The 144,179-nt window shown below is 45.7% G+C and overlaps 1 protein-coding gene across 2 annotated transcripts; it reads right to left on the reverse strand.

Moving 5' to 3' along the window:
• Positions 1–7,883: 7,883 nt before the first annotated feature.
• On the reverse strand, positions 7,884–68,462 carry lnpa (limb and neural patterns a). Of its 2 annotated transcripts, none has more exons than XM_084314830.1 (13): positions 68,409–68,462; positions 66,533–66,637; positions 65,845–65,886; positions 31,675–31,862; positions 23,071–23,129; positions 22,921–22,961; positions 16,356–16,436; positions 16,116–16,167; positions 15,004–15,246; positions 11,787–11,892; positions 11,282–11,352; positions 10,768–10,917; positions 7,884–8,954 (listed from the first exon to the last, which is right to left on the reverse strand). In XM_084314830.1, the coding sequence occupies exons 2-13, from the start codon at positions 66,557–66,559 to the stop codon at positions 8,755–8,757; spliced, it is 1,260 nt and encodes a 419-aa protein (XP_084170956.1). In that variant the 5' UTR covers positions 66,560–66,637; positions 68,409–68,462; the 3' UTR covers positions 7,884–8,754. The 2 variants fall into 2 exon arrangements, with proteins under 2 accessions (XP_084170956.1, XP_084170955.1); XM_084314829.1 differs by having other exon boundaries at positions 15,004–15,249.
• Between the last annotated feature and the right edge of the window lie 75,717 nt (positions 68,463–144,179).

Here is a 144,179-nt window from a genome sequence, read left to right on the forward strand (position 1 = left end):
TTGAGCCGTACTGTATTCTGTACCCATTCTGCAATCTGTTAATAAAATGTTCAATCAATCAATCAATCAATCAATCAATTACATTTGCACTCTGGTTGGATGGCAAACTTCTTTCCGTTGTACTGTACATGACGACAATACATTTGAATCTAATCTTAATACTGTATCATCTATTCGTGCCGCTGCTGACGCAGTGTTAATGGACACACAATTGGGATGGAGCGGTGACGGTGAAACCGACAGCAGGTCAGTTCATTATACATGATGTCTCTCTCTCTCTCGCGCGCGGTGCAGCCTCCGTCGTCCTCAGGATGAGTGAGACTCCCCGAGTGGACGGGACCCTGCTGCACATCCCATAATAACTGTCCTTTCTCGCTGGTCACCAAATCTCTCCAGGTCTCTCTTACACACTCACACACACATAAAAACACACACACACATAAGCCCACACTCATAAGCCCACACTCTCACTCTCACACACACACAGTGTCGAGAGAACCCCCCTCCCCTATCCATCTGGTAAAGCGGCCATTGTGATTGATTTGTGGATTTGCTCTCCCCCCCCCCCCCCCCCCCCCTCGCCATTTAAGTGAAATAATGTATGGAAGCAATCTGGCGACAGACATTTTGGAAAATCTATTTGAAATCATTTGGGCTGAAGCCGCGGCCGTTTGTCTTGCAGGAGGAGGAGGGGGGGAGCAAAGGATAATTGTCTGCAGTCTAGTAAAACACAGTATAACTGCCATCACACTTGAGTGAGCTTATAGCCCAGCGAGTCCCATGGCCTCTCGAAGATAGAACGGTTAATGTTCCCTTTTATTTTAGAGGATATGTCACTTGTATCACAGATTTATACCATGATGCAGCAATTTTGTCCCAAACAGATGGATAATGGTGTCACAGGGAAGAAGCCCCCCCCACCATGTTTTTATAGAGTTTGGAGGGTATTGTTTAGATGCGGGGCCCCCGGAATCACCGGGGTAACGGGAGGCTCGTCGTCGGGGTAACAGAGCCCCCCCCACTTCTCCCTCTCTTAATCTCCCTAATCTCGCCCGTATTAGATTTGATCATTTTTGTTTGAGGGAGCAAAATGTGTCGGTAATGGCTTCCTAATAGCGAACACGCGTGGGGGGGGGGGGGGGGGGGGCGGACGGATCCGGGGACCGCGCTTTTCCGCGGGAGCCTCCATAAGCACCGCTGATTTATCGCAGTCTTTATGACAGAAAGGAAAATGATCTGCCGCAGGTATAAATCAGGTGAGGAGCAGGAAATTGAACATAGATATCATCTTGTCAGACGCTTAATGCCCTTCCGCTTGTCTCATTCGATGGGGCCAATTTGGAGAATCCTGCCGAGGTAAAAAGGAAGACAATTAACAATGACAGTGTGGTAATAGATGAAGCCATAAAGTGAAGCTGGCCCGCTCCTCACAGCCTTCCGCGCGAGGTAGTCGTGGTGCTAGGAGGGGCGTGGGCAGAGATTTAGGGCGCGGGGGGTGGACATGTCGCCCCCCCCCCCCCCCCCGCCCCCCCAATATTGAGGAGAGGTCAATTTGTTCCCCTCAAAAAAAATAGAGCTAATATGAAAGGGGTAGGGGTGTCTCTGTAGGGGTGTCTCTGATGGTACGGTCCTGTAGGGGTGTTGACATCTGATGGTAAAGGTCTTGTAGGGGTGTCTGAAACTGTCAAACATAAGGGGGTCAAACATTTCTATGTCCTTCTTACCTGTAAATATATATATATTAACCAACAGTTTCAGACACCCCTACAGGACCGTACCATCAGAGAGACACCCCTACAGGACCGTACCATCAGACAGACACTCCTACAGGACCGTACCATCAGACAGACACCCCTACAGGACCATACCATCAGACAGACACCCCTACAGGACCATACCATCAGACAGACACCCCTACAGGACTGTACCATCAGACAGACACCTCTACAGGACCGTACCATCACACAGACACCCCTACAGGGCCGTACCATCAGACAAGACACCCCTACAGGGCCATACCATCAGACAAGACACCCCTACAGGGCCGTACCATCAGACAGACACCCCTACAGGACCGTACCATCAGACAGACACCCCTACAGGACCGTACCATCAGACAGACACCCCTACAGGACCGTACCATCAGACAGACAACCCTACAGGACCGTACCATCAGACAGACACCTCTACAGGACCGTACCATCAGACAGACACCCCTACAGGGCCGTACCATCAGACAAGACACCCCTACAGGACCGTACCATCAGACAGACACCCCCACAGGGCCGTACCATCAGACAGACACCCCTACAGGGCCGTACCATCAGACAGAAACCCCTACAGGACCGTACCATCAGACAGACACCCCTACAGGGCCGTACCATCAGACAAGACACCCCTACAGGGCCGTACCATCAGACAGACACCCATCAGACAGACACCCCCACAGGGCCGTACCATCAGACAGACACCCCTACAGGACCGTACCATCTCTAACATCTCTCATAAATGTACACCAGAATGCAGGAAATTACGTTTTTCTGGCCTCACGGGTTTGAGGGCCGAGCCTCGTGGGTTGAGGGCAGAGCCTCGCGGGTTGAGGACAGAGCCTCGCGGGTTGAGGACAGAGCCTCGCGGGTTGAGGACAGAGCCTCGCGGGTTGCCGTGTGTGCGCTGCGATTCAATATGCTTTATTATTCTGCATTATGAAGGTACTTGTAAATTTTAGTAAGCCCGGTTTTGTAAGTTATTGATTTCCGGTGCATTTCCAACCCAAGGCTATTTCAAATTTCAATCGATATATCAATGGTCAAGCAGGGGAAAAAAGGCCCAGCATGCAGTAAGTAGTGGAGGAGCCTCTGGAAGGAGGGAAGATAGATCCCGTTAGACTCCCGTCTAAATCTAATCTGCACCGGAGTGGCGGAGAACCGCTGCTTTGGCCCAGATGATTATCCGATACAAGTACCCGATAAGACGCACCATCACATCTGTAATTCAGATATTCATCACTAAGTAGGCCTTTCAAAGCAATAACAACTCACGGTGCGTTTGCACTTGCAAAAGTTGTTATCGTTTCTTTTAGTTCATCAGATACTTGGCGTATAAGCTCAAAGGAGCAGACCGACATTATGGGAAAATGTGCTTTAACCGTCTTCTCTGGTGCCAGACAATAAGATAGAGATACCAATTCCATCTCTCTGCTCGTTCAGTATAGGAAGCTATCCGGCAGCAAGCTGGCCTAGCTTAGCACAAATGAATAGAAGCGGATACGGATCAGCTAGCCTATAGCTGGTGGCCAAAAACACCTCTCCCGGAGGTTTAAGCTATAGGCTAGCTGGTCCATATCCGCTTCCATTAATTTGTGCTCAGCTAGGCTAGCTTGCAGCCGGATAGCTTTCTACTGAACACAAGAGAGGAAATTGGTATCCATCTTCTTGTCCGACTCTGGAGAAGACACATTTCCCATAATGTCGGCCTACAACAAAACAATATCTATAGCAATGTTTTTCATTGGGGACCGAAAAGTGAAACATTCTGAGGGTCACAGAAAAACACCAAACTTAAGGAAGGAACCAGAGGGCGTAGGTTTGGTTTCAATGATGGGGGGGGGGGGGGGGGGGTCAAAACAATTGAGCGTCAAAACACTTTCAAAACACAATTTCCTGCATTCTGGTGAACTTTTATGCAACAAATTGTGCCTTTTCTGCATCAGTTTATGGTGTAAAAGAAAAGACAACATTCAGGTACTCTAGCCAGATGTGTCGAGGCTAGCCAGAAGACACTGACTGAACGAGAGTGAGAGGCACGTCTGCAAGGTTGAGATGGTACAGTCCTGTAGGGGTGTCTCTGTAGGGGTGTCTCTGATGGTACGGTCCTGTAGGGGTGTTGACATCTGATGGTAAAGGTCTTGTAGGGGTGTCTGAAACTGTTGTTAATACATAGTTACAGGTAAGAAGGGTCATATTTGTTGTATTTTTTTAAGGGGACAAACGTATCTCAATATTGAGACATGTCGCCAGCAAACCTCCCCGCAAAACCGACGCCTGTGCAACAACGGACCGTTGGTTCTACAACACGTCTGAAACCTCTAGTGAACCTCTCACCCAAATACACACTGGGTCACAAATTCATGGCCTTTAGTAAAAAAAATGTGGGTCTCGACTCTTTGGACGCCAAGTCGTACGAGAACCTCCGGTTTACAGTGATAACCGCTTGAAGAGGCCTGAGGCTCGAAACAGACCTCATTACTCAGGAGCGTAACGACGAGATCGAGGGAGGACATCGAGAGAGAACAGCAGATGCTCTCTGATCCTTGAATGCCACCGGTGGCGTGAGGAGCCGCGCCGCAAAACACAGCGTTTTTTAATCGCCAGCAGCCGCGGCATCATCCAACTCCAACGACACGCATTCACAACCTAACAGAACGTGAAAAAAGAAATAAAGGGAAAGTCATCCATCCGATTGGGTTCAAATGATAACTTTGATTTTTAAAAAGCAATTCCTTCGGAAGCTGATGACCTTTTCGGGGGGGGGGGGATCTCTTAACGCGGCTCGACTTTGTCGAGTGGCAATTCCGCTCCAAGTAGCTTGTGAGCTAATGACCGGGATTCCGCGCTGTTGAGGAACCATCACCTCTCATAGCTCATCAAGCCGAGAGCCTTGTATAATCTAATTTGATTTTAATGCTCCTCCGAAGCAGAGGGTGCCGTTATTATTACGGCGTAACGGCGCTGTCGTCAGGAGCCGATGGCGACCCCTCTCTGCGTCCCCAGGCGACGTTAACCCTTTCACCGCCGCACTACCAAACGGTTAACCCTTTTCACTGCGACAATACACAGAAGGTTATACCCCTTTCACTGCCACACAACAGCAGGGTAACCCTTTCACTGGCGCGCACTACAGAAGGTTAAAGAATCCCGGGCGACGTTAAAGCGGCTCTCGGCGTCACACTCATCTTAATATTTTCCACGTTGTCACCCGACGGGAAAGAAAAAAAATACAAGGTTATAAAATAAACCGTGCGGTTATATATCGACGCGTGCCGTTCCTCCCCCTACAGAACGCACCGCGGCGCCTCACTGCTGCATCACAGTGAGCAGACTGACTAAGTACAACTCTGGCACATAATCTTCCTGGACTTTTACACTTATTACTGTACATTTTTACTGTATATTTTAGAATGTATATCCCCAACTGTATTTGTATTTCTTATTTTTGTGACTACCCAAATGTTTTACCGTGAGCGATCTTACGGTGCAGAATTTCCCAACGGGATCAATAAAGTACTTCTATTCTTTTTCTATTCCACACAATCTACTTTGTGATCGACGGGAACACAAGTGAACCCTTTTTTCTAAAAGTCCCTCTCTTCATTATCCTGCCCGCGACGCCCCCCCCCCCCCCCCGCCGCGCTCAGTACAGTAGATGGGAGGATAACGACGAGGGCCTCGTGTCGAGATATGAGGGAGGATTGTGAAGTGCTCACACCCGGGGGGCAAGCAAATGGAAAAGTGACAAGGCTGGTGGACTTGTCTATTTTACTTATTCAGTTGGTTCTCCACGACACATTCCTCCTCCTCGCGCCGCGCCTCCGGGTTCAGGGGGGCCACGCTCTTTCATTTCTGCAGAAAATTGTTTCGCTGGGATTTCAATCTTTGGCTGCTAGATATGACAAAACACGATATCAAGAACACTTATGTTTCTTATCTGCCATTTTTTCGGGGGTATAAATAAAAGATCAGTATAAATTTGAGTCAAGTGCCCCCCCACCGCCCCCCCCCCCCCGTCTCTCCCTCCACGATTGCACATGTGAGAGATGAGTGTGAGAGGGAACTATGGGCCCTGGGACAGCCCGCGCCCCCCCCCCCCCGACCGACCCACCCGCCTGTACGTCCTCAACGCCTGCACAGGATCGCCTCGGCGACCGGGGGCCTCCGGATCGTTTGTCATCCTCGAAAATCAATTAGTGGCTCCATGATAAAACAGACGCCGCAGATAGTGGCTCTATGATAACACGCCGCAGATGGAATCCTTCGACTGTGCGGACACAATAATGGGCCGCCGAAGCCTGAAGGTGTACCCCCCCCCCTTTCAAATTCTTTCATCATGTGCACAATATTGCTTTGAGTTGCTCGCCCGTGTGACATGTAATAGGCTGCGGTGGTGGTCAGTCAGATGCGAGAATATCATTAATTTACGATAAACCTGCTGATAGGAGGGGCGGCGGAGGGGGGGGGGGGCGCCTGCGAAGTGATCTCGCGTATCGATTGTACCTAAATAGGCCTTAAACATGCCATCCAATAAAAATCATCTTACGATACAAATTGTCCACAGTGCACACGGTGATAATGGAGCCTAGGCATCTACAGTATCTGCACGGGTTGTTTTTTTCCCTTTAAAAGATAAAGGATGTTTTGAGAAGAGCTTTTACGGCGCGAATTCCATTAGAATCACAACTGTCTTTTTTTTTTTTCAACCTTGAATCTGTTTAATCATTCCATCTGTCCCCCGGGGGGTTAAATCTTCCACAGATGAGATATGGCTTCTGTGAACAAGAGAAACTGCCAGCGAGAAGAGAAGATGGAACGCTGGTTGATGCCGGTTCAAAACCTTCCGCGCAAACAATAATTCCACTGACTGTGCAGTAAAAAAAAACTGACAAACAAAACAAATATTTGACAAAATGATGTTATGTGGCCGCGGTTATCAGAACGTACCGCGCGGAATTAATCTTAAACTTCTCCACGTTGTCACGGAGACAACCCCCCCCCCCCCACCCTCCTTCTCAGTTACGTGTTTACTTAGGATGATGCGCACATATGTGCGACCCGTACACATAACAGCCTCCTGATGGCGAGAGAACATTCAAACATCGTCCTATTGACGTCCCTTTCTCTCCCACTCCCTCCCTCCCCCTCTCCGTTTGGCTGTTGTCAGAGGTCAGCCTCGCAGCATGGGGTGGAATCAGGCGTTACTGTTGTGTGTCACAGTGATGCATTACAAAGCACAGGAGGTCAGGTCTCTGTAAACATACATTATCAAAACCCATAGAAGATGTGGGACGTTGACCCCGCTGACAGTTTACGGGTGTATCTTCTGGGGGGGGGGTATAGCGTGGAGGCAGCGAGCAACTTCCGTAGCCCGCAATGACCCTCTTGTTGCAAATGAAGAGGGTCAAGCAATCAAGACCGGCCGTGGCTACGTGTCAACGCCATTATCTTACCGTCTGAAATGATCAATGAGCTCAAATAAAATGATCACAAGCCAAAATTGGCCCGCTAATGAAAATGGACCGTTTTAAACGTCCCCCCCCCCCCCCTCCGCGTGGCGAGAGGCGAGGTGGAGCGAGAGGAGAGTTAATATCTCATTTCGGCAATATTGGGTTCCACCCATCTCTGCATCAAGAAGGGGTGGAATGCAAAACGCCAGTCATTTATTATTATTATAATAATAATAATGATGATGATGATGATGATGATAGGTATTTACTGTACATGCTGCGCCTATTGCCCAAAAACGCTCCATACCAACAATCACCTGTACAAAAAAAATATAAACAAATAATCAATATCATATTTTTCTAAATCTGCCCCGGCGTCCCATCACAAATATGAATTTACAGAAGACACAGAGCGAGAGAGGAAGAACGTGGGTGTGTTTTGAAAATCTTTATTCAATATCGCAGTCAAGAGAGAAAATTGGCATTCATTCAAACACTTTGCCTATACTGAAAACACTTCACGGAGTTCATTATCTTTCAGAATATATATCGAGGCAATCACGCGCACGGGCACCATTAGGAAGCGCTAGGACGGGCTAATAAAATACAGTACCTTTCAGCGGGGGAAGGGTGATTGACAACTGGGGGGGGGGGGGGGGGGGGGGGCAGAGTAAGCAGCTGAGGAAAATGAAAGTAAAAAAAAAAACAAATAAACACACGATGGTCACAAATGCCCGTTTCTATTGCCTCAGAATGTTGCCCGTCGTGGCCTTAGAGCAAGGCACTCGGGGGACAAGTGCAAAGTAGCTCACCGCCATGCATCCCTTCTCAGCAATAAATATAAGTCTGCATTCCTATAATAATGGTACCATGACATTGTTAGGCCCGCATTGTACTAGGGGAGTACCCAGCTGCATTCAATACTGTTATAAAAGGCACAGCATTGTAGAAAATATATAGATATTATATATATATAAATATAATTTCCTATAAATAAAAATATTTCATATTACAGAGACAGGTTTTTTTTTTTTTTCTGCACTTCTGTATGTAACAAGCATATAACATTCAGTGAAGAAACCAGCAAAAGGATACAGTGATGATAAGGAAAAATGATATCCTACAACGAAACCTTACTATAACACACACACACAGAAGTGCTTCAGACATGTTGACACACGCGTCTCTCCTCACAGAAGCAGTAAACAGATGCTGGTGTCCAGACGTGAAAAGGGAACGGACGTGTAAACAAAAAACGGGGGGGAACGGGTTACTTTGGCTGTTCGACTAAAAACCTATACTTTTCCACGATTGTAATAGTCACAATTATATAACTAGGAAACCGATTCTGAAAAGAAAGGAGATCCTGTAAGGGGGGGGGGGGGGGGGGGAGGGTTAACTACTGGCATGTGACTGTGCTACCACCACCCCCCACTTACGGCTTTAACTTAGAAATGATAATGACGAAATAAAAGAGTAAAGCTCCAGCATGATTGGTGTTGAAATGACAATTCTATTGACATTCTATTGACATTCTATTCCACCTCCATGGACTCGTCTGGCTCCCCGCCCGTCTTCTCCGAGGGGGGGTCCCGGGGCTCAGGGGTGCCCCGCTCGTCCGACTCCGGGCTGCCTTCATTGGTCGGAGTCCCGGGCTCCGTCGGGGCGGCCTTGTCGGTAGAGACGTCCTTATCGGTGAAGGCGTCGGTGGAGGCGTCAGCCTGGGCACTCTGGTCTGAGAAATCAAAAAGAGATCGATAACCGGGCTGTGCGTTAAGCGTTGGGACGGTATGGAAAAAGAACGAATGTCATTATTATATATTATATAGACTTATATATATATTTCATTTAATTTCAAACCTTTTATTTAAACTCGAGAGGCAACTGAGGTACAAACGGTTGAGTGTACACACATGCAGAAATGAGCAAGACAAGCATGTATAATCATAACAATGAGACAAGACGAGGCAAAAAGCAAGGATAACAAATCAATATATATATATATATATATATATATATATATATATATATATATATATATTATCACAATAATTGCATATTTGCTCATATATATATAGGTTTAAAGGTCCCCTGTCTTATAAATTGCCTTTTCCAGTGTTTAGCATTGTTTCCTAGCAATGGGGGTTTGTATCAATGGGGCCTGTGTCTCTAATTCTCATTTTGGCTCATCAGTCCAGTCTGGAGTTCACGAGATCCTCCCTCACTGAACTAAGCCATAATGATTTGACGGTTTCACTGACGTGAGTAAAGGCCTCTGCATGCTACAGAAACTGCAACGCAACTGCAACACAACATCAGCACGACTTCAACGCAACATGTTGCAGAGGGTGTTGTAGAGTGTGTTGTGAGGATGTTGCGTACCTCTCCCCAAAATCTAATCTGAACAACCTTGCGTTGATGTTGCGTAGCAGTGATTGGTTGGTTAGCGAATGGGGGCGGGGCTGTCATAGAATAATATTGGTCCCGCAGAGAATACCATCCTCCATTGTTGTAGCCAGCCAGCGTTGATTCTAACTAATTAGCGTCACATAGCTGGCCTTTTTCTGAAAACCCAAGCACATATTGTTCCATAGCATACGCCTTCAGTTGATCATGACAAATCCTCTCTTACCTTGATGATTAAAAAGCCTCCATAATTTAGTAAATAAAGCTGTAGCCAGCCAGCTAGCATTGATGCTATTCAAAATGCTATCCACATTAGCTACATAGCTAACCAACTAAATACAATGGTATCCTGAGGTAACGTTAAATACAACGTTTGCTAGTCGAAATGACTGGACACACACAGGGACAAGTTAAACATCAATCAATTAATTTATTCCAACAGGTAGTTTGAGCTGCATGTGAGTCGAGGTCTTTCTCTCCTCTCCATTGGAAACTAATGACGTTACGTTAGCTCGAAAAAGCACAGAACCGGCCGACAAGTTAAGCTGCTAGCAACAGACACTATAATACTTCCGGTCGGGGGATTTCAAAATAAAAGAGCGACGTCTAAAAGCACCGGAAATACGTTTATTTTGTACATTATCTAACGTTAACACGAACCTAAACTAACTTTAGATTAGTTTAGGTTCGTGTTAACGTTAGATAATGTACAAAATAAATGTATTTACGGTGCTTTTAGACGTCGCTCTTTTATTTTGAAACCCCCCGACCGGAAGTATAAATGATGCTTCTTTTTCTGCTCGTTATCAATGGGTTGGTTGAGAAGGGAAGTTTCATCTATCTGGGAACCTAGCTACATCCGGGGTACAATGTTGCATAGGCTGCACATCGATGTTGCAGAAGCATAAAGGCAGAGTGTCTGCAACACTGTTGCATTGTCGATGTTGTGTTGCAGTTGCTTTGCAGTTTCTGTAGCATGCAGAGGCCTTAAGGCACTGGTTGTAGTCACCGCCCACAATCAACAATTCGCTCAACGACAGAGCGAGATACAGTGGAAATACTGACACTTCCTCAAACGTTCGGAAATACCCCGACGAAGTTCGAAGCCCCAAAAACAGGCTTCGGGGACACAGCCCTAGTACCTGTAGGCGGGTCCTCCGCTCCGTCGGGGGTCAGGTCCGTGAGGGTGGCTTCAGAGGGCGGGGGCTTCAGCTCCATGTCAGGCAGCCGGGGCGCCTGAGGCCTGGTCTTCCTCGCCGGGTTCAGGAAATAACAATATGCACAGCGGAACGCTGGAATGAGACGCATAAAACACCCGGGGTTGGAAGTGCCCTGCACCTGAATCATTGTCATGCATTTTCATATAGACACAGATTAATATATATGAATATGAAACCAATGATATTCTGGAAGGGGGGGAAGGGGGGGGGATTGCCAAAGATGCAGAAACGCATCAGATCGATGGGGGAGAGCTAGTTTGCATATTCAATCTTGTTGGGGCTTTTTTATTTTTATTTTTTTTGCTTACAGAGGTCGGTAGAGGCAGAGGCATTTAAGAGCCATATGATATACTGTGCTGCCAAGAGCTAGAGGGCAAATGAAGGCAGTGTGTTTGATGGAGACTGACAGAGAGCGTTGTGTTTCTCTAAATCTTACCAACGTATTCAAATTCCTCCTTTAATGCCATGCCGTTATGGGACAGACACTGCTGGCATATGAGAGCGTATCTAGAGAGGGGAGGGGAAACAATCGGGGGGGGTGAGGAGGACGCGCGCACACACACACACACACACACGGCGCGCCATTAACCAAAGAGCGGTTTGTTGATATACAAGGGTGACATTTCACACGCGGTGTACAAGTAGTAGTCAGTAGTTCACTAATAACTCCGGGGGCCGTTAATCTGCATTCTAACCCGTTTCCCCATCAAGACCACGTAAATCTGGCACTTAATGTACATTATTAAACACATCCCGACGCCTAATCAGTACACAGAGATATGTGCCGTATTTTGTCCAAATTAAATAAGAGTCCATAATTACCTAATTGATGGCGAATAATTACTTAAAATCAATAGTCATATATATATATATATATATATATATATATTTTTGTGTGTGTATAATTCTTAAACAAAGCCTGGTTCATAGCAGAGGCTCACCTGTTCTGGGGGCCGTCGCCGACCAGGTACTCGATGAACCGGTCCATAGCGCCCCTCTCCCTGGGGAGCACGGGCCTGGCCAGGGGGGGGCCCGGGGGGTGCATCCCTGTTAAAGCACAACACACACGCGGCCGTTAGCTACATACAACACACACCGTCTGCGGTCTGGAATACAAATCAAGAAGAGCTCAGCGTTCGCTAGACGCTAGAGACGCTGCAGAAGAAAATGTTTTGGAAAACCGGTCCCGGCTTCTTTTCTCATAACGACTCTGGGAACTGGATCCACTTGCGAAGCACGTTTTGTGGGCGAGGGGGCTCCCCCGCTGTGCCCGGACGAGCGGTAATTAATATAATGTAACATCAAGAGCGATCATGGCAAGATGACTGGTCATTTCCGTGAGACTTGGCAGAGCCTCGGCGCCCTGCTGGTTATTAATTTACCAACATATGGAATCTCTGTGGTGACCCTTTGTATCAAATTGCTTTTCACTTTCAATTTTCAACCCGAGCAGCTGATAGCATCGAGTCATAGAGACCATTTTGTGAAGCGTGCCCCGATGCCAAAGCTCATTTTACCTGGCATTAAAGGCATTTAGCAGGGATCCCTCCACCGCTGCCCAGAGAACAAACGCGGGGTCTGGCCAATTAATCACCGTTAACGTAATCTCGCTCCGCGCGCACCTCACAGTTGGCATCCCACATGGCAATTACGGCATGTTGCTTCCTCCAGGAGCCCGTTCTGCTTTAGCGTTCGCACTTATTTGCATCTCGCATGAAGTGTTCATGAAGTGCAGAAATAATTCACCTTGAATATTCAATACACCCCCCCCCCCCACACACACACAAACTCCATGGAGAGCTAAAGAGAAAAAACAACTCTTAAAAAGGAGAATCATTCGGAGGAATAACTTCTCGCAGTGCGTCGGCTGGCGGACTGTTAAGATCTTTAGAAAAGCAACAGAAAGAGCAAAACCTAAACATTAACACATTCCCTGCCACGCAATTTGAGCATCTTATACCATTCTCTGCCAGTACTGTAAGTCTATGGAGATGTTCACCTTCTTTGCAGGGCTATAACTTTTTAAATTGTATTGCTAAATTGACATTACTATGGCCCATTCAACATCGATTATCTATCGTTCAGGATGTAGGAACGTTTTACTTTTTCATTCATACGAAAATACAGTCTAGAATATAAATATGTTTTTATCGTTTTCTGCAGTAATTCCTAGAACGTGAGATATAGGCATAAACGCATATATAGATTATCAAATGCCGTTTGTTGCCGATCCACGCTATATTAAAAATTTCAACTGCATATGATCCTAAACGTTATGACTGATCATGCGTGGATGAACGGAGGGGAGGGGGGGGGGGTTGTTTATAATTCTGTGATAGTCGTTAAATGCTTTATGTAGTATGGGTGATATATTGATCAAAGCAGTTTGCATGGATAATAATAAACAAAACAGGCTGAAAGTAACGTCAGCGTCCTCTTACCGTTGGGCGATGAGACTGGAGCAAAAAGATCCCATTTATTTGACGGCGATCGAGTCGATCCATTTCCCGTTTGTATAATAATAATACACGCCCAAATCATTTCGATTATTGAGTTATGGCAGCGATCCATATCCACGGTGTGTGGCTAGAGTCCCGCAACAGTATGCGAGTGCCGGACGCATTTCGGAGACGCACCGAGGTCGACTCTGCCATTTCCGGTTTGGCAACTCGCCGATCATCCACCAGGGGGCAGTATTGAAGCGTTGCAGAGTTGTGCCAAGTCCCACTGCATCAGACCAGGCTCCGTGAGGGAAATATGAATAAAATGGCGAAAAAATTAAATATGATCTCAATAACGTCATACGCCGTGGATTGGCTGAACTAGCATGAACTTGAAACACGTCGTACACCGGTATTGGCGCAGGATGTGTTAAGTCAATATTATGGATTCATCATCATCATTAGGTGGCTTCTTCATTCCGAAGGTTGCCTATCACTCCAACCCATTCTGTCCCCACTTCTTCTCTCCAACTCCGTGACTCCGCCTCTCACTCCGCTCCAATCACAGACGTCGTCTACCCAGCCTCTTCTTGGTCTTCCACTTCCTCTCTTTCCATCCACCTTCCCCATCACCACCTTCTGTATTCCTGGCCATATATTATATTATACATTACAGGATACGTTAAAAATGTCATACTTCTCAACTTAGTTCTACAAGTACATACTTAGTTCACAAATACATACTTAGTTCACAAATACATACTTAGTTCACAAGTACATATTTAGTTTACAAGTACATACTTGGTTCACAAATACATACTTAGTTCACAAGTACATATTTAGTTTACAAATACATACTTAGTTCACAAGTACATTTAGTTTAAAAATAGATACTTGGTTCACAAATACATACTTGGTTCACAAATACATACTTGGTTCACAAGTACATACTTGGTTCACAAATACATACTTAGTTCACAAATACATATTTAGTTTACAAATACATACTTGGTTCACAAATACATACTTGGTTCACAAATACATACTATGTTCACAAATACATACTTGGTTCACAAATACATATTTAGTTTACAAGTAGATACTTGGTTCACAAATACATACTTAGTTCACAAATACATATTTAGTTTACAAGTACATATTTAGTTTACAAATACATACTTAGTTCACAAATACATACTTGGTTCACAAATACATATTTAGTTTACAAGTAGATACTTGGTTCACAAATACATACTTGGTTCACAAATACATACTTAGTTCACAAATACATATTTAGTTTACAAGTACATACTTGGTTCACAAATACATACTTGGTTCACAAATACATATTTAGTTTACAAGTACATACTTGGTTCACAAATACATATTTAGTTTACAAGTAGATACTTGGTTCATAAATACATATTTAGTTCACAAATACATACTTAGTTCACAAATACAAAGGCTCGACACGGGCTCAAACCCACGGCCTCATCTCACCGTAGCCTTTCAGATAAAGGACTCAAGGTACAATTAACCGTGACATGACAACCATAACACCGGCACCATTACAGCCCTCTCTCTGACAACACGCCGCAGAGCCGTGGGCGACCCGGGGGGGGGGGGGGGGGGGCGCGGGGGGGAGGCAGGGATGAGTAAATCACACCTTAATCGAGCGCATTACGCAGCGGCTCCCCAGCGGGCAGGTATAGCTCACCGAGGCCCGGAACAGGTGTGCCGCCAGGGGTCACGGGTCTCCTCATCAGGCCCTGCGGAGCGGCCCCGGCCGACAGGCCCCTCTCTGGGGGTCCGCCTGGAGCGGAGTGGGGGGGCGGCAGCGGTCCGGAGTAGGAGGAGGCGGCCCCTGGGGCGAGGGGGGAGCGGGCCGCGGTGCCGCCGGCGCCAGCTGGATTCACCGCCGTCGGAGTGGTGCGCGGAGTCACGTGGCGCTGGCGGAGTTCTGCTGGAGGAGGGGGAGAGAGAGGAGCGCACCGGTGTGTTTGACATGTTTTTTATTTCTGTTTGCCTTTTTTTAATGTGGCATGTGGGCTCCAGGTCGTTCCTGCCCCCCTTTCTTTCTTCATTCTATGTACCGTTTAAGACTAATTTCTTCCTTAAACACATTTTCCAATGGCAGTACCACATTTTTCAGTAACGGTAAATATATTAAAAAAATAATAATAATAATAATCTCATCGTCTTTTACATGTATGCACCTTACTACTATGCTACTATACTTATACCATCACCCACCATGCCAATACTACTATGCAGTGTACCACTCAATATTTAAAATGAAGATACTACTAACCTTCGCACTGTATTTTACTAGTATGCACTTTGCTACCAAGTCATCTACCTTGCCTATATTACCACCTACTATGCCATTATGTCTACAGTACACACTACTGTGCACTCAAGACTGCAACACTCAAGTTCGACAGCCGCTGACCCTTAGCTGCCAGAGAGGCGCCCCTCCTGCTGACTTGTTGTTTACAATCTGTAGGTCACTTTGGATTAAAAAAAAACATCAGCTAAATGACTAAATGTCAATTATATTAAGATTATGAAAAAAGGACACCATGATTTTTTTTGTATCGAGGCAAGAATGACTTAGAAGAAAATTATGCTTTTTAAAATAACGGCATTGCAGCACTTTCCCTTCCACGTTTTTAGGATGATAATTGTAGAAATTGGACTAAATGATAATGTATTAGAATATTATTTTCCATATTCTATAACTGGTAGTAATGTAGGTACTTGCTGTGGTTGTGGCCCACCACTGAATATAGAGGAAACGCTGCATTGCCTTTGTAAAATATTAGCTACCTTGTCCCGGTCTTGGAGTCATTGCAGGAGCAGCTGGAGTGGATTCAAGTTCCTTCATTTTGGTAAAAGATAAATATTAAGACATTTAAATATTAGGAATATTAAGATATTTGTACATTCAACGTCCTAGTACGAATAAATGACACGAGGGGACTGCCCACGGCCCAAAAACAAGTACACTAGGTAAGTAAGTAAGCAAACAAACAAACAAGCGTTGTAAGGAAATCTCTACACTCAAACCTTTTTCTTGGTGTCGGGATCAAATCTCTCCAGAATCATTTTAGCATTTTTATATGTTTCCGTCTCCATAACTTCCTCAAGCTGTAAAAAATAAAATAAAATAAAAAGGAGAGGTTGAGGTTAGAAGCAGCAACTAAGAACAGTAACAAACTCAAATGTATAAAAATACAGCCTAAATATTCACGGACGACTTCCACAATTAGGACGAGAGATCTTGGGGGAGGAACTGGCCCAAATGAGTCGTGCGGTAAAAGGGATTTACTACCTACAGTGTAAAGCCTTCATTTCCATCACTTAATTGACAGCTACCATTATGGCATCTCATCATTTACGCTATGACATGATGATACAGTTCTAACGTACAAATTACATTCTGTTACAGTCCAGGAGGTAGAACGAGGACATCCTTGTCCCGCGTTTGATTGATCAGTCATCAAAATAAAAGGAGCAATGACATCATTAGCCGATTAGGTGGATTGTTTACTAAACAGGTGTTTTCCTTTAACCCTCGGTGGGCCAGAAAGCGTCAAGCGGAACGTTAAAAGGACGCGCGAGAGAGAGAGGAACAGCAAGTTACCCTCCTAAAATGTGGATCTTCATTTCAATTATGCGGCAAACACTTCTAATTGTTTACACATAACATGAAGAATAATTACATTCACTATTTCGATAATGGCGAGTGTGAAAATCCATCAGCCGTAATTATTGAAAGTTATTAGACATGACAGTGGCTGACAAGCAATTTCTCAGATTTATTTCTTTCTGGCACTAAACGCTATTAATTAAAGTGACATTAGCGGAGTGCTTTGCTGAGTTAAGTCACTGTACCAATTAACTGACGTCTCTATTGATATTGGATTATTTATTAAGAGTAGCAATTATCTTATTACAGAATGCTGCTGGGGATCAATGTGAGTAAGAACAGAATAAGGCTCAGTACATGACTTAAATGTAGAAAGTTAAAGTGTTCACCCGAGTGGAAAGATCACCAAACACACAGTCAAGCGCAGGTCACACATACAGCAGGGTTCCCACAGACGTCGCAAAATGAAATTCAGCACTATTTTTTTATTTTAAACAGGCATTTAAATGGATACAATTAAATGCCCTTTTTTTTTTTTTTTATGGCTTAAAACCAATTTCCAACAATTAGTTACCGGTACACTTTAAATATAATTAAAAAAAATCTCGATTCAGAACAGTTTTATCATGGATGAACAAAACTTTCAATGCGAATGGTTGATTTGAATTTCAATGACCTTTTAAGCACCTTGTTAAAAAATTTTCCGTTTCAGACATTTTGTTCAGAACCAATTCCGACAATTCCCTGGCCGTCCTCCAGACTCTAGGACTGACCCTCTCCTATCGCTCGGCACCGGGCGGAAAGGGCTAGTCTCAATTATATATGATAAAATATTTTGGATGAACCCAACTTGCTTAGACTCCCTAAAAGCCAAATGGGACGAAGATCTGGGAATTACCATTACAGATGAACAATGGGATCATATATTAGACCTTGTACACACCTCCTCTATATGTGCAAGACACAGTTTGCTGCAGTGTAGGATCCTGCATAGGGTTCATTACACCAATGCGAGGTTAGCAAAGATATACCCGGATAGAACGGATGCGTGTAATAGATGTAAACAATCTCCAGCCAATTATATGCACATGTTTTGGACGTGCCCCAAACTCAGAGTTTTGGACTGCAATATTTGATACACTGAGTAGGGTCCTGGGTGTGACGTTAGACCCTGATCCACTCACTGCCTTTTTCGGTATCCCGAATACCCCTTCGATCGCATCTAGGGCTGCAAAACGAGTTGTGGCGTTCACTACCCTCCTCGCTAGGAGACTTATTCTCTTTAAGTGGATACACCCTTCCCCACCCACTCACAACAGATGGATACATGAGATACTACATTGCATTAGGCTTGAACGAATCAGATTCTCCCTAAAGGGCTCCCTTGAAACATTCCATGTGACCTGGCAACCATTTCTGCAGCACATCGATACCCTGACTATCAATGAAGAGACTTAGAAAGGATAGAGCTTTACACCTCTAACTGCACTTCCATATCTTTTATTATTATTTTATTCCTATTTTCTAATGTGTCCCCCCCCCCCCCCCTTCCCTGTCCTGGTATGTATGGGTGTGAATGAGACCCCAGGGGGGGGTGGGTGGGTAACTTGGGGAGGGAGAGGGGAACGAGGGACACAGCTGCAGAAGATCAAACTATTCAAGTATTACCACAACACTATAAGTAGGGGTGGGGGAAAAGTGAAATAATATCATTGATGACTTTCTTCCACAGCCACATCCGTGCTAGAGAGTTTTTTTTGTGTTTTTAGTTTTTTAGTCTTTTAGTCTCTTTTTATCTAAATATTTGTGCACAATGCAGATGGGTCTAATTGATATTGTTGTTGTTTTTTGTTTTTCTTTCCCAGCAACATCTATGCTATGTGTTTGTATGTTTTGCAGATGTGTTTGTCAACAACCTCGGTGTGGGGGGGATGGGGTGGGAATGAGGGAGGGGAAGGGGAAATGAGGGGAAAAAAAGAAAAAAGATGGAAAATGTACAATATCTACAACTGTAAATGTTCAATATTTTTTTCCTGTAATAAAGAAGAAAAAAAAACTCAATCAGCGCCGGACCCGAGGATAGTCGAGTTAACTCGCCAACCGTTCAGCGCCATACACGAGTATAGTCGGGTTTTCATCGTTATTTCTTTTATTCGATATTTTTATTCATTTCTCTCACACGGACCTCGGAGTTACCATGGGGAATCACTCTGAGATCGCTAGAGTGAAATACCGGCCGCATCCTGCTAGGTGGCAGTATCGCCCACCCTTCGAAACCTTTTTTTTCCACACCCGGTGTTACATTTAATTCACTCCGGGCGCAGTTTTTTGGGTCAGGCGAGTCTAGCGGTTCACTCGATCACATTGAAACACGTCCAATGCCCCCGATGCATGTGTTGTGGTGGATTATGTTGGCGACACGATGGACACCAATACTGGAAATCGCGATCAGACAATTGGAATATTCTTTTTGGGGTATCTCCTAGTGAAGGTAAGCACTAAATGACATCAATCCTGCTTTGATCCAACCATGATTTCACATCGATCGCAACGACCCTGTGTAACGTACTCCAAAACTTATGCCGTTGGTGACGATCAAAGCATCAAAAAACGTAATAATACCGATTACCGTAATTCCTCTAATAGTAACCGGTATTCAAATACAAGCCGGGTCTCTATTAATGGCCGGGTGCGCTCTTGAGCTAAGCAATTATAAGCCGACCTCCTAATACAAGCCGGGTTACTAATATACTGAGCTGCATACTGAGCTAGTTACTTGATTTCACTTTGAAAACGTTGAAATGACCAGTGACCACCTGTAATTGCACTGTTTACTATTTCATACAGTACTTGGTTTCAATAAATGAACCCAGTACATTTTACTGGGTTCAAACTGACACAAAATGTTGATTTATTCATTATGATCTGTTTGAAAATTAGAAATATAGGCCTCTCTCTTATACATGCCTCCTCCTAATACAAGCCTGGTACCCGCTACAGTTGAAACAAATACAAGCCGGGGTTACTATTAGAGGAATTACGGTATATACATTTGATTTGGAAATAGTAGCATGTCCAGGCGAGCAACGCCAACGCTTTTAGTAAAATTCACGTATTGCTCTATAGACCACTACACTTCCACGTTACATTGAAATCGGGGAGGAGATAGCGGGGGGAGCAAATTAATGAATGTGGATGAGAGCCGTGATGTAAGTGGTTGCAGATACAGCTGTGGGGGTGCTAGAGACATGATCGAATAGACGTTTATGCGCCTCAATCTCCTGAACACGGCGCGACCCATTCCTAATCGATCAGAACTAAATCGGCAGAGAAAATGCCCATTTTAAAGCACCTATTTCCCATGCACATGCGCAGATTACCCATGGAGTCTGGACGACGCGAGATGACGCACAAATGAATGTGGACTGTTCCATCAGAGGGGGGAGCTTCGGTGGTAATGCGAGTGGCTACAGACCGCTGTACTTAAATATAAACATTTGTCTACCTGGAGACTCAATGAGGTAATTGTAGATGTCGCCATAAGACGCGTCTGGCCATTTAGTGGGATCATTTTTTCATTATCCTGTTCGGCTGAAAGGACACTGGCCACCGAAGCTCCCCCCTCTGATGGAACAGTCCCAGGGCTGTACGTTAACTTTTTTTGCACATAGCACTGGTGCTACAGAGGTTGATCGTTTTGTAGCACAGGCCAAAATCTTGTAGCACAAGTATAAAACGTGTTATATTTGTAACAGTCACAAATGTGCCTATTGTATTTGTGTTATTTAGTTGCAGTGCCATGTTTGGCTGTCATTTAGTATATCGCCATGTGTTATTATTACTATGATACTCTCATATGCTATTTTCAATTAATATCATAAACAACATAAGGAATATTAGCATAATTTTGAGTGGACTGAAGGAATGAGTCAGCGTTAATAGTTTTAAATGCAAATAATTTATTGAAACATAGAAGTGGGGTCGGTTGGGACACACACACACACAATGGGGGACCCTGATGTAAACAAGACAAACGTCTTTCTCTGGTCTGCATCCCCTTAACAATTGTGTGTATTGAGCCGTACTGTACTCATTCTGCAATCTGTTAAATAAAGTTTTCATTCATTCATTCACACACACTGTTTCAACTCACCACCCCCGCATCATATTGTAGTCTAGTCTGTCTTCAAACTTCCACTCCTCTCGAAACTTGTTTATATTTGAATATCAACATTATCTGTCCATCCTCAGTTTACTATAATATACTCCTGTCCTGAGTCCTGACTAGTGACTTCATCGTCTTTCCAAACGCACGCACGCACACACACACACAGGGAAGGGGAGAGAGTGCCCCCCCATTTCCCTTTCCCCAGTCCACACTGTCTGCTGGCTCTGCGCCTCTGCCTCTGATCAGGATTAGCTTGTTAGCTTGCTAACGTTGTAGTGATTGTAATGGTACATAAACGTTAATTTCGGGCGATGTGCGCATAAAGGAATGGCGACGGTGCAAAGCATGTAGATGCATTTGACCCGTTGCGAGAAAAAAAAAACACCACGGACTTATTTCGGGACGTGTAGGCGCACTGCTGTGTTAACGCAGCAGTGCGCTCCAACCGACCAACGCGCTGCTCTGCTGGCAGAAGCACGGATAGGGCGGATATGACTCGTCGAGTTGTCACAAGAGTTTTTTCAAAATAAGAGTATCATATGCACCTGAACGTTGCTAGCTTTCGGAGCCTAGCTGGAGCTGCGCGTGGGCAGAAATGAGACCCGCTACAGGATTTTCAAAATAAGAGTATCTATATGAACCGAATCCCTATCGCACCCGTGCTATTGAAGTAAATCCATCCATCGCACAGACCGCTGTTGCTGTAGCACGTGCGATATATATGTCGCACTGTACAGCCCTGAGTTCACATTCATTCGTGCGTCATCTCGCGTCGTCCAGACTCCATGGGCAATCTGCGCATGTGCATGGGGAATAGGTGCTTTAAAATGGGCTTTTTCTCTGCCGATTTAGTTCTGATCGATTAGGAATGGGTCGCACCGTGTTCAGGAGATTGAGGCGCATAAACGTCTATTCGATCATGTCTCTAGCACCCCCACAGCCGTATCTGCAACCACTTACATCACGGCTCTCATCCACATTCATTCATATGCTCCCCCCGCTATCTCCTCCCCGATTTCAGAATCCCGGGAGTGTTGCGGTGGTCTATAGCGCCGTTTTCTGGAATTAGCCAGGATCACTCTGAAACTATACTTATATTCACCACGGTATAACACGCAAACGTTTACATGAACAAATGTATTCTTTTTCACATATTGAACGATGGATTGGGGGACTTGCCAATGGAAATTAGCCTTTCTGCCATCTGTAAAATGTTTTATTAATGTACCCCCTTGATCAAATAAAGTAAACCTATGTCAAATGAGGCATAGTATTGCATTCATAGCTATAATATAGAATATAGATATAGCCCTGCAAACACCGCCACGCATCCCTATCTCTTAGAGCGGTGGCGCAGTAGGAACCAAGATGGGCTAGACCCGTGGCGCTGATGTTAAGGACCTTGTGCGAACCCTGCTTTATGAACTTACTATATACCATTTACTCTTAATCATAGCACATATTCAGATAAAAATAAATGATTGCCTATATCTATTGTAACAGAGTTAATTATATTGTTTACACCGTTTATTTTTCTCATATTCAGATCTAATTTCATTGCCTATATTTATGTATCGTCTGTTTTCGATTACCCTGCCCATATCGGTATCTCCCCTCCCCAAGGCTTAGTACATGACATAAATGTATGTATTATTATATATATAAAGTCAAAGTGATCACTTCAGTGGAAAAACCACCAAACATAGTCATGCACAGGTACATACAGTGCACTTCAAGTGCTCCATAGGGATTATGATTAATTAATGGTGAATATCAAAAGGAAAAATAAATAAAAGTAACTTTAATTAACTTACTATTTTCCGTTTTTGTGATTTCAGGTCATCTAATTTGTCATCTGAAACAAAACATGTCCGAAATTGATATTTAAACACTTACACACAAAAAGATGAGAATAATATGGTTGTTATGATAGAGATGCATCGACAACAAACAGAATTTCTTACTGTTTTTTTCTGTTCTCCGTGAAAAGAGACCAATAAGCAACTTGCGAAGTACCCACACTCTAAAGAATACAGTTAAAGGGTTAAATAGGTTAGACTACAATATAATGAAAATGTGATCAATTATTGTTAACCCTTTAGTTCCCAGAGTTGAGCAAAGACATCATAAGCACATTAGGGCTGAGCGATATGGCCAAAAATTGTATCACACTATATCACAATAACATTTTTCATATCGTTCGATATCGATGATTATCTATATTTCTATTAGTATTAAAACGTTTTTTTTTTTATTATTTTTATTATTTAAACAACAAATGTATGTTTATTTTGCAGCAATTCTTTGTCGTTGCCGCCATCTTTAGTGTTACAGCCCCTCACACTCCAGTTCTCAGCCTGCAGCTGGTTTGAAAGTGAAAGTACCAAAAAAAGTGGCTGTGGCTCCAGGGGAGTTGAACAGTTCTGGCTCTGCTCGTTTCTTTTCTATATTTTGGCGCTTTTTTGGTGGACAAACCACCGCACAAGTGCACCATGAGTCGAGACTGTAGACTAGCTCTGCTAGCACACATGTATTTTAAATTAGAAAGCAAACTAAATAAATGGACAAGAGAAAAATAAATCTCAATTTGGTAAGTATTGTCATTTGGACAAGCAAAGCCATTACTTTAAGTTGCAGGCAAGAAAGACAAGTCTGTCCACTGTCTCTAGTTTTAAAGCTGCCCTGTTGCAGGTCACAATACAAAAGAGAAAATAATAATAATAAATTATCGATATTATTTTTGTTATAGATTATTATCGATTATTAAAATATATCGCGATAATTATCGTTATCTCGCCCGGCCCTGAAGCACATTACATGAACAATGAGCACATTATAATCGGAGCATGATTTAATACACAATTTGTAAAACTAGGGTCGAATACATTCCCAGTCAACTGTATAGCCAACAACGCTCTCATAAGACAGCTAAATTACATTTTATGATTCATATTTTAATTTGTGTAATTTCCTTGTCATAATAAGGTAGGAACAGTGTATACACACCGTTGTAATATACGTATATACAGTGAAGTCCGTAAGTCTGAGTGCAGTAGGGTCGCACGACGCACCGATACTAGAAAAGTATCGCGATGCCCAGCTGTTAAAAATCGGTTCAATATAGGGATGCTCGATATTGGCTTTTTTACCGATATACCGATATTGTCCAACTCTTAATTTCCGATACCGATATCAACCGATACCGATATATGCAGGGTTTCCCCCCCCAAAAAACAGAATAATTTCAGGTAATTAACATTACATATCTCTTGTTGTGGAATTAACACAACATTATGCATACGTTTGACAATAAATAAAATCAGAATTTGTTCTTACTTGCTTTCCTGGGTAAATAAAGGTTATAGAAATGAAAAAATTAAATAAAAATAAAATTGAAAACAGATACCGATATCACATTTTAACACTTTGATCACCAGGCTTAATTCATAATTTACCATCCTCCGCCAGCCCTATTTAATATGGAGAAGTTCCCCTTCTTTGCAGGGCTATAACTTTTTAAATTGTATTGCTAAATTGACATTACTATGGCCATTCAACATCCTATATCTATTGTTCAGGGTGTAGCAACGTTATACATTTTCATTCACATATTCATACTAAAATACGGTCTAAAGTATAAGTATGTTTTTATCGTTTTCTGCAGCTTTCTCCAGAACGTGATTTATAGCCCCAAATGCATTATATTGATGATGAAATAGTTTGATAGGAATCTGCGCGAGATAAAAAATTTCAAATGGACGTGCTTCTAGAAGTTACTACTGATCATCTGATGTTGACCGGATGGGGGGGGGGGGGGGGGGGGGGGGGGTCGTTTATAATTCCGTGGACAATGTTAGATGATTCATCTAGTGTGGGTGATATGATCATCAGAGCAGTTTATATGGAACACGTTAAAAAAAACGCTGAATCTTATCGTAGCTTCCTCATAGCGTTGGGCGATGAGCGTGGAGCAGAGATATTCCTATTATGGGATGTAGAAATATGCGATCCATTTCCAGGTTGTATAATAGTATATACGTCCAAATCATGTTGTTTATCGAGTTATTGGTAACGGATTGCTATCCGTTGTGTCTAGCTCGAGTCCTGGTACTATTACCGAGTGATCGGACCGAATTGAAATGAGCACCAGCTTCCATTTCCTGTTTCCGCTCTGGGCGATCCGCCGATCGGCCACCAGATGGCGCTCTTGAACCGTTGGAGAGTTGAGAGGGGATCAACAGTAGATCTCAAGTGTCCGGGGAGAAATATGATTTCGATCACAGATTTTTGAAATATTGATATCAAAGACGTGGTACGACGTCTTTGGCAGAATGAGCATGGCGAGGAAAGACGCTGTACGGCGGTTTTGGCGACCATAGTGTTAATGCCAATATCGGCCGATAATATCGGTAGGCCGATAATATCGGACATACCTACTCATTAGTATCGATACTTTTAGAATAATAGCCTGATGCGCATTTCCTACGAGTTGAGTGGACATTAGCTATAGTATATAGCTCAGCAGCTGTAACAGAATAATTTTCTTATTTACGTTTCAACAGCGTCAAAATATTCATTATAATTTTTATTATAATGAATTAAAGAATTGTATAAAGACTTTTCCATGTCCCGTCATCTAATAATATATTCCATTACTTTGGTTTTTGCCGCGGTATCGTTTTTAGAATCGGTACTGTAATATATATATTAGAATTAGGGCTGTCAGTTTATCGCGTTAATTAGATTAATTAATTACACAGCAAATTATCGCGTTATGAAAATTAACTCAAAATGTATATAAAAAAATTTAAAAAATATATATATTTTTTTATCTCATCCATTCCATAAGAATGTAGAATACACATTTACAGACTTTTTTTTTAATATGGTCCATTTGCATGTTCTTGGTATCTGATTCTAGGGACATCTATGAATCTCAGGGAATGTATTCCCAGTGTCAGAAATACTGTGGGCTAGATCCACAAAGAATGGATTGCACGGTGCAAGTTGCACCCTTACTTACAATTCATTATGAATTGAAAATGGGGGACCCTGATGTAAACAAGACGAAAGTCTTTCTCTGGTCTGCATCCCCTTAACAATTGTGTGTATTGAGCCGTACTGTATTGTACCCATTCTGCAATCTGTTGATAACTTTTTCATTCAATCAATCAATCAATCAATCAGCGCGGTGATTGATTGAATGAACATTTTATTTTGAGTAAATTGTAATGAACCAAATGAGAATATCAATACATTTTTTTTTATCTTTGACTGTGAATAACACCATGCTCAAATTTACCAGACCTGAAAAATCTAAGCAAATTAATAGATGGAAGATGATTAAACAGAAGGTTTTGTAGATACAGTACTAAATTCTGCCATCCGGACACATGCAATTTGAAATATGATTATAGAATATAGAATATCAGGCATAAAATGGTTATGCGATTAAAATGTGATTAATTAGATTAATTAATTACAAATCCTGTAATTAATTAGATTATTTTTTTTAATCGCCTGACAGCACTAATTATAATGTAATATGTAATATACTGTAATGATACTTAGGCTGGTATCGCTGGTAGCTAACAGGGCAGGGAGCGGTTACAAAGATAACAGACACGGTGGGGGTCTGGATGGTTACGTGCTGCTGGTTATACATAGTCCAGCCATTTTAGAAGACCAAAAGTAATTAGATACATTCACATAAAGTTAAATAAAGTCGTAATATTTTATATTTGGGTGGGCGGCTACGTGGCGCAGTGGGCAAGGCGCTCGCAACGAATGCTGGAGACTAGGCTCGAACAGGATGCCTCCTGTTCGAGCCCCGCTCTCCACATTGCTTTCAGTTTAGCTGGTCGTCCACAGTAATACACATTGGCCGTATTACGGGGAGGGAAACTGAAGGGTGGGGATCTGGCGTTGTGGACAGCGACTCCTACAGGTCGGTTGGTGCGCCTGCGCAGTAGAATCAAGAAGCGACGGGGGCGGGGCCCCTCCAAAGCCCAGACCCCGACGCTGAAAGATCGAGCCGCGCAGGTGAAAAGATGCGACGGCTGTTACCTCGAGTATCGAAGGGGACTCGTGCTATGTATGACTTAAGGCCTCTACATGCTACAGCAACTTCAAAGCAACTGCACCACAACAGCGACAAAGCAAAGGTGTTGCAGACACTCTGCCTTTATGCTTCTGCAACATCGACGCACAGCCTATGTAACATTGTACCCCGTATGTAGCTAGGTTCCTAGATAGATGACACTTCCCTTCTCAACCAACCCATTGATAACAAGCAGAAAAATAAGCATAATTTTTACTTCCGAGCGGGGGGTTTCAAAATAAAAGAGCGACGTCTAAAAGCACCGTAAATATGTTTATTTTTTACAATATCTAACGTTACACAAACCTAAACTAATCTAAAGTTAGTTTAGGTTCGTGTTAACGTTAGATAATGTACAAAATAAACGTATTTCCGGTGCTTTTAGACGTCGCTCTTTTATTTTGAAATCCCCCGGCCGGAAGTATTATAGTGTCTGTTGCTAGCAGCTTAACTTTTGCCGGCCGATTCTGTGCTTTTTCTAGCTAACGTAACATCATTAGTTTCCAAAGGAAATAAATTAATTGATTGATGTTTACCTTGTCCCTGTGTGTGTCCAGTCATTTCGACTAGCAAATGTTGTATTTAACGTTACCTCAGGATACCATTGTATTTAGTTGGTTAGCTATGTAGCTAATGTGGATAGCATTTTGAATAGCACCGATGCTAGCTGGCTGGCTACAGCTTTATTTACTAAATTATGGAGGCTTTTTAATCGTCAAGGTAAGAGAGGATTTGTCATGATCAACTGAAGGCGTATGCTATGGAACAATATGTGCTTGGGTTTTCAGAAAAAGGCCAGCTATGACGCTAATTATTTAGCTAATATTGATAGCATAGCTTGCTGGCTACAACAATGGCGGATGGTATTCCTCGCTGCGGGACCAATATTATTCTATGACAGCCTCGTCCCCATTCACTACCAACCAATCACTGCTACATAATATCAACGCAACGGCTGTTTAGGTTAGATTTGGGGGACATGTACGCAACGTCCTCGCAACACAGTCTACAAGACCCTCTAAAACAACCGCGTTGAAATCGCGCCGATGTTGTGTTGCAGTTGCTTTGAAGTTGCTGTAGCATGTAGAGGCCTATGACAACATTAACAGTGTTGTGAAGAAGGCACGACAACGCCTCTACTTCCTCAGGCGCCTAAGGAAGTTCCAAGTCAGCCAGAAGATCCTTAAGAACTTCTACTCATGTACAATAGAGAGCATCTTGACCGGCAACATCACCTCCTGGTTTGGGAATAGCACTGCACAAGACCAAAGCAGACTACAAAGAGTGACACGTTCAGCCGAACGCACAATTGGAGGGGGGCTCCCCACCCTCCAGAACATTTACTACAAGCGTTGCAAGGGCAAGGCTAAGAGAATCATTAAAGACTCCAGTCACCCGAACAACTGCCTCTTTGAACTGCTGCGGTCAGGCAAGCGATACAGGAGTCTCAAGGCGAGCACAGAAAGACTCAGAAGAAGCTTCTATCCCCAGGCCATCAGGCTGCTAAACGAACAATGAATGAACACTACACAACAACAACCACCAAACGCACATAGCACACACATCCACACGCACACACTCACTTTAAACAAACACACTGTAGCACCCACTCCACACACTTATAGCACACACCCACTTTAAACAAACACACTGTAGCACCCACTCCCCACACTTTATATTTATGGATGAAGGATTGCACTACAACTCGTACACCTTACTGTAAATTGTACCTAAAATTGTACCTCATCCCATTTCTGCTTTGCACTAGATAGTACTGTACATTAGTACACTGCATAGTATTGTGTATTGTATATTATATGGTAACTCAGAACATTGTACATATGTCTATACCGAACACTGTGACCTCATTTTCTTCTTCTAAATTCATGCTATATTATGTTATTATGTTATTTGATACTATCTTGTCTAGCACAGTCTCTGGAGCGTAACAGTAAGAAGCATTTTGTATGAAAGTATTCTGTACTTCTGTATGACAACTATTAAAGAACTTGAACATACTACCATTTAAGCGACCTTGGGTTCTATGAAAGGCTCTATATAAATTTGATCTATTATTATACTGTGTTTTAGTATTCTGACAGCTGCATACTGTATAGTATACCATACTGTGTTTTAGTATTCTGACAACTACATACTGTATACCATACTGTGTTTTAGTATTCTGACAACTACATACCATACTGTATTTTAGTATTCTGACAACTACGTACTGTATACCGTACTGTGTTTTAGTATTCTGACAACTACATACCATACTGTGTTTTAGTATTCTGACAACTACATACCATACTGTGTTTTAGTATTCTGACAACTACATACCATACTGTGTTTTAGTATTCTGACAACTACATACCATACTGTGTTTTAGTATTCCGACAATTACATACTGTATACCATACTGTGTTTTACTATTCTGACAACTACATACTGTATAACATACTGTGTTTTAGTATTCTGACAACTACATACTGTATACCATACTGTGTTTTAGTATTCTGACAACTACATACCATACTGTAAGTTACTTTATCCCATACTGTGTTTTAGTATTCTGACGGAGACCTGAAATCCCAATAATTCCCATTCAGGTGTATTGAACTAGCTTAGCAGTTAAGACAAAATCATTTCACAAATGACTTAAAGGAAAACTCCAACATTTTGGGAAATTAGCTTATTTGCCATCTACCCTGGAGTTAGACAAGAAGATACATACCTTTTTCTTCTCTGTGCATGCAGTAGGAGTAGGAAGACGCGCACCGTTAGCCTAGCTTAGCGTCAGTCACTGGAAGTAGGTTCCTCCATTAGCCTATAGTTCCCAACGTCTTCCTACTCCTACTGCATGCACAGAGAAGAAAAAGGTATGTATCTTCTTGTATAACTCCAGGGTAGATGGCAAATAAGCTAATTTCCCCAAATGTTGGAGTTTTCCTTTAAGGGTCAGATTTCAAGCCGTCATTGATGGAAAAGGATTTGCAACCAAATATTAAATACCGTACTTTTCGGACTATAAGCCGCGGCTTTTTCCCCCATTTTTCGACCCTGCGGCTTATATATAACGGTGCGGCTTATATGTGGACAAAACCCGAAAATCGAAATATTGCTTTTTTACTGCATTGAAATGTTATTTATCTGTTCCCTTATTTGCTAAACTTAATACAACTTGTAAATGAGTTAATGTTATTTGTCCGACAGTATTGTGTCCCAATGGGAGTCATTCTCTGTAGAGGTGGGAACTTAAAGCTCAATATAAGAACGGCCATGCACCACCACTCACAGAATCGAGAAAGAGCAATCAATCTGTCAATCCTTTCCGTGTCCGGGCCGGGTGAGGTTTCCCGTGTTGAGTCAAATTAAGTCACAGGCTCCACTCCTTACATATGGTAATTAAACATTAAAACACATGCGGCTTATATATGTACACATCATTCAATTTAGCTGCTGCGGCTTATAGTCAGGTGCGGCTTATAGTACGAAAAGTACGGTATGATGACTTAAAAGTGTGTTAATTCTGAATTTTTTATCCTCCCAATTCCTACATGGTTCACCCGATATGGACGTGAATATACCCTCAAATTAAAGCTGACAATATCCACTTTAACCTCAGTCATTGTTCCATTTAAAATCCAACGTGCAGGAGTTCAGAGCCAAAACAACAACAGTCTTTCACTGGACTCAGACATACAGACGTCACTATAATTTATAATTTATTTAACTTATGGTGCCTTGCAATGACTTTACATTAGACATTTCAAGTAGGGATGCTCGATATTGGCTTTTTTACCGATACCGATATACCGATATTGTCCAACTCTTAATTTCCGATACCGATATATGCAGGGTTTCCCCCCCCAAAAAAACGGAATCATTTCAGGTAATTAACATTACATATCTCTTGTTGTGGAATTAACACAACATTATGCATACTTTTGACAATAAAAAAATCTGAATTTGTTCTTACTTGCTTGCCTGGGTAAATAAAGGTTATAGAAATGTAAAAAAAAAAAATACAAAAAATTAAAGCTTTTTTCTTTTTTTTAAACAGATACCAATATTTTCCGATATAACATTTTAATGCCAATATCGGTAGGCCGATAATATCAGACATACCTAGTTTCAAGTCAAGTCAAGAGTTTTATTTGTCACGGCATACAGTGAAATGCGGGTGGTCATGCCCGTAGCGATTGTGCAATAATACAAGTAATAAGAATAAGACATAACAGGTATGTACATAAAGTTTACAAAATGCATGGTAAAAGACATGCTAAGGTCCTGCGATGGTGCAATACAATGTTAGCTACGGATGAGGCACTGGGTCTTATGTACAATACTATACAATCTACAGTTATACTATATATCCTTATGCTATCTTGCTATATCCATCTATTTACTATACAAGAACCACTCCCGTTCTTTATTTTTTATTTTTGTATCCATCTTGTATACTTACAATATTGGAAACACTATAAAGGGGAGCGCCAGTATGACGCGGCCCACCGTCTGTTCCGGCAGGTAGCAGAGATAGACCACCGCACACGTGACGAGGTAGAGGAGACACGAGTAGAAGATCAGCCTCCCAATGCAGCTCTTCAGCTGCCTCTGGTACTTCTCCCTGTACTCCTCAAAGGTCTGGATGTCCTGTGAGAACAAGGAGCGCACGGTCAGTAACATGGTCACATTACAGGGTATCAGCCGGTTTCAACTATAGGGCTGGGCGATAAAACGATAATGATAATTATCGCGATATATTTTAATAATCGTTGATCATAAAAACAATTATTTTTGATTATTTGTATTGTGACCTGCAACAGGGCAGCTTTAAAACACATGAAACCAGAGACAGTGGACAGACTTGTCTTTCTTGCCTGCAACTTAAAGTAATGGCTTTGCTTGTCCAAATGACAATACTGACCAAATTGAGATTTATTTTTCTCTTGTCCATTTATTTTGTTTGCTTTCTAATAGGGCTGTCTTAAATACTTCGAAGCTTCGTTCGTTGGGTATGGGTATCGAATATGAAAATAAAATTTTAATATAAAAAAGAAATGTTTTTTTTTTTTATGCTAAATCAACTCTGCCTCTCTTTGTTAACTACAACACGGAGTGCTGTTTGTTATTTAAGATGAGGTCGGACTCGGCATGGACAGATGTGTTCATTGTGCTGCTTTTATAAAGCCTCAAATGACGGCTTACAATATTTCATGAAAGCAAAGTGTTTAGTTTGTCTAAGAATTAAAAAGGTTTAAACTTTACAGCACTGACAAAGTTGAACAAAGTGCTGTACAAGTCCCACAACATTAAAAAAATAAAATTATTTAGAATTATTTTTTATTTTATTTTTTTTTTTATCTCTAAGCTTCGAATTAAAATCGAATCTCGGCCCTGAAGCTTCGAATTCCAAAAAAAATTCGAGGGTCAGCCCTACTTTCTAATTTAAAATACAGTTTGAAACCGCCTGTACATAATAAGCTATGTGTGCTAGCAGAGCTGGTGGTTTGTCCACCAAAAAAGCGCCAAAAGATAGAAAAGAAACGAGCAGAGCCAGAACTGTTCAACTCCCCTGGAGCCACAGCCATTTTTTTGGTACTTTCACTTTCAAACCAGCTGCAGGCTGAGAACTGGAGTGTGAGGGGCTGTGAAACTAAAGATGGCGGCAACGACAAAGAATTGCTGCAAAATAAACATACATTTGTTGTTTAAATAATCATTTAAAAAAAAATCTTTTTATTTTAATACTAATAGAAATATCGATAATTATCGATATCGAACGATATGAAAAATGTTATCGTGATAAAAAAATGTGCCATATCGCCCAGCCCTAGTTTCAACAAGTTACATTTAAGACCACTTAATTTAATACCAATTGCACAACCATACTTGCAAAAAAGATAATAATAATAATAAAAGAAAACATTGAACTGGCGGCTGCACTTGCGAACCAATTTAAATTCTCGCTCGTTCCATACAAGCTCTTGCCATTTCACAAATGACTTAAAGGAAAACTCCAACATTTTGGGAAATTAGCTTATTTAACATCTTCCCTGGAGTTAGACAAGAAGATACATACCTTTTTTGTCTCTGTGCGTGCATTTTAGCTTTGGGAATAGATGCTCCGTTAGCATAGCTTAGCTTCATCACTGGAAGTGAGGCAGGACAGTAGCCTTACAGTGCCTTACAGTGTATTGCAAGGTCTGACATTGACCAAATTTGATATGCATGACCTTGGTGGGCTCTAGGTCAACTCCTGAAAAGGGGGTCAATGTCCTGACCTGGTAGTATGCTCTCAATTTGGTAGCAGATTCAGTTGGTGGTAGACGTTCAGGCGTTACCGTTGATGAAGCTGAGACAACCTTCTTGCTGAAAATGTTATATCTCATTTTTGCAAGCGAATCTGTGCACTTTCCACCAAAAAAGACAGCCATTGCTTGGCACCCAAGGTCATCGATCACATCTGTTGTCTGGTTTGGTACAGTGAATGCATTGGCACAAGCCTGAAGGACAGGATCCCCTTTTACAAGTTTTTGGAATGCTGTCTTTTTGCCAACTCCGAAGATCCGGGAAGTTGTGTCACAGCCAGTCACAGCATGGATGAACAGCAACTGAGAACACACATCCTGTCCGAGTACTTCTTTCAAATGGTTTATGGCGTACACTTTAAAACTGCCATCAGCTTTCGACTTGTCTGATCTGAAATAAAGGCCCTTGCTATCTCTCTGTGCATAGTAAAGAAGTAAGACGAGGAGATCAGTATCTTCTCCAATCAGCGTCGTGGTGTGAAGAAGAGATGATCCCACTGCGGCCCTTACTATGTCTACATCAGCATCTCCAAGTGAATTGACCACAGTGCAATCCCGTTCTTTCAGTTCATCACTTATCATGTGGATCAGTTTATGTTTATTCAGATCTCTTGACAGGAACTCCTCCTTCTTACCTGAGAACTCTGTCTCAGCAGTGAAGTTGACAATGGGATGAATATTGTTTCCTCTTCTTTGATGTGTGTTGTCTTTAATGGATGGCCCATCCTCATAGCCATCAAACACAATGGTTGTAGCTGAGCCATAATGTTGGATGGTGAAGTCTGCATATGACTGTGCAATTTTACCATAGCTTTGTCCGTGCTTCCATTGTATTCGGTGAAGGAGTGAACCACCATCAAGAACATAATGCTCCGTTTCTGGTACAGAATCTAGGATTGCATCACTTGCATGATCACAGATCACGTGCGCTAGTTGTGGTTTATCAGCTTTGCGGAAGACGTTTCTGGCTTCAAAGAGGGCAGGAGGGAAAGGACTGAGTTCGTAACGCATAACCTCCTCCAATGACAGCTCTCCAGTTCGGGAGACAATAAGGAAACATTGAAAAAGAAGTGCAGAATCAATGATTCGATCAGGAGCAACCTTGATAGACGATTTTTGTCCAAGGGTTATGGCTTTATCCTTTCTACTAAATGAAAATGTGAATGCCGGCTGTCCGATCATTTTGTGCATGATGTTGCGTCCAACAGAGTCATAATCATGCACGTTCACTCCATCCTCAGCGACAACACCTGTAACAACATTCCTTAAAGAAGAGTCTGGAGAGAAAGGTGAACATATAGCAAGTTTTGAAGTGATCTTCTCCAGGTCAGCAGCATCCCTTTTCATCCTTGCCTCTGTTGAATCCTTGTGCTGTTCCGATGTTGTGTATGTCTGGTTTGAGAACTCCTGCATTGCGGTGTTATACTCTGATGTTATGCCCTTTGACATTGTCCAAAGGGATCTCTGATTGTCGGTCATTCCACTTCCATGTGTCATCCCTCCTGTAGTCTTCAATGACCTCATCAATGTTGTTTCGATTACAAGATCTGAGCTGAGGCCTGCCCATGATTGGCTGCTGCGACGGATAACATGAAAACCCTTTTCAAATTGTCTGAAGACATCTGGGTGGTTGATGTGAAGCTGACTCATCTCTTGGACATAAAAGTGTGCCGATTTCAAGTAATTGTAATGCCCAGCCGCAGCGAATTTCGGCATGCATTCAGAAACAGCGCGTAGGTGCAAAAGCCAGGAACCTGTGCGATCTGCTGTTATCAGTGACCTAGCAACTTCTAACATGTGTTGGTAATTTAGCCACAACTGACTAGTTTTGGATCTAGCACACAGTTCCATCTTCCTTTTTCCCAGCTCTTCATTTATTGTAATGAGGGTCTCTGATGTGAACACTGTTTCCAATGGCATTTCACCCTTAACTATTGAGGTATACATTGCTTCAGACTGTTCAACCATTGCTGCAAATTCATGACTATCATCTACCATTTCTGATATTATCATGCGGTTAAGACATTTGTCAACCAGAAGATGGCCACGGAATGCTCTCTGAACTGATTTGCCTGTCATCATATGGGCTACTGAGTTCTCCCCATAGACTACCCCTAGAATGTCCTTAAGTCCTGTACCGTCCATCAGTGTACCAATTGCTCCTAGCAAATTCATAAATGTGTGAAATCCTCCTAGGAGCAGGACAAAGAACTTGAGGTGACTGCACTGTGGTGAATCTAGGATTATCTCTGCTGCTTTCCAATATAAGGGTTGGTCAAATGTAACTACTGGGGCAAGGTGGTGTTTGGATGCCAGACCACAAATGAACTCCAGTGTTGACAGAATGCATGTTTTGTCTCCGGAGTACATGTCTATCATTGGTAAGTATCTCACTGAAGACTGCCCTGGATGTTCATCTCCCTTATGAATAATGTGCATCATCCCCTGCCAACCAGGTGCAGGCTGTTTGAAATTGAACGATAACTCCCAAAGCAGATCAACCATCTTGTTACATTCTGTGAGTCTTGGAAGTTCTTTAAATGTGGTGTCTCTGCAAAAATGTTTGGCAAAGTGATAATCTATTATCACAACTTTTGACCTCTGCACAAGATTCAGTTCATTAATTCTGAACCTCGGATTCCTTTGGTCTGTCTTCTGTCCTGGTGTCAAGGCAGCTATCATGCCCATCCCATGAAATGTCCCTTTCCCATCAATTGTTAGAATATTATGATCTACATTGTCTGCAGCAAATAAGACGGTCGTGTTCAACACATCAATATCCTTACCAAGCATGTTTGGTGCAGTACAATTTGCAGCATTCATTTCAAACCTCTGCAGTTCAGAATAGGAAGAGCAGAATCCCATCTTATTCAGCATATCTACAATGAACCGAGACCGGTTTAAGTGGTGCATTTGCACTGCTAGGCCAATTTGCAAAGGGGCAAGGACAGCTCGTGGTCGGACTGCCTGTATGATTGCGTGGCCAATACTAGCAATTTTCTGCTCTGTCTCTTTACCGACAAACAAAGCTTTTAACACAATGTGGAGTGATTGTGGAATATAATCAAGGGCATTCTGTAGTTTTAGTGTCTCTGTAGTCGGGTACTCATTAACAGGTGGAACATTAGTCATTATGTCACTTTTTATGAGTTTTGCAGCTGTTTCAAGTAAGTGTCTCTTCTCAGACTATTCATCACTGTTTTGTTTTGTGTTGTTATAGTAGGATCTGAGTATGTCTGATGTTTTCTCTCTTATTGTAACAATACAATCCAAGCCATCTCCTTCTGCAATAAATATGCTATTTGCATATCGTTGCATCAGCAATGTTTTTAGGTATTGATTACTATATGGGATGGAATCGGCCTTAGACAAATACTCTTGCATTTTACACCTAAGTGCAGAAACGGTCAGCTGTCCATCATCATTCGTTTCAAAGTAAGCACACATTTTTGAGAAGGCTTGTTCTTGGTCCTCATTCTTTGGCCTTCCAGACTTTCTCCGCTTTGGATTACAATCAGGCTGAAATTCCATGGGAACATCACGGTCACACCGGAAATGTGTGCTACAAGCATTATTGTTGTGAAGGGCCAGATTAAAGTTGAGAATCTACCTTTATTGTTTTATATACATTGTATATTATTTATATATACACGGAATATCCCTTTACCTACGTTCAAACCAGAGTAATATTCGATCTCCTTATTGCGCCCTAGGCTCCAGGCAGTCTCGCACTCAGACAGGTGCAAGGGGCGAGTTTGGGGCAAGTCAGAACATGCCCGGAGACAGCGTATTGATACCAGACAAAGACTGCGGTTTGGAACTAGATAATCACTTAAGTATATATAGAGCGCAAGGTGCGCACAGCAGTAGTTCAGTTCAGTACCTTACCCCACCTTACCCCGAGCACCTGCTTGTCCATCTAAACAAGCCAACGTAGTTCATTGTGGTGAAGTGAGCAACTTGTGCGTTGAGAACATGTGCGAATAGAATAGTAAAGTGTCAGAGTTTAATGCAGTAACGTCAAGATTGCAGAACCATTACTGGTTGGATTATATTGATTTGGAACGTGTTACACGGAGAAGAGCATCGTTGATTTCCACTATCGTTTGGGATTCAACCTTGTGAGGATTACAACTCGGGCTGGCCTCGTGGACGGAGGCTGGCTAGCTGTCATCAGTGCTATCGAGCATTTGGATTACAATTATTGCTTTGCTGCTGATCAAGGGATTTACAAGGACCGACTCCTGTACCTGGAGTCTCTTTATTCCTCATTGAATCAGACTGAGTATCCGAACATTCCTCTACCCTCCAGGCCTTACACCCCCGGAGGGAACCCATTGTCTCCAGGCGGTATCAGCGTTGCCTTATATAGTTGCTATTATACGACAGGTGGTGTCAACTTAGACCCATCGTAGGATTTCTGCTATTCCTAGTGACTCATGCTATTGACTGACTTTACGCATATTCTTCGCCATACAAGCGCGACCCTAATTCTCATTCTGTAACCTAATGTTGCATAATAATAATAAAATATTCTCAAATACTATTTCCTTGTCAATGCCGTGTTCTTGTGGGTGTTCACCATCTATATTTGATGTACTGTCTGGCCAGTAATTAAAGTACATAACTAGCAGTGGTTTAATCTATCACAATCTTTAATACAGTCAGGGTTTTGTAACCCCTCAGTTACAATTGGTCCTTCGAGCCGGAGGGTATCAGTGTAATATTTAATATAATATTAATATTGACATGGCCAGCGGTGAACACTCTCCAAGCGGCTCCCCCAAGCTAGAACGCCCGCAGCGCAAACGTCAGCTACCTTCATATCTGGAGGACTTCGCTTTCGTTTTACCCCCTAGCTTATCTAAACAGACGTTAAATACGGATAAAGCGGATAGTTTAAGCATGCCCACTCCTATCGACTTGGCGGCCCCGCCAGTAGAGAACCCAGTGGGTTCAAACTAAACTGACTTAGCTCACGGGGGGGACCAAGCAGGACATGACGTGACTATACCTCCAGACAGCGTCACCGGGATAGACCCCGGAGCGCTCCAGGATAAAGAAAGCGCTCCAGGGATAGACCCCGGCGCCCAACCAACCCAAGAGCGCGTACCCGAGACAGACCTCGGCGCGCAACCAAGAGAAGAGTACCGCGCTCAGGGGATAGACCTCGGAGCGCGCCAGGAGAACAGGTCTCCACCAAGCCCTGTCTGCGCCCGATCACCTCCGTCAGTGTCATCCCCCAGCGAGGCGGACCAGAGACTGGCGCAAGCCTTGATCGCCACGCTGACAGCTTCAACCGAAAGAGACCGACTCCAGGGTGAGCGCGACCGTCTCCAAGCACAGACGCTTAGTGAGCGCGAACACTCTGCAGCGGAACGAGAGCGCCTCCACGCGCAACTCCAAGCACAAGCCCTTAGTGAGCGCGAACACTCTGCAGTGGAACGAGAACGCATCCGACTAGAAGAGAGTCGCCTCCAGGCTGACGCAGCGATGACCATCAGACTGGAAGAGAGGCGCCTCCAGGCTGAAGAAACCATTCAGCGAGACCGTACCAACGTGCAACGCGCGACGCCGCCAATGCACAGCGCGAGGCGGAACGAGACCGCGCCAATGCACAGCGCGACGCCGCCAATGCACAGCGCGAAGCGGAGCGGGACCGCCTGCAGGCGCAGATGATAGAACAATTGATCCAGAGGGCTACCCCCCACTCCTCCACGCGGAGCTCCCGGAGATCATCACGACGCGGGTCGAGGGCACCTTCCCCTCCCCGACACATCTACACGGGACCCAGCCAGCAGGAAGAACCTGCCTACGTCGCCGAGCCCCCTCCCCAACCGGTCTATACGGGACCCAGCCAACGGGAGCTACGTCGCCGAGAAACTAACTAGAAGACTCCAGGACCTAGCGGAGGAAGAGGAGGGATATCAAGCCCACCAGCACGAACCCATCTTGGACCAGGAGGCCCAGTACAGCCCCGACCCTAGCCCCGAGCCACTGCGTTACGAACCCCCGACCCAAACCAAGGTTGAGTTTAATACACAGTCAGCACCGAGGAGCAGCACCTGGGGGCCCGGCCTCTGGTACCCACCCAGCACTAACCCACGACCCCACGTACGGGGAGACTCGCCCAGGAGGCCTCTCCCCCTACGCTCATCGGTGTCCCAGCCATCCATGGCATCTTACCTTGGCGCACCGACGTTCCCAGACTTTACGCGCGAGGACAGAGCACAGTACACGGAATTACGCATGTGTTTGGAGACTATGATGTCCGATGTCCACGACGAGTCGTACAAATATGCCATCCTCCTCAAGCATCTCAAGGTGCCCAGAGCGCATAACATAGCGCTGGCACATTCCAACTCAAGCACCCCATACTCCGCAGCTCTGGTGGCCCTCGACGCGCGCTATGGACGCATATGGGATTACGTGATCCAAGAAATACGAGAGATCGACCGCCTCCCCCCAGCCAAAGACAATAGAGCACTGGATGACCTCTCTATCAAGGTACAATCCCTCGTGGGGATGCTGGGGTCCCAAAAGGAGAAGGGGAGACATGAACTGTATGCAAATTCTAACGTGGAGCGGATACTGGAGAAGCTCCCTCCAGCCCGTCAAGAGCGTTTTCGGCGGCAGAGAGACCACCGTGACCCCAACGGCCCAGAACCATCCCTCCTAGACCTAGCTGATTTCCTCGCCAGGGAGGTCAGCAGTCTACGACTGGACACATTCGTGTGGAGTGACTCTAGCCCTAGAGATGGACCGTGGAGGTTCAATGACAACCGCCGGTCCGTGACAGTTATGCACCAAGCCGAGGTTGAGCCACGGCAGACGAGCCACAACACCCACGTCAAGGAGAAGTGGAAGGCTGTCTGTCAGTACTGTGAAAATGAACATTGGCTGTCTCAATGTGACACCTTCAAGAGGCTGACCGCTGACGAGGTGAGTCAGTGGATCAAAGCGAACCGCCGCTGCGCGCGCAGCCATATGGCAGCTGAGTGCCACCTAAAGAAAAGATGCAGCAAGTGCGACGGCGCCCACCTGGAGGTCCTGCACGACAGCAACAAGCGTCCGCCAGGACAACAAAGTAGGCCCGTCACGGTGATGTACCAGGCCGAGGCGGTGTCACCACAGACCAGTCCTGAAACCACCCCCTGGTGTCCCGATTGTCGCAGCAGACACAGGACCCACAGTGCCACGCGTACTACCCCGAGTCGGCGCCACCACCGCCGAGTTACAACTCCCCCGCCAGAGAGGAATGGGAGATCGTCTGTACTTACTGCGACGGCGGACACTGGCTGGCACAGTGCAACGAATACAAGACACTGAACCCCGTCCAAATTGATCAGTGGCGTGAGGCGGACCAGGCGGGCGCCGCTCACCGTGCATCACTGTGCGGGGCCCACCAGCGAAGATTAGCCAAACAAGGCAACCGACCAACAGGAGTGCTCCACATAGACCCCAAGCATAGCGGGACCCCCCGAGTGCTCATCAAAGTGGTCAGAGTGCTCCTGAGCTACGAGGACAAGGTCCTGGACACTTACGCCGTCCTCGATGATGGGTCTGAAAAGACTCTCCTCCTCGCTTCCGCCGCAGCCCAGTTGGGCCTGCGGGGTAACAAAGAAACAATGACAATCCGTACTATTCAGCAAGACCTGAAAACCATAAAGGGCAAGAACGTCTCATTCAAAATAGCAGCGGTCGCCGGTCGGGCAGCCCGAGAAGCGGTACAGCATCACTAAAGCATTTACAGGCCATGACATAGGTCTGTCAAGCTACAACTACCCCATCCCACAGCTGATGGCGAAGTACGAGCACCTACGCAGACTACCTATACCGCTTATCGACGGCGCCACACCGACCCTGCTAATAGGCTCCGACCACGCGGACCTCCTTGTCCCAATCGAGGCGGCCCACATCGGACCCAAAGGATGCCCAGTCGCGGTCAAGACCCGCCTGGGCTGGACGCTCCAAGGCCCTCTCTCCGGGCCTTCCAGCCAACCCACGTCTACACGCTGCCTGTACGCAAAGGTGAGCGACACAGGCCACTCTCTCGTACAGCCCGTTGAGAGGCTATTGACATTTGACGAGAGGCCTGTGAGAGAACCGTGGGCCCAAGAAGAGGGAGTTCCGAACTCCACCCCCCTCAGCTGCGCTCCAAGCGACGTAGCTGACCTCGAACCCAGCACCAGCGTTTCCGTTAGCCGGTAATTACCGGTATTTGACCGGCAAAATATGTTGAAGTCCGAATATTTAAATATCTCCGGTCTTAATGTCCGGTGAAAATAATTCCTCTAAGCACAATTTTATTATTTGAATTGTATTAAAATCGGCTAAAATTAAATAGCCTATGCGATGAACGAAACAATAATTCCATTTTCAGTTTCATTGTTGCTTCACTCTGATAGGATGGCGCCGCGCAGATGTGAAACTTAACTTTCTTTTTTTTTGAGCCTGCACGCTCTGGCCACCATAACGACAAACAGGTACACGAGGAAGAGAGAGAGATGGCGAAACAAGCTAAGCTTAGTAAATATTTCACGAAACCAAGCACAAGCAGGTCTAATAATGACAACGAAGATGAACCTTCTGAACTTGAAGTCACAGAGACCGCCGCTGACGCTGATGCCGTGGTGGCTCCTCCCGCGGAAAAGAAACTAAAATGTCGAGCGTTCAGGCCCGAGTGGAAAGTAAAATTCTCGTGGCTGAGGTGCGACATTATAAATGCAGAAGAAAAAATGTTTTGCGAAAAATGCGAGAAATCGGGGAGGAAGAATGGATTCACAAGAGGAGCAACGAATATGAGAATCTCGGCTCTCACTGAGCACAGTCAGTGTAGTGACCACATATCAGCCGTCTACCTAACGCAACAGCAAAACGCAATGCAAGGCCACTGTGATAAAGCGAATGAAACGTCCAATAAGAAGCTGTGCTCTCAGCTACAAGTTGTATTTCACATGGCCAAAAATGACATCGCATGTCATCAGTATGTAGGGTTGACTGACCTACTGAGAGAACTTAAGGCTCCAGATTTTGTCACGTGTGCCGGCATTTACCGGCACAGCGACTCCACATGGAAAGGGCGCTGGAAGACGTTGTGATGAAACAGCTGGATGAAAAGCTAAAGGGGAGTGACTTCATTGGCATTATAATTGATGAGACTGTAAATATCACGGTGAACAAGAAGCTGATTGTATACGTCAAGTTAGAAAAAAAAGGAAGAGTTGAGACGTGTTTTCTGGGCAATTATGATGTGCAGTCCGGGACCGCACAGTGCATTTTTGACAAAGTGGCCGAGGTGTTCCGCGAGAGGGGTGTGGCGCTGTCCCGCATCACTGGCCTGGGCTCGGATGGGGCCAGTGTAATGATGGGGAAGCGTGGTGGAGTTGGTGCTCTTCTGAAGAGAGAGTGCGTTTTCCATTCAGGTGCACTGTGGTGCCCACCGAGCTGCGCTGGCCGCGCTAGATGCTGCTAAAGCTGTGGACCAGGTAGGAGCCTACAAGCGCACAATTGCCTCTGTGTACTCCTATTACAAGCACTCAGCAGGACCAATCGCCTCCGTCAAATGGCAGCAGCGCTCAGCGATGAAGACATGACGAGCCTAAAGCAGCCGTGCGCTGTCCGCTGGCTATCCTTGCACAGGGCAGTGGAGGGTATTAAAAGTAACTGGCCTGCTCTGGTGATGGAGCTAAATGAAGAGGCTGTGGGAGGAAATGCCCAAGCCCAAGGCATCCTGGGTCAAATCCAGTCGTACTCCTTCATCGCCTTGACTCACGCACTGGCTGAAGTGCTACCGGTGATGACCAAACTTAATTTGGTTTTCCAGAAAGAGGACGTCAATCTGGCCGCAATCCGACCAATGGTTCACGCATCAGTCGCGGCACTCACACACTTACTACATGCCCCAGGTCCAGAAGAAGAGAGGTTCCAGACAGATTCCATGGGAGGCATGTACAAGGATGTGAAATTGACACATGCAGGTGACCGGCCCGTTCAGGCTTTCAAAAGTGCCCGAGCACGCTACATACAACATCTAATAGATGCTTTACACGACCGATTCCCTGAAGATTCCCTGGATCTGCTCAACTGCTTCGACGTCCTTCTGAACCCCTCGCGATACCCACAGGATGGTAAGTAGAAGTCAATTTGATTTAGTTTGTTGCAAAAGTCGTAGCATCATTCTTTAAATAGGTATATCATTTTTGAATAACCTAAAATGCTCGCCTATATCGCAAAAATGTATGGCTATTCTTATTAATAATAATCATAATAAAATAATCATAATAACAATAATAATGAAAATAACAGGATAACATTTAAACCTTCCTACTTTTCAGTTAATCAGGCTGTCGATGCCATGTAATAAGTTGTTTAAAGTTGTTTATTGGCTTTTCATAAAAATTAATCAATGATTATTTATCACGCCGTCCCCTCAGGGCTTCGGGAATATGCTGAACCAGCCATCCGAACCATTATTGGTCATTTTGGCCAAGAAGTGACCAGCGAGGATGAGTCAGCACCAGCCACAGCCCCTCTCATTGATGCCACAAGCGCGCAACGAGATGCCATTGCTATGATGACAGCGCTCCGCGGTTATGGAGGCTTGACTTTTTCAACGGCATGCGAAATCCTCATCAGGGATTTTAGCGAAATCTACCCAGAGTGGGCCAAACTGGCCAAGGTAGCCTGCCTGATCCCCGTCTCCAGTGTGCCAGCAGAGAGGGTTCTCTCTGCAGAACAGGATCAAAACAGCGCAGCGAAGTCGCCTCAGGGAGGACAAGGTCACAAGACTTATGCGCCTTGCAAGTTGTCGAGAGACACTTGGCACATTCGATTTTAATTCGGCAGCTGCATGCTTCACTGCTGCGAAAACGCGTAGGAAGTAAAACGTTATCAGCCAGCAATAGGTTCTGGTTATTTTATTTGTTTTTTTTATTCTATTTTATTTGATCTGAGAAAAGGCTTATAGCAAAAGGGAATTCGCCTATTTGATTTTAAGTTAGCAGCAGCACGCCATAATTAAAATGTTATAAGCCAGATAGGCCTAGTGTGTGTAATTTTGTTAGTTTCTGAGAAAAGGCCCTAAGAGAAAGCCCTTTTTGTCGTAACTCGTAAATCCTTGGAGAATGAGACCCAATGTTCTGGGAAGGGAATTCGCCTGTAAGCCAGATAGGCCTACATTTTTTGTTAGTTTGCAAATCGTTTTTATTCTATTTTAGAATACAATTGTTGTGTTAGTGTTCGTGTTGCCCCAATCAACGTTTTTGTCTGCGTTTGCCTTTACGCAAAAGCGTAGTTTTCAATTTCAATACTGCAACTGTAATGTCTAATACATTTTTCCTGCAATACAGAAAGTTATAAAAAATATATATTATAAATCTACATGCCTTGATGATGTCATTCTTTAATTGTATATAGCCTATAGCATATCAATTGTTTTTAAGCTCAATTTGTATAGCCATGGGGAAATGTATTCTTCCGCGCGCACACGGTTCCCGGGTCAACGTGCGGTGCATCCATTTCAAATAGCGCTCTAGTAGATAGCCTCTATGATGTACGAGTCAACGAGAGATAACATTGATTGAACTGACACAAAGTACACTTTATTGATTGAACCACAAAGAGCATCCCCAGTCTGCTGCTGCTGTTCTCGCATGCAGGTACAAAACGGATAGGCACAACGAGAGAGGGGTGAGTGAGTGTTGACATTTTTAAATCATATGCAACTGTTGGTTGACTGCCGTGTCACATAGTAATGCATATTATTGATTATAACTAAATGTAGGCTATAACCTATAATGAAATTAACAAATGCGTTACGCGCACGTGGCTCGTCCTCTGCATGTGGCGACGATCTAGCAAACGAGGCAATGTGATGATCAACTACAGTTTGCTGTGTGTGAAGTTGAACATTATGATATGTGTGACGTGTCTGATACAACGAGGTGAAGCGATGTCGACTCGAGATTCATTTGGGGGTGCGTGTGACAGAGCTGCTGCAGCGGGAGCCTGCGGGGCGGGAGCTTGATGCTGGTAGCGTATCGCACTAACTTGAGAGGCGAGAGATAGTAATTTGATTCTGCAAATCAATTTCTCATTCTTCGCTTGATGTAATTAATACACATGTCCAATTATAACGGAATTCGTTAGCTCATAAAAATGTGATTATAATAGACTGCTGTTTAAAACTCTGACCGGAACTTCTTGAATATGTCCGGTGATAGAAATATTGCAGGACACCCAGACCGGCACGAATATGTTCTAGCGGAAACGCTGCCCAGCACCCCAAGCTACCTCTTGAGGGGGCGGCCGGACCCGGCCCCTCCTCAGACGGGGGACCGGAAGAACAAGAGGAACAGACGGAGGATGTGGATCAACCAGTCTCAGGCCCGCTTCCTCCTAAGCGACCTACCATCCCTTCCAGCCCGTCAGAAGCGGGTCAAGGACAGGGACCACCTGAAGGTGGACACAGTCGTTATGATCATGGACCAGTCACTACCCCGTGCTATGTGGCCGGCCGGCCGCGTAAGCAAAGTGATCACTGGTGCCGACGGGAAGGTCAGAGCGGCAGAAGTTATTGTCCAAGGGCGGACTTACACCCGACCCGTGGCGAGGCTGATATAGTTGCCAGAGCTCCCTGACTCCCCTGATGACGACCATGACCCACTGACTTTGTAGATTGCCCTACTCCTCACAACAGATATTGAGCAGTTGACTGGACTATTAATCTGTCTCCCTTAACTAATTAGGTGCGGACTAATTAGGAGGCGGCTGTTGTGAAGGGCCAGATTAAAGTTGAGAATCTACCTTTATTGTTTTATATACATTGTATATTATTTATATATACACGGAATATCCCTTTACCTACGTTCAAACCAGAGTAATATTCGATCTCCTTATTGGATAGCGCCCTAGGCTCCAGGCAGTCTCGCACTCAGACAGGTGCAAGGGGCGAGTTTGGGGCAAGTCAGAACATGCCCGGAGACAGCGTATTGATACCAGACAAAGACTGCGGTTTAGAACTAGATAATCACTTAAGTATATATAGAGCGCAAGGTGCGCACAGCAGTAGTTCAGTTCAGTACCTTACCCCACCTTACCCCGAGCACCTGCTTGTCCATCTAAACAAGCCAACGTAGTTCATCGTGGTGAAGTGAGCAACTCGTGCGTTGAGAACATGTGCGAATAGAATAGTAAAGTGTCAGAGTTTAATGCAGTAACGTCAAGATTGCAGAACCATTACTGGTTGGATTATATTGATTTGGAACGTGTTACCCGGATAAGAGCATCGTTGATTTCCACTATCGTTTGGGATTCAACCTCGTGAGCAGGGCCGCCTGGGAGAAATGCGAGGCTGTGCGAGATTTAAACGCGAGCCCCCCCCCCCCCCCCCCCCAAAGGTTAAAAAAGAATATATATTTTTTTTTTTCATACAGTCAACATATTCGTAAATAATAGCGCTGCCCGAGGCTGGGCATGATACAGTCAACATATAGCAAGAGAGAGAGCGAGAGAGAGCTCCCGTTCTACAGTCAATATACAGTGTACAGAGAGAGAGACACATTGGAAAGAAATTGAAATGCTATTTGGCCCTAAACAGAGAGTACACAGTGGCAGAATACCTGAGCACTGTGACTGAAGATCCTTGACTAGGTACAGACTCAGCGAGCACAGCCTAGCCATCGAGAAAGGCCGCCATAGGCAGACTGTGTGTGTTAGAAAGAGAGAGAGAGAGAGAGAGAGAGCATGTGTGTTAGAGAGAGAGCATGTATGAGAGAGATAAGCAAAGATGACCCCCTAAAGGATATTCAACTTTTAATGAAAGAACAAAACAGAAGGAAAAGATAACTTCACAAAGGCAACATGAATATACATAGATCCAAAAGGACAAAGATCAACACTTAAATCCAAAGAGAAGAGGGTCTATACCAGAGAAAACAAAGCAACAAGGAGCCAATGGCCGACAGCTAAAGGCTAGCCAGGTAGGCTACTGACACCAGGCCACACACAGCTTTGGCCAACGGCCCAACGCTACCCAAGCTACACAAACGAACAAATTAATTCACACACAGCACATGTCGTATCTCCAAATGTTGTGAAGTAACATATGTTTTGCCTGGAAAAAAACATCGTTATTAACAAAACATTCGGGAGGGGAAGGAAGGAAGAGTGGGGTAATGTCATGACATTTTCATTAATCTTACCTGCACCAAGGAACGCAGGGCGAAAGGCCGCAACACAGGTCTCCACGTTGACGAAAGGCCTCTCGCTGTCGGGACAAAAATAAGCTATGGCCAGAGCCTTGTCATGGTGCAGGCCCGACTACATCTTCTGTCAAAGATGATGTCGTAGTCAGAGTGCCAGAACCCCCTGCTATTCTCACGGCTAATGTCAATGGTCGTAGCACAAGCTAACAGCTAACTCAAGGCTAACTGATAGCATCAAACGAACATTCCCAGCCGAGCGCAGCCGGCAGCTAACGTCGAAGCTAAACAGCTAACTGGCTAACAGTTAGCTCAACCAGGCTATCGCTAACCATTAGCTAACGCAGAAGCAAGCTATGCGGCTACATACAGGTGCTGACACCAGGCCACACACCGTTAGCTACTAGTAGTACTACAACAGCTAGTCGGCCAGTTTAGCTCCAGAGAGAGAGAGAGAGAGAGAGAGAGAGAGAGAGAGAGAGAGAGAGAGATGTCCACGGCGGGAATAGAATAGAGTTAATAGAATAGGTTAAAAACTCACCAAACGTCCAAGAGGATGGAGACAACCGCGTGGAGTTGACGAAGTTCAACTAGCTAACGCTAGTTAGCCTTTAGCTAAGCTAGCTACTAGCCGACATCATCATGGCTATATCCCGACTGCATCATGACAAGGCTCCGGCCATTTGTCCCGCCAGCGAGAGGCCTTTCGTCAACGTTCCTTGGTGACCGACCGACTGATAATGACCGACCTCTTCGTCTTGGCTGGCATAACTAAGCATAATAGTCAAAAGCTGCACGCGCGAAATAGTCAAACGCAGCTGACTCACGCCGGCGTACTACACATGATGTAAGTAACCACTCCCTTCGTTGAAACCAATAGTATGTCTGCTGCAGAGCCCCAGAGCTCCAATAGTGAGTAGGTCACTGCAGACCCAGGAACAAGTCAGACACATTCTACAAACGTGTCTAATGTGAAATATATAAGCATATAAGCAAAACTAGATTTTAGGTCTGTGATGAAAAAGGGCCTCGCGGGAAGGGGGGCCTTGAAAAAAAAAAAAAAATTAATTTTATTTTGCGAGGCCCCCCTTCCCGCGAGGCCCTGTGCGACCGCACTTCTCGCACACCCCCTGAGGCGGCCCTGCTCGTGAGGATTACAACTCGGGCTGGCCTCGTGGACGGAGGCTGGCTAGCTGTCATCAGTGCTATCGAGCATTTGGATTACAATTATTGCTTTGCTGCTGATCAAGGGATTTACAAGGACCGACTCCTGTACCTGGAGTCTCTTTATTCCTCATTGAATCAGACTGAGTATCCGAACATTCCTCTACCCTCCAGGCCTTACACCCCCGGAGGGAACCCATTGTCTCCAGGCGGTATCAGCGTTGCCTTATATAGTTGCTATTATACGACAGGTGGTGTCAACTTAGACCCATCGTAGGATTTCTGCTATTCCTAGTGACTCATGCTATTGACTGACTTTACGCATATTCTTCGCCATACAAGCGCAACCCTAATTCTCATTCTGTAACCTAATGTTGCATAATAATAATAAAATACCCTCAAATACTATTTCCTTGTCAATGCCGTGTTCTTGTGGGTGTTCACCATCTATATTTGATGTACTGTCTGGCCAGTAATTAAAGTACATAACTAGCAGTGGTTTAATCTATCACAATCTTTAATATAGTCAGGGTTTTGTAACCCCTCAGTTACAATTATGATACACAGTCTGCAGCATGTAGATCACTATTATAGTATTCAATTCTACCTTTGACTTTGAATGACCACTCATCATTTCGTTTATCACAGCTTTGCAATATAGACTTTGCAAAGTTGTCTGTTTTCACGTAACTGTAGTCGGCACGTCCTTCATGAACATTTGTGCCGCAGAAAAGGCAATCAGTTTGGCTATTGAATAGAGCTTCAGACTGCCTAGTACTAGTCCTTTTATTAGTGGTACTTGATTCACCGCTCTGTTTCCTCTGTAAATGTAAATCAATATCTCGGCTATGTATGTACATTTTGCGGCATTCTGAATGTACTTTCATGCCAGCAGTCACATGAACAGTGTCACCTCTTTTAACACTAGCTTTATTGATCCCATCAGCACCTTTCTGACGAATCTCAACAAAATCACTTCCATCTTCCAATTTACAAATGGGACAGATCTGGGCACTGAATTCACTCATCACTTTAGAAATCAGATAATGGTCAAAAAGAAGGATTCAACTATGCTAGCTTGAGAGCTGGAGAGTGCAAACACCTCTGGCAAAGACTAGGATGAAACTGGGGCTTAAATAACACTGCCAGGCCAGACACGCCCAGGCATGCCCAAACACAGAACTAGGTCAGAAAAGAAAGAAAGAAACTGATTCAGAAAAAGAAGGCTTCAACTATGGTAGTTTGGGAGCTGCAGAGTGCAAACACCTCTAACTATAACAACTATAATGGTAAAAAAGAAGGCTTCAACTATGCTAGCTTGAGAGCTGAGAGTGCAAACACCTCTGTCAAAGACTAGAATGAAACTGGGGCTTAAATAACACTGCCAGGTCAGACACGCCCAGGCATGCCCAAACACAGGACTAGGTCAGAAAAGAAAGAAAGAAACTGATTCAGAAAAAGAAGGCTTCAACGATGGTAGTTTGGGAGCTGGAGAGTGCAAACACCTCTAACTATAACAACTATAATGGTCAAAAAGAAGGCTTCAACTATGCTAGCTTGAGAGCTGGAGAGTGCAAACACCTTTTTTAGTAAGCTATTTGTATTTGTATAGTCATTTTAAGCTCCTGGGCGCCAGTTTGGACGCCATCTTGAAAATGATGCCTTTCCGGAAGGTGTATTTTCCTAGATTTTTAGTATGTTCACAAGCATGTCTAGAGGTACCAGAATCAAGTGAAAAATCATAGTTATATATTTTTTTCTATTGAGATATATAGCCATTTTAAAGTGGAGATGAAGCAGTGAGCAATGTGATCCTAGTTTGTTTGTTGTGTACCTTGTGTAAGACAGGGTTCTATAATCAAATGTGAAATCTATCTTATTTGTCTGAAAAATATAATATAATATCCCTGTTTTCAACATGGGCGCCGCCATTTTGTTGCTGACGTCATGGCTGACGTCATACCGTGGCTTGGGTGTATACACTCTGGTTAGCTGCCTATATTGAATGGGTCAGTCAGCAAATAAAATGTTGCCTACAAAACAACGGGACCGCGGTGGTTCTGTTTGTATTGCTCCTGGCTGTTCAAACTAATTTTACCATGTGAGAGAGAGGAAAGTTGGTTAATTTCCACAAACTACCAGTGAAAAAAACAGTGTTGTTGACATGTTGGCTCGGGCTGCCTGCACCCAGACGGCGCGACCAGCCTGTTGGACAGGGAAGGAGGATCTGCAGCGAACACTTCATTGCCTCGGATTATGTTGTTGGGGTGGGATGTTTGTCCAGAAGACCACTAATCAGCTGAAGCCGGACGCGGTTCCCTCGGTCTTCGACAGACAGACCGGCGTTAGCTCTCGGGAGCGATCGCTAGCTAGTTGGCACCAGCCGGGGCCAGGCGTTAGCTCTCGCTAGCTAGCGTTAGCTAGCGTTAGCTCTCGCGTCGCGGAGCATTCAGCCTGCTGGCTACCTAGACCCACTTCAACCAGCGTCGCGGAGCATTCAGCCTGCTGGCTACCTAGACCCACTTCAACCAGCGTCGCGGAGCATTCAGCCTGCTGGCTACCTAGACCCACTTCAACCAGCGTCGCGGAGCATTCAGCCTGCTGGCTACACAAGCTGTGTAGCCAGCAGGCTGAATGCTCCGCGACGCTCCGGTTGCTAACGCTAGCTAGCGAGAGCTAACGCCGGGCCCCGAGAGCTAACGCCGGTCTGTCTGTCGAAGACCGAGGGAACCGCGTCCGGCTTCAGCTGATTAGTGGTCTTCTGGACAAACATCCCACCCCAACAACATAATCCGAGGCAATGAAGTGTTCGCTGCAGATCCTCCTTCCCTGTCCAACAGGCTGGTCGCGCCGTCTGGGTGCAGGCAGCCCGAGCCAACATGTCAACAACACTGTTTTTTTCACTGGTAGTTTGTGGAAATTAACCAACTTTCCTCTCTCTCACATGGTAAAATTAGTTTGAACAGCCAGGAGCAATACAAACAGAACCACGCGGTCCCGTTGTTTTGTAGGCAACATTTTATTTGCTGACTGACCCATTCAATATAGGCAGCTAACCAGAGTGTATACACCCAAGCCACGGTATGACGTCAGCAACAAAATGGCCGCGCCCATAATGCTAAATGCTTCAGAAATGTACACAACAAATCGTTTTTTCTTAGAAACTGCTTATTTTTATAACGTGACTTCTTCTGTGGCTTATCTAAATACTAATGTGATGCTATGAATATGTATTTATCGCACTGCTTCATTTCCACTTTAAGCTTGGTCTGCCGCCATTTTGGACGCCATCTTGAAAATTAAGCCTTTCTGGAAGGTGTATTTTCCTAGATTTTTAGTATGTTAGTGAACATGCCCAGAGGTACCAGAATCAGTTGAGAAATCCTTTGCACCATATTCTCAATTTGAGATATAGCCATTTTAATATCTCCACCGCCATCTGGGACGCCATCTTGGAAATGGCGGCTTTCGGGGGGGTCGATTTTGGTCGACTTTTAGTATGTTATTTAGCACGCCCAATACTATCGGAATCCATCGAAAAGCCTTTTGTATCAATTTTTTTGGGGTTAAGTGCTTTTTTTTCATAGATTGACTCGCCTATGTACAGTTGTACATTTTCCCCCACCCCGCCTACCCATCGCTTTTTGAATTACTGAAATAAAATAACTTTTCCACAATATTCTAATTTATCGAGCTGCACCTGTATGTTATGATGAATTGAAAATGGGGGACCCTGATGTAAACAAGATGAAAGTCTTTCTCTGGTCTGCATCCCCTTAACACGTTGACTGCCACGCTTCTATCCATCAATGTATGATCACTGCCACCAGTCTAAGCCTATGGAGATGTTCACCTTCTTTGCAGGGCTATAACTTTTTAAATTGTATTGCTAAATTGACATTACTATGGCCCATTCAACATCGATTAGCTATCGTTCAGGATGTAGGAACGTTATACTTTTTCATTCATAGATTCATACGAAAATACCGTCTAGAATATAAGTATGTTTTTATCGTTTTCTGCAGTAATTCCTAGAACGCTAGTTATAGGCCTAAACGCATAATATAGATTATCGATTGCAGTTTATTCGCGATACACGCTATATTAAAAAATCCAACCGAATACAATCCTAAACGTTATGACTCATCATGCGCGGATGAAAGGGGGGGCCGTTTATAATTCCGTGATCGTCAGTAAATGCTTTATGTAGTATGGGTGATATATTGATCAGAGCGGTTTGCATTGAAAAGAATAAACAATCAAGCTGAAAGTAACGTTACTGTCGTCTTACCGTTCGCCGATGAGACTGGAGGAAAAAGATCCCACTTATTTGACGTCGATCGACTAGATCCATTTCCGGTTTGTATGGCGCAATAAACTGCCAAATCCTATCGATTATTGAGTTATGGCAGCGATCCATATACATGGATGTGTGTCTAGAGTCCCGCACCAATATGTGACTGCCGGACGGATTTCCCAGATGCACCGAGATCACCAGAGATCCATTTACGGTTGTAACTCGCCCGATCATCCACCAGGCGGCGGTATTGAAGCGTTGCACGGTTGTGCAGAGTCCCACTGTCTCAGCAGAGGCTGGGTGGCGGAATTATGAATACCATGGCGAAAAAATGAAATATGATCTCAATACACCGTGGCTTGGCGGAATTCGCATGACCAGCAAACCCGTCGTACAACGTTATTGGCGGTCAATGTGTTAACAATTGTGTGTATTGAGCTGTACTGTATTGTACCCATTCTGCAATCTGTTAATAAAGTTTTCAATCAATCAATCAATGTGCTGGTGGTGGAATTTAACAAATACATTGAACAGCTGGGGTGCTTCGGGGAGAGGATTGGGAAGCACTGCTCTAGTTGATTTTGTGTTTTGAGCACAAAGTTCATCATAGATCTGGCCTTTTTATTTTGCTCTCAAAGTGCACCAGATTTATGCATTTAACTTTAAAATGTACAAAAATAATAATAATTACGGGGGAGCATGCCCCCGGACCCCTAGAGGGTCTGAGATTCACCCACCACAGTCTCACAAAATCATGTGGGGAACACTGATCGTGATTGATTGATTTTATTTGACATAATAAAATACAATACACAGGTGCATACAGTATAAATGGAATTGTCAATCAGCAGTCAAGAAAGCTGACTTCATTACTGCCTACGCCCATAGTCAAAATCTGCAGCTCCTGGCTCTAACTGAGACCTGGATAACCCCCAATAACTCATCAACACCTGCAGCATTATCTACAAACTATAACTTCACTCACACACCTCGACCTTCCAGGCGGGGTGGAGGCACTGGCCTCATGACATCTCCTTCATGGACTACAAACTTAACACCCCTCCCAGCACTGTCACTCTCCTCTTTTGAATATCATGCAGTATCTGTCTCTAATCCTTTCAATCTCACCATTGTTACACTCTACCGCCCTCCAGGTCCGCTCGATCACTTCACAGATGAGCTGGACATGCTTCTAAGCTCCTTACCGGAAGATGGTACCCCTCTCCTTCTATTGGGCGACTTCAACCTGCCTGACTCATCTCAGTCAGTCATAGTAGTCTCCCTCCTACAATCATTTGACCTGACTCCCACTGCCATGCCTCCCACCCACAAAGCAGGCAACTCCTTGGATCTCATATTTTCCCGTAACTCCAGCATCATTAACACCACGGTAACTCCCCTACATGTATCTGACCATTCCTTCATATCCTTCTCACTAACTCTCATGCTTAACCGAAAGGTCTTCACCCCAACTCAAACCGTCTCACTCAGATGCAACCTGCCCTCCCTATCCCCCTCCACCCTCTCCTCTGACATACTATCCACTCTACCTTTGAGTGACACCTTCTCTGCTCTCTCCACAGAGATGGCAACCTCCACCCTCCTCTCAGCCCTTGCAACCTCCTTCGACAAGCTCTGTCCCCTCGTTGAGAAACCTGCCCGCCGTTCCCCACCCAGTCCATGGCTGACAGATCCAGTGAGAGAACAAAGACAGGTCCTGAGAGCAGCTGAAAGGAAGTATAGAAAGTCACGCCTCACTGCTGACATCGACACATATCACAACCTCTTGTTAACATTCTCCAAAACCATTACTAATGCCAAAGCTTCTTTCTTTCACCATAGGATCGAGGCCTCTGCCAAGAATCTTCGCAAACTGCATGCTACCATGTCCTCCCTCCTCACTCCCCCCCCACCCCCCCCTCCCTCATCTTTCTCTGCCGAAGACTTTGCGATCTTCTTTGAGGAAAAAGTGGAGAACATCCGCAGCTCCTTCTCCCAACCCCCACCCATTCCAAATGCTGAATCGAGAACCTCATCCTTCACTCTGTCATCTTTCTCTCCCATTACAGAAGCCGAGACCCTGACACTGGTAACGTCGAACCGTCCGACTACATGCCAGCTGGACCGGCTACCTTCCCCACTCCTCCAGTCCATAGCACCAGACATCCTCCCATTCCTAACTGCAACCATCAACTCCTCACTCAACTCGGGGGTGGTCCCCACCTCCCTAAAACAAGCCAGAGTCACGCCCCTCATAAAAAAACCATCCCTGAACCCTACCGTCATAGGCAACTACCGTCCTGTCTCTCTTCTCTCCTTCCTTTCTAAAACACTTGAACGTGCTGTATCCAACCAACTTACTGCTTATCTCTTACAGAATGACCTCCTAGACCCTAATCAGTCAGGCTTCAGGACTGGTCACTCCACAGAGACAGCCCTCATTGCGGTCACAGAGGCACTTCACTTAGCAAAAGCGAAAGGCCTCTCCTCTGTCCTGATTCTCCTAGATCTATCTGCAGCCTTCGACACAGTCAACCACCAGATCCTCCTCGCGGCCCTCGCAGGAATGGGAGTGGCTGGCTCTGCGCTGACATGGTTGTCATCATACCTCAATGACCGCTCCTACCAAGTGTCATGGAGAGGGACCCTGTCGGCCACCCGCCCCCTGCGGACGGGTGTCCCCCAGGGCTCGGTTTTAGGACCCCTTCTCTTCTCCCTCTACACTAAATCACTGGGTAACATTATCACGTCTCATGGCTTCTCCTACCACTGTTATGCCGACGATACTCAACTCTTCCTCTCCTTCCCTCCCTCAGATATCCGCGTCTCTGAGCGGATCTCGGCCTGTCTGTCCGACATCTCCGCCTGGATGACGACCAACCACCTCAAACTGAACCTAAGCAAAACAGAATTGCTCCACCTGCCGGCCAAATCCTCCCCCCTGACCGACCTTTCCATCACAGTCGAGAATGCAGCTGTGACCGCGTCCCCGACCGCCAAGAACCTTGGTGTTGTCCTCGACGACCAGTTGAACTTCTCTGCTCACATCGCAGCGACAACCAGAACCTGCCGATTCCTCCTGAGCAACGTCAGAAGGATACGCCCCTTCCTGACAAAAGAAGCCACCCAACTCCTCGTCCAATCAACAGTCATCTCCCGCCTCGACTACTGCAACGCACTGCTCGCTGGCCTCCCGGCCACTGCCACTAAGCCTCTTCAACTCATTCAGAACGCAGCGGCCCGCCTGATCTCAAACCTACCGAAGTCGGCCCATGTCACCCCACTTCTTAGGGACCTGCACTGGCTCCCCATTGCTGCACGAATCCGCTTCAAGGCCCTCGACCTAGCATACCGTGCGGCAAAGGGAACTGCTCCCGCCTACCTCCGGTCAATGGTCTCTAACTACACACCCTCAAGACCCCTACGCTCTGCATCTTCTGGCCGCCTCAGACCTACTCCTATCCAAGCTCCGGGAGGGTCATCAAAGAGAAGTCGCCTATTCTCAGTCCTTGCCCCACAATGGTGGAATGAACTACCCACCCCAGTTAGGACAGCCGAAACACGTCCAATCTTTCGCCGTCGACTAAAGACGCACTTCTTCAACCATTATCTGAATTAAAAAAAAAATAAAAAATCTAACCCTAACTAACCATACTGTCATGCACTTGTCCTAATAAACTAACCTACACACTGTAGCACTCAACACTTTGATGAACATTGTTACTCAGCTGATAGAGTTGTGCTCTTCCTGATGGCTTGTCGTACAGAACTTGTAAGTCGCTTTGGATAAAAGCGTCAGCTAAATGACTAAATGTAAATGTAATGTAAATGTAAATATATCAGGATAGCACAAGAAAGTCCTTAGACGTATTTCCATTGCGGTCCCAACCTCTGGAGAAGTCATTGTATTTCATACAACTTCTTGTCCAAAAGCCTCAACAGAAATGGGGACAAAGGTTTGCAAAGTCTTCCTGTGACAAATAGGCCAACTCATCTAAATTCCGTTTGCATAACACACCCAACTGCTCGTTCAACTTCCTCCGTCGCGAACAGGGAAATGAAATACCACGGCCTCTCTGTTGATTATCCCTGTTCCAGAAATAGGCCTAGGAATCAGTGGTCTCTGAGGATAAAGTGATCTCCGCTACAGCAGCATGTGTGTCCGTCACTCACTCCGCTGTCCAGCTTGACCACAGACTCAGCACAGTGTCTCCATGTCAGCAGGACAACAGACGACCCCCCAGAACACCCTGCCTCCACTCACACCAACTCTATCTGGAAGAGGTGTTTAACCCTTTCACTACCACACTACAGAAGGTTAGCCCTTTCACTACCACACTACAGAAGGTTAGCCCTTTCACTACCACACTACTTTCACTACCACACTACAGCAGGTTAACCCTTTCACTACCACACTACAGAACGTTACCCCTTTCACTACCACACTACAGAAGGTTAACACTTTTACTACCACACTACAGACGGTTAACCCTTTCACTACCACACTACAGACGGTTAACCCTTTCACTACCACTACATACAGTTAACCCTTTCACTACCACACTACAGAAGGTTAGCCCTTTCACTACCTACCACACTACAGAAGGTTAACCCTTTCACTGTGATAATACAGAAGGTTAACCCTTTCAGTACCACACTACCAAATGGCTAACCCTTTCACTGCTACAATACGGAAGGTTAACCCTTTCACTGCCACATGACAAAGGGTTAACCCTTTCACAACCATACTACAGGTTAACCCTTTCACTACCACACTAGACGGTTAACCTTTCACTACCACACTACAGAAGGTTAACCTTTCACTACCACACTACAGAAGGTTAACCCTTTCACTGTGACAATACAGAAGGTTAACCCTTTCAGTACCACACTACCAAATGGCTAACCCTTTCACTGCGACAATACGGAAGGTTAACCCTGTCACTGCCACACGACAAAGGGTTAACCCTTTCACAACCACACTACAGAAGGTTAACCCTTTCACTACCACACTACAGAAGGTTAACCGCCTGTAGTGTGGTAGTGAAAGGTTAACCTTCTGTAGTGGTGTAGTGAAAGGGTTAAGAACCCTCATCTCTTCAGGAAAACAATCGCCTCGTCAACTGTGCTGCTGCTTTTATACACAATATGTCAGTATATAGGAGTAGCAGTTTATAGGAATTCCTGTGCTTGTTATATCTTGTAATTATTTATTTATTTTGTTGTTTTTATTTGCCAGCCATTGCCATGTAGTGCTGCTGAATTGTACTTGACCTTAACCCCTGGGATAAAAGAAAAGTGTATCTTATCTTAAACAAATCTTTAACACGGCTGAAAGGTTAACAGTGGTTGCCCCCAAATGGACATATGGATGTGTTGAAAATGTCATATTTTGTAAGAATGTATGAGTGCAGGTGACCCAGTTTCAAAGCACAATTATCTAAACGCCTTTCAGAAATAATATTAACAGTCTAGCGTGAAACTGGCTGCATGCCAACCACAGTAGGCATATTTAACATATTATAATGAAGAAAAACAGACTGAGGTGTAACTAGAGATCCACTTATTTCAGCATTAGGTTTGTGGCCAACTATCCGGAGCTGGTTTGAGAACGGCATGGATTGTGCTGAGAAAGGGCTCCACTGGTCAACGTCATCGATGGTACGAAGGAAATAGTGCTACGGTTCCAAATATCAGAATTATCACTTTAAGTATTGTGTGTTTGTTCAGTAGAACTCTAGGGCTGACCTTTGTTGTTTTTTTTGGAATTCTAAGCTTCGGGGACGAGATTCGATTTTAATTCGAAGCTTCTGGATTTTTTTTTAATAAAATAAAGAATATTATTATAATAAAATAAAAAAATTATGTTGTGGGACTTGTACAGCACTTTGTTCAACTTTGTCAGTGCTGTAAAGTTTAAACCTTTTTAAATCTTAGACAAACTAAACACTTTGCTTCCATGAAAGCAGTAAGCAGTCATTTGAGGCTTTATAAAAGCAGCACAATGAACACAAATCTGTCAGTACCGAGTCCGAACTCATCTTAAATAACAAACAGCATTGCTTGTTGTAGTTAACAAAGAGAGGCGGAGTTGATTTTGCACAAAATTATATATATATATTTTTTTAAATAATTTTTTTTTTTTTTTTTATAATCAAAATGTATTCCCAGTGTCAGAAATACTGTGTCTGTTACTAGGCTTGAGTAAATTGTAATGAACCAAATGAGAATATCAATAACATTTTTTATCTTTGACTGTGAATAACACCATGCTCAAATTGACCAGACATGAAAAATCTAAGCAAATGAATAAATGGAAGATGATTAAACAGAAGGTTTTGTAGGTACAGTACTGAATTTTGCCATCCAGACACATGCAATTTGAAATATGATTATAGAATATCAGGCATAAAATGGTTATGCGATTAAAATGTGATTAATTAGATTAATTCATTACAAATCCTGTAATTAATTAGATTACTTTTTTTAATGGCCTGACAGCACTAGTTCCAATATTCTGACTGGATGCTGCAGATAATGCAACCTGATCTGCAATGCTAAGCTATTTCTGCCTAGCGGTTTTAACTGCTGCTTCCAAGTGCAAAAATCCCCGGCCTTATCAGAGAGAGAAATGTATATCCTTGTTCAGGGGAACCACAGCCCGCATGAGCCACAGACGGAGCTAGGAACCATCTATTAACCCTTTCACTGCCACACTACCACATGGTTAACCCTTTCACTACCACATGGTTAACCCTTTCACTGTGACAATACAGAAGGTTAACCTTAACCCTTTCACTGCCACACGGTTAACCCTTTCACTACCACAGTACCACATGGTTAATCCTTTCACTGTGACAATACAGAAGGTTAACACTTTCACTACCACACTACCAAATGGTTAACCCTTTCACTGCCACACGACAGAAGGTTAACACTTCACTACCACAATACAAACGGTTAACCCTTTCCCTACCACACTACAGATGGTTAATCCTTTCACTACCAAATGGTTAACCCTTTCACAACCACACTACAGAAGGTTAACCCTTTCACTACCACACTACAGACTGTTAACCCTTTCAATACCAAATGGTTAACCCTTTCACAACCACACTACAGAAGGTTAACCCTTTCACAACCACACTACAGAAGGTTAACCCTTTCACTACCACACTACAGACGGTTCTGTAGTGTGTTAGTGAAAGGTTAACCTTCTGTAGTGTGATAGTGAAAGGGTTAATAGTCCATTCATTTTCATATAACTGCAGGAGACACTGGAGAGATGGGAGGAGCCGGAAATACGTCACCTGCGAAACGTCTACATGGCTGAGGAGTCGTGTTCTCATTCCCACATGCCTACCCTCCAAACACCTACACCTGGCGACACACCTGACACTAGGGCTGGGCGATAAAACGATAACGATAATTATCACGATATATTTTATAATAATAATATCGATAATAAAAATAATAATAAAAATGTATTTATTTTTGTATTTGTATTGTGACCTGCAACAGGGCAGCTTTAAAAGCAGAGACAGTGGACAGACTTGTCTTTCTTGCCTGAAACTTAAAGTAATGGCTTTGCTTGTCCAAATGACAATACTGACCAAATTGAGATTTATTTTTCTGTGCTTTTTCTGTGCTTTAGGCCTGGGCGATAAATCGCGAAAAATTAGCGCGATATATTTTAACACTTTGGGTGCCGGGAACCGTCTTTAGACGTCTTTGCTGGCCATGCTAAAGTTGCCGGAGGACGCGTTACGTCGTCCTTATATCAATATTTCAAAAATCTGCGATCGGATTCATATGTCCCCTCCGCTGGCCTGAGATCCACCAGCAGGACCCACTGAGCTCTCTGGCGGTTCAGGAGCGCCATCTGGTGGTCGATCGGCGCAATCGCCAAACAGGATGTGCCATAGAGGTTGTGCTAGACGTCCGTAGTACTTCCGGGCGCTCGCTATAGGTCATGGGACTCTGGCTCGTCACGCTACACAGTGATCGATTGGCAATAACTCGATAAACAACATGATTTGGACGTATATACCATTATACAAGCTGGAGATGGACCGGGTAAAAATATATCCCATAATGATAAGATTTCTACTCTACGATGATCGCCCAACGGCGCGCGGAGACTGGGGTGAGTTTGAGCGTGTAACGTTACCGTCTTCGATACTAACTGCTATTATCAACATTTGACCCACATTAGATGATTGGTATAACGCTGCCCACGGAATTATAAACGCCCCCTCGCCCATCCGGTCAACATCAGATGACGTGTAGTAACTTCTAGAAGTACGTCTAGTTGGAATTTTTTATATCGCGCTGATTGCCATCAAACTGTATTTCATCATCAATATAATGCATTTGGGGCTATATATCACGTTCTGGAGAAAGCTGCAGAAAGAGATGAAAACATACTTATACATTAGACCATACTTTACTATGAATATGTGAATGAAAAAGTTTAACGTTGCTACACAATGAACAATACATATAGGACTTTGAATGGGCCCTAATAATGGCAATGTAGCAATAGAATTTAAAAAGTTATAGCCCTGCAAAGAAGGGGACTTTCTCCATAGACAAATAGAGCTGGCAATCTATGGTATATCATGAATTTAACCTTAGGCAGCCAAAGTGTTAATAATCGATGATAAAAATAGATAATAAATTATTATTATTTTTTTTTTGGACAGACTTGTGGACAGACTTGTCTTTCTTGCCTGCAAGTTCTGCAACTTAAAGTAATGGCTTTGCTTGTCCAAATGACAATACTGACCAAATTGAGATTTCTTTGTCTCTTGTCCATTTATTTTGTTTGCTTTCTAATTTAAAATACAGTTTGAAACCGTCTGTACACAGTAGGCTATGTGTGCTAGCAGAGCTAGTCTACAGTCTCGACTCACGGTGCACATGTGCGGTGGTTTGTCCACCAAAAAAGCGCCAAAAGATAGAAAAGAAACTAGCAGAGCCAGAACTGTTCCAACTCCCCTGGAGCCACAGCCACTTTTTTTGTACTTTCGCTTTCAAACCAGAGGGGTGAGGGGCTGTAACACTAAAGATGGCGGCAACGACAAAGAATTGCTGCAAAAAAAATATACATTTGTTGTTTAAATAATCATTTCAAAAAAGATTTTATTTTTAATACTAATAAAAATATCGTGATATAAATGTGATGTTATCGTGATAACATTTTTGGCCATATCGCCCAGCCCTACCTGACACTATTGCAGTTAGTTGGACTTATTAACTGCACTAAGCTAATGGCACGCATACCAGAGGCTAACTGCCTAAGAAAACAGTCACAGAGGCACTGAAAGAGGATTTCACCCATCTAATGAACACACTAGACTAGACAAATATCAAGATGTATCCATCAGTGGACCAATTGCATGCTTTTGCAGAGGACAAGAAGCCTTCAGTCGACATTAAGCATTAAGCACCCCCCACAGCCCAAATGGAATGATTACAAAAAAATATATATATATATATATATATTTTTTTTTTTTTTTTTTTTGTGGACTAATAGTCGACTAACGGTAAATTTTGGCCAATCATCGACCATACAAATCCTTAGTCGGGGACAGCTCTAATGCAAATCATGGCAGATGTATCCTGTAATCGACTCTGCATCTGTAGAAACGACCCAAAGCACGGCCCCGCTCTCCTGCATGTGATCACAGTGTTCCTTTCAAGTGAACAGAGAACGCTCAGTTCTAAATTGGAAATCACTGTTGTGCATTTTATATTTATAGCTGCGAGCAGCAGCTGGTATACTATTGGTCTATCAGTCGCAGAAAAAATTAAATAAAATAAATAAACAAACATGTGGTTTTCTCTGCAAGATGGTACAACATGATAGAGATGTCAGGTTTGGGACAGTGATGGATTATTGACGTGCGATTGCGTCGCAAAAGGTATTATTATCCCAGTTGACCCTAAGCTCTGCCCTCTCTCAGACTGACAGAGTGGCGCACCACGTAACGCACTTCAGTGTAGGGCTGCAACGATTAGTCGACATAATCGACGACGTCGATCATAAAAACTCGTCGACGCCGAATTTTTGCGCCGATGCGTCATATTAAAAAATAATAAAAAAAAATTTATACTTTATTTTTTTTTGCACTACCTATCTTTGTGAAAGTGGCTTCTCAGCTCTGGTCCAGCTGAAGACAAAGCAGAGGAACAGATTGGACATTGAGCATGACCTCAGAGTTGCTTTGTCTACCATCACCCCAGACTTTGAGACTCTTGTCAGGACCAAACAACTTCCCCAGTTATCCCATTAGTTCCCTGGGATGTTAAGCTAAGAAGTCTGCTAAGAAGGATATATTATTTATTATTATTATTATTATTATTATTATTATTATTATTATTATTATTATTATTATTATTATTATTATTATTATTATTATTATTATTATTATTATTATTATTATTTTATTTCATTGTGTTTTTAGCCCTAGTTGCACTTTTGTTGCAACCCCAGTTATCCCATTAGTTCCCCCAAACTTACTGTAGGTCTGTTATGTTAAGCTAAGAAGTCTGCTAAGAGCCCGGAAAAGGAGCCGCGCCCACAGGAAGCAGAGATGGAGGGTGTGACAGAAATAATTGTTAGATTAGTCGACTAATCGAAAAAATTATCGACAGATTAGTCGACTACCAAAATAATCGTTAGTTGCAGCCCTGCTCGTGCACCATCTAACTTTCATACTAAACATCGCAGATCAAATATGACTCAAGATAGCATAGCCATCTTAACGTTAGAAATGTTGTCAATTAGGGCGGTCAGGTGGCGTAGCGGAGATTGCGTTCGTCACCAACACCGGAGACGCTGGATTTGCCAGTTCGAATCCAGCTCACAGCTCCGGCGTTGTCACCAGCTTGGCTGGCCATTCACACTAATACAATTGGCTGTATTAGAGGGTGGGAAAGCTGGCGGGGTGGGTCCGGGTCGCGTGTAGCTTATTCCCAGCGGAAGAGTACGTTGCGTGCTTCCGCGTTTTCTCTGATTGGCCATGACGCCCATGTGACCACGGCAGCGCGAGAGAGCTGCAGCGAGGAAATAGGCTGTCTATTGCCTCGCGCTGCAGCGCGGAAATAGGCTGTCTATTGCCATTCTCTAAGACAAACTCTAACCTTAACCAGCTCCTTAACAGCGCCTAAACTTAACCCTTCTAACCATAACCAACTCCGAAACAATGCCTAACCTTAACCATAACCAACTCCGAAAGAATATTGCCATTCTCTAAGACAAACTCTAACCTTAACCAGCTTAACAGCGCCTAAACTTAACCCTTCTAACCTTAACCAACTCCGAAACAATGCCTAACCTTAACCTTAATGCCTAAACTTAACCGGCGAAAGAATGCACGTTAAAAAAAAGAAAATTGAAGGGATTCGAACTCGTTACCAACGGACCGCAGGACCGCAGCGCTGCCAGTTGAGCTAAGCTTCGAATGAAAATCATCTGGGATTATGGCTACATAATGCCGCAAGCTCTGCCGCTCGCCGCTCCGCTCTGCGGCTGCCGCGCCTGCCGCGGGGCGTGTCGCAGCCAATCAGGGAAAATGCGGAAGCACTCGGGCGTACTCTTCCTCTGGGAATAAGCAATAAGCGTCCGGGTCGTTGTAAACAGCGACTCCTACAGTTCGGTCGGGGCGCCTGCTCAGTGCGGATAGGATCTAAGGGGGGTAGTGTGATCCTTCCACACGTTACACCCTCTCAGTGAGAGTCCGCGCTGCCAGGTGAAAAGAAGCAGTTGATTGGCTAGACGTGTGTCGGAGGAAGCACGTGATAGCCTCCACTCTCCCAGACCGACTGTGGGAAGTAAGTGCGCAGCGACCAGGAAGGGGATTGGGAATTGGCATAATGACCAACATTGGGATGGGAGAAAATCGGAGGAAAAAGGAGGGGGGGGAAATAAAAATAAATGTTGTCAAGTGTGTTTTAGGTTCAACTTTAGTTAGAAAAGAGAAGATTTAAGCGCGAGCCTGCATTTTATCAAGATAGTTACTGTGGTCAGCTTCTGCAGGGCAGTATATGTACATACTACGCCCATACAAGTTAAATTATGATATTTTGCGCATTTACTGTGGAGTAAGATGCGTGCTGCACACATGTTTCTGTGGAGTAAGATGCTGCACACATGTTTCTGTGGAGTAAGATGCTGCACACATGTTTCTGTGGAGTAAGATGCGTGCTGCACACATGTTTCTGTGGAGTAAGATGCGTGCTGCACACATGTTTCTGTGGAGTAAGATGCTGCACACATGTTTCTGTGGAGTAAGATGCGTGCTGCACACATGTTTCTGTGGAGTAAGATGCGTGCTGCACACATGTTTCTGTGGAGTAAGATGCTGCACACATGTTACTGTGGAGTAAGATGCGTGCTGCACACATGTTTCTGTGGAGTAAGATGCGTGCTGCACACATGTTTCTGTGGAGTAAGATGCTGCACACATGTTTCTGTGGAGTAAGATGCTGCACACATGTTAAGATGCTGCACACATGTTCCCCAAAAGGCTCCAGGTGGGAGTTGTGAGTAACATGGTACTGGCTCGCTGCCACAGCAGTGCAACTTGATTTTGACTACATGCACTTAAACTTGGTTTTAAATTGACCTCTAAAGACTTATCGCGGGAACATACCTTATCAATCCCTTCCAAAACCTCCACGGTGGACTGTTTCGTCTGCAGGAACAAAACAAAAAACAAACAAAAAAAACATTTCAAAACACAAGACAGATGGAGCAAAGCTTTGATATATTAGTCCTAAGAAATGTTGCAACTCTTTTGCCATGAGAGTCGTCTTTGGAATTTGGAAGATTTGTAGTATGCATTATGTTCCTGGAGTCATATCTCTTCCTGTGGTCATATCTTCCTGTGTGTTTACGTTAGCATATGTTCCTGTGTGTTTACATTAGCATATCGTCCTGTGTGTTTACTATGCATATGTTCCTGTGTGTGTTTACTATGCATATGTTCCCTGTGTGTGCGTTTGTTCAGCGTTGCATACGTTATTGACACAATCGATAGCACAGACTGTTAACAGTATAGTGGGGGAAGAGGCTTGGCTTAAAATAATTCCAACCTGTGCAACATTATGCACTTCCATTCACCTTATAATATATTATTGTATTATGCATTTACTCTGTATGTTACTGATGTATTCTGGCGACATCGTCCCGCTTGTACTTTCTATCGTCTTATCTCAGTTGTGTGTCCATTGATAAAAGGAGTTTCACACCATGGGATCAATAAAATACTACGACTGTCTGCTGCTACTACTACTACTACTACTACGAAAGCCATGACTGAAAAGGTTGAGATTACAAACCCTCCACCGTGAGACAATAGCCCCCATGTTGACGTTCCAGTGAGGTAGGAAGGCTCAGCTTTGTGGACCCTCGACGCGACGCCTCACAAAGACGAGCTTCTCCGCCTGTTAAAGAAAGGGGACATGCACCATGTGTTCAGTCTTGGGTTTAGTCACCGTCTATAAACAGCCCCTGGTGTTCCCATGCATGGCAACTGCGACCATCGGCCCACCTGCTACTTAACCCTTTCACTGCCACACTACAGAAGGTTAACCTTTCACTACCACACTACAGAAGGTTAACCTTTCACTACCACACTGATTGATTGATAATTTTATTTAACAGATTGCAGAATGGGTACAATACACTGCAGTACAGCTCAATACACACAATTGTTAAGGGGATGCAGACCAGAGAAAGACTTTCGTCTCGTTTACAGATCAGGGTCCCCCATTTTCAATTCATCATAATAACATATGACATACAGATAGACAGTACTGACACATTTACTGCTACATCTATACATTTATGACATATCACATTTACAAATACAGTACTGTTTGTGATACAAAAATAGTCTAAAAACTCACACTACAGAAGGTTAACCTTTCACTACCACACTAGTTAGGGTTAACCTTCTGTAGTGTGACAGTGAAAGGGTTAACCTTCTGTATTGTCACAGTGAAAGGGTTAACCCTTTGGTAGTTAAAGAAAGGGTTAACATTTAACATGTCGTCACACAAAAGTGGCAGCATTCAAGAGAAAAGCACCCATACACCGACTTATCAAGTATTTAAGTAACGATGGGCAATAGTGTTTATTGACCCGGTATTGATATATATGTATATCCTATCGACTGTATCGTTGGCCATGCAGCAGGGTTAGTGTTACAAACACAGAGACATCAGCTGCTGTCGGGACAAAACCTCATAACTCCAAAAACCCAACTTTTCAGCAGATGAAAAAAACTAACACAGATTTGAGGGTGAATAGAGTTAGGAGGTTTAGACAGATGATCGGTTTAATGCTTTCCCATTGTTTAAACTTTGTAAAACCCACACACACATATGGAGGATGATCTACGGAGTTGATTTATATAATAAAAAAAATATTCAAAAAATGGAGTTATGAGGTTTTGTCCCGACAGCAGCGAGATTCACCACAACTGACTTGAGACCCAACCTCCTCCAATGTACAGTTTCTACGTCAAATGTATATACTTTTCTGGACAGTACTGTATTTGCAAATCTGGTATGTCATAAATGTATAGATGTAGCAGTACTGTCTATCTGTATGTCATGTATGTCATAATTATTATGTCCTGATGAATTGAAAATGGAGGACCCTGATGTAAACAAGACCAACGTCTTTCTCTGGTCTGCATCCCCTTAACAATTGTGTCTATTGAGCCGTACTGTATTGTACCCATTCTGCAATCTGTTAATAAAGTTTTCATTCAATCAATCAATCAACCACTGACTTGAGACATCACCAGTCACCACAACGACACCCACTACTAGCAAGAGTTTCAACACCAGTTGGCAAACAGTTATTATCCCCCAAAGTTCAAATCGAAATACAAAACAGAGGAGCGTTAAGGTCACAACAACAACAGGTAACTGACAGACAGACAGCACGAAACACTTGTTAGCATCGCCCCCCCCCCCCCCCCAAACTAGCTAAGTTACCTGTTAGCTCGGTTAGCTAACGTTATTAACTCTGACCACCCAAGTTTGTTGCACAAACACACACTGTTCGAACACTAGTTATTATTCCAGATAACGTTAATGTTGCTCTTTGAATGAAGTAAAACGTATGCTAACAATGCAACAAAACAAGAGAAGACAGAAGAGCCTAATTGTTTTTTCTTTTTACATAACCTGGGGCTATTTTTACCGTCGCTGCTGCTGGCAGGTTCTCTTCTCCCCCTCTCGTCCTGCTGCTGTTCTCGCAGTGAGCGCGCGCGGCCGGAGGGAGGGGGCGTGTCTAGTGCAGCCAGTGACGCGGAGAGGGGCGTGTCTAGTGCAGCCAGTGACACGGTGGGCGTGTCTAGTGCAGCCAGTGACGTCAATGTGAGCGTGTGTGCAGAGACAACGGTTTGTGTACAAACACTCTTTCTCAAATCACTTGTTTGTCTCGTGTCCAGAATGCGTCCCAGCGTCGGTCAGAGACTCAGAGGCAACGTTTTTGGCGGGTTCCCCCTTCTGACGTCACAACAGTTTTTGTCTTTGTTATTATGGGGTGGGGTGGGGTGGGGGCGGGAGTAGTCATCAGGGGGAGACAGCCACGTAGTCACATACTGTATGAACAGGCTTGTTCAAGATGGGATAGGCGGGCGCAGATCTGCGCAGGTTTTACTACGGCCTCGCCAAGCGCGTTGCATGACGGTTAGAATGTTGTCCGATTTGCTCTGAAAACCTGACGAGGCGAGGCGCGGAACTCCCGCGGGAGCGAGCCGCGCGCAGCATTCAGAGCGAGGCTCCACAGTACCTCTAGCCGGCTGCTCCCGGCTGGGAAGCGACTTGCTACGGTCGCGCAAAGCGCCTATTGGCTCAGAAAAGTTGTCAGTCACCAGCCATGTGACAGCCAGGGAGTTATGAGACATTTGATTGATTGAAGACTTTATTATGTTATGCGTTATCAACTTATCATCATATCATCATGATAAACTTCAAGCTGTCAGACAGTCAGACACACACACACACACACATACAGCAGTGTGTTGTGTTGATTGATTGATTGATTGATTGAAAAGTTTATTAACAGATTGCAGAATGGGTACAGTACAGTACATCTCAATACATACAATTGTTAAGGGGATGCAGACCAGAGAAAGACTTTCGTCTTGTTTCCACCAGGGTCCCCCATTTTCAATTCATCATAACATATATGACATACATGACATACAGATAGACAGTACTGCTACATCTATACATTTATGACATATCAGATTTGCAAATACAGTACTGTTTGTGATACAAAAGTGTCCAGAAAAGGAGTGTATATACATTTGGCGTAGAAACTGTACATTCATACGCATACATACTGTGTGCGTGCGGCCAGGAGCGCGCAACAAGATGGTATACATTATGGTATATGAATAGTATATTCCACTGTAGCAGTATATGGTGTGCTGTACATTTGAATCTGATCTAATTTTGCACACGGCCATCGCATTATAATGAGCTGGACAGGTGTGTAATGTGTGTGTGGTGACGTGAAAGCGTATCTGCCGCGCGAGACTAGGCGAGGGGCTCTCGTGAAATCGGCAGTGTCCGCCCTCTTAACTCCTCCCCCGGCTTCACTCGGCTACTCTCGTCTACTAGTCGAGGCAAACCGAAATCCATCTTGAACAAGCCTGTGTCAGTGTGGGTATACGCAGTGCCGTCTGGGAGAAATGCGAGGCCCTGTGCGAAATTTAAATGCGAGGCCCTGGCTGTGCGAAATGTTTTTATTAATTAATTAATTAATACTTATTTTTGCCACTTTCGCGGCCACTGGGATCCGTCTAATCTCACTCTATAAGGCCAGCTTCTCATAACAAGGTTTAACTGTGCGTGAGGTTGTTTGTAGAGCTAAATCTATATTTTATATTATTGCTATGTGTCCATTGTCATTGTCAATTGACAGTATAAACCTTCCCTTCAATATGCCATAAAGAAATAATTTTTTCATCAATACGTTCCCATTTTATAGCCTCGTGAATATGAACGTTATACCAGAATGGTCTAGGAGGCTAATTCCTGCAAAGCTAGTTACAGGGTGCTAAGCTAATAACGTTAAATCGATTGGCGTTTCGGCCATACACAAGCTAGAGTTAAAAATCTAAATGCATATGATCGATATCATGTTCCACCATGAATGCATGAAAGGGGGGGGGGGGGGGCGGGGGAAGTCGTTTCTGATTATTGATTACCAATAACGGCATTCGTTATTGCAGCATCATACGCTGACCAGAGGCTTGGCTATGAGAGCAAGGCCAGATTGGGCTGTAATTGACGTCAAATCGCTCTTACCTGTGGCCGGTTGGATTCCAAAAAGGATTTCCCAGTTATTGATCGCCATCTGGTAGATCGATATGTCCATTGGCTGATGCTATATTCCTTTACTGTATACTGAATTCAGCGTCGCAATAAGTATTCCATGCGATCTGGTGACGCTATAGCTTCAGGCTAACAGAAAAAGTAGCCCAGAGTGGAAAAAAAGTTACATCCGTGTCTGCAACAGGGAAACCTGCATTATCGAGACAGTGCCACTACCAGGATCTGGCCGGTAATGCACTTTTCCGAATCCCAAGAGTAGGGTACCGTATATCTGCAGACTGCAGTGCCGCTTCGTGACATTGAGTATTCTACAAACGTGTCTAATGTGTCTAATGTGAAATATATAAGCATGTAAGCAAAACTAGATTTTAGGTCTGTGATGGAAAGTGATTGTTAACATTCTATTTATTTTTATTTTTATATAATATAAAAAAATAATTATTCTCAGCGAGGCCTCCTAGGTGCGAGGCCCTGTGCGACCGCACCTCTCGCACGTCCCTTGCGGCGGCCCTGGGTATACGGTATACCTACATTTAAGGCACTTGTAAGAAAACGTATGTACAGGTTTATGTGTCAGTTAAATCACTCATTGAACAGTGTTATTGCGGCCAGGGTCAGGGTAAGAACCCTGTCAAAATGTACAGTTTCTTCCCCTTCGGATGTATATATTTTTTATGATCTCTTTTTACTACACAGTTCTGTATATCTGTAGCCTATGTCTTGTATGTCATAAATGTCCTGATTAATTGAAAATGGGGGAGTCCCCGATGTAAACAAGTCTTTTTCTGGTCTGCATCCTCTTAGCAGTTGTTTTGTATTGAGCCGTACTGTACTGTACTGTACTGTACACTGTACCCATTCTGCAATCTGTTAACCTGTTTCACACGATGTGAAAATCCGCATAAAATATATACCTAGGTAAATGGAATATTGCTCCACTTCTACAAGGGATATTTGCATATTCTTGGTATCTAGGTACATCTATGGACCTCAGGGAATGTATTCACAGTGTCAGAAATATTGTGTCTATTACTAGGCTTGCTTAAATTGTGATGAAACAAAGGAGAATATGAATTATGATTTTTCTTTGCATCTTTGACAGTGAATAACACCATGATAATAATGACAAAACTGCCACTGATGTTGTTCAGTACTCTCTTGAGATCATGTGTAAAAAAAATCGAAGGAAATTAATAAAGGGAAGATGATAAAACCGAAGGTTCTGTAGATACAGTACTGAATTCTCCCATCCGGACCAATGCAATTTGAAATATTATTATAGAATATAGAATAGATGTTTATAAATTACCTTATTATAGCCAATTCGCACATTTATATATATATTAGAGCTGGGCCGTTAAAGGCGTTAACGTGCTGCGTTAACGCTATACTAGTGTCGCGCGATAATATAATTAACGCATTAATCTAAAAAAAATAAAATAAAAATTTACATTTCTTTTTTACCTTTATTTACCCAGGGTAGGTTCGCTGAGCACAGATGCTCTTTTTCAGGAACACCCTGCTTCACATTCACACAGTTCCATTCACACCTGGGAGCTGCCCAGTACAACCACAGTTGACACCATTGGCCACTGAGCAACTCCACTGGAGAAGTTGATTCAAGCCATGTCACATAGTTCAAGTTTGAAATTATTCTTTCTGTTTTGCTCCTGAGAGTGTGCTAGATACTGTACTGTACTGGTAATATTATTTATTTGTGTTAACTTCTGAATAAAACAACTTATTAAACACAAGTACATCTTATTGAACATTATTTTGATATTTCATTACCAATTATCATAGCAAAACAGCTTTTTCAAACAGTCTGTAATGCATTTTGGAAACGGGAGATGGGCTCATGGTGTAATGGGCCACCTGGCCTGAGAAACATAAGGAGGAAAGAAAAAGTAAGGACTTACTTCTGGTCATTATTTGGGTAGAACACACATATTTTGAATGCCTTCGGCAGGTTTTTTTTTCTTTCTTTTAGCCATTTTAATCTAGATTAATCTAGATTAAATCCAGGATTGCAGATAGATTAATCTAGATTAAAAAAATTTATCTATGCCCACCTCTAATATATATACATATATTATCTTTCAAATGCCCGAGTTCAATTTGGATTTAGTATCACCAGGCGTGCATAAGAACAGATAATGATATCTACTGTAATTTACTGTACCTTTTTATTTTCACCACAGTGCAACCATTTTGAAACTAATTTCAGATCTAATTGTTGCTACATGCTAACAATAGGGAGGAGAAACGAACTGCGTTTCAATATTTGTCAAAAACGTTACCTTTTGTGGCTTATTATCCCGAATAATAACAGTTATTGATATTATTAATTCAAAACGCTGAAATTTGAACCCCCATAGTATCTGCCAGGAAGTGTAGTTCAGCAAAATTCCAATGCTGATCCACAGCTATGCATCCCCGCAACAAAATGGCAGCAAAAAAATTACAATTCCCATGATTCAAATTTTCCAAAATGGTCGCCGTCTTGGAATAGACTTCAGCAAATCGAAAACTTTAAACGATATAATGACACTTTTAACCTATTGCTAAACTAACGTATTGATGATAATATACATTCTACATGCTTTTGTGACATGTTAGTGATGTTAATACTTGAAAACGTTTGATTTTAAAATCGCACATTTTTTGCATCACTCTGAAAAATATGGATCTATGATCATAATGTCATTTTGGGGTCGGTACCGACCCTGAGGGGTGGAACAGGTAAAGTTTTCAATCAATCAATCAATCAATCAATCAAAACACCAGGTTCAATTATATTTTGTGACAACATTGGCGAAAGAGCCTCTATGTATTTTGACTGTGTATTTTTGATACCATGGTTGGTTGTTTTTACACTTTTATTTGTTTTGTATTGTATTGTTGTGCTATGTTTTTTTATATGGACCTTTCTAAGTGTCTGGAATAAAGTTGAATTGAAATTACATTTAGTCATTATAGCTGATGTTTTTATCCAAAGCGACTTACAAATTGTGAACAACAACAATTGTTCATCAAAAAGTGCATAGTAGTATAGACTTATTATTAGCATTATATTACTATATGTATTATAAGTATAGCACAGTAGTAAGGTACATAATAGTAATTTTGGAAACTGAAGATACATTTGAGATGCAATGTTATGGTTTGTAAAGCGACCCCAATAGCACGACACAGACAGGTATTCAGAGTTTAGCCAAAAACAAGGGCATGATTTATTTACACACAAAAAGCGACACTGACCCTTTAAGGGTGAAATACACTAGAGTCCAAGAAACAACAAAAATGCAGCGCTGGCGAACAAAAAGTACACGGGAATATCTTCTTGAGTCCATGGATGAAAACGAAAGTTTGGAGTCTGGTCTCGTACAGACTCACCAGAACCCTGCCGACAGGCAACGCAGCAAACAGGGGGTCCAAGGGGAACGGAGTGAGAATACGGGCATCCTCCCGACCAGAACGCTGCCGACGGGCAACGCAGCAAACAGGGGGTCCAAGGGGAACGGAGTGAGAATACGGGCATCCTCCCGACCAGAACGCTGCTGACGGGCAACGCAGCAAACAGGGGGTCCAAGGGGAACGGAGTGAGAATACGGGCATCCTCCCGACCAGAACGCTGCCGACGGGCAACGCAGCAAATAGGGGGTCCAAGGGGAACGGAGTGAGAATACGGGCATCCTCCCGACCAGAACGCTGCCGACGGGCAACGCAGCAAACAAGGGGTCCAAGAGGAACGGAGTGAGAATACGGGCATCCTCCCGACCAGAACGCTGCCGACAGGCAACGCAGCAAACAAGGGGTCCAAGAGGAACGGAGTGAGAATACGGGCATCCTCCCGACCAGAACGCTGCTCAACGCAGCAAACAGGGGGTCCAAGGGGAACGGAGTGAGAACACGGGCATCCTCCATTGGAACAATAGAGAGTGATGACGAGGCCTCACCCCGGGAACGAGGTCCACAAAGAGGGAGTAGGGCAGTAGCTGGCACGACGTCTCACCCCAGAGACGCGGCGGTAGATGGTAGCAACGGATGGCATGACGTCTCCCAGTGAGAACATAGGAAATCCTCCTGTGAGATTATAGAGAGCGAAGACGATGTCTCACCAGGAGCGCGGTGGTTGATGGTAGCATACAGAACGACCTGGCAATGAGTGGAAGGCAACCAGCAGTACTAGTAGTCTCCCGACGAGCTGATTGCCAACCACTCACAGGTGCGTGCGGTAGAATGTTCGGCATGCCCCCTCGTTGGGCAGCATGCAGTCCTTACCCAGCCCTCACATGCGATGTCATAAATCTGTATGGATTTTGGTTTGGCGCCCATTCAAACTTTGGCGTGTCGGTTATGAGGGCATATAACGTTATGATTGAATTGTATGATGGCCATTCCCATGCTCACTTGTGTAGCAGCAGTTTTTGGGTCGATACCATCTGTATCTGCCCACTTTGACAACCTAGGAAGGCTTAGAGTAGACGACAGAGTACAGCAACTTGCAATGGGCCTGGTCTACAAGATACACTACACCACTAAGGTACCCATGTACATGTCGAAATACTTCCTAAAGGTCAGTGAATACCACGCCCACAACACCAGAGGGAGTTCCACAAATCATGTGCAACCCAGATTCGGCTCAAACAAGGGACTAAACACGTTTTGCATTTATGCCACAACAATGTGAAATGCCCTACCCACAGCCGTAAAAAGATGTGAATCCCTACCCACTTTCAAAACCGCTCTCACAGAGCACCTACGGGAGGCTGCAATTCAAAACTGGCCACCGTAAATGTCCAACCCCCCCCCCCCCACCCCCTCCTAATAGACAGTCTCCTCCCCACCGTATGTATATATTTTCTCCCACCCACCCCCTCCTAATGTACAGTCTCCTCCCCATTATATGTATATATTTTCTGTTAGGATCTCTGGGTAACAGTACTGTATATTTGCATATCGTATATGTCACAAATGTAACAGTACTATATACCTGTATGTCATGTATGTTGTGTATGTCATAAATGTCACTATGAATTGAAAATGGGGGACCCTGATGTAAACAAGATAAACGTCTTTCTCTGGTCTGCATCCCCTTAACAATTGTGTGTATTGAGCTGTACTGTATTGTACCCATTCTGCAATCTGTTAAATAAAGTTTTCATTCATTCATGTTTGGAATGTAACCACTCGAGATTTGACTCTGGCAGGAGGCTGCGGTCCATCAGGGCCAAAACCTCACGCCACAAGAACAGTTTCTTCCCCTCTGCAGTGAGCCTCATCAACACGGCTCAGGACCCTCACTCACCCCCCCCCCCCCCCCCCACTGTGTTACATTAACACGCCCTACTGGACTATATACTTGCCCACTGTATTGTTACTTCATTTTAATGAGTGTATATAATTGACCACATCAGCCCAGTTGCACAGCCCTGGCCTATTCATATTACTATTTTATTTTTACTTATAATTGTACTATATCTATTGTGCTATATTTAATTTAGTTTATATCCCATATAATTTTATTCAACCTCTTATACAGTTGTACAGCCCTGGCCTATATATTTTTTTATTTCATAATTATATTATTCTACTGTGCTTAATTTAGCTCATATTTCATTTTATTTTACTCCACCTCTTTATTGTATTATTTGTCTGTTAATCTCTGTCCGCTAATGTCGCACCAGTAACATCCAAAGCAAATTGTATGTGAAAAGTATACTTTGCAATAAAGACCTTTCTGATTCTGATTCAGATTCTGATAAACATGGTCAAAACCCCTTTGTACTGCATGGTTTCTGACAAAATGGCATAGGATTAGGTTTAAGGTTTAAAACATAAAAACATTTAAAATGAATAAAAAATAAATAAAAAACAAAACATAGGAGCAGATAAAAAAAAACAGGCCCTAGTGGAAGGCAGAGTAAAATAAATGGGTTTTAAGGCTGCCTTGAAGGCAGCAATGGAGACTGATGTTAGGTTGCATCTGGCTCTGATATTATGGTTGTTTAGTGTATTTGTGTAATTTGTTGTTGTTTTTTGTATTTATGTGCAACTTTTGTATTCCTTTGCTGCAGCTTGTCTTGACTCAGCAGCCGCCATCACCCCAGTCATCACACACATAATAAACCTCTCCATAAAACAGGGACACGTCCCCAAAATTGCGAGAGTAACACCCCTGCACAAAAAAAGGCAGTAAATTAGACCGAGGCAACTACTGCCCTGTTTCTATTCTTACCTCCATCTCGAAAGTCATCGAACATTTTTTATACAAACAGGTCGAAAAATACCTCGCGGAAAAAAATCTAATCTACGAATTCCAATCTGGCTTCAGAACATCCCACTCCACTGACACATGCCTTCTCTATTTAAACGACCACATCAAACAAGAGGTGGAGGCGGGCAAATACTGCGGCATGGTCATGCTGGACCTACAAAAGGCCTTCGACACTGTCAATCACACCATTCTGATTGACAAGCTAAAAGCAATTGGTTTTGATAGTCTATCAGTGAGCTGGATGCAATCCTACCTGGAGGGGAGAGAGCAGATGGTGGAGGTAAACGGTACCCTATCCCCCCCCTCACAGTGAGCTGTGGTGTTTCACAAGGAAGCATACTAGGTCCGCTACTGTTCCTAATTTATGCAAATGACATGTTGTCAGCTTGTGACTGCAACTTGTTCCTGTTTGCAGACGACTCAGCCCTGCTGGTCTCTGACAAGAACAAGTTACAGGTTGAAAAAACCCTCAGCTCAGAACTAGGCAAAATCTGCATATGGCTCGCTGATAACAAACTATCATTACACATGGGCAAAACAGAGTCCATTCTCTTCGGTTCAAATAACAAACTCAGCAAGACCGACGGCTTCTCAGTTACAGTGGGTGACAATATTGTCACAAGGAAAGCCTACCTGGGTTCCATCCTAGAGGCAAATCTTTCCTGTGACAAAATGGCATCCAATGTAATTAAAAAAGTCAACCAACGAACTCGATTCTTGTACCGGAGCTCCTCACTGGTAAACAAGAATAGAATAGAATAGAACAGAATAGAATAGAAATACTTTTATTATCACGTGGGAAATTTGACACTGCAAATCACTCAACATTTAAACATTTAGACAGAATACCCTGAAGACTCTGGCAGTGTGAGGTTTCTATCCTTGCCTTCTCACTCGTTCTGTTCCTTTAACCACCCTCGCTTTGTTTTCATTCATTTTTTCTGTCAAGTATTTCAATTCCCTCGTTCACACGTTTCTCCCCGTTGACGTCATCTGAGACGTCGCTGATTGGTTCTCTCACTTCCCCACGCTTGTCAATCACATTCCCCAGCTGTCACTGCTTTTCAATCAATCGATCCCTCATTATTTATACCCCGTTTTCCCCACCCTAAGTTGTTGGTTCGTCTTGATTTGTCGCTGGATGTTTCTCCCCGTTGCATCTGTTTCACTGTGCTATTCTCCAGGAATTCCTAGAAGCCTTCGCTTGGATACCTGCTCCGTGGCGCGCGCTCGCCTCCACTGTTGTTCCTGTTCCTTTACGCAGCTCGTCTGGGTGAGTTTTTCTAGATTGACTGTCTTGACCTATTTCCGATTTTCGTGTGTAACCTTTACACTGAAGTCTACCACCTTTTTGTCAGACAGTCACTCACCCAGCCATTATCGTTTTTGCTCTTTCCTTTATGGAATAATATTTTTGGGATCTTCCACCTCCCACTGTGTATTTACACGAAGATATTATTTCACATTTGGACTGTGTTTGGATTTTTGCTCACTGTGTATTTACACGAAGATATTGTTTCACATTTGGACTGTGTTTGGATTTTTGCTCACTGTGTGTTTACACGAAGATAGTATTTCACATTTGGACGGTGTTTGGATTTTTGCTCACTGTGTGTTTACATGAAGATATTCACTTGGGCTGTTTTTGGAATATTGCACATCACTGTGTTGTTTAACACGAAGAATATAACACCCTGTCCTCCAACTCGTTTCAAGTCTGCTCTGTCACTGACCCGTTCCCTCTCTCCCTCTCTCGGTCTTGCACAACATCTGAGAGGCCCGCCGTGAGAGTCTGCAGAGCGGTACAGAGGTCTGCTCCTGCTTCCCAAGACTACCCTTCCGGGAGAAGCTGCAGAGCAGCAGAACTTTGCCCCTTGTTCATTGTACCTGTTCTTTTTGACCTGCTTTCCCTGTTTCACTTATTCTTATTATCAAATAAACAAGCCCTCGTATTTGGCAACTCTGAATCCTACTCTCTTGTGTCGTTAGCGTTTGGGGTCGGTGTCAAACCATAACATTACGAACCAACCATGACGACCCCAGCCGACACAGAGGGGGTCAGAACCGCACTTGCATTTCAAGTCGAGTTGACCAGGGATCACGGTCTCCAACTAGAGCGGGCTGCGGCTGCGGTGCAGGACCTCAGGGACCAGGTCCTGCCTATGCAGGGTTCAATGGCCGCTATGGCGGGACAACAGTCCGAGATTCTCGCCCAGCTTAACTCGCTGGGCGACGCCGTTAATTCTTTTCATCTCTCACACCCTTCAGGAACATTCCCCGCAGCCCCAGCAGATCTCGCACCTCGGGAACCCCTTCTCTCCGTCCCACGGCTGTTCGACGGTAATCCCGAGGAGTGTGCCACATTCATCATGCAATGTGAGTTGGTTTTCCGTCATCAACCAAGCCGTTTTTCTGCTCATGGGTCCCGAGTGGCTTATATAACCAACCTACTTTCAGGCCATGCTGCCCAGTGGGTCACTTCCTCCTGGGCAATGGAAGCAGAATTTTTGTTCTCCTACCCAGACTTCGTGGCGGAGCTCCGCAGAGTGTTCCACCATCCAGCCCGAGGTCTGGACCCTGGAGCCCGGTTGGGGACCTTCCGACAAGGGAGCAGCAGGGTGACGGACTATGTCATGGAGTTTCGACTGGCGGTGGTGGAGAGTGGATGGAACGAACCTGCTCTTCGCCTAACCTTCATTAGGGGGCTCAGTGACGCAGTCCGGGACCAGCTCGCTACCAGGGAGGTGCCCGACTCCCTCGAGGAGCTGTTTAGCCTTGTCATCCGTATTGACGGACGCCTCCTGGAGAGAAGGCGCGAGAGGACCCGACTGTCACCTCCTGAAGCACCCCGGACTCCTGGACGCCCCGTCCCCAACACTACTGAAGGTAACAGGCTTCCCCGTCCGGTGCGCGAGGAGGAACCCATGCCACTGGGACGCTCTCGTCTGAGCCAGGTGGTGCGTCAGGCAAGGCTCAGGTCCGAGCTCTGCCTCTACTGCGGAGGCACGGGACACTTTCTCGCCGACTGCCCTATCCGGCCAAAAGATCGGGCTCACCAAGACCCCGGGAGATCCTGGTGAGCCGTTTTTCCCATTCCCAGCGCCGCGCACCGCCTGACCATCTGTTGAGCGTCACCCTGGCCTGGGGGAACCAACGTGCCACGGTGGAGGCCCTCATCGACTCTGGGGCAGACGAGAACTTCCTCGACTTCGAGTTTGCCACCCAAGCCAACATACCTCTTGAGGCCCTTGTGAGGCCCTTGGAGATCTTTTCGTTGGACCAACACCGCCTGGCCGACATCTCTCAACGGACCGGCCCAGTCTTGCTGACCATTGCTGGGAACCACGTAGAGAGGATCCAGTTCCTCATTACCCAATCCCCCCTTGTCCCGGTGGTCCTGGGTAGGCCCTGGCTCGCGCTGCACGAGCCCCACATCGCCTGGGCCTCCGGTACCATCAGGGGCTGGAGCTCCTCCTGTCACGCCCGCTGTCTACAGGCGGCGTCTTGTCCCCCGCCCCGGAGACCGGCTGGTGAGTTGCCCCCGGATCCCTCGTCCATTCCTCCCGAGTACCACGACCTCATGGAGGTATTCAGTAAGACCAGGGCTCAGTCCCTTCCACCTCACCGCCCCTATGACTGCGCCATCGACCTCCGCCAAGGGGCTCCCCTTCCCGGCAGCCGCCTCTACAGTCTGACTGTCCCGGAGAAGAAGGCGATGGATCTCTACATCTCTGAGTCATTGGAAGCAGGACTCATTCGGCCTTCCTCCTCCCCGGTGGCGGCCGGGTTCTTCTTTGTTGGTAAGAAGGATGGGGACCTGCGACCCTGCATCGACTATCGTCAGCTCAACGAGATCACCATCAAGAACAAATACCCCCTACCTCTCATGAGCTCCACCTTCGAGCCACTGACCCAGGCCTCGTTCTTCACCAAGCTGGATCTCCGAAGTGCCTATCATCTTGTCCGTATCCGTGAGGGCGATGAATGGAAGACCGCCTTCAAGACCCCCAGGGGCCACTATGAGTACCTTGTGATGCCGTTCGGCCTCACCAACGCCCCGGCGGTATTCCAGGCACTCATGAACGATGTCCTCCGTGACATGCTGGAGGTGTTCGTGGTGGTGTACCTGGACGACATTCTTATCTTTTCCAGGACCCTCGAGGAACACATCCTGCATGTCCGCCGGGTGCTGGAGCGCCTCCTCCACAATCGGCTCTTCGTCAAGGCGGAGAAGTGCCGTTTCCACTCCAACTCCGTCGACTACCTGGGCTTCATCGTGGAGAAGGGCTTGACCCGAGCGGATCCTCGCAAGATCCAGGCTGTGGAGGATTGGCCGGAACCCACCACTCGGAAGGAGCTACAGAGTTTCCTCGGGTTCGCAAACTTCTACCGAAGGTTCATCCGGAACTACAGCCAAGTGGCGGAGCCTCTTACCAAGCTGACCTCCCCCGCTCTGCCGTTCGACTGGTCCCCAGCGGCACGCGCTGCGTTCCGCTCCCTCAAGAGAAGGTTCACTTCCGCTCCTATCCTGCTCCACCCTGACCCCAAGAGACAGTTCATCGTGGAGGTGGACGCCTCGGATTCTGGCCTGGGCGCTGTCCTATCTCAGCGTTCTCCTTCCGACCAGAAGGTACATCCTTGCGCCTTCTACTCGCGTCGCTTCCTCCCCGCCGAGAGGAACTACGACACCGGCAATCGGGAGCTACTGGCGGTCGTGGCTGCTCTGGAGGAGTGGCGTCATTGGCTAGAGGGTGCCGAGGAGCCTTTTACCATCTGGACGGACCACAAGAACCTAACGTTCATCCGCGCTTCCAGGCGCCTCAACGGTCGGCAGGCGAGATGGGCCAGTTTCCTCAGTCGGTTCGACTTCTCGCTGACCTTCCGCCCCGGTTCCCGCAACACGAAGGCCGACTCCCTGTCCCGGATGCACTCCAAGGGGGCTCCACCCTCTGAGGACCCATCTCCCATCATCCCGGAGGCCCGAGTGGTTGGAGCCATCACCTTGGGCATCGAGGGTGTGGTGAGGCGTGCCCTACGCTTCCAACGTGCTCCAAGCAACGTCCCTAGGAGCCGTCTCTTCGTCCCTGACTCTGTCCGGTCCCAGGTACTGCTGTGGGGCCATACCAGCCGGTTCGCCTGCCACCCAGGCGTCCATCGCACGTTCTCCTTCCTGGCTCGTCGTTTCTGGTGGCCCACCATGCGGAACGACGTCAAGGAGTTCGTTTTGGCCTGCGCGGTCTGTGCCCGCAGCAAGGCCTCCCACCAGGCACCCTCCGGGCTCTTGCAGCCACTTCCCGTTCCAAGCCGTCCGTGGTCACATGTGGCGCTCGACTTCGTCACTGGTCTACCCTCCTCCCAGGGGAACACCTGCCTTCTGACCGTGGTGGATCGATTCAGCAAGGGGGTCCACCTCGTGGCCCTCTCCAAGCTTCCCTCAGCAGCCGAGACGGCGGACCTCCTGACGCACCACGTGTTCCGCCTTCACGGCTTTCCCCAGGACATCGTCTCTGACCGGGGGCCCCAGTTCACCTCCCAGGTATGGCGGGCTTTCTGCAAGGGATTGGGGGCAACGGTCAGTCTCTCCTCTGGCTACCATCCCCAGACAAACGGGCAGACGGAGAGGATGAACCAGAGCGTGGAGTCTGCTCTTCGGTGTGTGGCAGCCGAGAGGCCGGCATCCTGGAGTCGTTTCCTTCCCTGGGTTGAATACTCGATCAACTCAATGGTCAGTTCCGCCACCGGCCTCTCCCCTTTTGAGGCCTCCCTGGGCTACCAGCCCCCTCTTTTTCCCGCACTGGAGACGGAAGTGGCAGTTCCCTCCGTGCAGGTCCACCTCGACCGCTGCCGTCGCGTTTGGGAGATCACCAGGACCGCGCTGCTCCGGACATCTGAGCGCGCCTGTCGTGGTGCCGACCGGCGCCGGGTTCCCGCGCCGACTTACCGCCCTGGGCAGAGGGTGTGGCTCTCCGCGAAGGACCTCCCGCTACGGTCCTCGGCCAAGAAGCTCAACCCTCGCTTCGTCGGTCCTTTCGAGGTCCTGAAGGTACTCAGTCCGGCGGCCCTGCGCCTGAAGCTTCCTGCATCCATGCACATCCACCCCGTGTTCCATGTCTCCCGGGTTAAGCCCGTCTCCCTCAGTCCCCTTATGCCTCCAGCTCCTGATCCACCGCCTCCTGTGCTGGTGGATGGTCACCCCCAGTGGCAGGTCCGCCGGTTGATGGGCGTTCGTCGGCGGGGCCGGGGATTCCAATACCTGGTGGACTGGGAGGGTTACGGCCCTGAGGAGCGTAGCTGGGTCTCCCGGCAGCTCATCGTGGATCCCGGCTTGATCACCGACTTCCATCGGGCCCATCCTGACGAGCCGGGTCGGCCTGGTCGCCGGGCGGCTCCCGTGGAGGGGGGGGTACTGTGAGGTTTCTGTCCTTGCCTTCTCACTCGTTCTGTTCCTTTAACCACCCTCGCTTTGTTTTCATTCATTTTTTCTGTCAAGTATTTCAATTCCCTCGTTCACACGTTTCTCCCCGTTGACGTCATCTGAGACGTCGCTGATTGGTTCTCTCACTTCCCCACGCTTGTCAATCACATTCCCCAGCTGTTACTGCTTTTCAATCAATCGATCCCTCATTATTTATACCCCGTTTTCCCCACCCTAAGTTGTTGGTTCGTCTTGATTTGTCGCTGGATGTTTCTCCCCGTTGCATCTGTTTCACTGTGCTATTCTCCAGGAATTCCTAGAAGCCTTCGCTTGGATACCTGCTCCGTGGCGCGCGCTCGCCTCCACTGTTGTTCCTGTTCCTTTACGCAGCTCGTCTGGGTGAGTTTTTCTAGATTGACTGTCTTGACCTATTTCCGATTTTCGTGTGTAACCTTTACACTGAAGTCTACCACCTTTTTGTCAGACAGTCACTCACCCAGCCATTATCGTTTTTGCTCTTTCCTTTATGGAATAATATTTTTGGGATCTTCCACCTCCCACTGTGTATTTACACGAAGATATTATTTCACATTTGGACTGTGTTTGGATTTTTGCTCACTGTGTATTTACACGAAGATATTGTTTCACATTTGGACTGTGTTTGGATTTTTGCTCACTGTGTGTTTACACGAAGATAGTATTTCACATTTGGACGGTGTTTGGATTTTTGCTCACTGTGTGTTTACATGAAGATATTCACTTGGGCTGTTTTTGGAATATTGCACATCACTGTGTTGTTTAACACGAAGAATATAACACCCTGTCCTCCAACTCGTTTCAAGTCTGCTCTGTCACTGACCCGTTCCCTCTCTCCCTCTCTCGGTCTTGCACAACATCTGAGAGGCCCGCCGTGAGAGTCTGCAGAGCGGTACAGAGGTCTGCTCCTGCTTCCCAAGACTACCCTTCCGGGAGAAGCTGCAGAGCAGCAGAACTTTGCCCCTTGTTCATTGTACCTGTTCTTTTTGACCTGCTTTCCCTGTTTCACTTATTCTTATTATCAAATAAACAAGCCCTCGTATTTGGCAACTCTGAATCCTACTCTCTTGTGTCGTTAGCGTTTGGGGTCGGTGTCAAACCATAACAGGCAGGAGCACTCATTCAAGGGTACTACGACTATGCTTGCACCCAGGGCCGCCTGGGAGAAATTCGAGGCCCTGTGCGAGATTTAAACGCGAGCCCCCCCCCCCCCCCCCCCCCAAAAGGTAAAAAAAAAAAAAAAATTATATATATATATATATATATATATATATTTTTTTTTGTCTTTCTCCATACAGTCAACATATTCGTAAATAATAGCGCTGCCCGAGGCTGGGCATGATACAGTCAACATATAGCAAGAGAGAGAGTGAGAGAGAGCTCCCGTTCTACAGTCAATATACAGTGTACAGAGAGAGACACATTGGAAAGAAATTGAAATGCTATTTGGCCCTAAACAGAGAGTACACAGTGGCAGAATACCTGAGCACTGTGACTGAAGATCCTTGACTAGGTACAGACTCAGCGAGCACAGCCTAGCCATCGAGAAAGGCCGCCATAGGCAGACTGTGTGTGTTAGAAAGAGAGAGAGAGAGAGAGAGCATGTGTGTTAGAGAGAGAGCATGTATGAGAGAGATAAGCAAAGATGACCCCCTAAAGGATATTCAACTTTTAATGAAAGAACAAAACAGAAGGAAAAGATAACTTCACAAAGGCAACATGAATATACATAGATCCAAAAGGACAAAGATCAACACTTAAATCCAAAGAGAAGAGGGTCTATACCAGAGAAAACAAAGCAGCAAGGAGCCAATGGCCGACAGCTAAAGGCTAGCCAGGTAGGCTACTGACACCAGGCCACACACAGCTTTGGCCAACGGCCCAACGAAGCTACACAAACGAACAAATGAATTCACACACAGCACATGTCGTATCTCCAAATGTTGTGAAGTAACATATGTTTTGCCTGGAAAAAAACATCGTTATTAACAAAACATTCGGGAGGGGAAGGAAGGAAGAGTGGGGTAATGTCATGACATTTTCATTAATCTTACCTGCACCAAGGAACGCAGGGCGAAAGGCCGCAACACAGGTCTCCACGTTGACGAAAGGCCTCTCGCTGTCGGGACAAAAATAAGCTATGGCCAGAGCCTTGTCATGGTGCAGGCCCGACTACATCTTCTGTCAAAGATGATGTCGTAGTCAGAGTGCCAGAACCCCCTGCTATTCTCACGGCTAATGTCAATGGTCGTAGCACAAGCTAACAGCTAACTCAAGGCTAACTGATAGCATCAAACGAACGTTCCCAGCCGAGCGCAGCCGGCAGCTAACGTCGAAGCTAAACAGCTAACTGGCTAACAGTTAGCTCAACCAGGCTATCGCTAACCATTAGCTAACGCAGAAGCAAGCTATGCGGCTACATACAGGTGCTGACACCAGGCCACACACCGTTAGCTACTAGTAGTACTACAACAGCTAGTCGGCCAGTTTAGCTCCAGAGAGAGAGAGAGAGAGAGAGAGAGATGTCCACGGCGGGAATAGAATAGAGTTAATAGAATAGGTTAAAAACTCACCAAACGTCCAAGAGGATGGAGACAACCGTGTGGAGTTGACGAAGTTCATCTGCCAAACGACCATCCTCTTCATCTTGGCTGCATGTCTCTAGGTTAGCTAACGCTAGTTAGCCTTTAGCTAAGCTAGCTACTAGCCGACATCATCATGGCTATATCCCGACTGCATCATGACAAGGCTCCGGCCATTTGTCCCGCCAGCGAGAGGCCTTTCGTCAACGTTCCTTGGTGACCGACCGACTGATAATGACCGACCTCTTCGAGTTGGCTGGCATAACTATACATAATAGTCAAAAGCTGCACGCGCGAAATAGTCAAACGCAGCTGACTCACGGCGGCGTACTACACATGATGTAAGTAACCACTCCGCTCCCTTCGTTGAAACCAATAGTATGTCTGCTGCAGAGCCCCAGAGCTCCCTTCGTTGAAACCAATAGTATGTCACTGCAGACCCAGGAACAAGTCAGACACATTCTACAAACGTGTCTAATGTGAAATATATAAGCATATAAGCAAAACTAGATTTTAGGTCTGTGATGAAAAAGGGCCTCGCGGGAAGGGGGACCTCGCAAAAAATAAAAAAAAAATAAAAAAAAAAATATTTTTTTTTTTTTTTTTTTTTTTTTTTTTTTTTTTTTGCGAGGCCCCCCTTCCCGCGAGGCCCTGTGCGACCGCACTGCTCGCACACCCCCTGAGGCGGCCCTGCTTGCACCTCATGGTACCAAAGCACCTCAAAGGCGCTAAAAACAAAATTACAAACATCTCAAAACAAACTGGTCAGACTACTGTTTGACCTTACTCCTAGAACCCACCTCACCCCTGCCCACTTTGACAACCTAGGATGGCTTAGAGTAGACGACAGAGTACAGCAACTTGCAATGGGCCTGGTCTACAAGATACACTACACGACCAAGGTACCCATGTACATGTCAAAATACTTCCCAAAGGTCAGTGAATACCACGATCACAACACCAGAGGGAGCTCCACAAATCATGTTAAACCCAGATTCGGCTCAAACAAGGGACTAAACACGTTTCGCAATTATGCCACATCAATGTGGAACGCCCTACCCAAAGCTGTAAAGGAATGTGAATCACTACCCACTTTCAAAAACACTCTAAAAAAACACCTACGTGAGACTGCAATTCGAAACTGGCCCCTGTAAATGTCCTAACACAACCCCCTCAAATGTACAGTAAATTACCAAGTATGGTCTTGTCAATATTCCAATGTACAGTTTTGCTTGTACAGTGTACAGTGTCCCCCCCCCCCCCACCCAGTCTTTCTCTGGTCTGCATCCCCTTAACAATTGTATGTATTGAGCTGTACTGTACTGTACCCATTCTGCAATCTGTTAATAAAGTTTTCAATCAATCAATCAACCATGCAGGTCTCACTTGAAAAAGTGATTTTTAATCTCAACGTGACTTTCCTGGTTAAAATAAAGGTTAAATAAAAATAAAAATGTAATGCACCTAATGGTAGAGATAGTTTGAAGTAAGAATTGATTATAAATTAGATTCTCCAATGTATTTTCTAGCAGAAATGATGAGAAATATAGCTCATATACCGCATGACCATGTAGTTTGAGGTTTATGTGTGTGATGGGCGTAATCAGATGAACTTATGACCTCTGTTCCCTTTGATGTGCTTCAACCACTAACACACACACACACACACACACGCACACACACACACACACACACACACGCGTGCACGCACACACACACACACACACACACACACACACACACACACACACACACACACACACACACACACACACACACACACACACACACACACACACACACACACACACACACACACACACACACACACACACACACACACACACAGGGAGAGAATAAAGACCAAAGCTAGACACATATTTGTGGAGAACTAACTGTTAGGAATGTCTGACCACTAAGTGTGTCTGACTCTTAACCACCAAAACCTGCATATCATACCTGTTAGGGCACCTTACCTTGTGTACACGGTTTACTTTTACTCTTACTCATAGTATACATTCAGATTACAATTCTTTATTGTCTATATTTATTGTAACATATTATAACCGATAGGGCATACAGACCCTCATCTGCACCTTTGTTTACAGTGTTTATTTTTCTCATATATTTATATTTAGTAGTAGTAGTAGTAGTAGTAGTAGTAGTAGTAGTAGTAGTAGTAGTAGTAGTTTTATTCAGTCATCATCTCACACAATACAATATATATACACCATCATTTAACAATATTTGATTTTACAGTGACTGAAAAGGTACAGACTGAAGCATAATGCTTATATGCCTGTCCTACATTCTTAACAAAATTAAGACTCCAAAACAGTATTCTAAAAGAAAATAGCACACACAAAAAAACAGTATTATTCACCCTTTTAGTTTTCAAAAATAACTTTACAAACCATTTTCTTAAAAACCAAAAGCGTATTACTCATATTACGTATTATATTCAGAGTTCATTATATTGTTTACACTGTTTATTTGTTCTCATATTCTTCTCATACATGAGGCGGCCCTGCTTGCACCTCATGGTACCAAAGCACCTCAAAGGCGCTAAAAACAAAATTACAAACATCTCAAAACAAACTGGTCAGACTACTGTTTGACCTTACTCCTAGAACCCACCTCACCCCTGCCCACTTTGACAACCTAGGATGGCTTAGAGTAGACGACAGAGTACAGCAACTTGCAATGGGCCTGGTCTACAAGATACACTACACGACCAAGGTACCCATGTACATGTCAAAATACTTCCCAAAGGTCAGTGAATACCACGATCACAACACCAGAGGGAGCTCCACAAATCATGTTAAACCCAGATTTGGCTCAAACAAGGGACTAAACACGTTTTGCAATTATGCCACATCAATGTGGAACGCCCTACCCAAAGCTGTAAAGGAATGTGAATCACTACCCACTTTCAAAAACACTCTAAAAAAACACCTACGTGAGACTGCAATTCGAAACTGGCCCCTGTAAATGTCCTAACACAACCCCCTCAAATGTACAGTAAATTACCAAGTATGGTCTTGTCAATATTCCAATGTACAGTTTTGCTTGTACAGTTGTACAGTGTGTCCCCCCCACCCAGTCTTTCTCTTGTCTGCATCCCCTTAACAATTGTATGTATTGAGCTGTACTGTACTGTACCCATTCTGCAATCTGTTAATAAAGTTTTCAATCAATCAATCAACCATGCAGGTCTCACTTGAAAAAGTGATTTTTAATCTCAACGTGACTTTCCTGGTTAAAATAAAGGTTAAATAAAAATAAAAATGTAATGCACCTAATGGTAGAGATAGTTTGAAGTAAGAATTGATTATAAATTAGATTCTCCAATGTATTTTCTAGCAGAAATGATGAGAAATATAGCTCATATACCGCATGACCATGTAGTTTGAGGTTTATGTGTGTGATGGGCGTAATCAGATGAACTTATGACCTCTGTTCCCTTTGATGTGCTTCAACCACTAACACACACACACACACACACACGCACACACACACACACACACACACACACACACACGCGTGCACGCACACACACACACACACACACACACACACACACACACACACACACACACACACACACACACACACACACACACACACACACACACACACACACACACACACACACACACACACACACACACACACACACACAGGGAGAGAATAAAGACCAAAGCTAGACACATATTTGTGGAGAACTAACTGTTAGGAATGTCTGACCACTAAGTGTGTCTGACTCTTAACCACCAAAACCTGCATATCATACCTGTTAGGGCACCTTACCTTGTGTACACGGTTTACTTTTACTCTTACTCATAGTATACATTCAGATTACAATTCTTTATTGTCTATATTTATTGTAACATATTATAACCGATAGGGCATACAGACCCTCATCTGCACCTTTGTTTACAGTGTTTATTTTTCTCATATATTTATATTTAGTAGTAGTAGTAGTAGTAGTAGTAGTAGTAGTAGTAGTAGTAGTAGTAGTAGTTTTATTCAGTCATCATCTCACACAATACAATATATATACACCATCATTTAACAATATTTGATTTTACAGTGACTGAAAAGGTACAGACTGAAGCATAATGCTTATATGCCTGTCCTATATTCTTAACAAAATTAAGACTCCAAAACAGTATTCTAAAAGAAAATAGCACACACAAAAAAACAGTATTATTCACCCTTGTAGTTTTCAAAAATAACTTTACAAACCATTTTCTTAAAAACCAAAAGCGTATTACTCATATTACGTATTATATTCAGAGTTCATTATATTGTTTACACTGTTTATTTGTTCTCATATTTCTAATATTCAGATCTAATTGGAAGGTATTGGTGTAGAAATCAACGAACACGCCGCTTAGAGGTGCTTTCAAATTGTATTGCCTATATTAATGTCTATACTATTTCCCTGCCCACACCTGTACCTCCCCTCCCCCATGGGCACCAATAGTATTTTCCCAAGGGGGTCGATAAAGGAATATCTTATCTTATCATGGGTCTTTGAAATACAGATGCAGGTGTTTGTTCGAATATCTGTCTCGTTGCCATTGGTCACTGTCACTCTTGCGGGCCTGGGAGGAAGGGGGGGGGGGGGGGGGGGCTGCTCTAAGGAGAGACAGTACCCCCGAAATCACCCTTTAGCTTTTTTTTGCTTCCCTAACATGTCTTATTTCAAACTAGTGGCAATAAAATATCGAAAACACACAATTAGTTTGTTTATTTTACTTCATTTTGTCTGATTGTGTCCATAGATCACAATTACAATACAAAAACGTTGAGGTAGTTTTCTCAAAAACTCGTTTTTATGCATTTTACTTACACACAAAGTCTTGGAACTCCATTTCCCTAGTACCTACACACACCAAACTTTCCACATTTCTTCCTATCTATATCCTGCTTCTAATTGCTGAAGGGTTTGTTGATATATCATTCATAGCCGAGTTTATAGTACATTCTATACCAAAACTAGGCGAAAATAAAAGAAATTATGACAGTAGACAGTATTTCCTGAAGTATGGGCTGATAAGAGGACATAGCCACAATCCAAGTAAGGGTTCGTCGATAATCCAATGTACAGTTACCCCCCACCCCGCCTACGCAACCCCCCCACCCCACCCACCCAACCACCTCCAATGTACAGTTTCTTCGTCAAATGTATATACTCTCTTTTTCTAGACTCTTTTTGTATCACAAACAATACTGTATTTGTAAATCTGGTAGGTCATAAATGTGTAGATGTAGCAGTATTGTCTACCTGTATGTCATGTATGTCATATATGTTATGATGAATTGAAAATGGGGGACCCTGATGTAAACAAGACGAAAGTCTTTCTCTGGTCTGCATCCCCTTAACAATTGTCTGTATTGAGCCTTACCGTATTGTACCCATTCTGCAATCTGTTCATACAATTTTTGTGAGGGTTCGCCTGTCCCTGGGACCTTCTCCTCTCCTCAAGAGCCCCCACCCTTGCATAGACTTTCCTCCTCTCCTCAAGAGCCCCCACCCTTGCATAGACTTTCCTCTCCTCCTCACCAGCCCCCACCTTTGGACAAACTTTTACTTTTGGCTTTTGTATTGTCTCCCATGTGTTTTAACCTTGTGTTATCTTTAGTCTTGTTCCCTTTGTAATTGTTTTATTTGTCCCTTGTATGGTGTTTACTCCGTCTAGTGTTCAGTCTTTTCTTGTGTGGTTAGTTTGTTTGTTTCCCTGTTATTTCCCCAGAGTGTTTGGTCTTGTGTTCTCCCCATGTGTGCCTCGTTGGTAATTAGCATCCCATGTCTTAATTAGTCTCCCTATATCTGGTGTGTGTTCCCTACCCTCCAGTGTCGGTTCATTGTTGGAGTTCATGTTTTGAGATCCATGTTGATGTCCACGTCCTTGTTCACCTTTGTTTCTTAGTAAATTTCCCTGCAGTAACTTTGTTTTGTGTTTTTTGGACTTGCTCTCTTTATGAGATTATTATTTGTTTTTGTATCTTGCCCTCTGCCAGTCTTCAGCTGTGCTATTCTTTGTTTTGTATTTTGCTGCTGCCTTTGGAAGTATTTTTGTGAATATCTTTGTTGCTCTTTTGAAGTAAAGATATTTTTTGATATAATTCACCTCTGGCTCCACGTCTCGTCTGCCTATTCTCTCCTCGTTCTGTTCCGCAATTGGGTCCTCAGACAACACTATCCATAACAATTTTCAATCAATCAAGCAATCAATCCTTCTGGAAAAAGTTTTGTTTTGAATGTATCAACAAAATGAAACCACGTTTTTTAATCTGGCATTATCCATGTTGGTGACGCAAGACTTGGCGATACATGCAAATGTGCACATATTTAATGAGGAAGTGCCTCATTTGCATATATAAACATAAAATGCAGAAAACTTGCAATACATTTTTTTCTTAGTTTTTATGTACATAACAAACTGGGAACGTTTCATAGTGATATCTATTCAAATATTTTGTTTGCCTATTAGGAGGTACTGTCTCACTGTAAGTGAGATGATTCTAAAAAAGATTCACTGATCAGGACTCAGGAGGTGACTGAATTGCTAACATCAAATAACATTGAGAAGGCAGACATTTCTGTTGAGCCTCTAGATCAGGGGTTCTCAAACGTTTTCATACTGCGACCCCATTTCATTTAGGATTTATTTTGGGGACCCCACACTTAACTCATTCAGCGCCAGTCACGATGATAGTCGGGTTAACTCGCCATCGCTTGAGTGCCAGACCCGAGTATAGTCGGGTTTTAATCGTTATTTCTTTTATTAGCGATATCCATTCATTTTCATCCATCCAGCCTGATGTTATCGTTGGGAATGGGTCTGAGCTCGCAAAAGGGCAAATACCGCCGCCTACGCCTTCCAGCGGTTATTGCACTCCACTGGGACTGGTGTCGTTTATTTTCTGGGCCAATCCAAGCCGTGCTGGCGTGGTTTAAATACTCGGGCGAGGTAACCTGTTTCAACGATACATCTGCGAGGCTCCCCCCCCCCCCCTCAATATGCAATGCTGTTGAACGTGGCACAGACCTCTGCGTCCAGTACATCAAATGGCGATCAGATCATTGGATTATTTCTTTTGCATTACATCATATACAAGGTAAGAACACTATATATAAATTTGATCGTTGATCTGATATGTCTTTCTACCGCGATGGCGGCTGTGTGTGTGTGTGTGTGTGTGTGTGTGTGTGTGTGTGGCTGTGTGCCGTTGAGTTTGAGGAGGCTGCGGCGGAGTCCCGCGGTCCAATGCTCTTTTCATGTATGCACGAGGAAGGATAATAATGATAATCTAGCGTTGATTTCAGGAAGATACGATAATCATGTAGCACCCTGAATATTCGACTATTATTCAGAAGTGCTGACTTGCCTTCTATCTCCCCTTTGTGCACAAAGACATATTAACTAGTTTCCATTGATATTCTCTCGAACAATGACGCAAGTTTCTCCTTCTTTCACCGGCTGGAATATGGATTATAAACAGTACACTGAATCATATTCAATCCACCCAGTTCTTCCTGTGGGGCTAGTTGGCGAGACCAGCAGGGGGCGGCGGTGGCAGGCGGAGCGCACGAGAGAGGCATGGAGAAGCAAGTCAACTGAAACGGAAGTGGGGAGAGCCAGCCTCTTCGACGTTGGACTTGGACCGGTCTGGTCGTGTCGTTGGAAGAGCCCCGTAGTGGATCACACGGGTGAACGTATTGAACTTGAATATATTACGGGTTATACTAGAAATATAAGCGTAGTAGCGCGTTGCATGTCCCCACTGAATAACCCTAGTGATACCACGAGTTATCCTAGAAGAAAGCGGTATAGCCAAGAGTTGGCTTATGTTAACGTTATCCCCTCCAGCGAGGTGCCCAGCCAGCGTGGCTTGAAGAGGACTGGTGGTTAGAGGCACCCTGCGTTGTTGTATGTTTCGGCTAGCAGGAGGGCTGTCTAGGACCCACAGAGTAGCTTCAGTTAAGGTAGACTTCAGATTATTATTGCGCGTCAACCCAGCACCGGCAGCCAGCAGCCTGTCTTCGCCGGCGGTCTACATCTGCTCTGCACCGGCGGTCGTCAGCCTAGCACGGGAGTTCATCCCGTCCAGCAGAGGTCACCATCACCCAGCACGCGCCGCCGGCCCGCTACTGCCCCTCTGCATAACACCGCTTGCTAGCGCCTGAGACGAGAGCGTTCGACGCCATCTTACCACCCGGACAGTGGTGGTGCTGCGAGGCCGCCATCTTGGTTGAGTACACTGGCGCTTCGGTGCTCAGGATCTTATTGCACAGTACACAGTGTGGCGTGGCCTACTGGCGAAGCTAAGGTTGCTAACTACAGTTCATAGGGGTACCCCATAAACATTACATGCCGGCATTAGTATAGGACTTTTGTTTGGTAAAGTGGGCCCACCTTTTTCATTTTCTTTGAGTGTGATAACGTGTTTGTTCTTTAATAATATTTTCCCATCTACTTAACCCTTTCCCTGTGGGGAGGTTACAGACCTGTTATATAAGTAAAGCCTTAGAGAGGTATTATCACTACTATATAAGTAAAGCCTGAGAGAGGTATTAACCCTGGTACTAACCCAGACATGGGTGATGAGTCAAGCACATTGAAGTATATTATATCTGGGTCGGCAATACCTGGTTCTATACAGTGTGGGTGTATTTTACACTTGTTACAAGAGATGGAATCACAACTGAAATAGACATAGAACCACCCTTTACTATTGACTATTTGTAACTGAACAGTCCAAATAAGAGTAAAGAACGTAGATGGGAGTCTTGTGTGCGTGTCCATTCCTGAGCCTATTATTAACGATAGGTTATAACTATAACCAAGTTCTGTGAGTAATGGTGACGCTCAGCGTCACTACTGCACTATACTTCACTCGTGCACGCGCACTGAATAAAAAATTCCACAATGTACCTTTACATCCCAACATTCGTCTGGCCACACCCCTATCAGCTTACCTTCATAAGCAGGTGTGTGGTCACCTACTCGCCTCCTTCCCAAGCTTTCACCACAAGGTGAGATCAAGGGCCGCAGCGGCGTCTGACGCTGAGCGTCACCATTACTCACAGAACTTGGTTATAGTTATAACCTATCGTTCTGTTTCGCAATGGATCTCGCTCAGCGTCACTACTGCACAAGGGAGGCTGAGCGAGAGCCATCGCCCGACAAATGTACCCCGCTGAAGCCCCCCACAACCATCAGATCGGGGAGGACCAAGCCCCCCCGACCCTCCCTAATGGAGGATACCCCCCCTATTGGAGGGTCACGGGAGGGCGACGGACCCGACCGTGCGAAGAGGCACTCAAGCAACTCAACGCACAGGGTGAGCAGACCGTGGCTTGACCCCACGACTACACACACGCACAACCCGCATGCCACCCGGGAACGAACGGAAGGAACAACCCCGTTACCGCCCCCAGAAATCACGGGGTCAAGAGGAAACCCAACCCCGTGGCAAGGCCGTAGCAGCGGAGCGCGAAGGAAGACCCAGACCCACTGAAGGGACTGGATCCCCTGGAAAACGGGGGCCCGGAGAGGTCAATGACGCCAGGCATCAAGACCCCACCAGGTGGCCACTTAGTGACACCAACCCCCACATCGCCAGCGTATTCGGATAAGGCCCCTCCAAGAGCGGGCCCTTTCCCCCTAATAGCACACCGCCTGGCACACTGACCCTGCAGAACAGGCAGTCAGCATGGCCGTAAGCACACAAAAAGGTCACCCAACAGAAGCAGACAGCGCACCGGGGAAACCAGGCAACAGGCTGTAACCTGAGCCTGGAGCACTGCGGACGAGACAGGCGCCAAAGGAGTCAACTGAAAACAGCCGCCCCGGCGGAAGGGGCGTATGCTGGCGTTGTTGATCACCATGACAAAGCCTCCATTAAAAAAAAACACCCAGAGGGGTTGATGCAGAGAAGGCTGACATGATTGGCAGACGTCATGAACGTGCAGGGGCACACTCAACCGGGTAACCCGGGAGTTGACTCTGCTCCAACACACCAGGGAACCAACCACCTTGTCGTTAACCTATGCGGTGGTTGTACCTATAACCCCTCAAGATAAAAAAGGGTTATTCCAAGTCTACGGTATCAACGAACTTTACTTCGGACCGGACCCGGCGGCCTGGGACGCACACAGGGTTACTAGAGGAGGTCCCGAAGACCACCCCGACAGCCCTCCCTCCGCCATGCGTGAGAGAGGAGCGAAGAAAAAAGAGAACCAGCCCCCATAACAGTGCCAGGTACAAAAGAGTACCCAACAAGGGTCTCTATAACGCCTAACCTCGTGACACCCCAGGCCGACCCGGCATTTTCCCCCCCGAAAAAAGCCCAAGTCCCTCAGGGTACCAGAACAGCAGATCTGCATCCCCGGCGGACAACGGGTTAACTGATCTGGACCAGCGTGACCAGAACCAGTCCCGTGCCCTAACCACGCCGACATGCCTACTCCAGGAGAAGGGGCAGATATGCGTGCCGATCTTAAAACATGAAAAGAAGGCGCCACCCAGACGGTCGGTGCGAACCGCGTTCGGTGGCCCACCCCAAGGGCGTGAGACCCCTCTACATATGTTCAGATCCATTCCGTTATCATCCCCCAGATATGAACGAGAATCCGTCGATAACCAATAACAGGTTGTCGGAAGAGGAAAAAACCTCCATCCCAGTTGCTTTATAAAAACGCTGTTTTAACCACAAGCAACCAAGGCGTACTAGCTACCTGCATGATCTTTAACAGAACACCCTGAGCTAGCACTTAAGCGTGCGTCGGGACACAACCACATCAATGAACAGGCTAGTTAGACCTTTCAGTGAATCCCCAAGGCGCCCAGGGGAAACGACAAGAGGGGTGTGGCGCTTCCTAAACTCCAACTCTTTTTAATAAAAAAGAAGGAAGCACCAACAGACATGAATCCCATTCTACACAGCCGAGGGTAAAAACTGTTTACATTTTTACATCCAGTCACCCCTTTCACAGAGGATTTAGACCGAAATTCCCCAGAGAGCCTTCCCACGTGAGTCGTAGGATGAAAAAGCCATGGCAACTACGAGTCACGTGACCAACTGACTCAAGTTACACATAAAATCGAGCGTAGCGGACCTGTAAGTCCTACGCTCTAACCCGACACTTTGACACAACAGATCGTACGTAAAGATCTAACTCACGGAAGCCATCATCATAGCAACGTACATAGTGTCGTATGCCATGACGGGGGGAAACCCAACCCTCAACTCCTGTTTTTAATAGGAGCAGAGTCAGGACAACCCTTTCCCCCCCCCCCTCCCTGCCAAGGCGCCTAACGGCTTGGCCCTGACTGGCCTAACAGGAGATGAGAAAACCCCCCTGACCAATCAAGTGGGAAGGAGGGGTTTATTCGGCACCCCCTCACAGAACCCTTCCCCCTACACACAATAACAACTGTAGCATATGAAACCTTTGGTAGAATGCTAATGAATAGCGCAAGCTAATACAATGCACGCTACCCACAGAACTGTGAACAGGGTTTACAACAAAACCAAGTCGTGTGTGTGTGTGAATCCTACACCCGCATTCCATGTTGTACATAGAAAAACACTGATAGAGAGAGTAACGGCTAGGCCGTGGAACGTGTGTATACGAGCATTACTGCAACTAACACAACAGTGTTGTAGCTCAACATTACTTCTTGTGTAAGCAACAGACCATACAACCAGCTTCTACCTGCATGTGGAGTGTCAGGCCGAGATAGAAACCTTTCTATAACCGAGTGTATGCTGCAGACCTTGCTTAAGCTCATAACAAGAACGTAACCCTTCTATCAATGTATACTAGTGCAGATTCACACTTTGCAACCTCATCATATGTTTTGGTGAAGAAACACACAGTTTGTTAACAAAAAATACAGTCCCCCTTTAGAGGGAACTTTTTATTTATGAGCAAACAAATAATATGAGAGGCCGGGGAGGGGTAAACAGAGGGGACCGCAGGGGAAAAAAGTCACAGGGTCTAGCGGCGTCTGCTGCCTCGAGCCGCTCGGGCTTTGCCACCCCGAGAAGCCCCGGAGGGACGGTAGATAATCAGTTGCTGGTCACGGCGATCCCTACCATCTCCTCCGGTCGTAGGTGGGCCGGCTGCAGCAGCAGCACCGTCTCTCCTCCTGGCCTTCTTCGATGGGCCAGCAGTGGCGGTGGAGGCAGTAGCAGCCACGGCGGAGGAAGCTCGACTCCACCGGCGATGACGGGAGGAGGAAAATGGGGTTGGAGCACGGACCGCTCCTCTGCCATTTCTCTGCACGTTGAGGTCATCAATTGCAGGGCCTTCCCGAACAGTCCAGCATCGGAGAGGGTGGCCGTTAGAAGAGGACCTCTCTTCTTCTCCGGCACACGGGCCTGCTCCAGCCAAAGGTGGCGCTGGATCAGAGTCCCCAGAGCGCACACTTTCCCAGCGGCTATGGCCTGCAGCTGAGTCAGATGCAGGACAGCTCCTGCCGCCTGGGTGAGCTGGTCATGTTGGACATCAGTCAGCTCCGTGCCGCCCGTCATTATCCCGGATATAAATCTTGCCAGCTGCGCGACATTAGACGCGGCAGCCAGAGATTGTGTACCAGAGATGAACGACTGGTCGCTCCAATAAGCCAACCGCCTAGCCGATTTTCCTTGAAGAACCGGCTTGCATAACGGCTCCCACACCACTTCCGGACAGAGGAGAGCGGCCATCGGCCTATCAAGCCGTGGCACGCCCTCTCTCATACCGTCGACCAAACCCACAACCCGCGTAACCGGTACGTAGGCGGGGGTGAGGCCCATGATGTGGGACACCACCTGGCCCCAACGAACATAGGCCCCCATTGAGGGGAAAAATGGGTAGACAACGTCCACCCCTCTCACCGGGCGACGTTGCCAGAGATGACCTATTAGATCATCAGGGACAGGAGCAGGCAGTGGCTGCGGCAGCGGCATGCCGTTTGCAGCGGCCGCCACCCCCATAAGCTCGGGGAACAAAGCCTGCAGTTCCCCCTGCAGACTTTCCTCCACCGAACCTGCATCCCTCACATGCAGCAGGCTTCGACTGGTCAAGGAGCCACAGTCTGATGTGGCTGATAGTAGGGCATCCTGCCGATGAGGCCGAGGGTCTTCCCCGACATCCTCGAACAAGGCGCCCCAAGGAGACATTTCACCCCCCTCCAGTGTTACCTGGACGGGTGGGATACTCGTCTCTACTGGGCCTTCAAACAAGAACCCGTCTGCCTCTACCATGCAATCCTCAGTTTCCATCGGGCAGATAGAGACTGACGCATCCTCGCTGGTCTCCAGCAATTCACCAAACCCAGGCCGTTCGCGTCTGCAAGCCACCACTGGTGTCCCACAGGGCTCTGTCTTGGGACCAATCCTGTTCAGCATGTACATTAACGATTTGCCTTCTGTGTGTGGCCAATGTGATGTACTGATGTATGCTGATGATACAGTGATCTTTACACACGGTAAAACCACAGAAGAGGTTGCAACAAAATTGTCTAATGTCATGGTGAATGTCACATCCTGGCTTAAGAACAGCTGTTTACAATTGAATGTCTCTAAGACTGTCTGTATGTTCTTCTCCAAGGGCCACAGAGAAGTTGCAGAGCAGGATATCTTCATCTCCGGTCAAAAATTACAGGTAGTATCAGAATATAAGTATTTAGGATTACACATAGACCCAAACCTTAGCTTCAAAAATCACATAAAACAAGTCTGCAATAAGGTAAAGTTCAGCCTATCAAACTTCAGGTACATAAGAAACTTCCTTTCAACAGAGGCAGCAAAGCTATATTTTCATTCAATGGTTCTTTCCCACATCACATACTGTTTGATAACCTGGTCCAATTCACATTCCACCATTCTGAAACCACTTCAATCACTTTACAAACAAGCAATAAAAATTCTAGACAAGAAACCATTCAGGTACCATCATTGTCACATTCTAAAAAAATATAATCTACTCAGTTGGGAAAACCTGACCCTATATCAAAACGTCTGTCTAGTTTTTAAAATAAAGTGTGGATTGGCTCCTCCTCCTTTGTCCGGTTTCATCAACCTCAAGTCTGCCTCAACCAGGAACACTAGAGGTGCGGCAAGGGGGGACTGTACAATCCCTTTCAAAAAGAAGTGTATTTGGCCAGGCCGTCTTCTCATACAGAGCATCCCACCAATGGAACTCAATTCCTCAAACAATTAGAGTGTCCACATCATACCATTCATTCAAGTGCAGGGTTAGGGAATGGCTCATTGATAACCAGAACTGTCAACACTGAGGTGTCTGTATGTGTATATGTGTGTGTGGATATGGATATGGTGCGTCTGTCTATGTCTGGGTCTCTTAATATGTCATGATGTGCTCTGTCCTTGTGTCCATGACTGTATTGTGACCTGTATCCCTACTATGTCTATGTGCTTTTGTTGTGTTTTTATTCTAATGTATTTATCTTGATTTTATTCTGTTTTTATTGCTAACCCTTTTTTTACACAGGATTTTATCCTGTACCTTCTGGCAGGGGGACTACCAATGGAAATTAGCCTTTTGGCTAAAATTGGGTGCATTTACATTTGTAAAATGTTTTATTAATGTACACTGTCCCCCTTGAACAAATAAAGTAAACCAAACCAAACCAAACCATCTTGCGACGGGAGCGAGCAGACGCAAAATGTTTGCGTCTCAAATCCTATGGAACCAAAGGAACCGGCCGCTCAACAGCGGACGATTCCCCGGAAACAGAGGAACCAGAGCCAGGACCAGGCCATCGCAGAGATGACAGCACCGGTGCACCGGCTCCTCGGAGAGGCAAACTACCCATCGGATGCTGTCACATAGCAATGTCTAATGACAATATAAAATATAAGCTGGAGCGGGCTGTATGTGAAAACCAGCCCCCTCCAGTAGTGCACTAAGCACGGTCCCGAGCAGGTAAGCAATAAACACAAGGCGTTGTTCCAAATAGTAAATTATATTTATTCTCTCGTGGTAGGAATTCAAACCTCCACTGATTTATGGCGAGGAAGGAGGGGAAGTAATCCCACAAACATATAACAATTAGGGAAAAGGGTAGTTGGAGAACAGACAAGTAAATACTAATAAAAAGTAAAAACAAGCCCTAGTGACCTAGTGTCACAGGACACAACCACAACCATGCGGTTGGCAGTCTGGGAATCCCCCAGCAAATGTACACAACGTGCACAGCACAATATAGTTCCACACAGGGGTGGCAAAAAGGCAGAAGGCCCAATACATAGATATATATATATATTAATTCCACACAGGTGGCAAAAAGGCAAGAGGCCACAATATATATATATATATATATATATATATATATATATATATATATATATATATATATATATATATATATATGAACAGTAAGAGCACACAATAAATCAGCCCCACACAACAGTGGAACTAAAAGGCAGCATAATAACACTTCCACACAACAGTGGCAATCCAAGGGCAACCTCCAACACTATGGTCACTGGCAAAATGACTCCATGAGGCGCCCCGATGTGTGTCACCTCCCACTCTATTAACCACCCATCTCCACTGCCTGTCCGAAGGTGCACCAATCAGATGCAACCAATCCAATCAGGGAGATGAGTGGCATCTGCGGAACAGAAACAGGCGATTAGGAGATGACACAACATCACACATAGAAAACAACACAAATAATATATTACCCTGATGTTACATGGTGTTAAAATATATGGCAATAATGATAATGCACAACCCACATAGTTTCAAGTTTCTCAAGTTTCTTTAATAGTTGTCATACAGAAGTACAGAATACTTTTATACAAAATGCTTCTTACTGTTACGCTCCAGAGACTGTGCAAGACAAGATAAGTATGAAATAAAATAACATAGTAAAATTAGAAGTAAAAAAATGAGGTCACAGTGTTCAGTTTAGACATATGTACAATGTTCCATGCAGAATAGACGTAGTTACCATACAATATACAATACTGTGCAGTGTACTAATATACAATACTATATAGTGCAAGGCAGGAATGGGACGAGGTGCAATTTAGGTACAATTCACAGTAGGTGTACGAGTTGTAGTGCAAATCCTTTATCAATAAATATAAAGTGTAAAGTGTGTTTGTGTGATCTAAAGTGTGGAGAGTGGGTGCTGCAGTGTGTTGTTTGTTTGAGTGAGTGTGTGCGTGTGGGTGTGTGTGCTGTGTGCATTTGATGGTTGTTGCATAGTGTTTATTGTTCGTTTAGCAGCCTGATGGCCTGGGGATAGAAGCTTCTTCTTAGTCTTTCCGTGCTCGCCTTAAGACTCCGGTATCGCTTGCCTGACCGCAGCAGTTCAAAGAGGCAGTTGTTCGGGTGGCTCGAGTCCTTAATAATTCTCTTAGCCTTCCCCTTGCACCGCTTGTTGTAAATGTTCTGGAGGGTGGGAAGCCCCCCTCCAATTGTGCGTTCGGCTGAACGTGTCACTCTTTGTAGTCTGCTACGGTCTTGTGCAGTGCTATTCCCAAACCAGGAGGTGATGTTGCCGGTCAGGATGCTCTCTATTGTACATGAGTAGAAGTTCCTAAGGATCTTCTGACTGACTTGGAACTTCCTTAGGCGCCTGAGGAAGTAGAGGCGTTGTCGTGCCTTCTTCACAACACTGTCAATGTGTGTGGTCCATGTCAAGTCCTCGGATATGTGGGCTCCGAGGTACTTGAAACTGTTCACTCTCTCAACCGGTGCCCCGTCGATGCTGAGGGGGCTGTAGTCCTTGACCCCCGACCTCCTGAAGTCCACAATCATCTCTTTTGTTTTGCTGACGTTCAGGGAGAGGCAGTTCTCCTGACACCACTGTGACAGGTTCTCTACCTCTTCCAGGTAGGCCCTTTCGTCGTTGGCAGAGATCAGGCGTACGTGACAGATGCCTACCGGGCGTGGCTGCCACCCACGAGTTAATGAATAAGTTAATGTATTGCGTAATTTCAAACGTGGAATTAAGGAATATCAAAATAAAAGCACATGTTGTTGAACTTGATCATGCATATTTATTAGAAAATGTAATTACAATACTATGTTATCAATACACATTTATAAAATGAGGCATATTTAGCCAAAATATGTTGCCAGAACATTAAAAAAAATATATATATATATATTTTATTTTTACTTTCTAATGCGCATTACTTTCCTACCCACAACCCCAATTTGGGTCGCGACCCGTAGTTTGAGAACCACTGCTCTAGATAGTGGTGCTTGACTCCAAGGTTTCTGAAGTCAACCCTGACCACGACCCTATGTTCCAATGACTGGCTCACACTTAAAGCACCCAGAATTTGTACTGAACTCAGGAAGTCTGCTTTTAGCTCCTGTGCTCCTGACACCTGGAACATCATACAACAAACTCTGAGGCTCAACACTTTGATCTCCTTTGGTTTCAGTTTAGATCCTTGATCACCAACCATTCCACCATGATCTGTAATTGTTTTAATTGATGTGTGTGATTAAGTGAGTAGTTGTAGAGATGACATCAACATCAATGTAACGACACATTTTTCATGTTCCAATGTCCTGTTTCACCTTGCAGCACGTTACTTCACAGGTAAGACACAGTAGACACAGCAACACACATAGACGGATGTCCAGTCGTGATTCCAGGTTTAGGTGTATTTATTTATTTATTGCTTGAAGTTGCAGTTGTACATTCCATTTATAATGCCAGTGTGGGTTCTGTAGTGATTATTATCTGTTATTGATCTCTGCTTCTGGCTGCTGAGCTGCTGGGTTGCTGGTAAGAACAGTGTCGCTCCTCACTACCTGTGTCCTCCCTGATCACTGCACCTGCAAAGCACCTGACCAGTGCTGTCAAATCTAAAGCCTGCCACCAGGTGTCCAATAATAATATTACAAAAATAATATGCCACCATCATAATGGCTCCTACAATCAACATCAACATATGTCTCACCACCACCACAATCATCAGTACATCCACCATCCAACAGTGACAGTCAACGACAATGTTCAAATCCTCCAGTCGACGAACGCTCGGTGCTGCCACCACTGGTCGCCAATAAGATCAGCACCTGACCTGACAGCGTGAATACTTTCGGCAGCCAACATGCTCTTCCGCGTTGCTCTGATTGGCCGAGCGTGCGCATGAGCCGCGACAAGCTCCTCAGCCAGGCAGGAATACTAAACTCCCCTTAATGCAATTTATACAAATGGAAGTATTGATTACGCCGTAACGAATCATTAAAAAAATATACTGTTAACTGGAATATGTTGTTTCTTTACACATATTTGGATTATGTAATTGGTTTGTCATGACAAACCAATAAAAAACGCGAATTAACCGGTGGCTACAACAACACACAGTAACTACATGCATCATTGTTTACAATGAACGGTGGGGCTAATCTAATTGACATCCAAGGACAACGATGTAAATAAGTCATTGCGCCTTTTCGTTCCTATCCTTGACAAAAGCAAATATGTGATGTAATGATCTGTATATGTTTTGTTGTCTAAAATAAATACCATACCATACCATGTATGTAGTTACTGTGTGTTGTTGTAGCTCGGTGCTGCCACCACTGGTCACCAATAAGATCAGCACCTGACCTGACAGGTTAACAGTGATAGTAATGTGCTCGGTGCTGCCACCACTGGTCACTAATAAGATCAGCACCTGACCTGACAGGGTAACAGTGGCGTGATTTTTTTCCGTTGCCTTTGTTTGCGAAGACGCTCTCTGATTGGCTAGCCCGTGTACAGCAAAGACCCTCTCTGATTGGTTTAGCTCCGAAGGGCTCTGGGATAGAAATGTCCGAGTTGTACATATATATTCTCTGCTTCGAAGTGGTTATGCTTTGGCCCTCTTTCGAAGTTGGTTATGCTTAGAGTTAGGGGTAACCCTAACCCTAGAGTTAGGTAACCCTAACCCTAACTCTAAGCATAACCCACTTCGAAAGAGGGCCAAAGCATAACCACTTCGAAGCAGAGAATATTATGTACAAGGCGGAAGAGACCCTTCGGAGCTAAACCAATCAGAGAGGGTCTTCGCTGTACGCGGGCTAGCCAATCAGAGAGCTGCCACCACTGGTCGCCAATAAGATCAGCACCTGACCTGACAGCGTCTATTCGAAACCCAAACGGTTCATGCGTTTTGCTAATCTGATTGGCCACTGACGTTTCTGGTCATGTGACATGTGCTCCCAATCGCATGACGCGCCCATTTCCGCCTCGACCAGCAGCAAACTACCTAACGCCTAGTTTATCACTGGTTAAGCTTAGGCGACTCTTTCGTAGTTGGTTAAGGTTAGAGTTTGGAATCAGGGCTGGTGTTCTATCGCCCTGCTCTAAGACAAACCCTAACCTTAACCAACTTTGAAAGAGTGCCTAAGCTTAACCGGGGAAAGAACTTGCCGTCACACGATTGGTGCGACCAGATTGATTGATTGATTGATTGAAAAGTTTATTAACAGATTGCAGAATGGGCACAGTACAGTACAGCTCAATACATACAATTGTTAAGGGGATGCAGACCAGAGAAAGACTTTCGTCTTGTTTACATCAGGGTCCCCCATTTTCAATTCATCATAACATATAAGACATACATGACATACAGATAGACAGTACTGCTACATCTATACATTTATGACATATCAGATTTGCAAATACAGTACTGTTTGTGATACAAAAAGTGTCCAGAAAAAGAGTGTATATACATTTGACGTAGAAACTGTACATTGGGGGAGGTCGGGTGGGTGGGGTGGGGTTGGGTGGGTGGGTGGGGGCTGTACATTGGAAGTGGGGGGGGGGGGGTTGGGTAGGGGGGGGAACACTGTACACTGTACATTGGAATACTGACAAAGCCATACTTGGTCATTTACTGTACAACTGGGTTAGGACATTTGTAGGGGCCAGTTTCACTGTAGGTGTTCTTTGAGAGTGTTTTTAAAAGTGGGTAGTGATTCACATTCCTTTACAGCTTTAGGTAGGGCGTTCCACATTGATGTGGCATAATTGCGAAACGTGTTTAGTCCCTTGCTTGAGCCGAATCTGGGTTTAACATGATTTGTGGAGCTCCCTCTGGTGTTGTGATCGTGGTATTCACTGACCTTTGGGAGGTATTTTGACATGTACATTGGTACCTTGGTCGCGTAGTGTATCTTGTAGACCAGGCCCATTGCAAGTTGCTGTACTCTGTCGTCTACTCTAAGCCATCCTAGGTTGTCAAAGTGGGCAGGGGTGAGGTGGGTTCTAGGAGTAAGGTCAAGCAGTAGTCTGACCAGTTTGTTTTGAGATGTTTGTAATTTTGTTTTTAGCGCCTTTGAGGTGCTTTGGTACCATGAGGTGCATGCATAGTTGTAGTACCCTTGAATGAGTGCTCCTGCCAGAGTCTTCAGGGTATTCTTGTTTACCAGAGAGGAGAGCCGGTACAAGAATCAAGTTCGTTGGTTGACTTTTTTTATTACATTGGATGCCATTTTGTCACAGGAAAGATTAGCCTCTAGGATGGAACCCAGGTAGGTAATTTCATGTTTCCTTGTGACAATATTGTCACCCACTGTAACCGAGAAGCCGTCGGTCTTGCTGAGTTTGTTATTTGAACCGAAGAGAATGGACTCTGTTTTGCCCATGTGTAATGATAGTTTGTTGTCGGCGAGCCATATGCAGATTTTGCCTAGTTCTGAGCTGAGGGCTTTTTCAACCTATAACTTGTTCTTGTCAGAGACCAGCAGGGCTGAGTCGTCCGCAAACAGGAACAAGTTGCAGTCACAAGCTGACAACATGTCATTTGCATAAATTAGGAATAGTAGCGGTCCTAGTATGCTTCCTTGTGGAACACCACAGTTCACTGTGAGGGGGGGGGATAGGGTACCGTTTACCTCCACCATCTGCTCTCTCCCCTCCAGGTAGGATTGCATCCAGCTCACTGATAGACTATCAAAACCAATTGCTTTTAGCTTGTCAATCAGAATGGTGTGATTGACAGTGTCGAAGGCCTTTTGTAGGTCCAGCATGACCATGCCGCAGTATTTGCCCGCGTCCACCTCTTGTTTGATGTGGTCATTCAAATAGAGAAGGCATGTGTCAGTGGAGTGGGATGTTCTGAAGCCAGATTGGAATTCGTAGATTCGATTTTTTTCCGCGAGGTACTTTTCGATCTGTTCGTATACTATTTTTTCGATGACTTTCGAGATGGATGTAAGGATAGAAACAGGGCGGTAGTTGCCTGGGTCTAATTTGCTGCCCTTTTTGTGCAGGGGTGTTACTCTCGCAATTTTGAAGTCCTTGGGGACGTGTCCCTGTTTTATGGAGAGGTTTATTATGTGTGTGATGACTGGGGTGATGGCGGCTGCTGAGTCTCTGAGGAATTTGGAGGGGATGTTGTCATGGCCAGTGGCCTTGTTCGGTTGGAGGGCGCTCAGTTTTTTTAGTACCTCAGAAACATCAGTGGCCAATCAGAGCGCAAAACGCGAATGCGGAAGCATGCACCGTTTGGGTTTCGAATAGACGCGACCTGACAGGGTAACAGTGATAGTAATGTGCTCAGTGCTGCCACCACTGGTCGCCAATAAGATCAGCACCTTGACCTGACAGGTTAACAGTGATAGTAATGTGTTTTATTGGCGACCAGTGGTGGCCATGCTGAGCGTTCGTCAAGCTTTCAGAGAAAATCACAGAAGAAGGCGCCATTGCCGATTTGAAAGGAGACTTCATAGAGAAAAGGGTCCTTTTATTCTGTATTGCCACGGCAGCTTGTATTTTCACCCCACCAGCCTTTGTCGGAGCTCTTTGAGCTTTCTGTTGATTCCTTTGAAAACACAACGAGAACTTGCAATAATTACTTAGGACGAGTTTTGACTGAACCCTCAGAATCCATGGTGGTTCGTTACAGAGCTTTGTTTCTATTTGAACCAGAATGTACAGAGGAGGAACTACTGGTGGTGGAAGCTGAGCGGGCGAGAAGGGAGGCTGCATCATCTGAGCTGGTAAAATTGTAAATGGCTGCATTTATATAACAGCTTTTATCCAAAGCGCTTTACAATTTTACACGAAACAAACAAATGCACTCACATGCACGTGACCAAGCCAGGCCGTCGTCGTGGTCCCATGAGGGGACGCAGTGAGCGGCGTTTCCTCCCGGTATTCTCAGGTGCCCGAGAAATCGGGGGGGGGGGGGGGGGTCAGGCCCATACTGGACCTGTCCCATGGAAGGTTCAGAATGTTGACCATCTCCCACCTGTTACGCACTGTCAGGTGGGGGACTGGTTCACCTCCATAGACCTGTAGGATGCGTATTCGCATCCCGATCTTCCATCCTAGGACATCCCTACGCTTCCTTTGCTGGGCTTAGCGTACAGGTACCAGAGGCTGCCGTTCGGCTACTCTCTGGCTCCCCGCATCTTCACCAAGTGCGTGGAGACCGCGCTGGGGCCTCTGCGTTGTCGGGGGATACGAATTTTATTCTACCCTGGACGACGTTCTGGTCCTCGGCCAAGTGGACAAGTGGAAGCGGCTGAAGGTTCCCATGTCAGTACTGGGGGACCTCGCCCAGCGGGGTCCCCGTGGGCAGCAGGCTGTCATACGTCACAGTCTTCACCGACGCCTCCCTCACGGGATGGGGGGGGACGTGTCGGGCCAACGCAGTAGGGGGCAGCTGGCAAGACCATGCTGCCCAGTCTGCGCTACATTCAATGTGTTGGAATGCAAGGCAGTCCTTCTGGTCCTCAAACGGCTCGGCCACCTTGTGGTGGGCAAGCATGTTTTGGTCAGGACGGACAACATATCAGCGTTGTATATTGTCAGACAGGGTGGAGTGCACTCCCCCCGTCTGCACCGGGTGGCGGTCGGGCTCTGGCTATGGGCGTTCTCCATCTGCTCTGCCTGAGGGCTCTCCACATCCCCGGCAGGGTGAATGTGGGTGCAGGTGTGATGTCGCGGGGCGGTCCTCACCCTGACGAGTGGGGACTACGTCCAGACGTAGTCGGACAGGTCTGGGACCGATTCCGTGGCCCCCCGGGTTTTTCTGTACGCATTCCCCCCCATACACCTGATAGCTCAGCTGTTGGGGCAGGTACGTCGGGAGCGCGGGACTTGGTCCTGGTCGCGCCGGGCCGGGGCTCAGCTGTGTGGTCCCCGGCCCAGATTCAGCTCTTGGTGGCCCTGCCGTGGCCTGTTCCGTGGTCACCGCGGGACTCCTCTCAGGCACGCGGAACTCTGTTCTGCCTCTTGTTCTGGGGCAGCCTCTAGGCTTGGCTGCTGACAGTGTAATCTGGTGGGGATGCGTCTTGACTCTTCTGTGGTTAACGCTATCCGGAACGCGCGCGCTCCATCCACTACCGCGGCTTACGCTGGGAAGTGGCGTATGGTCGAGTGTGGGGGCGGAACATTGTTCAGCCTCCCTCTTGTGAAACGTTTCCTGCTTGGCGCTTGGCGTCTCAAGCCTGTGGAACGTTCTCTGTCTCCGAGTGGGACCTCCAACTGGTCCTGGGCCGGTTGTCGGAGGCCCCGTTTGAGCGTCTTGAGCAGGCGCCATTGGATCAGCTGTCTTTAAGACCACGTTCTTTTTGGCCATCACCTCCGCTAAGCGAGCTGTGTGAGCTGTGTGCTCTCTCGGTGCGGCCTGAGTGCCTCTCTATTGAGGCCTAATATCGTGCCGAAGAATATCCGGAGCTCTTTTCGCTCCAGGGATATTGTGGTTCAGGCATTCGTCCGCCTCCTCACGCTAGTGAGTTGAAGGCGAGCCTTCACCTGTCGTGTCCTGTCCGTGCACTGGCACACCTGTCCTGAGCCTCAGCCCATCCACCCATGTAAATGGTAAACAAGCCCCCGTTAAAACCACCAACATTAGACACCAATTGACCGTCAGCATGAATGGTTAAGAGGAGGGAAGACCTTTTAGTAAAGACAGCCCTCGGCGGGGAACAATGGAATGGCGTCCCAGCATTGTAGCATTAGCATTAGCCGCACGTTCTAGGATAGTTGGAAAAACACCCAAAAAAGAGTCATGACGACCATGTTTTCCCAAATATCCTGCCCCTCGCACCAATACATCACTCAGCTGTCTCACGGGACAACGAGCAGTATTACTCATGCTACATATGAAGCCCTTCAGATTCAGGTCCCTTCTGCCACTCCTCTGTCACTTTAGAACTAGCACTCAGGTGTTAATTTTCGGGGGCTGGTGGCTGGGTCTAAATGTAAACAAAGGAAGGGTACTTAACTTAAGTGCTTCCCCAGGGAGGGGGTCGGGGGCTACTGCCCTCAGACCCCCAAGATAATTTTTATATGGGCAGTCTGACTTGGGGTACTGACCACATATTAGTGTTGCAATGCATGATAACTAAACAGTGAAAAAAGCTAAGAAATCGGATGGGGCTGGGACATTTGGGACGAATAAAAATGTAAGATGAAAATCTCCCCAGCCTGTGGGAGGCAGTGGAGGTGTGAAATCTAGCCCGGTCCAGAACAATAGGAGTCACAAAATCAGTTTGGAGTGGAGTGGTGGAGTAGTGGTAGAGGAGCAGTAGATGCTTGATTTTTCAGGGCTGTATCTGTAGTATCAATGCCTGATAGCGCAGGCCCTACCTGTGCACGACTTAGCTCGACTGCTAACCGTCGCGCGACGTCCCTCGGTCTGCTGTCACGAGACGAGGAAAACCCAGGACAGGCCTGTTGCGCTGTTAGGATGTGCCGAGAAGATTCCAGGGGCTGGTGAACTTCTGGCGAATACCCAACACTGTGTAATTTCTCCCTGCGTTTCATAACAACTAGTTCACGGAGTGCACTGCTACTTCCGCGTTGGAAACGAAAAGCGGAAGGTGGAGCGTGACCATTTCCGGCGTCATATAGCGAGACGCAGGGCCGTGGCTTGGTCACGTGCATGTGAGTGCATTTGTTTGTTTCGTGAGCACATTATGTGCAAGGAGATAAGAGGTTATCTCATTGGCAGAGCGAGACGCTCAGCCAGTATTCATATAACTAGGTTATAAAATAACCTTTCGTTATCGATATTGGCCAAAGTTTTCATATATAGTATATGCCTCACATTCACCCATTCACTCACACGTCGACGGCGGAGGCGACCATGCAAGGTGCCAACCTGCTCATCGGGAGCAGTTAGGGGTTAAGTGTCTTGCTCAAGGACACTTGCCGGAATCGAACGCGGAACCTTCTGATTACCAGGCGACCACTCTACCTCCTGAGCCATTGTCGCCCCCCCACATATATATGCTCCACTATAGTCACGTTTGTAGTCAAAACTATTTATCTGTAAACTGTTTTTGTTCTCATGTCCTACTTTATATGTTGATGAAGCTGTTGTGTGTGTCTGTTTCAGCAGGAGAGGGGGTGACGGTGGAAGCCAGTGTTTTAAGTACCAATAGAGCTACGCAAGTGGGGAAGGTTTCTGTTTCTGCTCACCAGACTGTAGACAAGGCCAAAACAAGTAGGTGTGCTTAACATATGATTCCGTGTTGTGAATTTGAGCGAATTTGAGTCCGCAGCCCAGCTAATACAAGCTGTCGTGGCTAGGACAAACAGCACATGGACTAACACCATACAATATACAATACAATATATACCTGCATACAATCCTTCTATATATCTACTTATACACCTGCATATAACCCATATAACTGTATGATAGCATGTTTCATATCAATAATGCTGTGTCTGGTGATTGTGCCTCCTATGGGTTGTCGGGCAGAGTTGATTGATTGATTGATTGATTGATTGAAAACTTTATTAACAGATTGCAGAATGGGTACAATACAGTATGGCTCAATACACACAATTGGGGGATGCAGACCAGAGAAAGACTTTCGTCTTGTTTACATCAGGGTCCCCCATTTTCAATTCATCATGACATTTATGACATACACAACATACAGATATACAGATATATATATCATGACATTTATGACATACATGATACAGGTATACAGTACTGTTAAAGATATGCAAATATACAGTACTGTTAAACAGAGATCATAACAGAAAATATATACATACGATGGGGAGGGAACTGTACATTAGGAGGGGGTAGGTGGGTGGGACTAGGGGAGGTTTGGACATTTACGGTGGCCAGTTTTGAATTGCAGCCTCCCGTAGGTGCTCTTTGAGAGCGGTTTTGAAGGTGGGTAGGGATTCTACGGCTGTGGGTAGGGCGTTCCACATTGTCATGGCATAATTGCGCAGCGATTGTGCCTCGTACGGGTTGTAGGGCAGAGCACAGCGATTGTGACTCATAGAGTCTGAAACTGCTGTGTTACCTCATCATTGTGGATTTGAAGACAGAGATCAAATTACCCTTGTGTGCCAGGCAGAGCAGCGTCAGCCAGCTCACCGAAGACAGAGCAGAGGGTGAAGAGGATAAAGCAGGAGTAGACATATAGTCATCATAGTCCGTCATCATCACTGCAGTCCAGAGCGGAGAGCACGATGAAAAAAGACCACACTAGATCAATTAAGTCCCAAATTTCCCAAGTTTTATAGCCTCGTTTTTTGGTTCTTGTGATGACACTGTCTGATTCAGAAACAATACACGGCAACTGTGACAATTTATCGCCTGCTAGCGCAGGTTAAGCCCAGGGCTATTTATTACCAGAGTTTGGACGGCGAGGTTTCAAACAGACTTCTTCTACAGTGTCAGTGGATTATGACTCACTGTGTTAAGGTGAAACGTGAATGTCGTTGTTTCTTACACTTTATATTTTCTCTTTATACTATTTTAAACCGAAGTATTAATCTTTAGGAGATTCAAAATAAGGCATTGGTTTTATTTATACATATTCATGCGTGAGAGGATGTATGTGTCTATTATGAGCTTTTGAACTGTTTTAGGCAGGGAACCTAAATCTCCTCTCTCGTCGAGGGACCCACAGCTAGAGACGAACACAGAGGGACCCACAGCTAGAGACGAACACAGGCTTTCCACAGACTCCCAGAGGCACCGGCAGCTTGGAGCTGAATTTCCCGGCCTCTGATCTGCTCGTTGTGTACTTTTTTTGACAAGGAGCGCGGTGGTGGTCCGATGTGACCACTTGGGCCACAAACATCTAGGGTGACCACACATCCCGATTGGTGCGGGACAGTCCCACATTTGAGCCCTTTGTCCCGAAAAAGAAAAATTTCTCACATTTCAATTGGTGTCAATTGTTTTTATCCTCTTATTAGCACTAATGCAAGTCCCGTAGAGTCTACACTGATGGAGCTGGAACCCTTTCACTACCACACTACAGAAGGTTAACACTTTCACTACCACACTGCAGAAGGTTAACCCGTTCACTACCCCACTACAGAAGGTTAACCCTTTCACTACCACACTACAGAAGGTTAACCCGTTCACTACCACACTACAGAAGGTTAACCCTTTCACTACCACACTACCAGAGGTTAACCCTTTCACTACTACACTACATAAGGTTATATTATCGTACTTGGCCATCGCGTCCCGCTCTTAAGCCATTCCGAGATATACCTCATCTCATGTACCTACTGTACACCATCAACGAAAAACAAATACACCCATCACCTGCTGGGCCCCGCCCCGCCCCTATAGAGGCGTACTCTATAAGATACTAGGCATGGTCACCAAACACTCTTCCTCTATTTTGTTTCCATCATAGCGGTCGCAAAGCGCCCTATGTAACTAGTGCTATGAAAAGATTAGAGAAATTGCGTAATGTTGAATGTTTACCGGAGGTTTGCTTACCCCTGGAATCTTCGGGCATGTTTCAGCGACACGTCGGGCCTATTCTGATGTTTCCTCGTCTGGTGGCAGCAGATCAAGGAGCAGCGTGCAAGGTTTGGCTATCGAGCCGGCTTGTACACAGGTAGGCCCTGTGTAATCAGGCATTGATGTTGGTGTTAGTAATGCTGTGGAGTGTGTTTCGGCGCCAGGGGCAGGGTGGCTTGGTGAACGTTCCACTGCAGTGGACGATTTCCTGGCTATCCTGGAGTATGCTGCTAACACTAATGCTACTAATGCTACTGCTAATGCTAATGCTGAAATGGGTCGTTGTTCTAATATACCCCGCCGCGGGACGTTGCCGCTTTTCCCTCCTCTTGCCCGGTTCATTGATGAAGGTCAGTCGGTTGCTAATGTGGGGGGTTTCGCTGAGTCTTATTTACCTTTTTTACGGGTAAAAGGGCTAACAACAGGGTGCAGGCCGGGTGTACCGTGGCTAAGTAGCCAGGTAGCTTTGATCCTGTGCCCCGGCGGGGATGAACGATGTCCCACCCGGCTGATGCTTGAGAGCAAATCGGCTCGGAGGGTGGCAGTATGGACGGATGAGTGGTATACTGCTGCAGGATGGTTTGTAGCGGCGGCCAGTGTTATGGCTCAGCTGGCTATTTTCCTATCCACATTGGCGTCGGGTAGTGGGGCTATGGGTCCAGCCGACATTATAAACATGTTGCATGTTTGTGGTGTTATAGAGATCTTGACTCAGTCGCAAGCTATAACTGCGGGGAGGATTAGGATGCTATCAACGTTTGTTATTAGGCATGTCTGGTTGGAGCACTCTCCTCTTGGGGAAGAGGATAGGTTTTCTCTCCTCACGACTCCTTTTTCCACGGAAGGACTTTTTGGTCGTTCTGTGGAGGCGCAGGCGGTTGTTGATCTGGGTCCCACACCGCCTCACGCTGTGCAGCCAGAGGTTGGAGCACGGCCTCGTCAACGACTGTGGCGAGGCCCTCGACAGGCGGCCATGTTTCCCCCGCCAGTGGTACCCTGGGCGGAGAGTCAACGGGGATCCACAAGGCCGACAGTCTTGGTGGCCGAGGGATCGGCCATTTTGGGTGTATTCGGCTTGGATAAAACAAGCCGTCGTCATTCTGCCGCGAGCAGCCCGCTCCCCATTCAATCCTCTCTCCGTTACCCACGGAAACGGGGCTCTGATCGTTTTCCTTTGGCTGCGGGCCGCAAACTTTCTTTGAAGCGCATGCGGCCCCACTTTTCACTTCTCATGGGGACAGGGGCTGACACCCAGTTGATGGCTGAGCCTGGGTCTGTCAGTGAGAATGTTGTGCTGTCGCGTGGCTCCTGCACCACACGTTGTGTGATGGGTGAGCCTGGTGTTACGGCTGCCACTAGCTACAGTGGTCAGCAGGGGGACTCAAGGCCTCTTCTGTTGAATGCACAGCAAGGGTTACCCCAGCCTCGCCTTCGCCAGGCGGGGTGTCACGCTGACGCATCCCACTCCTGTGAGAGCGGCAGTGGTCTGCAAAGAAGAGGCGAGCGTGATTTGGGTGATAGCAATATCACTGCAGGGCTACGGCGTGTAGGAGCCCATGGGGTCCTTATGCCTTGCGTGTCTAGCTGTAGAACAACTCCTCAGCATGCACTAGAGGGGTGTTCAGGGGGGAGGTGTGTCAACCAGTTTGATGGCAGCTTCTCCCGTATCAAACCGGCCCTTTCTGTCGGGGTCCCCTCTTGGGTGCGTCGCACAGCGGGAGGGACCGGGCCATCTATCTACTGTTCCTTGCGGCCCAGCGTCAGTTGACGCCGGGTGCGCTGTGGGATTATTTTCACATATGGCGACAAGAATGCCGTTTGGAGGGGTGGATAGAGAGAACGTTGAGGCGGGGGCTTGTTTTGCAGTTCGTACAACCCCACCCTCCGTTCTCAGGTTTGGTGCCGACCCTATTGTCAGGGTCGGAAGCAGTGACAGCCCTGGCCGACGAGATCCAATCTCTGTTGGCGAAGCAGGCCGTAGTCGTGGTCCCGAGAGAGGACGCGATGTCAGGCGTCTACTCCCGTTATTTTCTGGTACCCAAGAAAAAGGGCGGGGTCAGACCTATTCTGGATCTGTCCGCGTTCAATCGTATGATTGTAGCGAGACCGTTCAGGATGTTGACCGTCAAACTCCTGCTGCTTGCTGTCAGAAGGGGAGACTGGTTCACCTCCATAGACCTGAAGGATGCGTATTTTCACATCCCGATTTTCCCTCCTCACAGGAAGTTCCTGCGGTTCCTGTTTCAGGGCGTAGCGTACGAGTACCAGAGGTTGCCGTTCGGCTATTCTCTGGCTCCCCGCACATTCACCAAGTGCGTAGCGACTGCGCTGGAGCCTCTACGTCGTCGGGGAATACGGGTTCTATTCTATCTCGACGACATTCTACTCCTCAGCCGGTCGGAGGAGGTTGCCAGGTCTCATACCAGGCTGGTGGTGGAATTCCTCACCAGGCTGGGTTTTGCTGTGAACTGGAAGAAGAGTACACCTCTTCCCAGTCAACAGGTGGAGTACTTGGGCTTGACGCTGAGGTCAAGGCCCATGATTGTAACCCTCTCGGAGCAGCGGAGGGTGTCTATCCTTCACGCGCTCGGGGGTTTCCGTCTGGGAGGGACGGTCACGGCGCTGCAAGTGATGCGCCTGCTCGGTATGATGGCATCTGCTCACACGGTGGTTCCTCTTGGCCTCCTCTTCATGAGGAGGATACAGAGGTGGTTTTTCTCTATGGGAATAGATCCGGTGAGGGACAAATGGAAACGGTTGACGGTTCCTTTGTCGATATGGGGAGATCTCGCCCATTGGAGGAGGCTGGGTATCCTCACCATTGGGGTCCCCATGGGCAGCAGGCGCTCACACGTCACGGTCTTCACCGACGCCTCTCTCACGGGTTGGGGAGGGACGTGTCGGACCAACGCAGTGGGGGGCAGCTGGACGAAGGTCCATGCTGGCCCGTCTACCCCGCACATCAATGTGTTGGAATTGAAGGCGGTCCTCCTGGTCCTCAAACGGTTCGACCACCTAGTGGTAGGCGAGCACGTTCTGGTCAGAACGGACAGTATGACGGCAGCGGCGTATATCAACAGGCAGGGTGGGACTCGTTCCATCCGCCTGCACCGGGCGGCGGTCGAACTTTGGCTATGGGCATCTCGCAGGCTGCGCAGTCTGAGTGCGCTCCACATCCCTGGTGCAGAGAATGTGGCCGCGGATATGATGTTTCGGGGCGGTCCTCGTTACGACGAGTGGGAACTCAGCCACGATATAGTCAGGCAGATCTGGGATCGCTTCGGGGAAGCCTCGTGGATCTGTTTGCGAGCCGACGTTCTCACAAGTGGCCCTTGTGGTTCTTGGTCAGTCGAGCAGATCATCCCCCCTTGGGGGTGGATGCCTTCTCGATCTTTCCATGGCCGCCCGGTCTTCTGTACGCCTTTCCTCCTGTACAGCTGTTGAGTCAGCTGTTGGAGCGGATACGGAGGGAGCGCAGGACGGTGATCCTGGTCGCGCCGGACCGGGGCACGGCAGTGTGGTTCCCGGTCTTGATCCAGCTACTGGTTGCTCCGCCTTGGGTTATTCCTTGGTCGGCGACGGCCCTCTCTCAGCAACACGGGTCGCTGTTTCAGTACCCGGTGTTGGGCCAACGCCTGATGGTGTGGCTGGTGGGAGGGTAAGTCTGGAGAGGATGGACCCTTCTGTGGTTGATACCATCCGGAATGCGCATGCTCCCTCCACTGTCGTGCTTTACGCGGGCAGATGGCGTATGTTCCAAGAGTGGTGTAAGGCGGGGGGCCGGGACCCAGTCTCCTGCCCCCTGGATGCTGTCCTTGGTTACCTCCAGTCTCTCCTTGATAGACTGTCGGCTTCGACGGTGAGGGTATATGCAGCAGCTATATCCTCCTATCATGAGGGATTTGAGGGGGATGTCTTGTTCAGCCACCCTCTTGTGAAGCGTTTCCTGCTTGGTGCTCGACGCGTTAAGCCGGTGCAACGCTCTTTGGCTCTGAGTTGGGATCTTCAATTGGTCCTTGGTCGGTTGTCCTTGGCCCCGTTTGAGCCGCTTGAGCAAGCGCCGTTGGGACGGCTGTCGTTCAAGACCGCGTTATTGCTGGCTGTCACCTCCGCTAAACACGTGGGTGAGCTCTGTGCTCTTTCAGTACGTCCAGAGTGCCTGTCTTTTTGTTCCGATTGCGGTGCCACTCTGCGGCTTAATCCTGCTTTCGTGCCTAAAAATATCCGGAGTTCGTTCCGCTCCAGGGATATTGTGGTTCAGGCGTTTCATCCGCCTCCTCACGCTAGTGAGTTAGATGCGGGCCTTCACCTGTCATGTCCGGTCCATGCTTTGGGAATTTACCTCAGCCGTACTCAGGACCTCAGGGTTACCGATCAGCTTTTTGTCTGTCACGGTGGTTCTCGTGCCGGTAAGGCACTATCGAAACAGCGCCTGTCCCATTGGTTGTGCGAGGGCATTGCCCTCTGCTTCACGTTGGCCGGGCTGGATCCCCCTGGGGGCGTCAGAGCGCACTCCACTCGTGGGGTGGCAGCCTCTGCCGCTCTGCTGGGTGGGGCCTCGGTGGAGGACATCTGTGCTGCAGCTTCATGGTCCTCCCCGGGCCCCTTTGTAAGGTTTTACCTCATGGACATGACCGGGGGTTCTGTCTCCCAGGCGGTTCTGGGGTCTGTGGCCTCTCCTGCTTCCCGTCCTTGTTAGGGTAGCAGGGGTGTGTGGGTATGGGCCACAGTGTGTTGGGTCACACGTGGTTCCGCCTGTGCTGTGTGTTCAAGGGGTTGTAGTTCCCTCTTGCTCGCACTCGGGTGGAGTTGACTGCGTCCCCCCTTCATTAGGAAGGATGGGGTGATGGGATTCCCCAACCCCTTGATGTGGGCTTACGGGTCCTCAGGGGGTGCATCTGTCGGGCCTCGTGTCCGCTCTACCCCATATCTCGGAATGGCTTAAGAGCGGGACGCGATGGCCAAGTACTGGCTAAGCATCCTGCTCTTAAGCGGCCCTGAGTTCCCTTGAGGAATCTTTTCCTGGAAACGGGTTTTTTGCGAGGAAGAGTGTTTGGTGACCATGCCTAGTATCTTATAGAGTACGCCTCTATAGGGGCGGGGCCCGGCAGATGATGGGTGTATTTGTTTTTTGTTGATGGTGTACAGTAGGTACATGAGATGAGGTATATCTTGGAATGGCTTAAGAGCGGGACGCTTAGCCAGTACTCATATAACTAGGTTATATACATAACCTGTCGTTAACCCTTTCACTACCACACTACAGCATGTTAACCCTTTCACTACCACAGACACCATATGGTTAACCCTTTCACTACCACACTACATACGGTTAACCCTTTCACTACCACACTGCAGATGGTTAACCCTTTTTGAGACATTTTAACTTAAGACACTTTAAAACTTTTTGTGCTAACGTAATAGAGTAACATAGGTCTGAACTTGAGTTGTAGAAAAACTTGTTACTCAAGTTTTTCTGTAGTAGTTAGTAGTCCAGAGGTAGTATTTCCCCAGAAGGTGGTATGGCTTACAAATCCAGACGGAGCCATAGCCTGAAGCCTTATGTAGCAGATATCCGAATTTCATAAAGATCCATTCAGAAATGAGTGATTAGGAGTGATTTTGGTAAACTGTGTGCAAAGAAAAACTCAGTTTTCTCATAGACTTCAATTCATTTGGCTGTTTTTCTCTTCCTGTTAAAGAATTTAGTTTGTCACATAGATCCCTGATTCATACATCCCCATGTGGTGTTTCATTGGTAAGCCACACTCATTGGCTACAATGATCCACAATAATTTTCGAGATCGGATCTAGATTGACGGAACTACTGCAGCCTGAGTCGGGAGTGGTATTTTGCGCAAAACCATGTACTTTGCACAAGCCTCAAATACCGGCATGTAACTCGAGAACCGCTCAATGGATTTTGTCACCTGAAAGGGCTATCCACAGGCAACAAATGGGGCTTTAATTAGATATATATATTGTATTACAAAATATGCACACCCGAGCCACTAGGGGTCGCCAAAGTGCCGGTTGCAAAAAGTCCGAAAAACTTCCCATATGTGGGACGTTGCATTCTAAGAGGTTTTAATAAAAAAAATTATTAAGTTTGGTCAACGACCGGCCCACTACTAGGCTGGGACAGCGGCCCATTGGTACTGACTGACACTGGGCTGGCCCAATCACATCTCTTACTAAGCCCCCCCCCCCAAATTACCTCCTTAATTTTTAAACCCTGGCTACGGCCCTGATCCAGGCAGACGCATCAATTCTCTGTTTGTCTCTTCTTTTTTACTTAAAATGACAATTCTTACAGACGGGGCCGATCGGCACAGTTTTTGTCGAACGGGGGGAACAAATGTACTGTAGGAACCTTGACACCGGTGCACAGAATTTGGCACCGCCAATGAGCAGAGGAGAGGTGGACAGGTTCGTGACATCTGGAGCAGGAGAAAGAGGAGGAGATTATGCTACAGTACCACCTACTATGTTTCAAGTTTCAAGTTTCAAGTTTATTTGTCACATATACATTAAAAGTACAGTGTACAGTCAATGCAATGAGATGCACATTGCCCTGGTACTCTCTCAGCCCTTAAAACCTATAAATAATAATAACATAAGCTGACCTGAGAATAACAACAACAACATACAATAAAAACAATAGCAGCATCTAATTAAAAAAATGTCAAAGTTAAAACAATTAAAAGGGGGCACCCGAGTGGCGCACCGCATACAGCACTGCGGTGGAACGCGGCCGACCCGGGTTCGACTCCCGGACCCGGTGATCTTTGCCGAATGTCTTTCCCGGTCTATCTCCCATTCCTCCTCTCTCTCTCTCTCTCTACCGGACTGCCCGGTAGCAAAAATCAATAAAAAAAAACTACAAAAACATAACTTGTCCAAAAGGACAAGTAACATAAAACAATTAAAAGAACAATAAGAACATACAATAAAAGCACAGATGAATAATACATAAAAGATCCACAGCTTCTACAATCATTTAAGCGCTACTGTTCAGTAGTCTGACCGCCTGGGGGTAAAAACTATCTCTGAGGCGGGAGGTCCGAGCTCTGATGCCCTGTAGACGCTTCCCTGAGGGCAGATGAGAGAAAAGGCAGTGTGCTGCTGGGTGACTGGTGTCCTTCATAATACAGAGGTTCATGTGAAGGTTCAGTGCATTCTGTAAGATGTTTTGCACTTGGTCCTGTCATGTTTAACTTTATTGGGTGCTGGTCCTCAAAAAACAAAAGTCTATACCCCATTGAAGAACAATTAGGACACATTTGATTCCTTTTAACTAGATCACCAAATTTTTCTTCAATAATGTTCAGTGCCTTCATCAGATCCACACCCAGCAATGGGGCGCCAATCTCCCCGATGAAGAAGATCGCTGGAGCGGCGATATCATCTCTGGACACCTTCACTGAAAGGCTTCCCATCACATGAACCAGTATGGCTCTCTTCCTCACGTCTGGGCCATTCCCCTGTTACATTTATGACGAGGAGATAGTCATAAACATCCGCATCCAGGTATTGAACTGGATGAGATAAGATAAGATATTCCGTTATTGATCTCCTTGGGGAAATTCGGGCATCATAGCAGCATGGGGGAGGGGAGGTAGAGGTATGGGCAGGGTAATAGTAGAAAGACATAAATATAGGCAATACAATTTGAGCTGAATATAAAAATATGAGAGAAAAATAAACTGTGTAAACAATATAATTAACTCTGAATATAAAAATATGAGAAAAATAAACAGTGTAAACAAAGGTGCAGATGAGGGTCTGTGTGCCCTATCGGTTATGTTGCACGGGCAGGACTTATGTTAGTATAATAATGGGGCACGACTGGGCACAATTACAGCCATCTCCACAAAAGATAATGGGTCTCATTCTCCAACGGACTTAAGACAAATACATTTGCTCTTAACCTGCTGTTGTGTGGTAGTGAAAGGGTTAACCTGCTGTTGTGTGGCAGTGAAAGGGTTAACCTCCTGTGTATTGTCGCAGTGAAAGGGTTAACCGGTTGGTAGTGTGGCAGTGAAAGGGTTAAGGCAATTTAAGACATCTTAGATTTTGGGATTCCCAAACCGTCCCTAAACTTGGATTTTATTTATTTTTCCGACATCAAATGCATGATTTTTTATCATACAAATATTGTCATATTTATTTAAATTATGATTAATTAATTCCAAGGAGGCCTGTAGAGTTGACATGAAGGAATCACTATGATTCCTCCCAAATAAAGCCGAATCCAAGCTTAGGGACGGTTGGGGAATCCCAAAATCTAAGATGTCTTAAATGGCCCTAAGAGCAAATCTTTGGTCTTAAGTCCGTTGGAGAATAAGACACGTTGGTTTGTAGTTTAACAGGTGGGTGACCTCGTCACCAATTTGTAGAGGCGGACGGGGCATAAAACATGCAGGAGAGCATGGATGAATTCTAGCTTCCTGTTTTGATGAACATCTCCCAGCATGTGCTAACGAAGTGAGTTTTACTCCAAACCCGCCCCCACAGTGTGACGAACTATACCATGGCCTCCGTTATCACGCTGTGATTGGCCGAGATGCTCTTCATGCTGGCTTCCCTCTCTCTACTGTTTGTCAGTGTCAAGCTGTTAGCTAGAAGCTAACATTTGGTCTCATTCCCGAACGGATTTACGACCAAAGATTTCCTCTTAGGCAGATTTCTGCCCATTTAAGACATATTAGGGCTGGTAGCGCGATTCCCCAAATTTTCCTGAGATCAGATTTGAGCGTGGCTGAGAGCAGATTTAAGAGTGCTGAGGAGCACACTTATGATTGATTGACTAATTGAAAATGTTATTAACTTGACAGACTGTGTTCTCATAGTGATTCCTTCATGTCAACGCTACAGGCCTCCTTGGAATTAATTACTTAATCATAATTAAAATAAATATGACAATATTTGTACGATAAGAAATTACACATTTGATGTCGGAAAAATAAATAATATGGATTCATCTGATCACAGGGCAACTGGATTAACCATATCTGAACCAGCTATTTTGGACAAATGTATAATTACTTTAATTACTCAGATATTCAAACACAATTATGCAATTATTGTGAAATGATTGAAAATAATAATTATTCACTACCACATTATTTAATTATTGTATTTCTTATTTGTTACATATCTGTTTTTTTTTTTTAAACTTTGACCAGTCAGCTGGTTCTTTTCGCGTTTATCGCTTTTTCTGGTCAAGTATGACCGACAGAAACAGGTTGAATGGGGGTATAGATGGGGGGAAAGACACTCTGAGAAAGTACAGCTTGTCCGGGAGTCGAACTCGCTACCCCAGATCCTTGACGCGCACGGTTGTCCCCGACGCCGAAATAGCGTTCGAGGTACGCGGTGAGCTACTGGAGCTCCCCTTTACATATCTGTTTTAATGATTAATTATATACATTTGAAAGAATGCAGGTCAAGATGCAATATATCCCATTGATTGGTATACAATGGGACAGACCTTTGTTTGATATCTATAAACCTGCATTCCTTCGAATATATCATTAATCAATTAAACTTATATTGAAATACACTATATAGCCTATACACCAACACTGAAATGACAGTGGATAAATAAATAAATAAATAAGAAAAAGTTAATCGCGTGGAAATAGACTGCATTAATATTCCATAAGTCTTGTGTGGGCCAGTATAGCCTACGTGTCTAATGAATGATCAGTATATAGGCTTATATTGTTCTAATTACTTGTTTCATTAGGATTTAGTAGATACTATATATATGCTCTGCCCTACGTACAGTATAAGTACAGTCTGTACTTATACTGTATGAAGGGCAGATAATATATATAGTATCTACTAAATCCTAATGAAACAAGTCATTAATGGAATAATAAGCATATACTGCATTCATTCATTACACGCGTAGCTATACAGTACTGCGCGCGCGTGCATGTGTGTGTGTGTGTGTGTGCGCGCTGCGACAGGTGCCCGAGCTGTACTATATGATGACAATACAATTAATCTAATCTAATTTCGATGGGTCGCAAAACGCTTCCGCATCCATTTTCCCACGGCTGCATCATTAGTTGCCTTATAAGGAGCTCTGGAGGCGTTGTTTTGTATGCAAATGACCTGAACGGGGATGCGCTTTCGCGTTTGAGACATAATGCCATTCCCCAAGCAGATGTCACAGGTGCGACCGTTTGAGCCACTTAAGACATATTCCCAGCACGTTGGGGACTCAGAGTGAACTTGTCATTGATTCTGTCTCAGTCGGTTCCAAGATAAGTCTTCCAAGAGAACTCTTTGGAAGACTAAGATTTGCTCTTAGGGCCATTTAAGACATCTTAGATTTTGGGATTCCCCAACCGTTCCGCTTGGATTTTATTTATTTTTCCGACATCAAATGCGTAATTTTTTATCGTACAAATATTGTCATATTTATTTAAATTATGATTAATTAATTCCAAGGAGGCCCGTAGAGTTGACATGAAGGAATCACTATGATTTCTCCCAAATAAAGCCGAATCCAGGTGTTGTGGAAAATGTGTATATGGGGTGGACTAGTTTAATATAGGTCAACTAGCAGTGCTCAAAGACGCTAGGGCGACAGGCCGGCTGATGTTCTTAAAACAACTTTATGTATGGGACAGATAGGGACAGATAGACATTTCGAGTACATCACATCTTGTTCTTTTCTGCTTTAATCTTGTACATCACATCTTGTTCTCTCTTTCACACACACACACATACTCTTTCACATTCACACACACACACACACTCATTTTCACATTCACACACACACATATACTCTTTCACACTCACACACACACACATCTCACTCACTCACACACACACACTCATTTTCTCTTTCACTAATCTTGACTCCAGACTCCAGCTTTATCTCTCTTCGATGTTAAATCTATGTGTCATCTTAATGTACGTCATGTCATATCTGATATAATATGTCACGTCATCATATCTGTCATGTTGGGGCAGGGCTGGGAAGGTATTATCTGGGGGGAACGGGGTTGGGAGGTTAGAGTGTTTTTCTTCAGCTGTGGTGACCGTCTGCTGATCCATAGCTCTTCTGTTAAACCTTCTTTCCTTAAATAAATTGCTTGTTGAAACTGGAAATAACGTCTCCTGCTGTGTTAACGACTGCTCAGCCACAACATTTGGTGACCATGACCTGTAGATCGCCCTGCCGGGCCCCTCACACGGCCAGCTCCTGACCTCTCCCGTAGAAATTCTGGCGGTGTCGACAAGATAACAAGGTGAGCATTTTTGCTTTTTATTAGAATGTCCGTTTGAAATTCTGCGGGAGGAAAAAGTTGAGCTGGCTGTGTGACAGGTCTGGACGGACGACTAAAAAACGAACACGAGTGGTGAGGTGTTGACACAAGGCGAATCCTCTTTTAACAGGCTATAAATGCGCATTTTAAAAGAAAGCTAATCAATCTTAATTGCATGTTTTCGACCTTTTGGTCAAACTTTCTCTGACTCTTTACAAACACTCTCGCCCATTCCCCACTTCCCTTCTTATATCTATATTGTTGCCCACTCCCCACTTCCCTTCTTATATCTATATTGCTTATGGCAGATCAATCAGCACGGATTGTCTGTAAAACCTTCACGCATTGTGGCATTGTCACCCACTCCCCACTTCCCTTCTTATATCTATATTGCTTATGGCAGATCAATCAGCACGGATTGTCTGTAAAACCTTCACGCATTGTGGCATTGTGGCCCACTCCCCACTTCCCTTCTTATATCTATATTGCTTATGGCAGATCAATCAGCACGGATTGTCTGTAAAACCTTCACGCATTGTGGCATTGTCGCCCACTCCCCACTTCCCTTCTTATATCTATATTGCTTATGGCAGATCAATCAGCACGGATTGTCTGTAAAACCTTCACGCATTGTGGCATTGTGGCCCACTCCCCACTTCCCTTCTTATATCTATATTGCATGGTTCCGTCCCTCTCACACAAGCATATACCAGTACACGCCACACACACACTTACACATAGGACCCTCAAAACACACACACACAAACCTACACACACGCACACCCTTGACTAGAAAAACCAAGATGGGTTTTATCTACAGGGAATGAAAAACAAACGGGCCGGTGAAGGAAGGCAGTGTTCTAAGGGGTTAATTCCATTTTTGTTGGTCTGTAATATAAGGGTTGTTTTCCTCGCAAGAGGCGGGAACGCGGGACTGTGAGTCGGGAGAATCTACCTACGTTTTTCAGACCTACCGTCATTTGGCATTCAGTCTATTTTTGACCTGTTCAGTACTTGCATGTTAGTAGATCATCTATTGTCATGTGACCTGCAGACATCATTATGACCTGTTTGGCCGACGAGACTCTAAGAAACAGTTTGTTTTGTTATTAGGCCTTGAAAAAGGAGGGCAGCGTTTGTTTGTTTGAGAGAGTAGCTATATTTACCTTGTATAAATACTTTGAAGGACCCAGAAAGGACTGGACTGTTTTCTCCTTTCCTTTATATACTCGACCGGCCGGTTGTAACAATCTAGATTTCAAATTGTACCCTGATTGTCTGTAAAACGTTAAATACATGGAAATAAACAAATTGGCTATCCCTCTTCCCCTCTGTTTGTCTAAAAGACAAAACCTGGATTGACCGAAACGACAAAATCGAACTTGAAGACGACAAAGGTAATCTGTTCTTAAAAAGAACAGGGCTGGAAAAAAGCAAGCCCCTGCTTTAAGTCTCGGCGTTGTGCCAAGAGAGATAACTCTCTCTCTCTCTCTCTCTCTCTCTCTCTCTCTCTCTCTCTCTCTCTCTCTCTCTCTCTCTCTCTCTCTCTCCGGGGTTTGACCCCTGGTGGTGGAACACACACACATACACACACACAATAACCAGCAGTTAAACTTAAGACTCTAAATCAGTTGTGTATATTAAGTTGAGCGTATTACCTCTGTATTGTGTGACGGAAATGTGTTTTCAAAAAATGTTATCTTTCATATAGAATGGAAAGTTTATTCATCTCACTAAAGTCTGAATAATAATCAGAATATTCACTTGGCCGTGACACACTTTCACTCACACACACATTCTCTCTCCCACACACACACACATTCATTCTCTCTTTCACACACACACACACATCTCTCTCACACACACACACACACACTCATTCTCCTTTTCACACACACACATATACTCTTTCACATTCACACACACACACATCTCTCTCACACACACACACACACACTCATTCTCTTTTTCACTCACACACACACACACACTCATTCTCTCTTTCACACACACACACACACACACTCTTTCACATTCACACACACACACATACTCTTTCACACTCACACACACACACATCTCTCTCACACACACACACACTCATTCTCTTTTTCACTCACACACACATACTTTTTCACTCACACACACATACTCTTTCACTCACTCACACACACACACTCATTTTCTCTTTCACTCACACACACACTCATTACACACACACACACAATAAGCACACACACACACTAAACAATGCAATAAACACACAAAACATATACAAAGTTAGTAAACACGAACAACTACACGCTTGGCATAACGGTTTGTTTTCACTAGTGCCTCACCTGTCCTAAATTCAATCAAGATGCATACAGCAGAAGACATACTGATAGACCGGAACCCGCTTCTAAAAAACCTAATTCTCAAGGTAGGTGTCCGTTGGCAGAGGCGCACAAAGGCCGGGGACACAAAATGGCCTTCCGGAGGTACTTTTGATCTCTGCCTATGCGAAGAGATGAATGTAATGATTCGTAACCACAAGGCAGGCGACAACAGCAAAAAGAGGTTGAGAAAGAGGACAGAAGAGTTGGGGGTAATGAGGCTCTACACCCAGAAGGGGAGAGCATACAGGCAGGAGGCTTTAGCGCTAAATCAGAGAGAGACGGATATAGGGAAACCAACATCCCCACCTTATGTCACGCAATTGCCGGTGGGCACTGTGACAATAAGAGGAGAATATGAGGAGGCGGAATTAGAGACCTCCGCTAGGTCAGAGACCCCTGCTAGATCAGAGACCTCCCTTAGGTGAGATACCCCCCCCAAACTGACCCCGCAGGATCTCTATCCGAAAGTCCTGGCGGCATATAACGAGACAGCACGTCGGAAGTTGTATGATGCAGAGGAAGAGGAGGTAGAGAACCTGGGCAGGCAGAGGGAGGGAGTCGGGAGGAAGAAAGAGGAAGAGGCCTATTCAACGCGCATAGAGCGGCGTTGTGGTACAAACTCAGGAATCAATATCCATCACGTATCAATCCGGCAAAACTGGCAGGCAACCCCATAATGGAGACGGAAGGGCCTGGCGCCTATGTGAACAAAGTACTGAAGGAGTGGAGAGGTGAGCTAGGACACAACCCAGAAATTGACCCGTTGCAGAGAGCGATGTTTAGAGAAAGTGTGATGAGAGGGCTTCCAGAGGTGGTTAAGAATAGACTGGAAGACGTGGTGGGGTTAATGGACATGACTTATCCTTTGTTCTGTGCACATGTAACACATAGTGTGGAGAAGCAAAGGGCTCAGGAGCAGAAAGTCAGGGATCAGGATAGAAATGACGCAAGGAAGTTAACTCAGCAACAACTGCAGCCCCAAAGGAGGCTGCAGGCAGTAATGGTGTCATCTGCTACCTCTCCACCCATGCAGGACCAGGGACCCCCGCCTGCACCTCAGGTAGTGAGAAGCTATGGCTATAGTTCACAGAACCAGGCGCCCAGGCGGCAGGCAGGGAATGGGCAATCAGGCCCACGGATTACACAGGGACCGGGGAACGAACAACAGTTTTCCCGTTTCCACTGTTGGAACTGCGGCATGCAGGGACACAGGGAAATGAGATGTGGGCAACCATACCGTCCCGGCTCGGAGTATGGAAGACCCGTGCGCCAGGGGGAGTCACAAGGGCCCTACAACCAGGGGGAGACAAGAGGGCCCCGAAACCAGGGGGGTAATTACTAGGGGTGCCCAGAGAATGCGACAGGGGGAAATCAAATGATTGTGGTTTCCAAGGGAGCTGAGCAAGAACCTATTCTGCAGGTCCTAGTGGAGGGCAAATTAACAGAGATGATGGCAGACACTGGAGCAGGTTTTTCCTGCATAAAGCAAAAATTTGCCGCTCACTTACCCCAGTCTGGACAGTATGTTCGGACGGTCGGATTCTCGGGAAAAACACAACTAATACCCATGTCAGATCCAATCTCTATGACGTTTAACAACAAGACCATAACAATACCTGTATTCATTTCGGACAGCACCCCGCGCAATCTCTTGGGACGAGATGCAATGTGTAAACTAGGCTGTAAAATCCTATGTACGTCTGAGGGGATTCAAATTGAACAAGACGTGTACCAAATGATGTTACAAGGGACAGGGGAGAAAGAGGCCACTGTGTTCTGGCTGGGCAACATAGATGCAGAGCTGCAAAGGGTCTGTGACCCCTGGGAGCCATTTCTGAAGGCCCAACTGCCTCAGTCTAGACAAACAAACATGGAGGCACATTGCACACTACAGTATTTGACGGATAGTGACCTAATTAGGAACAAGGCATGGTTGCAGGGACAGCCCGAGCAGGTGCAGATTAACTCATCTACGGTAATTGTAGGGAGACAGGGCGCGGCGTTGAGGGTTAACACAAGTAAGTATCTACGGGAACAACATAGACTAAGAGACGCCGCCCCACACATCACTCTGAGAATAAATCCTGGTTACGAATCCGAACATCTAGGTTCAATGATACAGGAATCCGAGACTCAAAGGTGGGTCTCCACGGAATCTCCGCTAATTTGGAACAGCGCAGATGGGAGTTTCATAAAAATAATGATTTCCTTTTCGGTTTTGGCAAAACCGCAAGTAATCAGATTACCAGGAGACCCTTGCGTTATTCCAGAGGCGGACGCTTTGCTGGAACAGGACATGTTGGTGCGCACCCCAGAACAGTTGTGGTCAAAACACGACACAGATGTGGGTCTAATATTGTCGGCACAGCCAGTGAAGGTCGGGTTAAAGAAGGGTTGTAGACCACCCTTTATCAGACAATATACAATGAAGCCAGAGTCGGAGGAAGCTATATCACATCAGATTGAGGGACTGTTAAAGGCAGGAGTGCTCGTCCCTTTCGGATCCAGATGTAATACACCTATCCACCCAGTGCTAAAGGCGGACAGGGCTAGGTACAGACTGGTACACGATTTGAGGGCGGTGAACGACGTGGTGTCTGGACCAGAGGCGGAAGTCGCTAATCCACACACACTCCTGACAAACATCCCGAGTAGCTCGCAGTACTATACGGTCATTGATCTCACGCAGGCATTCTTCAGTGTTCCATTGGAAAAAGAGTCTCAGTATCTGTTTGCTTTTACCCACAGGGGGAAACAATACTCTTACACCCGGCTGCCACAAGGGTTTGCGCACTCGCCACATTATTTCTCGAAGGCGCTCAAGGAAGACCTGCAAGGAGTGTGCGACACACTACTCAGCAGGGTCTTACTGTATGCAGATGACATTCTAATCTGCTCGGATACACGTCAGCAGTGCCATGAGGACACCATCAAAGTTTTGAGAGGATTGGCCATGGGAGGCCACAAGGCATCCCGTTCAAAACTGCAGTACTGCCAGCCAAAAGTTGAGTACTTGTCTCGCGTCATTCAAAAGGGCATAAAAAACATCTCACCGACGCAGCTCGAAGCTGTATCCAAGGCACCTAGGCCATTGACGGTCCGACAAATGATGACGTTTTTAGGGATGACTGGGTACAGCTCTGAGTGGGTGGAGGACTATATGATAGCGACAGCGCCGTTGAGGATGATGATAAAAGAGGCGGGTACAGACAAGCTTCGCGCTCCCTTGACATGGACCGAGGAGGGGGAGGACGCGTTCATAAACATTAAGCGTCTGTTGTTACAGGCCCCTGCCCTGGCGCTGCCGGATTATGAGAAGTGTTTCCACCTATTCGTCTCACATAGAGCGCAGCATGCGACAGCTGTCCTGACTCAAACACAGGGGGGGAGTGGGAAAAAACAACCGATAGCATATTACTCTAGAGCTCTTTCGCCGGTAGAGCAGGGTCTGCCACCTTGCTATCAGGCCTTGGCCGCAGCACATTTGATGTATGAGAAAGCAACGGCCGTGACAATGGGATATGACATTTGCATTTGGACACATCACAAATTGGCAAACTTGATTGAAAGAGGCAAATTTGTTCTGACCAGCCAACGGCAACAGGCTTACATGAGGCTCCTGCAGTACTCGGACGTTACGATAAAAACATGCCACGGCAGTAACCCGGCGGATCTGGTACCACTCCCGAGCGAGGGTCAACCGCATGAGTGCGAGGTGGAGGTACAGGCTTTCGTGAAACTCCGTCCTGATTTGGGAGTCGACCCGCTCGCGATAGCAGAACTCTCACTTTTTGTGGATGGGTCCTGCTATCGGGAGGGGGAAAATTTAAGGTCAGGATACGCCGTCGTACAGTGCAAACCTACCGGAGAAACACTAACAAGAAAGGCCGGACAATGCATGTTCGGCCCAGCTTGCAGAACTAATAGCACTAACAGAAGCATGCATAATAGCTAAAGATCGCACGGTTAACATCTTTACAGACTCTGCTTATGCGCATGGCGTATGCCACCTATTCGCGGCCATTTGGAAGGCAAGAGGCTTTAAGAAATCGGACGGCTCACCGATCCTTCACCACAAGCAGGTTGTGGCGCTTATTCAGGCTGTAAAGTTACCCAAAAGCATTGCTATCGTAAAGTGCCAGGCACACAGAAAAGACCTGTCCTTTGTGACGACGGGAAACAACGCGGCGGACGAGGCCGCAAAGGCGGCGGCTGCGGTGCCGTCCACGGCTGTTCTGATGTTTGCGGCCGAACTGACGACTGAGGTAACTGAGGATAATTTGAGTGATCTTCAGGACTCAGCCACGCAGGCCGAGAAACAGTCGTGGACGGAGAGGGGGGCTGTAAGGGGGGCAGATGGTCTGTGAAGGAGTCATAACGGTTTGATAGTCGCCTCCATCGATCTTCTGTCCTTGGTGATACCTGAGGCTCATGGTGTTGATCACTGTGCAAGAGCAGAGACCCTGAGACGAATCACGAAAATGGGATTTTGGTCCCCAAAGCTCCAGGCACAAATTGACGTTACACTAGCCAGGTGTTTAACATGCTTACAGGGCAATGTGCGCAAAGGAGTACCGACAGTGGCGGCTTACACACCCCTCCCTGAGGGACCATTCAGACACCTGATTATGGACTACACGGATATGATAACGCCAGTGCAGGGCAAACGATACCTCCTGGTAGTAGAGGACTGCTTTAGTCGCTGGATTGAGGCCATTCCATCTAAACACAAGAACGCGGACACAGTGATCAAGTTCCTATGTCGCGAGGTCATTCCGAGATTTGGAATTCCCACGATATTACAAAGCGATAATGGCCGCGAGTTCATCGACAAGGTGGTTAAAGGGCTGATGCAGAAATTAGGTATAAGACAGCGCCTTTCCTGTGTCTATAGTCCCGGGTCGCAGGGAAAGGTGGAAAGGGCCAATCTGGTCATTAAAAACAAACTGTTGAAAATCTGTATGCAAACTAAGCTTAACTGGATTGATGCTTTGCCGCTTGCTCTGATGGCTATTAGAAGCAGCGTAAACCGCCAAACACAGCTAACACCGCATGAAATGCTTACAGGCCGCAGCATGCCAGCACCGCCATTTAGACACCTGGCTAGGGGCCCGGCATTAGATATTTTTGAGCAAGATCTGAAAAAATATCTTCAGCAAGTGACTAAAATACATGAAGCTGTGTTTCGACAGGAGCAGAGAAAGGAGAAAAGGGGGGTGAAGGAGGCGGAGAAGGAAGCCACCAAACCGAGGCTGATCCCTGGGGCCTTGGTCTTCGTAAAGGTCCACAAGAGAAAGTGGTCATCATCCCGGAGGGAGGGCCCGTACGAGGTGATCCGATCAACTGGGAAAGGCAGTCCAAGTCAAAGGATCAGCGACCTGGTTCCACTTCAATCACTGCATAAAGGCCAGCGGCGACCTCTTGGGGGATACAATCGATCGCAGTTATGCAGAACCCGACATGGAGGGCCCGAGACGGCAACTGGAAGGTGCAGTGCCTGCTGATGCTCCCGCAGATGTTGGCAGCAGTGTGCGGACGGTCGGCCGGGGGCAACGACGTCATTGAGAACCGTCACGGTCGACCCGTCCTTGAGGATGACGGGTTTGAGTGGGTAAGAGTCCCACGGGGTCCCGCTCAGGCTCAAGTACCGGCAGGCTTTCATGACCAGGCTCAGAATCAGGCGCCCCCTCTGCCCCCCATCGAGGAAGGGGGGGAGAAGATAAGACTACAACCAAAAGGGGTGTTTCCCGGAGGACCGCAAGGGCATGTTTTTGATTTTGACCATTCCCCCGTTACAGGCGGGGATACTTACCACTATACTGACGAGGATCGGGTTGTGAAATGTGCGGTGTCAATGTTGGTGTCAGCAATACGCCCTCAGCAGTATCACAATATGTGTGTAATCATCATCCATTGGAGTGCAGAGCGTAACACAATGAGATTGAGTTTAGAGGTGGGACGGTGGACGGCGACGCTGAAAGAGGCAACGAAGTTCTGCTCGCTACCATCTGCCTCTAAATACTACTTAAGATCCGTTTCATGTTGGGCCGCTGAATGCACGGTGCGCATAGACCGTCCTGCTAGAGGAAGGTTTGATGAGAAAGGGTGTAACATGTTCTACGACGCAACTGCGGTGGGGGTAGAAAGGAGAGTTGAGCCTGTCCCGAACCAAGCACAGGGGACAGGGGTGAGGGGAAAAAGGGAGGTCAAGGACACTGAGTCGGAAGAGGTGGGGGTACAGGATATGTTCCAGAGGACAGCCGGAACGTTGAGGGACTCAGTGGGCTCACTCTGGGCCAGGTTGAGGGGTTTGCTTCCTCCCGGGGAACAAGATGGGGGCGACTATGACTATGACTATGACGAGGAAGACCCGGAGGCTGACCCTATGTATAGGGCGGCTTTAGGGAATGAGTGGTTTAAGTGGGTCCAGTACACGAGCGCGCAGAATCAGATAGAGGATTGTTATGTCTGCTCCAAAGCACGTCCGGATAGGCTGCTGGTGAAGGGCACGAAGTTCAGTTGGGCTCAGTGTGACAGGGATTAGGGAGGGGATTAGGCACCCCGAACCTCTAGTCCCTAACAGGCGGCAGTGGGCTCGCAAGAGTCTGGGCGCACGTTAAACACACACTATAGTGCTGGGGAGTTACTGAAGGCCCTCGTGCGTAACGAGGTATGCATTAACATACCACTGTGGAACCGTCTAGTCGGCCCAGGAAACGTCGCACGTAAGTTGGTGTGGGCACTGGGTGGTACGTGGACGACAGTCCACACCTAGGAGCAGGGCGGTGCACCGGAAGGGGCACAGCTCCTGCCGTGAACAGGCAAGGCTGGCGAAAACGGTCAATATTTCCATGCCCGGAGCAAGCGGGGTCGGGACAAGACCGTCGGTTTCTAAACTGAGTGGCTGATAGGTACTACGGACAGTCAGCCGCTTGGGGTCCTGACTTGATGACGGACTATGAGGTCGCTATCGACTGGGTCGCCAGCCGGTTGGGAGAGCGTTATGACCCTGTTTATAGTCACAGAAACGCGGGATGTGGGACCGTGAGTGACTGGACAACAGTGGCATAAATGCACCTGGCTTAATGTACAGTCAGGCCACAGTAACCTTACTAACTGATACAGGGTTAGTAGGCGAGTTGTGCTTCTGTGATCAGTGTTTTTGAAAAGAAAATGCTGGGAAGCAGAGGGATGAGGGGTGTCAATTCAGAGGAATCTGGATTGTCTCTCCTAAGATTGGAAAGGGACCCAGCCTTAAACTGCACCTGAAGGTAAAATAAGGGGACTTTTTCCGTTCATGAGAGGAGACCTTACCGCCGGAAGTGGAGACCTGCATCTCTGTTGGGGGAGAGGGGCCGGCGTCGGACAAGGCAGTCCTAAGAAAGGAGCTGGTTGTTGCGTCGTAGCGGACTGCCTAAACCTTACGGGGAGAGGTGCATCTAAGTAGGGGAAGGAGTGCATCCGAACGGGAGGAGGGTACTCTTAACTGGAAGGAGGTTAAAAGGGTCAAAGCGGCAGAGGCATGGGAGGGGCCCCATAATAGTCGCCCTTGGTGCGAGGCAGAGTGTTTGGGGTTTCTCGGCTCTAGTCGTTTTAAGGCGGCAGGAAACCTCACGGATTTCAAGGATGTCACTATGCGGGAACGTTGTAGGAAATTGGATGTACGTGTGCAGGGGGTAGCGACGGGGTTGCCAATACCCAGAGGTGTCAAACTATGGCTGACCAAGGATTTTGAGTGCTTGCAAAAGGAGGGGACCCGGGACGTAGGGGAGGTGGCAGAGGGGCGGTGCACTACTATTTGGAGCATCACAACTAACTGCACGAAAGAAGGAAAGTGTGGACACGGGGTCGTGTTGAAGGGAGTGGATACCAACCCACGGCCTGTAGCTTGCCCTTTTCATGTCCAGGATATAGCACTGGCGGACCAATACTGGCTCTGCGGCGGTAGGAGGTTGAGGAATACACTTCCTTTAGATTGGTCAGGTAGATGTGCTCGGGTTCAGGCGATCATGCCAATGGTGGTCCTACCATTATCAGTGACGGAAGGACCTTCTGAGTCTCCTATCTCTCGAACAAAGCGTAGCTACAAGGCAGACCCAAGGGTGTATTTGGACAGCATAGGACAGCCAAGGGGCATTCCAGCCGAGTTCATGGCTAAGAATGAGATTGCGCCAGGGTTTGAGTCTATTCTGCCATGGATATCGGTCAATAAGAACACAGGGTGGATCAACTATTTGTTTTACAATCAGCAGCGGTATCTCAACTACACCGAGGAGGCGTTGGATGCAATGGGGGACCAGATGCACGCGACCAGTACGGTGGCGTGGCAGAATAGACAGGCTCTGAACTGGTTAATGGCGGAGAAGGGTGGAGTCTGTTCCATGTTTGGACAGTACTGCTGCACATTCATTCCAACGAATGTGGGGCCAGGGGGAAAGTTCTCCGAGGCCATGGCTAAAGCTGAAGGATTTGAGGGAGGAGTTGAGGGAGAATTCTGGCCGGAATGAAGAATGGTGGGGGAGTGGGGTGTTTGAAGGATTGGGACAGTGGGGAAGCATAATGATGCAGACGGGCATATCCATTGGGGTGGCAGGGTTGATATTGGTTCTCCTTTTCTGTTGTGGTATGCCTCTCTTGGGTAGGCTGGTAACTTCACACGTAACGAGCCGAATGCTGATGGTGGGGCAGAAAGAGATTGAGCCACCAATCGGGCCATGCCCTCAGCTCTATGCTGCCTTAAAGGGAGACGAGGGGATAGAGGATTAGGGGTATGGTGAGGAAGGGACATTTTCTTTTTGTTTGGTTCAGTTTTGTTTGTTTTATTCCTTTGACTAGGCGTATGGTGAGGACGGGACATTTTCTTTTTGTTTGGTTCAAGTTTTGTTTGTTTTATTCCTTTGACTAGGCGTATGGTGAGGAAGGGACATTTTCTTTTTGTTTGGTTCAGTTTTGTTTGTTTTATTCATTTGACTTCAAAAAAAAAAAAAAAAAAAAAAGGGAAAGGGAAAGAGAAAACAACATGTAAGGTTTTTTTGAAGACATTTTGTATTGGTTCTTTCCTTTAAGAGTGACGGGGGATGGTCTGAGTGATGGTTTATTTTTTATTATTTTGGTTTATTTTACTCATGGTCCTGGTCAAACCGGAATGGGAAGGGGCATCGGTATGGAATGGTACGGAGTGTCGGTTCTGAGCCTGAGGAAGCATTGAGAAGAAGTGTTCTGGGGATCGGTTCTGGGGACTGAAGGGACAAAGGGGGGGGCTGACGCAGTGGGCAAGATGGGCACCTCCCGTCCTGGCATGTCGTGACATGTTTGTACAGGACTGGAGGTGTGAAGATGGGGGGGACACGTTGTGAGGTCGGGATCAGCGCCTCCCGTCCCGGCATGGGGACATGTTTCTACGGGGACTGGAGGTGTGGCGTGGGGGTTGCTGTATTGGCAAAATGTGACTTTTGGCAATACGGTGAAGAGACTATGGCGTGGGCATGGAAGGGGGGCTGAGCGATGGACACTAGGACTCAATGTTATGGAAGAGACAATGTCATTTTTTTTGGGGAGGGATGTTCTATGTTTAGTTCTGACGGTCAACTTCTCCTTTCCCTGATGAGAGTCGCGGTTTCCGGCCGGAACTGTGGCTCATTTGGTAAGCGGTGGAGGTTGGGGGGATTTGTCTGTCAGGTTAGGATTATAAGTTGGGGTATTTTGTTGATGTTTTATTATTACTCTTGTTTTGACATTTAAAATTTATTATATGGCTAGGTTTCTTGTTTAGATTAGGCATTTAAACTTTTATTATATAAATATGGTTTCTCGTTTAGTTAGACGTTCACATTTTCTTGGTTATATGATTTGGGTGGGACTAGGGATAGCCCCAAATGGGGGAATGTTGTGGAAAATGTGTATATGGGGTGGACTAGTTTAATATAGGTCAACTAGCAGTGCTCAAAGACGCTAGGGCGACAGGCCGGCTGATGTTCTTAAAACAACTTTAAGTATGGGACAGATAGGGACAGATAGACATTTCGAGTACATCACATCTTGTTCTTTTCTGCTTTAATCTTGTACATCACATCTTGTTCTCTCTTTCACACACACACACATACTCTTTCACATTCACACACACACACACACTCATTTTCACATTCACACACACACATATACTCTTTCACACTCACACACACACACATCTCACTCACTCACACACACACACTCATTTTCTCTTTCACTAATCTTGACTCCAGACTCCAGCTTTATCTCTCTTCGATGTTAAATCTATGTGTCATCTTAATGTACGTCATGTCATATCTGATATAATATGTCACGTCATCATATCTGTCATGTTGGGGCAGGGCTGGGAAGGTATTATCTGGGGGGCACGGGGGTTGGGAGGTTAGAGTGTTTTTCTTCAGCTGTGGTGACCGTCTGCTGATCCATAGCTCTTCTGTTAAACCTTCTTTCCTTAAATAAATTGCTTGTTGAAACTGGAAATAACATCTCCTGCTGTGTTAACGACTGCTCAGCCACAACACAAGCTTAGGGACGGTTGGGGAATCCCAAAATCTAAGATGTCTTAAATGGCCCTAAGTCAAGAGCTAATTTGTTGTCTTAAGTCTGTTGGAGTATGAGACCCACTTGTTCACTGACAGACTCCTATAAAACAGCAAGGAGTATGAAACTTGTATAAGTTCCTTGTAAACTTTCTGGGCGTGACAATGTCTGATGACCTGTCCTGGGGGGTCAGCATTGCCTCTGCTGTGGGCAAAGCACAGCAGCGCCTTTTCTATCTTAGGAAGCTTAAATGGGCTAAACCCCCACAGGGACTGATGGCCAACTTCTACCACTGCGCAGTAGAGAGTGTACTCACGTACGGACTACTGGTGTGGTTTACTGGCTGCACCAGGGCAGAGAAGGAGGCCCTCCACAGAGTGGTCAAGGCTGCGAGGAGGATCACTGGAGCTAGCCTCCCAGATATCTCCACAGTCTTTACCTCCCGCTGCCTACGGCGTATAAATAACATCTTACTAGACCAGTACCACCCAGCAAACCATCTCTTTCAACTGCTGCCCTCTGGTCGAAGGTACAGATTCATCCAGTCCGGAACCAGCAGACTGACCAACAGCCTCTACCTCTACTCTGTCAGGCTGCTCAACGACGAACATCAACTTGCCCCCCCCCGCATCCCACCCCCGGTGACATAACTCCCACTCCCACATTACAACAATAACTGTGAACCGGACTTGCATTGCTGCACTATACAATACTTCATCCTTTGCAAGTCAACGCCCCCCCCCCCCCCCCCCTCCTTCCATCAACTCACTGGACTGAAATATTTATATTTATTAATTTATTTGCATAGCACTAGATGCACTTGGGACAATGATGGTATGTTATATATTGGGACATTGGGACATTGATACTCTATTACTTTATTACTATATTACTATTATTATTGACATTATTATTTTGCACATGTTATATCTTATGTTGTATGCCAGTGGTGATGTTCCTAACAAATTTCGTTGTACCAACAATGACAAATAAAGATCTATTCTATTCTAAAACAGGTACAAATGTGAAAATTAGGTATACAAGTCCATATATTAACCTACTGAAATATCGTCCTTCATCAAAAATGTGGGATTTATTTAATTCTATTTGAATGAATGACTTCGTCGTAGGCCTATAGTAGGAATAATGTATACCTACCTGGGGCAACAGCGCTAACGTTAACTCTGTGGTCAGCCTGGGATGACGACCAGTAAAAGCACAAAAACTCATCCGTTGGCGCTGTGAGGGCAGGTGTCACGACATGGCCAGCGAAACTCACTTGGCAACCGTTAGGACGCTCTCCCAGTATGACTTCTAGTGTGTCTTACTTCCTGTTTCCTGTATGTCACTTCCTTTCTACTATACAACAACACTGCAAGTTATACCAATGCACAAAATAGGACATAATGTAATAGGAAATAGGACAGTGGCTCGGGAGGTAGAGCGGTCGTCTGGTAATCGTAAGGTTCCCGGTTCGATTCCTGCTCCTCCCTGGACAGCGTGTTGAAGTGTCCTTGAGCAAGACACTTAACTTAAAAAGAAGCTCTGTGTCTTTTGAAGTATATGTTGCAAAACCGTATTTTGGACCTGTTTGCAGAGGGTCTTTTCCTTTTGTCTATACTGCAGCTTTAGTTTTAGAAACCAGAAAGTGTATGATTTCAGGGGCGTATTTGACGCCGGGGACAGCGGAAAGTGTCCCCCCCACGTTTTACCATCCAAAGAGCTGAGTCTGACTACCTGTTCTATTATTATGCAAAGAGCAGTAGATGGGGGTCGCATTCTTGCCCTGCAAGGGCCAAGTACCCACTCGCTAAAGTACTTGTCTTTGCATAATAATAGCTCGGGTCGTCAGCCTAGGTGTGTGTTAAAATACGTCAAACATATTGTTTACACTGTCTTTCTTCTATTATAACCCTCCCAAATCATATTCAGAAAGTATCACAGAGACTTCTATTGACCAAGGAATTAGTTATTATTTCGCGGTTTATTCACATAACGTTATATTGTTTACACTGTCTTTCTTCTATTATAACCCTCCCAAATCATATTCAGAAAGTATCACAGAGACTTCTATTGATCAAGGAATTAGTTATTATTTCGCGGTTTATTCACATAACGTTATATTGTTTACACTGTCTTTCTTCTATTATAACCCTCCCAAATCATATTCAGAAAGTATCACAGAGACTTCTATTGACCAAGGAATTAGTTATTATTTCGCAGTTTATTCACATAACGTTATATTGTTTACACTGTCTTTCTTCTATTATAACCCTCCCAAATCATATTCAGAAAGGCACACACACAACATATTCCAGTTAACGGTATATTTTTTTAATGATTCGTTATGGCGTAATCAATACTTCCATGCGTATAAATTGCGTTCGCAACCTCCGTGTTTTGGGGGTAGTCATCAGAAACCTCGGATCCGGGATTCGCTCCCATCCGTCGGGCAAGAACTGTGGGTTTTCAGCCTCTCTCTCTGGAGGTTAACGGAGTTTCTGGAGGAGTTTCTGGAGGAGCTTGTCGCGGCTCATGCGCATGCGCACGCTCAACCAATCAGAGAGGGGCTTCGCTCAACCAATCAGAGAGGGGTCTGCAGAAATAGAGTTCAACCAATCAGAGAGGGGTCTGCAGAAATGCGGCTACGGGCCCTAACCCCCCCCCCATCGACGTCACTCGCCACGCCCCCAAATCTGTCCCCGGCACACATTGAGAGAGAGTTACGCCACTGTATGATTTATACAGTCAATTGTTAAAAAAAAATCTACAATCAATAGGAAATAATAATTATAATACAAATGTACCCATCTTCATCTAACTCAATATGGTAATCAATGGGACATTTCCCTCAATGACTAAAGGTGTAATCAACCCACAATCAGTTGAGAGGACTTTCACTCCGTTCACTTTCATACATTTTCAGAACAATCTAAAAAATTATACCTCTAATTAATCCAAGAGCTGACAGAGTGGCCACTGGCCAGGCTATAGAGGGTAAATAACATTCATGAAATCTGGACACATTCCTAGACTCGTCCCAGAATTCTTTATGATTACCTGAGGGCATTTTTCAAAACTTGCCGTGAAAGATGACCCATATTGATTTCTTACAGGTTTTCTGCATTTATTTTTGGTTAATCAAATTAAATCTTGAAACATGTACTATACCTATGTACTAATTGGGTTACATTTTTGTCTTGGAGTGCAAAAACATCAACATAATTACACCCAAGGTTGATTTTAAATATTCATGACTCAGATATTTCCACATGTGTCTTCGTGGTTAGTGGGGCACCATGTTTGTGGTCCTGTGAGGAGGTGATGGAGGCTCGGGTCTGAGGTAACGTTAAATACAGACAACGTTTGCTATAGTCGAAAGGACTGGACACAGGGGCAAGTTAAACATCAATGAATTAATTTAATACAACAGTAGTTTGAGCTGCGCGCACCATATTATATACGGCTTTGACACGTTCTCTCTCTCCTGCCGATTAAAATCCTCCTCATCGTCGATCTCCGCGCTCTCTCTCTCTCCACTCCTTTGGAAACTATACCGTTACATTAGCTCAAAAGCACAGAACCGGACGACACAAGTTATACTGCTACTGCTAGCAACAAACAACGATAACACTTCCGGTCGGGGGGTTTCAAAATAAAAGAACAACGTCTAAAACAGGAAAGACATTTATTTTGTAAATTTGTGGCACGCACTTATTTCTCGAGATGATTTCGTTTTTACGGAAACCTTTTTTTTTTTTTATGAAAACTAAAAAGATCAAAATCGTTTTCGTCTGGACATGGCCTGAAGCTGGTGTCCTTAATACCTGTCTACATTCTGCACACTGACAGGAGGCTATAGGAACTTCATGGCCACCAGTTATGTATATAAAATATCACTTGTATATGTAATAGGGGTGTAACGGTACACAAAAACCACGGGTCTGTACGGTGGCACGGTGGTGTAGTGGTTAACACTGTCGCCTCACAGCAAGAAGGTCCAGGGTTCGATTCCCGCTTGGGGACCAGGTTTCCATGGTACCCAGGTGGGGTATCTCCCAGGCAGTGGTGCAGTGGCAAATTGACAGTAGGTCAAACGCTCCACGCGCGTGCGCGCGTGCGCGCGCATGCACAGTTTTTTTTGGCTGCTCTCGTCCTGCAGCTGGATACTATTGCCTCACAGCGCGGCCGTCAGCGCGCGGCCCAGAGAGCGCCGCTGGCTCTGCGGCTCTGCAGCTGCATGCTTCTCCGGGAGTCCGGTTGGATAATGCCATGTAAAAAGCGATTGCGCGTACTTCAGCCTCAGTGACCGAGGTATAACGCCGTTATACCGAGTTATACCAGCACTGCACCACTGCTCCCAGGCCTTTCTGTGTGGAGTTTACATGTTCTCCCCGTGCTCGCAAGGGTTTCCCCCCGATAAGATAAACCCAATGGAAAAACATGCACAATAACAGATCGCTAACGCTGTGGCGTCCTTGACGAAGACGGACAGGAGCACTTGGATTGGTCCCCTGGCGCGGCTCACGTTGACGCCTGTCTGCTCCCGGCTGCCCTTGGGGGGGAAGGACGACGGGATGGGTTAATCGCAGAGACGAATCGCATCAGCGATCCTAAAGAGACAATGCATGCGTGTGTGTTCCGGTGTGTGTGCTAAACTAACCGCTGTGTGTACCGCTAAAAACCATTGAGTGTCGTTGCATGCCGAATAAAGACCTCTGCAACAGGTCCTGCATTATTATATTACCTCGGTTTTGAAGTCAAGGTTCGGTACAGGTTTTCGGTACAGTGGGGGAAAGTTTGGCTTTCCATGTTCCACTCGGGGGTGATGTAGTGTGCAGTAACTAATTGTACTTGTAGGGCTGTCAACGAATATTCTATATTGAAATTAATAATCGACTTGTAAAAAAATAAAAATAAAAAATTATAATAATAATTATATTAGATTGTGAAAAAAATACAGCCCCCGGTTGGCGGTCGTTAGTGGTCAACTATACCGTTGTATTCGTTCGGTACACTACACAGCCGTTCGGTACACATTGAAACGGTTCGGTATGGATACGTGTACCTTTACACCCCTAATATGTAACCTTTGCAGCCTTATGGAAATCAATGCCATATTTTGACTAATAATTTCGCCCACATTCACTCAAATCTTAAAGAACAAAATAAATTATAATAATAAATAAATAACCCACTAACCTTTGTAATGTTTTTACTATAATACACTATACTAAGTAATCTACCTTGCCTATATTATGCTAATACACTATGCACTCAAGAGTATAAAGACTGTAGCACTCAAGTTCAACAACAATCTTTTTGACCCTTATAGCTGCCAGAGTTGTACCTTTCCTTGCTGACTTCTTGTACATAACTTGTAAGTCACTTTGGATAAATGCGTCAGCGAAATTACAACATTTTCTAAAGATTTTGTGACCATTTTAAGATATTTTTACATGCCCAAAACGTTGGAAAAACAACTTAATTTGAAGTAAACACAACAACAAGCCTCCCTGGTTCTGAAATACGCAATGTTACACAATTCCACACTCTCTTTATTGCATATGAATTGGTTATAGGCTTCTATAGCGTGGTGCATATAGGGCCATAAAAAGGCCCACATCTTTATGAATAGCCACAATGCTGGCTCTCTATAAAGCGGCCAACCATCTCTCGGGTCCTTGTTGCAATCTGGCGTTGGCAGGTTTCTCCTCTCTCCATATGTCCTTATGGTTTAGCAGTTATACAGGTGTAATGCAACAGAAAGAAATGGGGAGGGGGGTGGAAAAACGGGCGTTCCGGAAAAGATTTATGATTTAAGACGTACATATTGAAAAGGCTTGTGTCATAAGCAGCTGCTTAACTACACGGCTCCCCGCCGAGGACGAGCTCTGCTGGCGCTTATGTCTTAAGACGCATTGAGTCATTCAGTATAATCACAGCGAGGCAAGTTGAAGCCCCCCGTGCATGTTTCAATATGGCCTATTGTCGGTTTATTTTAGATGCTTCTAATGGCCTCTGAAATGATAACTCAACGGATAAAACGGAAGTGTGTTAATTATAGAATGCAGTAAATCTATAAGGTTTCGTTTATTCGGGACTAAAGACAGGAGTGTGTGTGGAGGACTATACCACCTTAACGGTAACATTATCCAGCACGAGAGGAACCAGCGGGAGAATTAGTCTTTAATCCAATGAAAGCAATTTCCAAAGATAATTGAGAACATGTTTCAATACATATGCATGAGAAAAAAAGGATTTTCCATAAGACCGACTCGTAATTGATTGAGGGGCTGACCCATTATATAAAATGTTATTTGAGAACCATCATCAAAACGCGCAAAATTGCA

Source organism: Notolepis coatsorum, assembly GCF_963971535.1.
Source record: "Notolepis coatsorum genome assembly, chromosome: 5".
Lineage (NCBI taxonomy): Eukaryota > Metazoa > Chordata > Actinopteri > Aulopiformes > Paralepididae > Notolepis > Notolepis coatsorum.

What these genes read in the sequence shown, in the direction of transcription:
- lnpa (XM_084314829.1), bottom strand. Translation starts at nt 66,559, where the DNA reads ATGGGGGCTATTGTCTCACGGTGGAGG. An exon ending in TTTATAGTGTTTCCAATATT is followed by an intron (nt 23,130 to 31,674) that starts GTAAGTATACAA and finishes TGTATTCTTTAG; the next exon opens with AGTGTGGGTACTTCGCAAGT. An exon ending in GGCGACGGCCCCCAGAACAG is followed by an intron (nt 11,353 to 11,786) that starts GTGAGCCTCTGC and finishes TCCCCTCTCTAG; the next exon opens with ATACGCTCTCATATGCCAGC.